Consider the following 144,179-nt stretch of genomic DNA (forward strand, 5'->3'; position numbering starts at 1 on the left):
GTTCATCAGAGTTCGGGTCCTTGTTCATAGCTGTCAAGTTCTCCATTATTTTAAGGGAAATGCCATTATGCCAAATAGGCTTCCTCGTGAGAAAAGGTAAAACTTGACAGCTATGCCTTGTTGGCTAAGAGCGGTGGGGATGATGGGAGTTGTAGTCCAACAACATCTAGGGACCCAAGATTGAATGACACCGGCTTGTAGGAGATATTGTTGCCTAGGCTAAGCAGTCCTGGGTCTTGATAGGAGGCCACACGTATACCACCTTGAATTTCATGATGGATGGAAGAAAGGAAGGATATGGCAGCAGAAAACTAAAAGGAATGTTTCTTAAATATATCAAGGCCCATGGTTGCTTTTTGCTGAGCCCTGCTATATAGGCCCACTGGACTCTGCCTCATATTGGATTTTTGGCAGAGGGAGGTAAGTTGCCAGGATACTGTTTTGATCCTGCTTGAATACTTTCTGAATAAAGAAAGCATATCATTTTGACTGATTTTATTGCATTTTAATATTGCTTTAAATTGCCCAGGGTGGGGTCTTATAGTCAAGGGTGGCAAAAAAATAAATAAATACTAATCTAGATACAATGCTCTGCATTGGGATACAGAAGGGGCAAGCTGAAAAAAGTTTCATTTGCCCAATCAGGCTCCCAAAATTGTTCCCTATGGTAATGACACAAGGCATGAGAGCCAGTGTGGTGTAGTGGTTAAGAGTGGTAGACTCGTAATCTGGGGAACCAGGTTCGTGTCTCCGCTCCTCCACATGCAGCTGCTGGGTGACCTTGGGCTAGTCACACTTCTCTGAAGTCTCTCAGCCCCACTCACCTCACAGAGTGTTTGTTGTGGGGGAGGAAGGGAAAGGAGAATGTTAGCCGCTTTGAGACTCCTTCGGGTAGTGAAAAGCGGGATATCAAATCCAAACTCTTCTTCTTCTTCACAGAAGTGAGTGAAAAGCAAAATGAAACCTATTATGCAAGAATCCAGTCTGTTAGCTAACCTTGGGCATGGCAGAAATGCATTTTCCCACCTTCCCCTGAAGCAGCCATTCCCTACCATGCTGTGTCACAAGCTGCCCTTGGGAACAGTCCCAGATCTCAGAAGGCAGGCAGTGGGGACGAGTGCTGTGTTGCCCAAATGTGAGCCCATTTTTTTTTTTTTACTTTTAAAACATATTTTGCCATTTTGTCACCCCCCTCAGTTATGACACCTGGGGAGGCCTGCACCCCCCTTCCTACGCCACTGGTGAGAGTATGAGAGAAACTGCTTTGGTATGATGACCTTGTCAGGATGTCCTACACACGAGTAGAACCTTGGCAGAGACACATGCCCGACAGGCATGTTCCCTCCCTCCTGGGCGATTGTTCGGGAGCTTCAAAAGCATTCCTCTGCCCGAACATCACAGTGACTGATGCCAGAACACATCAGCACACTTAGGGATCCGCAGAGGTTTGCGGAGTTGCGTAACAGAACTCAGCAACTCAGCATTTAGGCTAATCTACTTTATTTACATATAATACACACATGGAGCACTGCAACATGGTCTTCGTCATATCCCATTCCTGTGGAATCAAAACACATACCCAGTCATGTGATAGACAACAAACCCATGACTGCACACTGGGAATGAATCTCCAACAGACTGCTGTTGAGAAAGAAACAAGAGAAACATGTCTTGGGGTGTGTGTGAGGTCACCTGAAACAGATTGACTTCCCTAAAATTAGTTTTTCAGTTAGTTCATTGCTTCCCCCCCCCTATTCTCTACAAAACATCATCAGAATAAATCCAATTAGGCTTTATTTATAACAGCAAGTGTCTCTGTCTTTAGATCTGTCTGCATGTGGACCATCCCATAAGCAGGGAATCCAGTAGTGCATTGGCACCCCTGAACCCAACCATAAGCAAATAAGCCTTTTCCAACTTAACACAGGTAAAGCTCTACTCTTATGCACACTTACTAATGGGTGTAAATCCATTAAAATATAGGGATTCCTAAATAATAATAATAATAATAATAATAATAATAATAATAATAATAATAATAATAATAATTTATTTATACCCCAACCATCTGGCTGGGTTTCCCCAGCCACTCTGGGTGGCTCCCAACAGAATATTAAAATGCAATAGTCTATTAAATATTAAAAGCTTCCCTAAACAAATATGAATAGGTCCAGGCTGCACAAAAACTGGTATTTGGTACTTCAGATAGGCACCATACTGAGATTTTTGTAACTGCTCCATACAGGGCATGTTATAAGGTGATAGATAACATGTATGCAGCAAGTTTACTATGTGCTTTGTGGAGTATGTTTTCGGGCTTTTGTGCTTGCGTAGAGGAAATTTCCTCAACTACAACCCAAAATGTCTTATTTGCCTACCACATATTGTCTGCCTCTTAGGTGCAAAACAAGGTGGCAGCCCTAATACCTAGACTGGCCCTTTGCAGGATCACATTCCATGGCCTTCCAATGAAGCTGCATTGAAGAACGTTAATGGAGTGTAGTTTTTAAAAATGTTTTTATTAAATTCTTGGGTACATCTAGAGTCTCTGTTTTCAAGTCACAGAATCCTTCAAACAAGTCAGTTCTATTCAGTGTGAGATAGTACTGTTCTAGGCAATATGGGGTTGGGGGGGGAAGAAAAGTGGGAAGAGAGAGGGAAGGTAAGGGGGAGAGACATCAATATTTCATCATCATCATCATTTATTTGTACCCCGCCCATCTGGCCGGGTTTCCCAGGACTCAGATCAAATTCAGCTTGCAAATGATGAATCAGGAGCAAATGTATAAATATACTAGCTGACCCGGCCACGCGTTGCTGTGGCTCATTTGGTGAAATGGAAAAGGAAGATAGAAAAGAGAAAGTGCACGTTCTCCCTCCCCCCCCCCCCCGTTTTCGCCTGGCTTCCTACAGCTTCTGCCATTGAACTCCGGCCTAGCTCCTCTCCATCTATCCCCCCCCCACACTTTTGCCTGCCTCCCTGCAACTTCCTCCTGCCTCCTTTCCGCCTGCCTCATCTCTGCCTCCCCCCCCCCCCCGCTTTTGCCTGCCTCCCCACAGCTTCTCCCGTCAAACTTCCGCCTGCCCCGGGGAAGGCGTCGGGGTGGGTTTTGGGGCCGGGGTGCCTCTTGAGGCGGTGGCAGAGTTGGCGGAGACGGCTTTTGGGGCGGACTAGCTCTGGAGGTCCAGTACTTTGGCCACCTCATGAGAAGAGAAGACTCCCTGGAAAAGACCCTGATGTTGGGAATGATGGAGGGCACAAGGAGAAGGGGACGACAGAAGACGAGATGGTTGGACAGTGTTCTCGAAGCTACTAACATGAGTTTGGCCAAACTGCGAGAGGCAGTGAAGGATAGGCGTGCCTGGCGTGCTCTGGTCCATGGAGTCACGAAGAGTCGGACACGACTGAACAACAACAACAACAACAAGCTCTGGAGGAGGCGGTGGTGGTTTGGAGGAGGAGGAGGAGGGGCAAGGGCGGGTGGGGTGTGTTGCTGAAATGAAATGACGTCTGTGGTTTTGACGTCCACTGGAGGGCACTATATTGTTTTGCATAAAATCACGTTTTTACTGGTGAAAGGTGTGCTATCTGTACAATGTAAGTACACACAAACACTCCCGTAGGCCCATGGAACGTTTTGTCCAAATTTCAACGGAATCGGTCAAACGGTTACGGAGAAAGGTGATCAGTCACAAACATCCACCTTTTACATTTATATATATATATATATATATATATATATATATATATATATATATATATATACGGTATATATATATTACCTCAAATTGTTCTGATGCTTCCAAATGCACTAGTAAAAGAAATTTTCAGATTGAACAAGTGGTATTGTTATTATTTTATTATTAATATTATTCCCCAGCCACTTTTGATGGCTTCCAGCAAAACATAAAAACATAGTAAGACATCAAATATTAAAAACTTACTGATCCTGCTTCTTTGAGAGAAGCCAACAAATTTAGGATAGATGCTGTATATAAACACAATGACAAGGAACCAGACAGAGGACCTTCTCAGTAGTGGCGCCCACCCTGTGGAACGCCCTCCCATCAGATGTCAAGGAAATAAACATCTATTGACTTTTATAAGACACCTGAAGGCAGCCCTGTATGGAGAAGCTTTTAATGTTTGATGTTTCATTGGTTTTTTTAAAAAATATTCTGTTGGGAGCCTCCCAAGTGGCTGGGGAAACCCAGCCAGATGAGTGGGGTATAAATAATGTTGTTGTTGTTATATTATTATTACTAGCAGTTCCCGGAAGCCGCTGGAGGGGGCAGATGCTCTTGGGCTCCAATCCTCCTTGCAGGCTTGGCCACCATGAGGAGACAGTGCTGAGATTCCTGCATTGCAGGGGGTTGGACTAGATGACTCTAAGGGTCCCCTTCCATCTCTACGATTCTATGATTCTAACAGGGTGCGGGAGACTAGACGGGCTTGATTAAACTACAGGGCTCTTCGTGCGATATGTGTGTTTTCGTGTCTGTGTGTGAGAGAGAGATCGCGTACTTTCAGGGAGAGGCCCCTATTTCTTCTTTGCAAGGAGAATGCATCAGATGCAAACCCCCCCCCCCACACACACACCTGACCTGACCCGCCGCTTCCCTGCCTGCTCTCTCTCCACCCCCAACCCCAATTCCATGGATATTGCATTGCAATGCATTGCACAAACACACCCACCCACCCAAAGCTTGCTGCACCCCAATGCGCTTTGCGCTCACCCGATTCTTTGCATGGCAAGGGCAGTGCTCGAGGGCAGAGGGGGCGGGTCAGCTGTTCTGCTTAAGCCGCGCCCCCTTTCCCAAGTCAGTATCGAGCAGCCCCCCTCCTTCTCTCCCCCCCCCCCCCCGCATGCACACGAAAGCTCATACCAAGAACAATCTTAGTTGATCTCTAAGGTGCTACTGGAAGGAATTTTTTATTTTGTAACTCTCTGCTTGCACTGTCTGGCTTTAACCCTGAAAGCAACGAGCATATGTGTTCCCTATACCGGAAGCCCAGGTTCCCTCCCTTATCTCCCCATTGGCTGGGTGCTGCAAGGTTTCCCCCCCCCCCTTACACTTATCCAGCGGAGATATCCTGCCTCCCACGCGGGGGCTCCCATTCCCGCCCCCGCTGCCCAGGGTCGCTGCCAGCGTCGCCAGGATTTCGGGTGAGTGCAAAGCCAGTGGCGGGGAAGAGGGTGGGGGTCCAGGATGAGAAGCCCCGGGACGGGGAGAGGCGGCCTGCACAAATTCTGGGCGGGGAGAATAAGAAAATGGAGGAAAGGGAGGTGTTTTTGCAATGGGGCCTTGAAGGTGGAGTGGGGGAGGGGCGTTTCAGCTGTGGAAAGAGACAGACTTCTTCCTGCACGGATCTGGTGCAAAGAATGTTGCAGGGAAGGAGGGGGAAAACGGGAGAGGCTTGGGCATTGGTGGCCAGGCTCGCCTTAATAATAATAATAATAATACCCCGCCCATTGCCTGGGTTTCCCCAGCCACTGTGCTGCTTACAACAAAATAAGAAACAGCAAGAACATCCAAGTCTTCCATTTTGTAGAGGAGATGGGGACATAGATGGATGGCGGAGGGAGAAAGCGGAAAAGATGGAGAAGAAAACAAAGGCAGGGAGATTCTGGCAGAAGGAGGAAGGGGTGAGGCCTTCTCCAAAGCAGCTCTTTGTTTTTTCAATCCCTTTCATAAAGTAGTGGGTGTATCTAAAAAAGTTTGTATGCACACGAAAGCTCATACCAATAATAAACTTAGTTGGTTTCTAAGGTGCTGGAAGGATTTTTTTAAAATTTTGTTTCAATAAAGTAGTGGGAGCAGGGCTGTATTTAGGTTTGATGTGTCCATAAGCTACTGAAGGTAATTGGGCCCTTCATTTGTCCAGTTGTCCTTTGTCAACAACAAATTGTCGCTGTTTTTTGTGTTCAATATATGCTATATGGTAATTTATGGACCTAGGTAAAGGGACCCCTGACCATTAGGTCCAGTTGCGGATGACTCTGGGGTTGCGGCGCTCATCTCACTTTACTGGCCAAGAGAGCCAGCGTACAGCTTCCGGGTCATGTGACCAGCATGCCTAAGAATTTATGGACCTAATAGGTATCTAAGGCCATTTACACATAACAAAATATGTACGTGATCCGTTCCGGGTCGTGGTACGTAACACAGGTGTGCATAACACGAACGCACCAAAAAAAAAAAAAAAAAAAACCCGGAAGAAGCACGATTTGGGCGCTTCTGTGCATGCGTGAAGTGCGCAGAACGCTTCTGCGCATCTGGGGGGCGCGTCCATCCGGAAACACTTCTGGGTTGCGGGTGTTGGGGTCGACTGTCCGCAACATGGGGGGTGCGTAACCCGGGGTACCAGTCTACATATTTTCTCAAAAGTAATTGTTGAACTGAAATATAATTACAAGTTTTTTTAGAAACACAATTTACAAAAACTCATGTTTTGTAAACTTGCTATAACATGAAATAATAATAGGTGTAAGTACATTATGCAAACTATTATAAATAGCTTTATTAATATGAAATTAAGTTAAGGTTACCAGATGTTTTTCGATGAACCCGGGGACACTTTTCAACTTCAGTTGAAGGGGATGGATTTTGTCAGGGGACTGATTTCTAAATCCAGGGACTGTCCCCCGGAAACGGGGACATCTGTGCAATGCGATTGTAGTTTATACAATGCATTTTTATATATAATATCAATATCACCATAGTAGTCCACACTATTCATTGGGACAGCAGACCTTTGTACCCTCTTAGTGAGTGTAAAAGATGATATTTCTAATATGCCACATTCACAAATAATACCAATACTATACAACCTGTACATCAAAAAATTATTTTACTGTACAGGACTAATTATATTAATGCATCTACCCAATACCCATTCAACTGTATACTTTTATCATTTATTATTTATACCCTGCCCATCTGGCTGGGTTTCCCCAGCCACTCTGGGCAGCTTCCAACAAAAGATTAATTACATAAAAACATCAATCATTAAAAACTTCCCTAAATAGGGCTTCAGGTGTCTTCTAAATTGCAGGTAGTTGTTTATTTCCTTGATGTCTGATGGGAGGGTGTTCCACAGGGCGGGTGCCACTACCGAGAAGGCCCTCTGCCTGGTTCCCTCTAGCTTTGCGTCTCACAGTGAGGGAACCGCCAGAAGGCCCTCGGAGCTGGATCTCAGTGTCTGGTCTGAACAATGGGGGTGGAGACGCTCCTTCAGGTATACTGGGCAGAGGCCGTTTAGGGCTTTAAAGGTCAGCACCAACATTTTGAATTGTGCTCAGAAATATACTGGGAGCCAATGTAGGTCTTTCAAGACCAGTGTTATGTGATCTCGGCGGTCGCTCCCAGTCACCAGTCTTTTTTGCAGCATCAATGTATACTGATGCCCTTTGTGCCAGATTTGATTCTAATGTCTATCACGGGTATAAATGCTTTGATTCTGAACTTGTCTCTTGGCTTAAGGTTCTCTAAAGCTTCATCTTCATCCTCAACTATATGCCTCCTTCTGTATCTTCTGATTTTCTTGTAATCAACATCAGGCAATTTGTCCTTTGCCTGTTCTTTAAAATGATCAAAAAGATCTCTGGAACCTTTAACAAAATCAGAAAGTGAAGCATACAGTTTACTGCATACAGTATTTTTCGGTTCATAAGGCGCTCCGGACCACAAGACGCATCTGTTTTTTAAAGGGGAAAAACAAGGGAAAAAATATTTTCCTGGTTTTCCTCCTCTAAAAGGCAGGGAGGCGGGCGCTGGAGGGGGAGCCCCTTCTCCCTTCACAGCAGCTCATCCCCGCTTGCTTTAAAGGGACATGGGGATGAGGGGGAGAATGCTCCGTTTCTCCCCTCGTCCCCATGTCCCTTTAAAGCAAGCGGGGATGAGCCTGCTTTTGGCATCGGGGTGCAGGGTGGTGGAGAAAGCAGCAGCATCCCCGCTGTTTTCTCCACCAACCTCCCTGCCGCCCACCAATCCCAAAAGCAGGCATCGCAGGTGCCTCCCCCCACCTCCCGCTGAACGTGGCGGGGGATGGGGGGAGGCAGCGGGAAGCGCAGAGGGTGTTGCTGGATCGTGCCAGCACCTCCGTTCGCTGAAAGCAGCTTCTTTTGGCGAACGGAGGTGCTGGCATGATCCAGCAACTTCGCGGCTGCCTCCCCCCACCTCCCGCCGAATGCGGCGGGGGATGGGGGGAGGCAGCAGGAGCGAAACCTTCATAAGGCGCACAGGGATTTTTCCCTTCCTTTTTAGGAGGGAAAAAGTGTGTCTTATGGAGCCTAAAATACGGTACATCTAGGCTAATTTTGGGGTCTTCCAGTGATTAACTAGCCTTATGGAATTCATCCAGCAAATGACTCCACAAATATAATATTACCATAAATTCAGGCTCCTCCATTTTATTCAAAATGTTTGTGGCCTGATTTCTTGTGGTATCAATATGCAGCTGATGCAATGCAGAAATTATTCTATCGTAACTGTCAAGTACTGCACCTGTGGCCCTTGAATGAGTTTCCCACTTGGTCTTTGATAAAAAAAAAACTTTGGAACTTTAAATTAAAAAAAAAAAATTATTCAGATTTTATAACAAATTATAGAATAATCAAAAGTTCAAATTGCATTTTACATTCCAATTAATCCCCCCATGACTTCCCCCAACTTCCCTTTGTGGGTTATAGCATATTCTTTTCTTCTGCTTATAATTTTATAAAGCTTATATACTTGAAATTAAAATTATACCTTATAACCCTCCCTTCTCCTTTCTAGCACCATCTTCCCCAGCAAAGCGGGCGCTTTAGGCACAGCCTCCAGCACGAGCCTGGGCTATGGTTACCAGATTTTTTCAATGAATCCGGGGACACTTTTTTTCTTTTAAAAAATCATTCTTTAATATCTCGTTACCAGTGGTGGACAAACAGTGGAGTCTCACACAGCCCTCCTCACAAGAGAACTAGGCAAAAAAAGAAAGAAAGAAAGAAAGAAAGAAAGAAAGAAAGAAAGTCACGGGAATATCCAATTAACAAAAAAATCTACACCGTGAAAGATCCCTGTAACGAGATGTGCGTATATTTATATAGCAATACTTAAATAAACAATGTATATGAGAGCAGGATAGCTCAAAAAACACTTCAAAAAGTTATAAACTAATCCAAAGGAAAATAATAACTTAACTAACCTAACAATTAACTCTGAATATCAAAAATATATACCAAACAAACTTGACGAGTTGCCGGCTAAAAGTCTCGTTTCACTGTGTGATCTATGAGTTTCCTCAGAAGGGGAAAAAAGAAGAAATTATATTTTATGTAACTCAAGGTAGCTAAGTTGCTTTTAAATATAGGGGGAGGATAAGAAACTTCAAACAAAGAGAACGCTCCCAGATAGTGAGTGGTAATATTCCAACTCGTAACTCTAATTAAGCTTCATTCCAAAGGTAGAAACCTAAATTTAAGTTCAAAAAAAGCTCCATGGCTTGTAAAATACGTCGACAAGGGGCTATGCTAGCTCCCACGATTGTATTGTTATGAAGCTGTTGCAAAGACTGTTGGAAAGCGTTCCTAGTCGCTGACTTATATATCAACTGGTACTTAATTCTTAAAAGTATGTGCTCGCATGTTGTAGGGTATGTCCAAACTTACCTACACATATTGTAATAATACAGTATTACATATATATAAATGTAGGAAAAATTATATAAATGTAGGAAAGGTTGAGATAATTTTTCCTACATTTATATAACTTACTTCTCCATACAAGGGCCACCCATGTATTCAGAGCAGTCCTTTGCAAATTAAGTCTTTTGTTCCATGGGATCTACTCTCAAGCTGTTGTAAGCCAGAAAATGGCTTATCTCTTGAGTTTACGCCAATAAAACTCAGAAACCAGAGGAGTTAGGAGTCTGACATTGTTTATTGCAAAGCAATAGGTTACAGTTGGATCGTTCCGCAAGCAGTGGTATTTATATAATTTCAAACAAAGCATTTAAATTTTCACTGATCATATACATCAGAGATGTCCAAGCGGTGGACCTCAATGGACAGGTAGACTTCTGTGTTGTTTTGGGTCGATTATGGGACCTTTGAAGGCGCCGCCTCCTCTCCGCAACCACTTCTGCACATGCTCCTCTTTCTGTGTATGCTCAGCAGTTCCTTGTTTTAATGTTTATTGTTGCCAAAACAATCTAAATTTTTGTTATGTTCCCCCCAAAGTCCCTTTGGAGTTGCACGTTCCTGATATTCATCATTACCTCATTTTATTTATAATACACATGGCCAATAAGCACTGACCATTTTTGCTGAATAAGTTTTGATTCCTACCGCGTTCTGTTATGTTGTGCATCTTGGGAACCTGTGTGACATGCAGGCATTTGCATCATGTAGCAACTCGTGTTTTGGCTTCCAGCTGTATCTTTGTGATTCTCTTATTAGCTGTATTTCTGCCCCAATTGGGGGGGGGGTGGCGGCAACTTGCAAAATAATGAGTTTTATAAAGCACAGGCTGCCATAACTTCTCTATTAGAAGGACACTCAAGGATTTACAGGGGTACACATTATCACATTTATTGTGGCCCTTTAGGCAACTGCCACAAGGCCACTACTGTCCATACCATGCCAGCCTTAGGAAGGGAGGGGGGGCAGGCAGATGGAAGGAATTGCCAAAGGTGTTTGAAAATGGGTGGAGGCTCTTGGGAAGCGAGTGCCCAATAGGAGCTTCTACAGGGGCAGGAGAATCCCTGCCAGGGCTCTGAGACGACCTTTGCTTCTTCCTTCCCAGGAAGCTACAACTTGCCCTGGCTTCTGCAGTCCTCAAGAAATTGAACCTGCAAACCTGGTCAGAATGGACGGAGGAAGATGGACAGCTGACCTGGTCAAACTGTCTCCCGCATCCCTCCCTACAACCTCTAAGCATCCCCTCCCGGGCCCCTTGGAGAAATCTGGTGAGTTCCAGGGGAGAGGAGATGGGGACATGGATGACTGGATGGCGGAGGGAGAAAGAGGAAAAGATGGAGAGGAGAACAAAGGCAGGGAGGTCCAGGCAGGAAGAAGGAAGGGGCGAGGCCTTCTCCAAAGCAGCTCTTTGTTCCTTGAACCCCTTTCATAATGTAGTGGGGGCAGATTTTCTTCCTCTAGGCTTTTAAATCTCTGGTGTTATTTCCACTGCAGGATTAAGTGGTGAAAATGATGTTGCACACCAATCCAGAAAAGAATTAATGGAATTTATTTACCAAAAAAATTAAACATATACAGCCTTATTCTACAAAATTAAAAAAACTAATCTTTATTTCATGATTGAATAACCTTTGGATGGTAATATATTTTCCTCAAAAAGCATCTTATTTTTAAAAATCTGATTTTTTTGATTTTTTTTTTTATCATTGATTTTTATCCACCCTGAAAAGAACACTTCAGTTTTACTTCTTACTCATAGGAGAGACTGCTAATGGAGCCTGAGATCATTTCCTCACTTGGAAAAGAAAAAGACAGAGATGTGTCTTATAAGCCAGTTCCACCGTAGATCTCTATTATAAAATGGTGGTGCTCACTTAAGTGTGAATGGAGTGATCATGGGTTGCTATTGCCATTATCTCATCTGCATTCCTTAAAATTTGGAACCTGGAGAGGACTGGAGAATGGAGAAGGTGCACATGGGGACTGATAATGTGTTCAGTTCCTTTCTTGCTTTTCTTTCTAACAAGATTCTCTCCCCCCCCAAAAAAACAGGTGAAGAAGATGATGGTCAGGATTCCATGGAGCCATCTGTGAATCCATTGGAAACAGCAAAGAAACAGTTTGAATGCATGGAGTGTGGAAAGAGCTTCAGTCTATATGGAGGCCTTAGAATACATCAACGAACTCACACGGGGGAGAAACCCTTTGAATGTATGGAGTGTGGAAAGAGCTTCTCTGAGAGTGGAACACTTAGAAAACATCAACGAACTCACACGGGGGAGAAACCATTTCAATGTATGGAGTGTGGAAAGAACTTCAGTCAAAGTGGAGCCCTTAGAAGACATCAACAAACTCACACGGGGGAGAAACCATTTAAATGTACTGAAGGTGGAAAGAACTTCTTTCAAAGTGAAACGCTTAGAAAAGATCAACGAACTCACACGGGGGAGAAACCATTTGAATGCATCGAATGTGGAAAGAGCTTCAGTCGTAGTGCAGACCTTAGAGTACATCAACGAACTCACACAGGGGAGAAACCCTTTAAATGTAAGGAGTGTGGAAAGGGCTTCAGTCAAAGTGGAGCCCTTAGCAGACATCAACTAACTCACACGGGGGAGAAACCATTTAAATGTACTGAAGGTGGAAAGAACTTCTTTCAAAGTGAAACGCTTAGAAAAGATCAACGAACTCACACGGGGGAGAAACCATTTGAATGCATCGAATGTGGAAAGAGCTTCAGTCGTAGTGCAGACCTTAGAGTACATCAACGAACTCACACAGGGGAGAAACCCTTTAAATGTAAGGAGTGTGGAAAGGGCTTCAGTCAAAGTGGAGCCCTTAGCAGACATCAACGAACTCACACGGGGGAGAAACCATTTAAATGCATTGAATGTGGAAAGAACTTCAGTGAAAGTGGAGCCCTTAGAATACATCAAAGAACTCACACGGGGGAGAAACCATTTAAATGCATTGAATGTGGAAAGAACTTCACTGAAAGTGGAGCCCTTAGAAAACATCAACGAATTCACACGGGGGAGAAACCATATAAATGTACTGAAGGTGGAAAGAACTTCTTTCAAAGTGAAACGCTTAGAAAAGATCAACGAACTCACACGGGGGAGAAACCATTTAAATGCATTGAATGTGGTAAGAGCTTCAGTCGAAGTGGAGCCCTTAGAAGACACCAACGAAATCACACGGGGGAGAAACCATTTAAATGTACTGAATGTGGAAAGAACTTCACTGAAAGTGGAGCCCTTAGAAAACACCAACGAACTCACATGGGGGAGAAACCATATAAATGCATTGAATGTGGAAAGAACTTCACTGAAAGTGGAGGCCTTAGAAAACATCAACGAATTCACACGGGGGAGAAACCATATAAATGCATTGAATGTGGAAGGAGCTTCAGTCGAAGTGGAGCCCTTAGAAGACACCAACGAACTCACATGGGGGAGAAACCATTTAAATGCATTGAATGTGGAAAGAACTTCAGTCGAAGTGGAAACCTTAGAAAACATCAACAAACTCACACGGGGGAGAAACCATTTAAATGCATTGAATGTGGAAAGAACTTCATTGATAGTGGAGCCCTTAGAATACATCAAAGAACTCACACGGGGGAGAAACCATATAAATGCATTGAATGTGGAAAGAACTTCATTGAAAGTGGAGCCCTTAGAAAACATCAACGAATTCACACGGGGGAGAAACCATATAAATGCATTGAATGTGGAAAGAACTTCACTGAAAGTGGAGGCCTTAGAAGACATCAACGAACTCACACGGGGGAGAAACCATTTAAATGCATTGAATGTGGAAAGGGCTTCAGTCAACGTGATACACTTATAAGACATCAACGAACTCATATGGGGGAGAAACCATTTAAATGTATTGAAGGTGGAAAGAACTTCAGTGAAAGTGGAACAATTAGAAAGCATCAACGAACTCACACGGGGCAGAAACCATATGAATGCATTGAATGTGGAAGGAGCTTCAGTCAAATTGGAGCACTTATAATACATCAACGAACTCACACAGGGGAGAAACCATTTAAATGCATTGAATGTGGGAAGAGCTTCAGTCGTAGTGGACACCTTAGAATACATCAACGAACCCACACAGGGGAGAAACCCTTTAAATGTAAGGAGTGTGGAAAGAGCTTTAGTCAAAGTGGAAACCTTAGAAAACATCAACAAACTCACACGGGGGAGAAACCATTTAAATGTATTGAAGGTGGAAAGAACTTCAGTGAAAGTGGAACAATTAGAAAACATCGACGAACTCACACGGGGCAGAAACCATATGAATGCATTGAATGTGGACAGAGCTTCAGACAAATTGGAGCACTTATAACACATCAACGAACTCACACAGGGGAGAAACCATTTAAATGTATTGAATGTGGAAATGGCTTCCGTCTAAATGCTCACCTTAGAAGCCATCAACGAACTCACACGGGGGAGAAACCATTTAAATGCATTGAATGTGGAAAGTTCTTTAGTCAAAGTGGAGCACTTAGAATCCATCAACGAACTCACATGGGGCAGAAACCATTTGAATGCATCGAATGTGGAAGGAGCTTCAGTTGTACTGGAGCACTTAGATATCATCAACGAATTCACACAGGGGAGAAACCATTTAAATGTATAGAGTGTGGAGAAAGCTTCTTTTACAATGGAAGACTTAGGATGCATCAGCGAACTCACACGGGGGAGAAACCATTTAAATGCATTGAATGTGGAAGGAGCTTCAGTCAAAATGGAGCACTTAGAAAACATCAACGAACTCACACGGGGGAGAAACCATTTAAATGTGTTGAATGTGGAACGAGCTTCAGTCAAAATGGAACACTTAGAAGACATCAACGAACTCACACGGGGCAGAAACCATTTGAATGCATTGAATGTGGAAAGAGCTTCAGTCAGATTTCAGCACTTAGAGTACATCAACGAACTCACATGCAGCAGAAACCATATAAATGCATTGAATGTGGAAAGAACTTCACTGAAAGTGGAGCCCTTAGAAGACATCAACGAACTCACACGGGGGAGAAACCATTTAAATGTTTTGAATGTGGAAAAAACTTCAGTGTAAGTGACACACTTAGAAAACATCAACGAACTCACACGGGGGAGAAACCATTTCAATGTTTGGAGTGTGGAAAGAACTTCAGCCAAAGTGGACACCTTAGGAAACATCAGCTAACTCACACAGGAAGAGAACCACAGATGTAGGGAATGTGGAAAGAGCATGAGGGAGTGGAGACCTTCATATTCATAAGCGCATTCACTGGTGAAAAAGCCTTATAAATGTATGCAGGGTTCCACTCAAGGCTTACTCTTACAAGAAACTCATAAAGGGGGAAATAAATTTTAAATACATGGAACCCCTGTGATGTTCTGGTGTTTGTATTCAAATTTGTATACACATATATATGTATTAAAGTAATGAAGGTCACATATACTAAATGTAGAAAAGAAGTTGCAAGTTGTTGCTAGATAAACGGGGCGAGAGTGTGAATCTGGAATGCTCAAGGTGTGTGATGAATCTGTTTTGACCTCCGCCCTTCACTGCCAAAATGATGGGCTGCTCTTGTCTTGTGGATCAGTATCTGTCAGGCTTCAGGGAATCGGCTTCCTCCCACCCTTTGCCACAGATAAGCAGAACAAAGGAAAAGGTATCTGAAGAAGTGTGCATGCACACGAAAGCTCATACCAAGAACAAACTTAGTTAGTCTCTAAGGTGCTACTGGAAGGAATTTATTTTTTATTTTGTTTTGACTATGGCAGACCAACATGGCTACCTACTTGTAAAAGGAAAAGGAATCTTCTTACCAGTTAGAAACTTTAACGATCCCAGCAAGAGAACAAAGAACCCGTCTTCACAGGAATGGCGGTGCTCCCAATGAAGAAGCCCACCCCCTCACATCCCTAGTCATTCACATCACTTCTCCGTCTTGTAACCTGAGCTCGTACCCTCTGTGCTTTCTGTTCTGCCACTTTCGTAGCTCTCGACCTTGGGGAAAGTGGGTGGATGTTTTCCAGAGACAGTGAATCTGTTAACTCTCTCTCTCCCCCCCCCCCCAGTGCTTCTCCAGTATTCCCCATCCAGAATTTCTCAGCTTCTGCCTTCGGAACTATTTTCCTCTGCAAACCACTGTTCCACATCTATACAGTCCTCCTGCTCCTGGGAAGATTCAGAGGGGAGGGGGAGGCTCCCACCATTGCGCCTCATTGCAGGAGATGCTGCTTTTTCCACGCAAGGCTAATTCTTGTTTTTCCTGAGTACGCGCCTGTAATCAGCGAGTGTGCTTTAGGCAGGAGAGCATTCCTTCGCTTCAGAGCATAAGATGCTCCAGGAGGCCTTAGAGCGAAGAGCGTGTATACACCATGAGAGCAATGGTTGGGGAACGGTAAATTAACTGTTGGGGTTCTTAAAAGGAGGCTGTTGTTTTGTCAGAGGGGGCAGGGAAGAAGACTCTTAGCAATGCCGAACAGGAAGAGATAAGCGCGCCTATAGGATACGTGTGCTTGCTACTCTGACTTTGAAGATGGGCAGTGGAAGTGGCATATGCTTCTGCTAAAAGCAGATCTAGGGAAGATTAAGTTAATTGCAACCTTAAACACACTTGGGTCCCATTAAAGAGGCTCTTCATGAGGCTAGAGGAACATCGCCCGGCCGTGAGGCGTGAAGGCCACTCCCTGCAAGGCTTTTTCCACCTGGCCTAGGGGGCGGGGCCCAGACTCACCCAACCCTGTTAAATATGTATTCTGTAGTTGATCTCCTTTGTAATGTTTTATTTTGAAATCTTTTAAGATAATATTTTAGTTTTCTGTTATGTTGCTTTGAATACAGTGGTATCAGGATAAAAACACCTCCAGTGAAAAACACTTCAGGTTACAAACTCCACTAAATCTGGTTGAGAACTTTACCTCAGGATGAGAACGGAAATCGCGCAGCGCCAGCAGGAGACCCCATTAGCAAAAGCGCACCTCAGGTTAAGAACAGTTCCGGGTTAAGAATGGACCTCCGGAACATATTAAGTTCTTAACCCGAGGTACCACTGTTATTTCACTTTTTTCAAGTTGTTTTATTTATATTTTATTAATTTAATATGCTGTAAACTGCTTTGAGGTTTTTCTTTAAAATATAAAGTGGTATAGAAATTAAATAATAATAAAGTATAGAGCGGGGATATCCAACATGGGGTTGTTCAGATGTTGGGGAGCAACTCACATAAGCCTCAGCCTTTATTGCCAAGATTGATGGGGGTTGTAGTTCAAAAGCTCAAGGGTGGAAAACTTCATCTTTCTTACAACTTTTCATTATGAATAATTCTAGGTAAAACTTTTGTTGATACAGAGATCATTTTTAGCTTCTGGAAGCAGCTGGTCACTTCTGCTTTATAAACAAACCCAAATATATTGACACGCTTTACTTTAAAACCAAATTTCAGAACAGAGGCAAACATAAACTTTTTTTAAAATAAAAACTTTTTTTTTTTACTTTACAAACCATTATCTTTACAATCCATGAGTTGCTTTTCATATGTATAAAAATACTTTGTTAGCAATGGGGTATAGAAATAATAATAAAGCAAGCTACAATAAAAGCATTATCAGCATTTAAAAAGAAATGCTAGTGGATGTTCAAGGCATTGAGTTACAAATTAAGGCAAAGATTAATTGCTAAGTAGAGCCTGAAGTAGAGCCTAGAATCAACCCCTGACCCCCAAAGCCCGCTTTTCCCTGTAAATGTACTTGATTCAAAGATCACCAAAATTGGGCACAAGATGTAGGCCATAATATAAAAATGAAAAACTGGGGGAAACTATGGAAGGTGGACCTAAAATTTACGGATTGTATAAATTTGAAAGAGAATTATATGAAAATGATGTATTGATGGTACATGACTCCTGTTAAACTGTATAGATCACGCTCTAATATATGTTGGAAATGTAAAGAGAAAGAAGGACCGTTTTACCACATGTGGTGGAAATGTAAAGTAATCAAAAATGAATGGGAAATGATTTATAATGAGATGGGAAAAAATGTTTAAAATAACTTTTGCTAAAAAAAAAACCCAGAAGCTTTCTTACTAGGTATCACAGGACAAGATTTACCAAAAGAGATGAAGAACTTATTTATGTATGTCACAGCGGCGGCCAGGATTCTACTAGCTCAAAATTGGAAAGATGACAAGATACCAACGAAAGAAGACTGGCAAGTTAAAATGATGGAATACGCAGAAATGGCAAAACTTACAGGAAGACTAAGAGATAAGCACAATAGAGACTTAAAAAAAACAACTTGGATCCATTTATGTTGTATTTGCAGAAATATTGTAAAGAAATAGACTCGCTAGCGGCGTTTGAGCAAAGACAACTATAAAAGGGAGAGTAATAGATAAGGAATAATGTTATGAAAATTATTAAATATAAGATGTAATTTAAAGGATATGCTGTAAAAATGATAAGAACAGAAGAGCATTTAGTTAAAGGGCATTAAAATGAAACAATGTAAGCAGAAGTAGCAAATATCTAAAGAACCAGAAGGGGAAGTTGAGGGAAATCATTTTTTGGGGGGGGGGGGAGAGAGAGAATGGGATGTATTCTTTTTTTTGTTTGTTTTTGTTTATGATGATTACGCTGTCTATAAAACTGTAAAAATTAATAAAAAATGTATTAAAAACAAAAAAACATAAATCATCATGATATTTTTTCTCATTAATTCTAATGGGCGGGGGCAAGTTAAAAGTCACCCCATGGAGGTATATTTGGGTTTGAGAGGCAGGTGATCCACTGCTGGACGGCCGTCTTGACGAGAATCTTTCTCAAGGCCTTGTCTTCCTCAACCCAGTCAGGCCTTTGAATCGAGAATGCATTGGAACTGAATTGACAGGATGGAAGCAAGAGGATGGGCAATGAATCCTGCTACTTGCTTGGAACAGAAATTTATTTGGGAGACACTGTGCTGAAGAGATATATTTGCAAAAGGGAAAAAACCTCATAGCCCACTCCACAAATTATCCAGGCTGCTACCTCTTTAAAATAGTTATTGCTTGTAATCAAAGCTAAAAATCACCTGGGCAGAATTACTGTATTTTTTGCTCCATAGGTCGCACCTCGTTTTTAGAGGAGGAAACAAAAAAAAAAAAATATTTTTTCTGGTTTTCATCTTCTAAAAGCCCTATTTTTTTTAGGATCAGCTAAAGGTTTTGCAGTTTTTTTGCAAAGGGGGAAAAGCAAAGAGGAAAAGCCCCATTTTATGGGGTTCAACTCACATTTCTGCAGCTTCTAAAGGAAAGGGAGCCTTTTCTACAGTTTCCAGACAGATAATCTAATCAGCCAGTCACATGTCGCTGGGGAAACAAACAACCTCCCTCTGCAGCACATTCAACAATGGAGGGTGGGGCTGAAACCTCACTTAGTCCCCACTTCCACCTCAGCAAAGAGTTCTTTATACAGAAATCACCCTTAACCACTGGTCCTGTTAGCTAGGGATGATGGGAGTTGTAGTCCCAAAACATCTGGCGGGCTGAGGTTGGAGATGCCTGCCCTAGTGTCTTTTGCAGTGTCCTGTATTCTTCTCACAGACAAACACAAACAGTGAACAGTGACATGCAGCCGCCGCCGCCGCCAGAAAGACCCACTGTCAAAGAATACCTCCCATTCGACCACTCCCATGAATCTTTGGGGGGGGGGGAACCATGTACCACTGCACCTCGGGTTACAGACGCTTCAGGCTACGGACTCCGCTAACCCAGAAGTAGTACCTCGGGTTAAGGACTTTACCTCAGGATGAGAACAGAAATCGTGCAACGGCAGCGTGGCAGCAGCGGGAGGCCCCATTAGCTAAAGCGGTACCTCAGGTTAAGAACAGTTTCAGGTTGAGAACAGACCTCCAGAATGCACAAAGTTCTTAACCTGAGGTACCACTGTACTTTAAATGCCTGCCACATGTACGCCATGGATGTGAAAACAGTATTCTTCACAGGAAATACTGAGAAAAAGTAGAGGGCAGTTTTAATTTGTAAGGAGAAAGGGGAAGTTATTTGCGTTCTGTAGTGAAAAATAAAGCAATTAATTTAAAAAGCAACCCCTATTTTCAGTGCTTTCCCTTTAAAGCAAAAATGGTGCCAGTAATCACCATGAAATTGTTACAGTAAGTGTCATACTTTGAACAGTTTGGGGGAAAGAGGTTCCAGTACTGTGTATACGCTTGTGTACCCCCAGAAAAAGACACCTTATTCTTTTTTTTTTTAAGCACCATAAATGCATGGGTGTAAGATGATCAACACTGCCGTAGTACCTGTACATAACCATATACACAAGAACTCTGTAGCAATGATTCTACTAGCAAATGGGGGGGGGAGGTTATGGGTAGTAAACTAAACAGCATGGCCACTAGTCCCATCACTTCCTGGAAAATAGAAGGGGAAGAAATGGAGGCAGTGAAAGATTTTACTTTCTTGGGTTCCATGATCACTGCAGATGGTGACAGCAGTCACGAAATTAGAAGACGCCTGCTTTTTGGGAGAAAAGCAATGACAAACCTAGATAGCATCTTAAAAAGCAGAGACATCACCTTGCCGACAAAGGTCCGTATAGTTAAAGCTATAGTTTTCATAGTAGTAATGTACGGAAGTGAGAGCTGGCCCATTAAGAAGGCTGATCGCTGAAGAATTGATGCTTTTGAATTATGGTGCTGGAGGAGACTCTTGAGAGTCCCATGGACTGCAAAAAGATCAAACTTATCCATCCTTAAAGAAATCAGTCCTGAGTGCTCACTGGAAGAACAGATCCTGAAGTTGAGGCTCCAGTACTTTGGCCACCTCATGAAAAGAGAAGACTCCTTGGAAAAGACCCTGATGCTGGGCACAAGGAGAAGGGAACAACAGAGGACAAGATGGTTGGACAGTGTTCTCGAAGCTACCAACAAGAGTTTGACCAAACTGTGGGAGGCAGTGGAAGACAGGAGTGCCTGGCGTGCTCTGGTCCATGGGGTCACGAAGAGTTGGACACTACTAAACAACAAAAAACCAGCATCTCGAGTGCTGAGATCCTAGCAAGGGGAAGAGAAATTTACACATGCCCTACAGCTGTGATAACATCTCTCTAAACGTCTTGCTTTTTTCATACTATATCTATAGTTCCTTCAACCATTCCTCATAGGGCTTGGTTTCCTGACCCTTGGTCAGTTTAAGTCCAACTCCCATTAGCCCCTGCCGGCATGACCGACGGCCAGGAACAGCGGAAATCATAGCCAGTGGGTTGTGGGCAGGCCTCAGGTTTGCATGCTCTTGCACAACTGTCAGTTTGGAAGCTTCCACTGTTTTTCAGACCAAAGGCCAGGTTCCCTCCTGCATTGCCTTCCAGGGGCCACATGCCAGGGCTGGTCAGGGTAAGAGAGGCAAAAGTGGATGAAATAAGGAGCGCAGTTTTTGCCTTTGTACAGGAAGTTTTATCTGAGACAAAAATCTGCCCTCTATCTAGGCGAGGAGGAGGCATTGTCAAGAGTTGAAAGACTCAACCCAGCTGGCTGAGGGGAGAAGCAGAGCCATGGAAGGGGGTGGGGTGAATTCAGAGGACCACAGACCACATGTGCATTTGGCCCCCCAGGTCTGGAGTTCTCCACCCTTGGCACATTAACATCATGTGCAAACCAGGTAAGTCTAAAGCATGGGTAGGCAAACTAAGGCCCAGGGGCTGGATCCAGCCCAATCGCCTTCTAAATCTGGCCCGCAGACGGTCCGGGAATCAGCGTGTTTTTACAGGAGTAGAATGCTCCCTTTTATTTAAAATGCATCTCTGGGTTATTTGTGGGGCATAGTAATTCATTCATTCCCCCCCCCTTCAAAATAGAGTCCAGCCCCCGACAAGGTCTGAGGGACAGTGGAACGGCCCCCTGCTGAAAAGGTTTGCTGACCCCCTGCTCTACCAACTGAACTATCCCAGGACTCAGATCAAATTCAGCTGGTAGGATTGCAAATGATGAATTGGGAGCAAAGGTTTTGTATGAATATATAACCTCAAGTTATTCTGATGCTTCCAAATGCACTGGTACAAATAAATTTTCAGACAGAACAAGTGGTATAATAATAATAATAATTCCCCAGCCACTTTGGGCGGCTTCCAGCAAATTATAAAATCATTCTAAGACATCAAACATTAAGAACTTCCTGATCCTGCTTCTTTGAGAGAAGCTGACAAATTTAGGATAGATACTCTATTACCAATATATAGCAACTCAATGACAGGGACCAGGCATAGGGCCTTCTCAGTAGTGCTGCCCACCCTGTGGAATGCCCTCCCGTCAGATGTCAAGAAAATAAACATCTATCTGACTTTTATAAGACATCTGAAGCCAGCCCTGTATGGAGAAGTTTTTAATGTTTGATGTTTCATTGGTTTTTTAAAAATATTCTGTTGGGAGTCTTCCGAATGGCTGGGGAAACCAAGCCAGATGAGCGGGTATAAATAATGTTGTTATTGTTGTTGTTGTTGTAGTATTATTATTATGCCTAATTGAATAGCAGTTGCATGGATATTGCATTTCAATGCATTGCACAAACACCCCCCCCAAAGCTTGCTGCACCCCAAGGCTGTTCTGCTTAAGCCGCGCCCCCTTTCCCAAGTCAGTATCGAGCAGCCCCACCCTCTCTTTCTGTCTCTCTTTCTCTCGCTCTCTCTGGCAGCTTGCACTCTCTGGCTTTAACCCTTAAGGCATCGAGCATATGTTCCCTATACTGGAAGCCCAGGTTCCCTCCCTTATCTCCCCCTTACAATTATCCAGCGGAGATATCCTGCCTCCCAAGCGGGGGCTCCCATTCCCGCCCCCGCTGCCCAGGGTAGCTGCCAGCGTCGCCAGGATTTCGGGTGAGTGCAAAGCCAGTGGCGGGGAAGGAGGGAAGGGGCTTTGCAAGGGGGTGGGGGTCCAGGATGAGAAGCCCCGGGACGGGGAGAGGCGGGCTGCACAAATTCTGGGCGGGGAGAATAAGAAAATGGAGGAAAGGGAGCTTAAAATAAATAAATAAATAGGGGCCTTAAAGGTGGAGTGCGGGTAGGTTTCCTCTGTGGAAAGAAAGAAGCTTCCTCCTGCACGGATCTGGAGTTGCAGGGAAGAAGGCGGAAAAGGGGAGAGGGTTGAGTATTGCAGACCAGGCTCGCCATAGTAGTAGTAGTAGTATTAATCAATCAATTAATTAATTAATTAAATGATATTTATACCCCGCCCATTTTCTGGGTTTCCCCAGCCACTCTGGGCGGCTTTCAACAAAATAAGACACACCAAAGCATCCAAATATCGAAGCCTTCCATTTTGTAGTGGAGATGGGGACATGGATTGATGGATGGCAGAGGGAGAAAGAGGAAAGGAAGAACTTCCTGACAGTAAGAGCTGTTGGACAGTGGAATTTGCTGCCAAGGAGTGTGGTGGAGTCTCCTTCTTTGGAGGTCTTTAAGCAGAGGCTTGACAGCCATCTGTTAGGAATGCTTTGATGGTGTTTCCTGCTTGGCAGGGGGTTGGACTGGATGGCCCTTGTGGTCTCTTCCAACTCTATGATTCTATGAGAGGAGAACAAAGGCAGGGAGGTCCTGGCAGGAGGAAGGAAGGAAGGGGTGAGGCCTTCTCCAAAGCAGCTCTTTGTTTCTTGAACCCCTTTCATAAAGTAGTGGGGGCAGGGCTACTGAAGGTAATGGGGCCCTTTGTATGTCCAGTTGTCCTTTGTCAACAACAAATTGTCACTGTTTTTTGTGTTGAATATATGCTATATGGTCATTTATGGAACTAAAAGGTATCTAAAACTATTTGCACATAACAAAATACGTATTTTCTCAAAGTAATTGTTGAACTGAAATACAATTAAGAAGTATATTAATAGTGAAATAATTATTACGCTCTAACTTAAAATGATTTTGTTATTCATAACAAACTTAGTAATGCAAACACATTGGCATTTGGCAATAACAAAAGTTCCTTTAGAAACACAGTTTACAAAGAATCATGATCTAGTCCCAGAAACTTGCTATAACTTGAAATAATAATAGGTGTAAATATACAATGGAAACTACTAATAATTATAAATAGCTTTATTAAAATGAAATTGTGTGTGTTATAACCTGTGCAATGCAATTAATACAATACATTTTTTAAATATAGTATCAATATCACCATAGTAGTCCACACTGTTCATTGGGACAGCAGACCTTTGTACCCTGTTACACTTAGTGAGTGTAAAAGACGGTACTTCTAGAAATATTTCGCATTTTTAAATAATACCAATACTATACACACCTGTACATCAAAAAATTATTTTACAGGATTAATTATATTAACGCAATCTACCCAATACCCATTCAACTATATAATTTTATCATGATTCATTGTGTACTGTGTATACAAACCGGACACAAACATGATCTAAATTATAATACTTTCCTTCTTGCCTTTGCTAAAGCAAAGTCACTGATGATATCATCAAATGATAAACTGCATAGCTTGTCACTTTTTATGTACATGAGGCTGAAGTAACATAATTTATCTTGAGACATTGTTGTTCTAAATTCATTTTTAATCCTCTTCAGCTGAGAAACAGATCTCCCATCCGCCCCTCCTCCCACCTTGCTGTAAAGCAAGCAGAGTGAGAGCCGCTTACACGGCTTCTGTACCGGCGTTTGCTCCTGCTCCGGAGTTCCAGCGTCACCTACAGACATGCACAAATGTGAGCTCTCCCTCTCTCTTCCTTCCTTCCTTCCCTCCCTCCCTCTTCCAACTTGAATTAAATATTGGGGGGAGCCAGGTAAGCCCCACCTCAAATACCGTATCACCCTTTCTCAACCTGTGGGTCCCCAGATGTTGTTGAACTACAACTCCCATTGCCCCTAGCTAGCAATATTTTTTGTTTTCCTCTAAAAACTAGGTGCATCTTATGGGCAGGTGCGTCTTATGGAGCGAAAAATACAGCATGTGTAGATGATGAAAAGAAATCATATTTCTTGAACAATTCCAAAAAAGTTTACTGCATCTAAGCAACAGTTAACTGCTGCAGCAAAACCTCCTGTTCACCAAAAGGACAGGAGGGGGAGGTCTCTTCTCCACTTTTAACCCACCCCACTCCCACTGCATGGGAGGCAGAGGTCTTGTTCATTCACAATCCCAGTAAACCATGTGTGTATGTGAAGTGAACCAGGCACTGCAGCTCCTTCCCCTCTTACTGGGCTGCTGCAAGAAAAGGCAGCGAAGGAGGAAAGGGATGGGTTTGAAGGCTCATTCCGCCTCTCTCCCCTGAGCAAAGGGTGTTTGCAGGCAGGAGGAGGAGAGCTGGTGGACAGAAGAGGAGTGGGCGGACCTACCACCTCTCCCAGGGGGTCCAGACTCCAGATGCAAGCAAGGTGCTTTCTTCTTCTCCATTCAAGGGCTACCCATGTATTCAGAGCAGTCCTTTTAAGATTAAGTCTAAAGTTCCATGGGATCTACTCTTAGGCCACTACTGTGCATACCATGCCAGCCTTAGGAAGGGAGATGGGAATGGCAGATAGGAGGAATTTCCAAAGGTGTTTGAAAATAGGTGGGGGCTCTTGGGACGGGCGTGCCCAATAGGGGCTTCTACAACGGCAGCAGAATGTCTTGGGCAGGAGAATCCCTGCAGAGGTTTCTGAGATGCCCTTGACCTCTTCCTCCCTCCCAGGAAGCTGAACCTGCAAACCTGGTCAGGATGGAAGGAGGAAGATGGACGGTTGACCTGGTCAGACTGTCTCCCGCATCCCTCCCCACAACCTCTGAGCATCCCCTCCCAGGACCCTCAGAGAAATCTAGTGATTTCCATGGGAGAGGAGATGGGGACAGGGATGGCTGGATGGTGGAGGGAGAAAGAGGGAAAGGTGGAGAGGAGCCCAAAGGCAGGGAGGTCCAGGCAAGAAGAAGGAAGGGGTGAGGCCTTCTCCAAAGCAGCTCTTTGTTTTTTGAATCCCTTTCATAAAGTAGTGGGGGCAGATTTTCTTCCTCTATGCTTTTAAATCTCTGGTGTTATTTCCACTGCAGGATTAAGTGGTGAAAATGATGTTGCACACCAATCCAGAAAAGAATTAATGGAATTTATTTACCAAAAAATTTAAACATATACAGCCTTATTCTACAAAATTAAAAAAACTAATCTTTATTTCATGATTGAATAACCTTTGGATGGTAATATATTTTCCTCAAAAAGCATCTTATTTTTAAAAATCTGATTTTTTTGATTTTTTTTTTTAAATCATTGATTTTTATCCACCCTGAAAAGAACACTTCAGTTTTACTTCTTACTCATAGGAGAGACTGCTAATGGAGCCTGAGATCATTTCCTCACTTGGAAAAGAAAAAGACAGAGATGTGTCTTATAAGCCAGTTCCACCGTAGATCTCTATTATAAAATGGTGGTGCTCACTTAAGTGTGAATGGAGTGATCATGGGTTGCTATTGCCATTATCTCATCTGCATTCCTTAAAATTTGGAACCTGGAGAGGACTGGAGAATGGAGAAGGTGCACATGGGGACTGATAATGTGTTCAGTTCCTTTCTTGCTCTTCTTTCTAACAAGATTCTCTCCCCCTCCAAAAAAACAGGTGAAGAAGATGATGGTCAGGATTCCATGGAGCCATCTGTGAATCCATTGGAAACAGCAAAGAAACAGTTTGAATGCATGGAGTGTGGAAAGAGCTTCAGTCTATATGGAGGCCTTAGAATACATCAACGAACTCACACGGGGGAGAAACCCTTTGAATGTATGGAGTGTGGAAAGAGCTTCTCTGAGAGTGGAACACTTAGAAAACATCAACGAACTCACACGGGGGAGAAACCATTTCAATGTATGGAGTGTGGAAAGAACTTCAGTCAAAGTGGAGCCCTTAGAAGACATCAACAAACTCACACGGGGGAGAAACCATTTAAATGTACTGAAGGTGGAAAGAACTTCTTTCAAAGTGAAACGCTTAGAAAAGATCAACGAACTCACACGGGGGAGAAACCATTTGAATGCATCGAATGTGGAAAGAGCTTCAGTCGTAGTGCAGACCTTAGAGTACATCAACGAACTCACACAGGGGAGAAACCCTTTAAATGTAAGGAGTGTGGAAAGGGCTTCAGTCAAAGTGGAGCCCTTAGCAGACATCAACTAACTCACACGGGGGAGAAACCATTTAAATGTACTGAAGGTGGAAAGAACTTCTTTCAAAGTGAAACGCTTAGAAAAGATCAACGAACTCACACGGGGGAGAAACCATTTGAATGCATCGAATGTGGAAAGAGCTTCAGTCGTAGTGCAGACCTTAGAGTACATCAACGAACTCACACAGGGAAGAAACCCTTTAAATGTAAGGAGTGTGGAAAGGGCTTCAGTCAAAGTGGAGCCCTCAGCAGACAACAACGAACTCACACGGGGGAGAAACCATTTAAATGCATTGAATGTGGAAAGAACTTCAGTGAAAGTGGAGCCCTTAGAATACATCAAAGAACTCACACGGGGGAGAAACCATTTAAATGCATTGAATGTGGAAAGAACTTCACTGAAAGTGGAGCCCTTAGAAAACATCAACGAATTCACACGGGGGAGAAACCATATAAATGTACTGAAGGTGGAAAGAACTTCTTTCAAAGTGAAACGCTTAGAAAAGATCAACGAACTCACACGGGGGGGAAACCATTTAAATGCATTGAATGTGGTAAGAGCTTCAGTCGAAGTGGAGCCCTTAGAAGACACCAACGAACTCACACGAGGGAGAAACCATTTAAATGTACTGAAGGTGGAAAGAACTTCTTTCAAAGTGAAACACTTAGAATACACCAACGAACTCACATGGGGGAGAAACCATATAAATGCATTGAATGTGGAAAGAACTTCACTGAAAGTGGAGGCCTTAGAAAACATCAACGAATTCACACGGGGGAGAAACCATTTAAATGCATTGAATGTGGAAAGAACTTCAGTCGAAATGGAAACCTTAGAAAACATCAACAAACTCACACGGGGGAGAAACCATTTAAATGCATTGAATGTGGAAAGAACTTCATTGAAAGTGGAGCCCTTAGAATACATCAAAGAACTCACATGGGGGAGAAACCATTTAAATGCATTGAATGTGGAAAGAACTTCATTGAAAGTGGAGCCCTTAGAAAACATCAACGAATTCACACGGGGGAGAAACCATATAAATGCATTGAATGTGGAAAGAACTTCACTGAAAGTGGACACCTTAGAAGACATCAACGAACTCACACGGGGGAGAAACCATTTAAATGCATTGAATGTGGAAAGGGCTTCAGTTGTACTGGAGCACTTAGATATCATCAACGAATTCACACAGGGGAGAAACCATTTAAATGTATAGAGTGTGGAGAAAGCTTCTTTTACAATGGAAGACTTAGGATACATCAGCGAACTCACACGGGGGAGAAACCATTTAAATGCATTGAATGTGGAAGGAGCTTCAGTCAAAATGGAGCACTTAGAAAACATCAACGAACTCACACGGGGGAGAAACCATTTAAATATAGTGAAAGTGGAACAATTAGAAAACATCGACGAACTCACACGGGGCAGAAACCATATGAATGCATTGAATGTGGACAGAGCTTCAGACAAATTGGAGCACTTATAACACATCAACGAACTCACACAGGGGAGAAACCATTTAAATGTATTGAATGTGGAAATGGCTTCCGTCTAAATGCTCACCTTAGAAGCCATCAACGAACTCACACGGGGGAGAAACCATTTAAATGCATTGAATGTGGAAAGTTCTTTAGTCAAAGTGGAGCACTTAGAATCCATCAACGAACTCACATGGGGCAGAAACCATTTGAATGCATCGAATGTGGAAGGAGCTTCAGTTGTACTGGAGCACTTAGATATCATCAACGAATTCACACAGGGGAGAAACCATTTAAATGTATAGAGTGTGGAGAAAGCTTCTTTTACAATGGAAGACTTAGGATACATCAGCGAACTCACACGGGGGAGAAACCATTTAAATGCATTGAATGTGGAAGGAGCTTCAGTCAAAATGGAGCACTTAGAAAACATCAACGAACTCACACGGGGGAGAAACCATTTAAATGTGTTGAATGTGGAACGAGCTTCAGTCGAAATGGAACACTTAGAAGACATCAACGAACTCACACGGGGGAGAAACCATTTGAATGCATTGAATGTGGAAAGAGCTTCAGTCAGATTTCAGCACTTAGAGTACATCAACGAACTCACATGCAGCAGAAACCATATAAATGCATTGAATGTGGAAAGAACTTCACTGAAAGTGGAGCCCTTAGAAGACATCAACGAACTCACACGGGGGAGAAACCATTTAATTGTTTTGAATGTGGGAAAAACTTCAGTGTAAGTGACACACTTAGAAAACATCAACGAACTCACACGGGGGAGAAACCATTTCAATGTTTGGAGTGTGGAAAGAACTTCAGCCAAAGTGGACACCTTAGGAAACATCAGCTAACTCACACAGGAAGAGAACCACAGATGTAGGGAATGTGGAAAGAGCATGAGGGAGTGGAGACCTTCATATTCATAAGCGCATTCACTGGTGAAAAGCCTTATAAATGTATGCAGGGTTCCACTCAAGGCTTACTCTTACAAGAAACTCATAAAGGGGGAAATAAATTTTAAATACATGGAACCCCTGTGATGTTCTGGTGTTTGTATTCAAATTTGTATACACATATATATGTATTAAAGTAATGAAGGTCACATATACTAAATGTAGAAAAGAAGTTGCAAGTTGTTGCTAGATAAACGGGGCGAGAGTGTGAATCTGGAATGCTCAAGGTGTGTGATGAATCTGTTTTGACCTCCGCCCTTCACTGCCAAAATGATGGGCTGCTCTTGTCTTGTGGATCAGTATCTGTCAGGCTTCAGGGAATCGGCTTCCTCCCACCCTTTGCCACAGATAAGCAGAACAAAGGAAAAGGTATCTGAAGAAGTGTGCATGCACACGAAAGCTCATACCAAGAACAAACTTAGTTAGTCTCTAAGGTGCTACTGGAAGGAATTTATTTTTTATTTTGTTTTGACTATGGCAGACCAACATGGCTACCTACTTGTAAAAGGAAAAGGAATCTTCTTACCAGTTAGAAACTTTAACGATCCCAGCAAGAGAACAAAGAACCCGTCTTCACAGGAATGGCGGTGCTCCCAATGAAGAAGCCCACCCCCTCACATCCCTAGTCATTCACATCACTTCTCCGTCTTGTAACCTGAGCTCGTACCCTCTGTGCTTTCTGTTCTGCCACTTTCGTAGCTCTCGACCTTGGGGAAAGTGGATGGATGTTTTCCAGAGACAGTGAATCTGTTAACTCTCTCTCCCCCCCCCAGTGCTTCTCCAGTATTCCCCATCCAGAATTTCTCAGCTTCTGCCTTCGTAACTATGTTCCTCTGCAAACCACTGTTCCACATCTATACAGTCCTCCTGCTCCTGGGAAGATTCAGAGGGGAGGGGGAGGCTCCCACCATTGCGCCTCATTGCAGGAGGTGCTGCTTTTTCCACGCAAGGCTAGTTCTTGTTTTTCCTGAGTACGCGCCTGTAATCAGCGAGTGTGCTTTAGGCAGGAGAGCATTCCTTCGCTTCAGAGCATAAGATGCTCCAGGAGGCCTTAGAGCGAAGAGCGTGTATACACCATGAGAGCAATGGTTGGGGAACGGTAAATTAACTGTTGGGGTTCTTAAAAGGAGGCTGTTGTTTTGTCAGAGGGGGCAGGGAAGAAGACTCTTAGCAATGCCGAACAGGAAGAGATAAGCGCGCCTATAGGATACGTGTGCTTGCTACTCTGACTTTGAAGATGGGCAGTGGAAGTGGCATATGCTTCTGCTAAAAGCAGATCTAGGGAAGATTAAGTTAATTGCAACCTTAAACACACTTGGGTCCCATTAAAGAGGCTCTTCATGAGGCTAGAGGAACATCGCCCGGCCGTGAGGCGTGAAGGCCACTCCCTGCAAGGCTTTTTCCACCTGGCCTAGGGGGCGGGGCCCAGACTCACCCAACCCTGTTAAATATGTATTCTGTAGTTGATCTCCTTTGTAATGTTTTATTTTGAAATCTTTTAAGATAATATTTTAGTTTTCTGTTATGTTGCTTTGAATACAGTGGTATCAGGATAAAAACACCTCCAGTGAAAAACACTTCAGGTTACAAACTCCACTAAATCTGGTTGAGAACTTTACCTCAGGATGAGAACGGAAATCGCGCAGCGCCAGCAGGAGACCCCATTAGCAAAAGCGCACCTCAGGTTAAGAACAGTTCCGGGTTAAGAATGGACCTCCGGAACATATTAAGTTCTTAACCCGAGGTACCACTTTATTTCACTTTTTTCAAGTTGTTTTATTTATATTTTATTAATTTAATATGCTGTAAACTGCTTTGAGGTTTTTCTTAAAAATATAAAGTGGTATAGAAATTAAATAAATAATAATAAAGTATAGAGCGGGGATATCCAACATAGGGTCGTTCAGATGTTGGGGAGCAACTCACATAAGCCTCAGCCTGTATTGCCAAGATTGATGGGGGTTGTAGTTCAAAAGCTCAAGGGTGGAAAATTTCATCTTTCTTACAACTTTTCATTATGAATAATTCTAGGTAAAACTTGTTGATACAGAGCTCATTTTTAGCTTCTGGAAGCAGCTGGTCACTTCTGCTTTATAAACAAACCCAAATATATTGACACACTTTACTTTAAAACCAAATTTCAGAACAGAGGCAAACATAAACTTTTTTTAAATAAAAAAACTTTTTTTTTTTACTTTACAAACCATTATCTTTACAATCCATGAGTTGCTTTTCATATGTATAAAAATACTTTGTTAGCAATGGGGTATAGAAATAATAATAAAGCAAGCTACAATAAAAGCATTATCAGCATTTAAAAAGAAATGCTAGTGGATGTTCAAGGCATTGAGTTACAAATTAAGGCAAAGATTAATTGCTAAGTAGAGCCTGAAGTAGAGCCTAGAATCAACCCCTGACCCCCAAAGCCCGCTTTTGCCTGTAAATGTACTTGATTCAAAGATCACCAAAATTGGGCACAAGATGTAGGCCATAATATAAAAATGAAAAACTGGGGGAAACTATGGAAGGTGGACCTAAAATTTACGGATTGTATAAATTTGAAAGAGAATTATATGAAAATGATGTATCGATGGTACATGACTCCTGTTAAACTGTATAGATCACGCTCTAATATATGTTGGAAATGTAAAGAGAAAGAAGGACCGTTTTACCACATGTGGTGGAATGGTAAAGTAATCAAAAATGAATGGGAAATGATTTATAATGAGATGGGAAAAATGTTTAAAATAACTTTTGCTAAAAAAAAACCCAGAAGCTTTCTTACTAGGTATCACAGGACAAGAATTACCAAAAGAGATGAAGAACTTATTTATGTATGTCACAGCGGCGGCCAGGATTCTACTAGCTCAAAATTGGAAAGATGACAAGATACCAAAGAAAGAAGACTGGCAAGTTAAAATGATGGAATACGCAGAAATGGCAAAACTTACAGGAAGACTAAGAGATAAGCACAATAGAGACTTAAAAAAAAAAACTTGGATCCATTTATGTTGTATTTGCAGAAATATTGTAAAGAAATAGACTAGCTAGCGGTGTTTGAGCAAAGACAACTATAAAAGGGAGAGTAATAGATAAGGAATAATGTTATGAAAATTATTAAATATAAGATGTAATTTAAAGGATATGCTGTAAAAATGATAAGAACAGAAGAGCATTTAGTTAAAGGGCATTAAAATGAAACAATGTAAGTAGAAGTAGCAAATATCTAAAGAACCAGAAGGGGAAGTTGAGGGAAATCATTTCGGGGGGGGGGGGAGAGAATGGGATGTATTCTTTTTTGTTTGTTTGTTTTTGTTTATGATGATTACGCTGTCTATAAAACTGTAAAAATTAATAAAAAATGTATTAAAAACAAAAAAACATAAATCATCATGATATTTTTTCTCATTAATTCTAATGGGCGGGGGCAAGTTAAAAGTCACCCCATGGAGGTATATTTGGGTTTGAGAGGCAGGTGATCCACTGCTGGACGGCCGTCTTGACGAGAATCTTTCTCAAGACCTTGTCTTCCTCAACCCAGTCAGGCCTTTGAATCGAGAATGCATTGGAACTGAATTGACAGGATGGAAGCAAGAGGATGGGCAATGAATCCTGCTACTTGCTTGGAACAGAAATTTATTTGGGAGACACTGTGCTGAAGAGATATATTTGCAAAAGGGAAAAAACCTCATAGCCCACTCCAAAAATTATCCAGGCTGCTACCTCTTTAAAATAGTTATTGCTTGTAATCAAAGCTAAAAATCACCTGGGCAGAATTACTGTATTTTTTGCTCCATAGGTCGCACCTCGTTTTTAGAGGAGGAAACAAAAAAAAATATTTTTCTGGTTTTCATCTTCTAAAAGCCCTGTTGTTGTTTTTTGAGGATCAGCTAAAGGTTTTGCAGTTTTTTTGCAAAGGGAAAAGCCCTGGTTTTTTGAGGATCAGCTAAGTTTTGCAGCTTTTGTGCAAAGGGGGGAAAGCAAAGAGGAAAAGCCCCATTTTTATGGGGTTCAACTCACATTTCTGCAGCTTCTAAAGGAAAGGGAGCCTTTTCTACAGTTTCCAGACAGATAATCTAATCAGCCAGTCACATGTCGCTGGGGAAACAAACAACCTCCCTCTGCAGCACATTCAACAATGGAGGGAGGGGCTGAAAGGGAGCTGGGACTCTTATCTCTCTCCCGATCTCTTGCTGATCAGCTGCTGAGTGGGGTCCTTTCAACACTCCCTTTTCTCTTTGTAATATAAAAAGCAGGATCATCTTTTGGCCCCTGGGCAATTCAGCTCCAGGGACCACCATTCGCTCCATAAGACGCACAGTTATTTCCCCTTATTTTTTAGGAGGAAAAAAGTGTGTCTTATGGAGCGAAAAATACAGTAAGTACTTAACCAGAGGTACCACTGTACATCCTAATTTCTTCAGAGTCAATTTACTGTTATTTTCTTCCAATATGTTGCCCATTCCCCTTTCATGTTCTCTTTTTTCACAGCCATGGCTTCCATTGGGGAAGTACACCAGGGTTTTTTTTTGTTTTGTTTCAAAAGGTCTATATTTGTTCCATATTTTATATGATTTTCTTATAATGTCGTTCAAAAACCCCCTGTGTACCTTCAGCTTGTCATATACCATATATGCGTGCCAGCTGAAACAGTTGTCGAAACTCTCTAGGTCTAGCAGATCTGTATCTTTTAATTTAAACTAATCTATTCCTTAATCCACACCAAGCCAGCTGCCACATGATACAGTTCAAAATCAGGTAATGTGAATCCTCTCCTTCTGGTCTATTAAAATCTGATGTTTGATTCTTGTTTTTTTTGCTGTTCCAGATAAACCTTGCAATATTTTTTTCCAATTATTAAAAAAATTCATACCTCCCAAAATTGAAATGGTCTGGAATAAAAACATCAATTTTGGTAAGATATTCATTTTTATTGCAGCTATTCTGCCCCAGGAGAGGTGGAGCCTGTTCCAGATTTCCAAGTTTTTATTAGTTTCATTCCTGATACAAATTAATGCATTTTGTGGATAACCAGATTCCTAAGTATTTGACTTTTTTCCTGCTCTCCAAAACAGTGATCTGTAATTCTCGCTTTTCCTCAGATCGCATGTTTTTACCTAATTTTTTTTTTATTGATTTTAAATCCTGACAATTGTCTATAGTCATTTATTGGGATGTATTCTTTGGGGTTTTCTGTTGTTACTATCAAATCATCCACATATGCTCTTACATTGTATGATTTTTTTTCTCCTGTTATAATTCCCTTTATTTTTTTCTTCTTTCCTCATTTCATTCATCAGTTTCCAGCACTAATATAAATAATAGAGGTGATAGGGGACATCCTTGCCTCATTCCTTTTGTAATTTCAATGCTTTCCATGACGTTACCATTAATTATCAGACTTGCCTTTTGTGCAGAGTAGATGGATTCTATGCATCTTTCAAACATTTTCCTGAAACCCATTAACCTGTTTCTTCATAAAACACCAAGAAATGTTATCAAATGCATTTTCAGCATCTATTAGCATCATTGGCAACTTGCTTTTCATTTTGGAATTCAAAATAGTCCAATCTATATACTGTATTTTTCGCTCCATTGGACGCTCCGGACCACAAGACGCACTTAGTTTTCAGAGGAGGAAAACAAGAAAAAATATTCTGAATAAAATGTACTAAACGACCGTATTTAATAAACAACCGGTATATCACCCCCTAATATTTTATTAAAGTTGGAAGAGGGAGGGAGGGAAGAGAGAGGGAGAACTCACATTTGTGGGTGACTGTTGGTGAAGCTGTGATGCTGGAACTCCGGAGCAAGAAGTACTGGTACAGGAGCCCAGAAGCTCTCTCTGCTTGCTTTACAGAGAGGCAGCAAGAGGGGAGAAAATATCACTGTGCCTATTAAAGCTACAGCCCCCACTTTTTCCCTTATTCACTTCCTTTTAGCCTTGCAGAGCCACCTCAGCCAAATGGAACCCTCTGCAAGGCTCATTATATCGCCAATAAAACACCTCATTAAGAACTATTAATACTGATAACACTCCCGCTTAAGAACAATAGGGTAAAGCTGTTAGCTGTTAAATCTTCCCTGAAAGGGGATACAAATGTATCGATCTGAAAATAAAACACTGAACCTTAAGGAAAACTTGTTATGCTTGGGTACGCATTTTTGTCTTTATTCTTGGACACTATCTCTAAAATTTATCCCTTCATTCCACTTTTTAAACTTCTGTATCCCAGAGGAGGTAAAAACACAGAGATCCATCTGATACAGGAAAAAGGATTTTATTAGTGAACAAATAAAACTAGAGAAGTCAAGAGAATGGCAAATGTACCGGTACATGCAAATGTTCAGTTCCCCCACCCCCACAAAATCCTGTCAGGCAACAACCACATCTTTTGTTTGTAAACAGGACAATCGGGAATATCTCTCCCTTCCGACACCCTATTCATCCGCTTTATTCCCTTCACCTCACCCGGATAACGATATCTGCTCCATTGTGCTTTTGCCGGGGTAAATTACAGTACCCGTAATTTTTTTAAAGTGAGATTTCCTCAGCTTTGTTTTGCCCTCAGGGTCTCAGCCTTTTCTCTGATTGCGACGATCAGGAAACTTTGAAGTTTAAAAGGAGTTTAGGCAAAGTGGTGGAGAGCCAGATTGATGCTGCTTCAAACCTGCTCCCCCCCCCCACTTGCATTACAGCGAGCAGGGACAGCTCCGGCTATCTAAACGCAAGGGGGGGGGAGCCGGTTTGCTGTTTGTGAACACCAGTTTTTCAAACCTGTTTTTGTGAACAGAGGTGGTGGGGAGCTTCTCCACTGCCACCCCCACCCCCCGCTGAACGCGGTGGACGGGAAGCGGCAACGGGGAGAGCAGCAGCTGCTGCTGGATCCACCCCGCAACCTCCGTTCCCAAAAAAAGCCTGTTTTGGTGAACGGAGGTGGGGAGGATCCAGCAGCATCTCCGCTGCCTCTTGCAGCTTGCTCAACAGGGAGCCTTCACGCCATTAAGACGCTCCAACTTTTTCCCTTACCTTTTCGGAGAGAAAAGGTGCATCTTATGGAGCGAAAAATACGGTATATAAAAATGTTCTCATTGCGTGCGCACGTGTCACCACCTTGCTCCGTAACCGCTGCACCAAACAGCATCAATTTAGGACAAAGCATAACATGACCATTAAGGAAGGATCTGGCATAATAAAAAATTTAAAAAACCACACCTGTGATGCCTAAAATATAGAATAAAGGCAAAAAAATTGGCACACATTACGTGTCACCAGCAACAGAACTGAAGACTGAACAACAACCAATAGAAAGGCTCATCGCAGGGCAGCGTCACAGACTGTGCGCCAACCAAAAAACCTCCTTCACCTCAGTCAGCCATTTTCAGACAGCAGGGACAACCCCCTAGTAATCTCCCTAGCCCCAGCCTCTGCCAAGGGCCTTACCGCCAAAAAAACAGTTAAGAGGAAGGCCTAAACTCTCCTTCCCCAGCCAGAAACGTTCTTAGTAGTTTCAGCTCCAGGCAGGAAAAGGTTTTTAGGCCCGGGCCATACCATTCCTTCTGGTGGGGGGGGGAAATGTAGGATGAGAAACTCAGCAACTATGCTTCGCTCCCTATCCTGTCTCCAAACACAATCCTTTCTGCACTGCTGTATCGCTTTACAAATGAAACTCCAGTTATCAGAAGAGGAAAAAGCGCCGCACACAAACGTATAAGGACCCTACCAGTTCCCCATCACCCTCCTTGCATTGTTATGGTCCCTTCTGACCCCAGGCTCAATGCCAGAGCGGACTGTACCATGTATTAGGTTTCCAGAGGGGGGGGAGGAGATAGTAAATCTAGGGCAAAGGTTTAATTCTATTAAAGGGGCATTTAAGAGAGAGACCAGGGTTCGAATCTCGCTACTAATCTCGCCGAGTGACCCTGGGCCAGCCTAAGCTACAACACAGGGTTGTTGTGGCTGGGACAAACCAGAAGTTGAACAGGGGAACTTCTTCAATTTCACTAAATCAATACAATCATTAAAAAAACATAAAAAACCACAGCAACGCGTGGCTGTGTCAGCTAGTATATTGATAACATTCCTGGTGTTATTCTGGATTTCTCATCCAGGGAGGAATCCTGCCTGATTTGGATTATTTGTTTTTATTTAAAAAAATTCCGGTAGCACCTTAGAGACCAACTAAGTTTGTTCTTGGTATGTGCTTTCGTGTGCATGCACACTTCTTCAGAGACACTTCTTTTAAGACTTTTTTAGTCTGCTAGGATACCTGCAAAGATTTTTTAGTCGCAGTTCAGTAGAGAAATTGGTCTATAATTGAAGGTTACCTCTGGGTCACTCCCGTTTTCATAATAAAATCACATATGCCTCTGTCTATGAATCAGGAACCCTTCCTTTATAAGAGATACCTAAGAGTTCTGGCTTCCAGTGGGCCTACTTTGCTAGAACTCTCTAAAACAAATATAAGGAGTTCTATATGGTGATCCCAGGTCGAGCCACATGGCCAAGTAAGTAGAATTCCTTGAGGAAAGATGTGGAATTCCAAAGATGGCAGAATTCAACCCCAAGTTCCTTGGAGGGAAGTCTCTAAAGGGGGGGGGGAGAACCTATGGCCCTCCTTAAGTTGGTGGACTTCGGCTGCCATCAACATCTGGAGGGCTGTGGATGCCCCATACTTGCTGTGCAAGTTTAAAGGAATATACCAGTATTGGGCCCCAAAAGAGTCCCCCCTCCCACTAGTTCTAAGAAGAACAATGAGTCACTGATAACCGATTGGAATTTAGGTGAGGTGCTCAGGTTGTTGTTGTTTGTGGTAGGCTTTTTTACTATTCACAACTACACACAGCAGGCAGGTAGCTCAACAGACAAAATGTTCCACATCTGTGGGAAAGCTGCGCCCGCTGGAATCAGTGGGGCACTGCCCCAGTAACCACAGCCTGCCCCCAGCAATTCCCCACCTGCTAGCTGGCTTTACTTACAACCAGTCAGGGGATAGGTCTGTATGTCATGGTCTCTGCTGCTGGTCTTCCTGCCCTATAGAGGACACCAGGCACACTTTACTGGAATTCTGCAGCTGTTAAAAAGCATACTAGATGCCTCAGTCAAAATTAATTATAATAACAAAACATTAGAACTGGGTTTTTCAATTCATTTTTTGCTACGGAACTTCTGCCCAGGTGATTTTAAAAAAATATTTTTTTTCTCTCAAACAATTTTTTCAGCAATACAATAACATACACAAAGGCCTTCTGCTCTGCTGAGCCTGTAACTTCCCTCCCCCCCTTCAGTAGGTTTTCTGCTTTCAAAACTTTATCTCGCACTTTAAATCTTTATTCTAATGTCCACGTTCTAGGATTTATTTCAATCCTGCTAGTGTCTTCACATTTTTGCAACATCTCCCAATACTTTTGGAGAAAATTCAGGAATTTGGGCGGGTGGCTGGATTAAAGATAAATAAAGGAAAAACAAAGATGATAGTTAAAAATATGACTGATTTTTTTTGGGGGGGGAAGAGTTAGAAGTCATGATAAACATGGAGATTTATTTTAAAAAATGGTCAAATATCTAGGAATTTGGCTTACAAATAATAACTTGAATTTATATAAAGTTAATTATGAGAAAGTTTGGATTGAGATAAAAAAGAATTTGGAAGTTTGGAATAGAATGAACCTTTCCCTTTTAGGTGGGATAGCAGCAATAAAGATGAATGTCTTACCAAAGATTTTTTATTTCAATCAATCCCGATAACAGCCAACAGGCAAACTTCTTGTTACAAAAAGATATATCAAAATTTGTCTGCAGTGGTAAGAGGATTAGGATAAAACATAAAATAATGATTGACACGAAAGACAGAAGCGGCCTCTCACTCCCAGACTTTACATTGTATTATGAGGCATCTTGCATTGTTTGGTTGAAGGATTGGATAAAATAAGAAAGAGAAGAAATTCTTGATTTAGAAGGACATGGTAACAAATTTGGCTGGCATGTGTATTTATGTTATGAGAGGGATAAAAAAACAAAGGGTTTTATAATCATATAATAAGGAAAGCATTGGTAAAGGTATGGAATAAATACAAAGATTTCTTAGAACCTAAAATACCATGGTGGCTGTCTCCAGTTGAGGCAATAGCAATGAAACCATTTAATAAAAAAGGAAAGTGACCAACATATTTGTTAATAGAAGAGGAGAAAGGAAAGATATTACTTTTTTTCTGTATGCCACGACAGCTGCCAGAATTTTATTGGCAAAGAATTGGAAGACGCAAGAGATACCAATAATAGATGAATGGCAAATGAAGGTTATGGACTTAATGGAGCTCGCCGAAATGACTGGGAGACTACGTGACCAGAAGGAGGAGATGGTGGAAGAAGATTGGAAGAAATTTAAATTATATCTTTAAAAATATTGTAATATAGAATAATTTGATACTTTAGAAAGGAAATTTAAGGCTAATAGCATAATAGCAGGGGCGGCAATCGGAGCCCCCCGTTGGAGCCAGGGAGTGACCCCGCTTAATTAGGTGGGAAAGAGGTTCCAGTACTGTGTATACCCTTGTGTACCCCCAGAAAAAGACACCTTATTCTTTTTTTAAAAAGCACCATAATTGCATGCGTGTAAGACGATCAACACTGCCAGTAGACCTGTACACAACCATATACACAAGAACTCTGTAGCAATGATTCTACTAGCAAATGAGGGGGGGGTTATGGGTAATAAACTAAATAGCATGGCCACTAGTCCCATCACTTACTGGAAAATAGAAGGGGAAGAAATGGAGGCAGTGAAAGATTTTACTTTCTTGGGTTCCATGATCACTGCAGATGGTGACAACAGTCACGAAATTAGAAGACGCCTGCTTTTTGGGAGAAAAGCAATGACAAACCTAGATAGCATCTTAAAAAGCAGGGACATCACCTTGCCAACAAATGTCCGTACAGTTAAAGCTATAGTTATCATAGTAGTAATGTATGGAAGTGAGAGCTGGACCATAAAGAAGGCTGATCGCCGAAGAATTGATGCTTTTGAATTATGGTGCTGGAGGAGACTCTTGAGAGTCCCATGGACTGCAAAAAGATCAAACATCCATCCTTAAAGAAATCAACCCTGAGTGCTCACTGGAAGAACAGATCCTGAAATTGAGGCTCCAGTACTTTGGCCACCTCATGAGAAGAGAAGACTCTTTGGAAAAGACCCTGATGCTGGGAAAGATGGAGGGCACAAGGAGAAGGGGACAACAGAGGACAAGATGGTTGGACGGTGTTCTCGAAGCTACCAACAAGAGTTTGACCAAACTGTGGGAGGCAGTGGAAGACAGGAGTGCCTGGCGTGCTCTGGTCCATGGGGTCACGAAGAGTCGGACACTACTAAACAACAACAAAAACAGCATCTCGAGTGCTGAGATCCTAGCAAGGGGAAGAGAAATTTACACATGCCCTACAGCTGTGATAACATCTCTCTAAACGTCTTGCTTTTCATACTATATCTATAGTTCCCTCAACCATTCCTCTTAGGGCTTGGTTTCCTGACTCTTGGTCAGTTTAAGTCCAACTCCCATTAGCCCCTGCCGGCATGACCAACGGCCAGGAACAGCGGAAATCATAGCCAGTGGGGTGTGGGCAGGCCTCAGGTTTGCATGCTCTTGCACAACTGTCAGTTTGGAAGCTTCCACTGTTTTTCAGACCAAGGGCCAGGTTCCCTCCTGGATCGTCTTCCAGGGGCCACATGCCAGGGCTGGTCAGGGTAAGAGAGGCAAAAGTGGGTGAAATAAGGAGCGCAGCTTTTGCCTTTGTACAGGAAGTTATATCTGAAGACAAAAATCTGCCCTCTATCTAGGCGAGGAGGAGGCATTGTCAAGAGTTGAAAGACTCAACCCAGCCTGCTAAGGGGCGAAGCAGAGCCATGGAAGAGGGACTTCCGGCTGGCGACGCCATAGCGGGAGGTCGGGGCTGCTTCGGCTCCGAAGCGCCCGATCCATCCCGGGGGTTAGGAGCCCCGCAACCGCAAAGCGGGGCTCCGGTTGGGGTGCGGGAAGAGCGTCCCGCACCCTGGGCTCCCCGGCGGCGCCCGTAGTGCTCCGAACCCTTCCCCCGCTCCCCCTGTAAGGGGGGAGTGGGGGTGAAGGGACCACGGAGCCGGGCCATAGGGGGATATGCCCCAACCGGGATGCAAATGCGGCGACCAATCCCGAGATGAGCGTTGAAGTTCTACCTGCGATGTTAGGTCCTGAAGAACCTGGTGGTCGTGAGTACGAGATGGGATTAAATACTATACTGTTTGGAACGATCCGGGGGAAGAAGAAAGGCAGCCTGCTTCCCTCCCCTTGGCTAATAGAAGTTAACCAGCTTGAATGACTGTTGCTACCAAATGGATTACAAAGTAACTAAATTTTGGAGAGTGAGACTGTTATAATTTCCCTTCGGGGAGTAAAGGAGTGGAAGATATCTCAGTTTGAAAGTTTCGGTCTTTGCATGCTGATTTCATGGAAAAATGGCGACGAAAAGTTCCAACCGAGGTGGAAAACAACCCTCACAGAGGAAAGGACATAGAGACAGGAACTGTAATATGATACTTACCCCTACCCCTCTCTCTACTGTGCTGGACTTTGTTTGCAAACTTGTTTCGAATTCCACTTTGACGGATGAACAAAGACTCCTCGAGCTGAGATCGGAGATTCTTTACTGGAAAGTCAAAGCCTTGTGCGGGGGCCTGATAAGAAATGAATTCCCTGCAGAGGAGGCTGCTGATCATTTTGACACTTTGGAAGGACGCGTCTGCAGCGAGCTGAGAGGGTGGATAGGAGGATGGGAAGAAGAGATAGGGCTGCTCCAAAAGGGAAAAGACTCCGTTTCTGGGGGTGGCAGCCCCAAAACGGTGGCAAGTTTTATTATATCCAGCCCCCGAGGTGTGAGCTCGAGGGCATGGGACAAAGAATGGAGCTACTTTCAAGAAGAATGGTTTGGAGAAATGGAGCAGCCGGAAGACCGTGGGAAGGACACCCGGGAGCTCGCTGCAAGGAGCGCTTTGAATTGTGCCTGCCTCTGTGACTTTCAGGGAAGAAAAGACAATGGGAAAATCGGCTCTGGCACTGCTAGGAGAAAGACAATGGACAGAAGGGGTGTGGGGTGAAGTACTAAATAGAATCTAAAACGGCTGGATATGGTAATATGAAATTGGAATGTGAAGACTCGATGGTGTATTTAGATTTTTTGATTTCTAAATGAGATATCTGAAGATTTATGTGATTAGCAGCAGACTTTAGGTTAGAAGAGTAAGTAATGTACAAGAATAAGATAATGAATAACAGAAGAGGATTTAAGATGAGGTATGATCATATTGGGGTAGAATTAAGAAAACTAGAATAAGATGAATTATAGATCATGTTGAGTAAGATGATTATTGTATTTTATATATAAAATTATGTTAAATTTTGTAAAGAAGGGGTTAAAAAAAAAATAGATTAGGGGTAAAACCAAGGGTGAAAAGGCAGGGGAAGTCGCGTCAAGATATGGAAATAGAAATTTTTTTTTTCTGAGAAGAAGTTTAAGGAAGAAGGAGAAACTTGGCAATGTTTTTGTTTGTATTATTGTTGGTGTGGGTGGGGGTTTCTGTTGTAATAAGAAAAATGCCAATAAATTCTTATATAAAAAAAAAGGAAGAGGGTGGCGTGAATTCAGAGGACCACAGACCACATGTGCATTTGGCCCCCCAGGTCTGGAGTTCTCCACCCTTGGCACATTAACATCATGTGCAAACCAGGTAAGTGTAAAGCATGGGTAGGCAAACTAAGGCCCAGGGGCTGGATCCAGCCCAATCGCCTTCTAAATCTGGCCCGCAGACGGTCCGGGAATCAGCGTGTTTTTGCATGAGTAGAACGCTCCCTTTTATTTAAAATGCACCTCTGGGTTAATTGTGGGGCATAGTAATACGTTCATGCCCCCCCTTCAAAATAGAGTCCGGCCCCCCACAAGGTCTGAGGGACAGTGGACCGGCTCCCTGCTGAAAAGGTTTGCTGACCCTGAACTATCCCAGGACTCAGATCAAATTCAGCTGGTAGGATTGCAAATGATGAATTGGGAGCAAAGGTTTTGTATGAATATATAACCTCAAGTTATTCTGATGCTTCCAAATGCACTGGTACAAAAAAAATTTCAGACTGAACAAGTGGTATAATAATAATAATAATAATAATAATAATAATAATTCCCCAGCCCACTTTGGGCAGCTTCCAGCAAAATATAAAATCATACTAAGACATCAAACATTAAGAACTTCTTGATCCTGCTTCTTTGAGAGAAGCTGACAAATTTAGGATAGATACTCTATTACCATTATATAGCAATTCAATGACAGGGACCAGGCATAGGGCCTTCTCAGTAGTGCTGCCCACCCTGTGGAATGCCCTCCTGTCAAATGTCACGAAAATAAACATCTATCTGACATCTGAAGCCAGCTCTGTATGGAGAAGTTTTTAATGTTTGATGTTTCATTGGTTTTTTAAAAAATATTCTGTTGGGAGTCTTCCGAATGGCTGGGGAAACCAAGCCAGATGAGCGGGTATAAATAATGTTGTTATTGTTGTAGTATTATTATTATGCCTAATTGAATAGCAGTTGCTGGAAGCCACTGGAGGGGAGAGGACTCCAATCCTCCTGGCAGGCTTGGCCACCATGAGGAGACAGTGCTGAGATTCCTGCATTGCAGGGGGTTGGACTAGACTAGATGACTCTCAGGGTCCCCTTCCATCTCTACGATTCTATGATTCCAGCAGGGTGCGGGACTAGATGGGCTTGATTAAACTACAGTGCTCTTCATGTGATCTGTGTGTGCATGCAGACGCACGTCTCTCTCTCTCTCTCTGGGTGTGTGAGAGGCCCCTGTCTCTTCTTTGCAACGAGGATGAATCACCTGCAACACCCCCACACTAGACCCTCCGCTTCCCTGCCTGCTCTCTCTCCACCCCCAACCCAATTCCATGGATATTGCATTGCAATGCATTGCACAAACACCCCCCCCCAAGCTTGCTGCACCCCAAGGCGCTTTGCGCTCACCCGATTCTTTGCAGGACAAGGGCAGTGCACGACGGCAGAGGGAGCGGGCCAGCTGTTCTGCTTAAGCCGCGCCCCCCTTTCCCAAGTCAGTATCGAGCAGCCCCACCCTCTCTTTCTTTCTTTCTCTCGCTCTCTCTGGCAGCTTGCACTCTCTGACTTTAACCCTTAAGGCATCGAGCATATGTTCCCTATACTGGAAGCCCAGGTTCCCTCCCTTATCTCCCCCTTACAATTATCCAGCGGAGATATCCTGCCTCCCACGCGGGGGCTCCCATTCCCGCTCCCGGTGCCCGGGATAGCTGCCAGCGTCGCCAGGATTTCGGGTGAGTGCAAAGCCAGTGGCGGGGAAGAGGGTGGGGGTCCAGGATGAGAAGCCCCGGGACGGGGAGAGGCGGCCTGCACAAATTCTGGGCGGGGAGAATAAGAAAATGGAGGAAAGGGAGGTGTTTTTGCAATGGGGCCTTGAAGGTGGAGTGGGGGGGAGGGGTGTTTCAGCTGTGGAAAGAGACAAGCTTCTTCCTGCACGGATCTGGTGCAAATAATGTTGCAGGGAAGGAGGCGGAAAACGGGAGAGGCTTGGGCATTGGTGGCCAGGCTCGCCTTAATAATAATAATAATATCCCGCCCATTGCCTGGGTTTCCCCAGCCACTCTGTGCTGCTTACAACAAAATAAGAAACAGCAAGAACATCCAAGTCTTCCATTTTGTAGAGGAGATGGGGACATAGATGGATGGCGGAGGGAGAAAGCGGAAAAGATGGAGAAGAAAACAAAGGCAGGGAGATTCTGGCAGGAAGAAGGAAGGGGTGAGTCCTTCTCCAAAGCAGCTCTTTGTTTTTTGAATCCCTTTCATAAAGTAGTGGGTGTATCTAAAAAAGTTTGTATGCACACGAAAGCTCATACCAATAATAAACTTAGTTGGTTTCTAAGGTGCTGGAAGGATTTTTTTAAAATTTTGTTTCAATAAAGTAGTGGGAGCAGGGCTGTATTTAGGTTTGATGTGTCCATAAGCTACTGAAGGTAATTGGGCCCTTCATTTGTCCAGTTGTCCTTTGTCAACAACAAATTGTCGCTGTTTTTTGTGTTCAATATATGCTATATGGTAATTTATGGACCTAGGTAAAGGGACCCCTGACCATTAGGTCCAGTCACGGATGACTCTGGGGTTGCGGCGCTCATCTCACTTTACTGGCCAAGGGAGCCAGCGTACAGCTTCCGGGTCATGTGACCAGCATGCCTAAGAATTTATGGACCTAATAGTTATCTAAAGCCATTTACACATAACAAAATACGTACGTGATCCGTTCCGGGTCGTGGTACGTAACACAGGCGTGCATAACATGAACGCAACCCAAAAAAAACAAAAAACCGGAAGAAGCACGATTTGGGCGCTTCTGTGCATGCGTGAAGTGCACAGAACGCTTTTGCGCATCTGGGGGTCGTGTGCACTCTGGAAACACTTCCGGGTTGCAGGTGTTCGCAACTCGAACGTCCGCAACATGGGGGGTGCGTACATATTTTCTCAGTCTACATATTTTTGAACTGAAATATAATTACAAAGTATATTAATAGTGAAATACAAATAAGAAGTATAGCAATAGTTGTTCAGCTCTAACTAGAAATGATTTTTTTATTCATAACAAACTTAATAATGCAAACACATTGGCATTTGGCAATAACAAAAGTTTTTTTAGAAACACAATTTACAAAAACTCATGTTTTGTAAACTTGCTATAACATGAAATAATAATAGGTGTAAGTACATTATGCAAACTATTATAAATAGCTTTATTAATATGAAATTAAGTTAAGGTTACCAGATGTTTTTCGATGAACCCGGGGACACTTTTCAACTTCAGTTGAAGGGGATGGATTTTGTCAGGGGACTGATTTCTAAATCCAGGGACTGTCCCCCGGAAACGGGGACATCTGTACAATGCGATTGTAGTTTATACAATGCATTTTTATATATAATATCAATATCACCATAGTAGTCCACACTGTTCATTGGGACAGCAGACCTTTGTACCCTGTTACACTTAGTGAGTGTAAAAGATGGTATTTCTAATATGCCACATTCACAAATAATACCAATACTATACAACCTGTACATCAAAAAATTATTTTACTGTACAGGACTAATTATATTAATGCATCTACCCAATACCCATTCAACTGTATACTTTTATCATTTATTATTTATACCCCACCCATCTGGCTGGGTTTCCCCAGCCACTCTGGGCAGCTTCCAACAAAAGATTAATTACATAAAAACATCAATCATTAAAAACTTCCCTAAATAGGGCTTCAGGTGTCTTCTAAATTGCAGGTAGTTGTTTATTTCCTTGATGTCTGATGGGAGGGTGTTCCACAGGGCGGGCGCCACTACCGAGAAGGCCCTCTGCCTGGTTCCCTCTAGCTTTGCGTCTCACAGTGAGGGAACCGCCAGAAGGCCTTCGGAGCTGGATCTCAGTGTCTGGTCTGAACAATGGGGGTGGAGACGCTCCTTCAGGTATACTGGGCAGAGGCCGTTTAGGGCTTTAAAGGTCAGCACCAACATTTTGAATTGTGCTCAGAAATATACTGGGAGCCAATGTAGGTCTTTCAAGACCAGTGTTATGTGATCTCGGCGGTCGCTCCCAGTCACCAGTCTTTTTTGCAGCATCAATGTATACTGATGCCCTTTGTGCCAGATTTGATTCTAATGTCTATCACGGGTATTAATGCTTTGATTCTGAACTTGTCTCTTGGCTTAAGGTTCTCTAAAGCTTCATCTTCATCCTCAACTATATGCCTCCTTCTGTATCTTCTGATTTTCTTGTAATCAACATCAGGCAATTTGTCCTTTGCCTGTTCTTTAAAATGATCAAAAAGATCTCTGGAACCTTTAACAAAATCAGAAAGTGAAGCATACAGTTTACTGCATACAGTATTTTTCGGTTCATAAGGCGCTCCGGACCACAAGACGCATCTGTTTTTTAAAGGGGAAAAACAAGGGAAAAAATATTTTCCTGGTTTTCCTCCTCTAAAAGGCAGGGAGGCGGGCGCTGGAGGGGGAGCCCCTTCTCCCTTCACAGCAGCTCATCCCCGCTTGCTTTAAAGGGACATGGGGATGAGGGGGAGAATGCTCCGTTTCTCCCCTCGTCCCCATGTCCCTTTAAAGCAAGCGGGGATGAGCCTGCTTTTGGCATCGGGGTGCAGGGTGGTGGAGAAAGCAGCAGCATCCCCGCTGTTTTCTCCACCAACCTCCCTGCCGCCCACCAATCCCAAAAGCAGGCATCGCAGGTGCCTCCCCCCACCTCCCGCTGAACGTGGCGGGGGATGGGGGGAGGCAGCGGGAAGCGCAGAGGGTGTTGCTGGATCGTGCCAGCACCTCCGTTCGCTGAAAGCAGCTTCTTTTGGCGAACGGAGGTGCTGGCATGATCCAGCAACTTCGCGGCTGCCTCCCCCCACCTCCCGCCGAATGCGGCGGGGGATGGGGGGAGGCAGCAGGAGCGAAACCTTCATAAGGCGCACAGGGATTTTTCCCTTCCTTTTTAGGAGGGAAAAAGTGTGTCTTATGGAGCCTAAAATACGGTACATCTAGGCTAATTTTGGGGTCTTCCAGTGATTAACTAGCCTTATGGAATTCATCCAGCAAATGACTCCACAAATATAATATTACCATAAATTCAGGCTCCTCCATTTTATTCAAAATGTTTGTGGCCTGATTTCTTGTGGTATCAATATGCAGCTGATGCAATGCAGAAATTATTCTATCGTAACTGTCAAGTACTGCACCTGTGGCCCTTGAATGAGTTTCCCACTTGGTCTTTGATAAAAAAAAAACTTTGGAACTTTAAATTAAAAAAAAAAATTATTCAGATTTTATAACAAATTATAGAATAATCAAAAGTTCAAATTGCATTTTACATTCCAATTAATCCCCCCATGACTTCCCCCAACTTCCCTTTGTGGGTTATAGCATATTCTTTTCTTCTGCTTATAATTTTATACAGCTTATATACTTGAAATTAAAATTATACCTTATAACCCTCCCTTCTCCTTTCTAGCACCATCTTCCCCAGCAAAGCGGGCGCTTTAGGCACAGCCTCCAGCACGAGCCTGGGCTATGGTTACCAGATTTTTTTCAATGAATCCGGGGACACTTTTTTTCTTTTAAAAAATCATTCTTTAATATCTCGTTACCAGTGGTGGACAAACAGTGGAGTCTCACACAGCCCTCCTCACAAGAGAACTAGGCAAAAAAAGAAAGAAAGAAAGAAAGAAAGAAAGTCACGGGAATATCCAATTAACAAAAAAATCTACACCGTGAAAGATCCCTGTAACGAGATGTGCGTATATTTATATAGCAATACTTAAATAAACAATGTATATGAGAGCAGGATAGCTCAAAAAAAACTTCAAAAAGTTATAAACTAATCCAAAGGAAAATAATAACTTAACAAACCTAACAATTAACTCTGAATATCAAAAATATATACCAAACAAACTTGACGAGTTGCCGGCTAAAAGTCTCGTTTCACTGTGTGATCTATGAGTTTCCTCAGAAGGGGAAAAAAGAAGAAATTATATTTTATGTAACTCAAGGTAGCTAAGTTGCTTTTAAATATAGGGGGAGGATAAGAAACTTCAAACAAAGAGAACGCTCCCAGATAGTGAGTGGTAATATTCCAACTCGTAACTCTAATTAAGCTTCATTCCAAAGGTAGAAACCTAAATTTAAGTTCAAAAAAAGCTCCATGGCTTGTAAAATACGTCGACAAGGGGCTATGCTAGCTCCCACGATTGTATTGTTATGAAGCTGTTGCAAAGACTGTTGGAAAGCGTTCCTAGTCGCTGACTTATATATCAACTGGTACTTAATTCTTAAAAGTATGTGCTCGCATGTTGTAGGGTATGTCCAAACTTACCTACACATATTGTAATAATACAGTATTACATATATATAAATGTAGGAAAAATTATATAAATGTAGGAAAGGTTGAGATAATTTTTCCTACATTTATATAACTTACTTCTCCATACAAGGGCCACCCATGTATTCAGAGCAGTCCTTTGCAAATTAAGTCTTTTGTTCCATGGGATCTACTCTCAAGCTGTTGTAAGCCAGAAAATGGCTTATCTCTTGAGTTTACGCCAATAAAACTCAGAAACCAGAGGAGTTAGGAGTCTGACATTGTTTATTGCAAAGCAATAGGTTACAGTTGGATCGTTCCGCAAGCAGTGGTATTTATATAATTTCAAACAAAGCATTTAAATTTTCACTGATCATATACATCAGAGATGTCCAAGCGGTGGACCTCAATGGACAGGTAGACTTCTGTGTTGTTTTGGGTCGATTATGGGACCTTTGAAGGCGCCGCCTCCTCTCCGCAACCACTTCTGCACATGCTCCTCTTTCTGTGTATGCTCAGCAGTTCCTTGTTTTAATGTTTATTGTTGCCAAAACAATCTAAATTTTTGTTATGTTCCCCCCAAAGTCCCTTTGGAGTTGCACGTTCCTGATATTCATCATTACCTCATTTTATTTATAATACACATGGCCAATAAGCACTGACCATTTTTGCTGAATAAGTTTTGATTCCTACCGCGTTCTGTTATGTTGTGCATCTTGGGAACCTGTGTGACATGCAGGCATTTGCATCATGTAGCAACTCGTGTTTTGGCTTCCAGCTGTATCTTTGTGATTCTCTTATTAGCTGTATTTCTGCCCCAATTGGGGGGTGGGGGTGGCGGCAACTTGCAAAATAATGAGTTTTATAAAGCACAGGCTGCCATAACTTCTCTATTAGAAGGACACTCAAGGATTTACAGGGGTACACATTATCACATTTATTGTGGCCCTTTAGGCAACTGCCACAAGGCCACTACTGTCCATACCATGCCAGCCTTAGGAAGGGAGGGGGGGCAGGCAGATGGAAGGAATTGCCAAAGGTGTTTGAAAATGGGTGGAGGCTCTTGGGAAGCGAGTGCCCAATAGGAGCTTCTACAGGGGCAGGAGAATCCCTGCCAGGGCTCTGAGACGACCTTTGCTTCTTCCTTCCCAGGAAGCTACAACTTGCCCTGGCTTCTGCAGTCCTCAAGAAATTGAACCTGCAAACCTGGTCAGAATGGACGGAGGAAGATGGACAGCTGACCTGGTCAAACTGTCTCCCGCATCCCTCCCTACAACCTCTAAGCATCCCCTCCCGGGCCCCTTGGAGAAATCTGGTGAGTTCCAGGGGAGAGGAGATGGGGACATGGATGACTGGATGGCGGAGGGAGAAAGAGGAAAAGATGGAGAGGAGAACAAAGGCAGGGAGGTCCAGGCAGGAAGAAGGAAGGGGCGAGGCCTTCTCCAAAGCAGCTCTTTGTTCCTTGAACCCCTTTCATAATGTAGTGGGGGCAGATTTTCTTCCTCTAGGCTTTTAAATCTCTGGTGTTATTTCCACTGCAGGATTAAGTGGTGAAAATGATGTTGCACACCAATCCAGAAAAGAATTAATGGAATTTATTTACCAAAAAAATTAAACATATACAGCCTTATTCTACAAAATTAAAAAAACTAATCTTTATTTCATGATTGAATAACCTTTGGATGGTAATATATTTTCCTCAAAAAGCATCTTATTTTTAAAAATCTGATTTTTTTGATTTTTTTTTTTATCATTGATTTTTATCCACCCTGAAAAGAACACTTCAGTTTTACTTCTTACTCATAGGAGAGACTGCTAATGGAGCCTGAGATCATTTCCTCACTTGGAAAAGAAAAAGACAGAGATGTGTCTTATAAGCCAGTTCCACCGTAGATCTCTATTATAAAATGGTGGTGCTCACTTAAGTGTGAATGGAGTGATCATGGGTTGCTATTGCCATTATCTCATCTGCATTCCTTAAAATTTGGAACCTGGAGAGGACTGGAGAATGGAGAAGGTGCACATGGGGACTGATAATGTGTTCAGTTCCTTTCTTGCTTTTCTTTCTAACAAGATTCTCTCCCCCCCAAAAAAAACAGGTGAAGAAGATGATGGTCAGGATTCCATGGAGCCATCTGTGAATCCATTGGAAACAGCAAAGAAACAGTTTGAATGCATGGAGTGTGGAAAGAGCTTCAGTCTATATGGAGGCCTTAGAATACATCAACGAACTCACACGGGGGAGAAACCCTTTGAATGTATGGAGTGTGGAAAGAGCTTCTCTGAGAGTGGAACACTTAGAAAACATCAACGAACTCACACGGGGGAGAAACCATTTCAATGTATGGAGTGTGGAAAGAACTTCAGTCAAAGTGGAGCCCTTAGAAGACATCAACAAACTCACACGGGGGAGAAACCATTTAAATGTACTGAAGGTGGAAAGAACTTCTTTCAAAGTGAAACGCTTAGAAAAGATCAACGAACTCACACGGGGGAGAAACCATTTGAATGCATCGAATGTGGAAAGAGCTTCAGTCGTAGTGCAGACCTTAGAGTACATCAACGAACTCACACAGGGGAGAAACCCTTTAAATGTAAGGAGTGTGGAAAGGGCTTCAGTCAAAGTGGAGCCCTTAGCAGACATCAACTAACTCACACGGGGGAGAAACCATTTAAATGTACTGAAGGTGGAAAGAACTTCTTTCAAAGTGAAACGCTTAGAAAAGATCAACGAACTCACACGGGGGAGAAACCATTTGAATGCATCGAATGTGGAAAGAGCTTCAGTCGTAGTGCAGACCTTAGAGTACATCAACGAACTCACACAGGGGAGAAACCCTTTAAATGTAAGGAGTGTGGAAAGGGCTTCAGTCAAAGTGGAGCCCTTAGCAGACATCAACGAACTCACACGGGGGAGAAACCATTTAAATGCATTGAATGTGGAAAGAACTTCAGTGAAAGTGGAGCCCTTAGAATACATCAAAGAACTCACACGGGGGAGAAACCATTTAAATGCATTGAATGTGGAAAGAACTTCACTGAAAGTGGAGCCCTTAGAAAACATCAACGAATTCACACGGGGGAGAAACCATATAAATGTACTGAAGGTGGAAAGAACTTCTTTCAAAGTGAAACGCTTAGAAAAGATCAACGAACTCACACGGGGGAGAAACCATTTAAATGCATTGAATGTGGTAAGAGCTTCAGTCGAAGTGGAGCCCTTAGAAGACACCAACGAAATCACACGGGGGAGAAACCATTTAAATGTACTGAATGTGGAAAGAACTTCACTGAAAGTGGAGCCCTTAGAAAACACCAACGAACTCACATGGGGGAGAAACCATATAAATGCATTGAATGTGGAAAGAACTTCACTGAAAGTGGAGGCCTTAGAAAACATCAACGAATTCACACGGGGGAGAAACCATATAAATGCATTGAATGTGGAAGGAGCTTCAGTCGAAGTGGAGCCCTTAGAAGACACCAACGAACTCACATGGGGGAGAAACCATTTAAATGCATTGAATGTGGAAAGAACTTCAGTCGAAGTGGAAACCTTAGAAAACATCAACAAACTCACACGGGGGAGAAACCATTTAAATGCATTGAATGTGGAAAGAACTTCATTGATAGTGGAGCCCTTAGAATACATCAAAGAACTCACACGGGGGAGAAACCATATAAATGCATTGAATGTGGAAAGAACTTCATTGAAAGTGGAGCCCTTAGAAAACATCAACGAATTCACACGGGGGAGAAACCATATAAATGCATTGAATGTGGAAAGAACTTCACTGAAAGTGGAGGCCTTAGAAGACATCAACGAACTCACACGGGGGAGAAACCATTTAAATGCATTGAATGTGGAAAGGGCTTCAGTCAACGTGATACACTTATAAGACATCAACGAACTCATATGGGGGAGAAACCATTTAAATGTATTGAAGGTGGAAAGAACTTCAGTGAAAGTGGAACAATTAGAAAGCATCAACGAACTCACACGGGGCAGAAACCATATGAATGCATTGAATGTGGAAGGAGCTTCAGTCAAATTGGAGCACTTATAATACATCAACGAACTCACACAGGGGAGAAACCATTTAAATGCATTGAATGTGGGAAGAGCTTCAGTCGTAGTGGACACCTTAGAATACATCAACGAACCCACACAGGGGAGAAACCCTTTAAATGTAAGGAGTGTGGAAAGAGCTTTAGTCAAAGTGGAAACCTTAGAAAACATCAACAAACTCACACGGGGGAGAAACCATTTAAATGTATTGAAGGTGGAAAGAACTTCAGTGAAAGTGGAACAATTAGAAAACATCGACGAACTCACACGGGGCAGAAACCATATGAATGCATTGAATGTGGACAGAGCTTCAGACAAATTGGAGCACTTATAACACATCAACGAACTCACACAGGGGAGAAACCATTTAAATGTATTGAATGTGGAAATGGCTTCCGTCTAAATGCTCACCTTAGAAGCCATCAACGAACTCACACGGGGGAGAAACCATTTAAATGCATTGAATGTGGAAAGTTCTTTAGTCAAAGTGGAGCACTTAGAATCCATCAACGAACTCACATGGGGCAGAAACCATTTGAATGCATCGAATGTGGAAGGAGCTTCAGTTGTACTGGAGCACTTAGATATCATCAACGAATTCACACAGGGGAGAAACCATTTAAATGTATAGAGTGTGGAGAAAGCTTCTTTTACAATGGAAGACTTAGGATGCATCAGCGAACTCACACGGGGGAGAAACCATTTAAATGCATTGAATGTGGAAGGAGCTTCAGTCAAAATGGAGCACTTAGAAAACATCAACGAACTCACACGGGGGAGAAACCATTTAAATGTGTTGAATGTGGAACGAGCTTCAGTCAAAATGGAACACTTAGAAGACATCAACGAACTCACACGGGGCAGAAACCATTTGAATGCATTGAATGTGGAAAGAGCTTCAGTCAGATTTCAGCACTTAGAGTACATCAACGAACTCACATGCAGCAGAAACCATATAAATGCATTGAATGTGGAAAGAACTTCACTGAAAGTGGAGCCCTTAGAAGACATCAACGAACTCACACGGGGGAGAAACCATTTAAATGTTTTGAATGTGGAAAAAACTTCAGTGTAAGTGACACACTTAGAAAACATCAACGAACTCACACGGGGGAGAAACCATTTCAATGTTTGGAGTGTGGAAAGAACTTCAGCCAAAGTGGACACCTTAGGAAACATCAGCTAACTCACACAGGAAGAGAACCACAGATGTAGGGAATGTGGAAAGAGCATGAGGGAGTGGAGACCTTCATATTCATAAGCGCATTCACTGGTGAAAAAGCCTTATAAATGTATGCAGGGTTCCACTCAAGGCTTACTCTTACAAGAAACTCATAAAGGGGGAAATAAATTTTAAATACATGGAACCCCTGTGATGTTCTGGTGTTTGTATTCAAATTTGTATACACATATATATGTATTAAAGTAATGAAGGTCACATATACTAAATGTAGAAAAGAAGTTGCAAGTTGTTGCTAGATAAACGGGGCGAGAGTGTGAATCTGGAATGCTCAAGGTGTGTGATGAATCTGTTTTGACCTCCGCCCTTCACTGCCAAAATGATGGGCTGCTCTTGTCTTGTGGATCAGTATCTGTCAGGCTTCAGGGAATCGGCTTCCTCCCACCCTTTGCCACAGATAAGCAGAACAAAGGAAAAGGTATCTGAAGAAGTGTGCATGCACACGAAAGCTCATACCAAGAACAAACTTAGTTAGTCTCTAAGGTGCTACTGGAAGGAATTTATTTTTTATTTTGTTTTGACTATGGCAGACCAACATGGCTACCTACTTGTAAAAGGAAAAGGAATCTTCTTACCAGTTAGAAACTTTAACGATCCCAGCAAGAGAACAAAGAACCCGTCTTCACAGGAATGGCGGTGCTCCCAATGAAGAAGCCCACCCCCTCACATCCCTAGTCATTCACATCACTTCTCCGTCTTGTAACCTGAGCTCGTACCCTCTGTGCTTTCTGTTCTGCCACTTTCGTAGCTCTCGACCTTGGGGAAAGTGGGTGGATGTTTTCCAGAGACAGTGAATCTGTTAACTCTCTCTCTCTCCCCCCCCCCCAGTGCTTCTCCAGTATTCCCCATCCAGAATTTCTCAGCTTCTGCCTTCGGAACTATTTTCCTCTGCAAACCACTGTTCCACATCTATACAGTCCTCCTGCTCCTGGGAAGATTCAGAGGGGAGGGGGAGGCTCCCACCATTGCGCCTCATTGCAGGAGATGCTGCTTTTTCCACGCAAGGCTAATTCTTGTTTTTCCTGAGTACGCGCCTGTAATCAGCGAGTGTGCTTTAGGCAGGAGAGCATTCCTTCGCTTCAGAGCATAAGATGCTCCAGGAGGCCTTAGAGCGAAGAGCGTGTATACACCATGAGAGCAATGGTTGGGGAACGGTAAATTAACTGTTGGGGTTCTTAAAAGGAGGCTGTTGTTTTGTCAGAGGGGGCAGGGAAGAAGACTCTTAGCAATGCCGAACAGGAAGAGATAAGCGCGCCTATAGGATACGTGTGCTTGCTACTCTGACTTTGAAGATGGGCAGTGGAAGTGGCATATGCTTCTGCTAAAAGCAGATCTAGGGAAGATTAAGTTAATTGCAACCTTAAACACACTTGGGTCCCATTAAAGAGGCTCTTCATGAGGCTAGAGGAACATCGCCCGGCCGTGAGGCGTGAAGGCCACTCCCTGCAAGGCTTTTTCCACCTGGCCTAGGGGGCGGGGCCCAGACTCACCCAACCCTGTTAAATATGTATTCTGTAGTTGATCTCCTTTGTAATGTTTTATTTTGAAATCTTTTAAGATAATATTTTAGTTTTCTGTTATGTTGCTTTGAATACAGTGGTATCAGGATAAAAACACCTCCAGTGAAAAACACTTCAGGTTACAAACTCCACTAAATCTGGTTGAGAACTTTACCTCAGGATGAGAACGGAAATCGCGCAGCGCCAGCAGGAGACCCCATTAGCAAAAGCGCACCTCAGGTTAAGAACAGTTCCGGGTTAAGAATGGACCTCCGGAACATATTAAGTTCTTAACCCGAGGTACCACTGTTATTTCACTTTTTTCAAGTTGTTTTATTTATATTTTATTAATTTAATATGCTGTAAACTGCTTTGAGGTTTTTCTTTAAAATATAAAGTGGTATAGAAATTAAATAATAATAAAGTATAGAGCGGGGATATCCAACATGGGGTTGTTCAGATGTTGGGGAGCAACTCACATAAGCCTCAGCCTTTATTGCGAAGATTGATGGGGGTTGTAGTTCAAAAGCTCAAGGGTGGAAAACTTCATCTTTCTTACAACTTTTCATTATGAATAATTCTAGGTAAAACTTTTGTTGATACAGAGATCATTTTTAGCTTCTGGAAGCAGCTGGTCACTTCTGCTTTATAAACAAACCCAAATATATTGACACGCTTTACTTTAAAACCAAATTTCAGAACAGAGGCAAACATAAACTTTTTTTAAAATAAAAACTTTTTTTTTTTACTTTACAAACCATTATCTTTACAATCCATGAGTTGCTTTTCATATGTATAAAAATACTTTGTTAGCAATGGGGTATAGAAATAATAATAAAGCAAGCTACAATAAAAGCATTATCAGCATTTAAAAAGAAATGCTAGTGGATGTTCAAGGCATTGAGTTACAAATTAAGGCAAAGATTAATTGCTAAGTAGAGCCTGAAGTAGAGCCTAGAATCAACCCCTGACCCCCAAAGCCCGCTTTTCCCTGTAAATGTACTTGATTCAAAGATCACCAAAATTGGGCACAAGATGTAGGCCATAATATAAAAATGAAAAACTGGGGGAAACTATGGAAGGTGGACCTAAAATTTACGGATTGTATAAATTTGAAAGAGAATTATATGAAAATGATGTATTGATGGTACATGACTCCTGTTAAACTGTATAGATCACGCTCTAATATATGTTGGAAATGTAAAGAGAAAGAAGGACCGTTTTACCACATGTGGTGGAAATGTAAAGTAATCAAAAATGAATGGGAAATGATTTATAATGAGATGGGAAAAAATGTTTAAAATAACTTTTGCTAAAAAAAACAACCCAGAAGCTTTCTTACTAGGTATCACAGGACAAGATTTACCAAAAGAGATGAAGAACTTATTTATGTATGTCACAGCGGCGGCCAGGATTCTACTAGCTCAAAATTGGAAAGATGACAAGATACCAACGAAAGAAGACTGGCAAGTTAAAATGATGGAATACGCAGAAATGGCAAAACTTACAGGAAGACTAAGAGATAAGCACAATAGAGACTTAAAAAAAACAACTTGGATCCATTTATGTTGTATTTGCAGAAATATTGTAAAGAAATAGACTCGCTAGCGGCGTTTGAGCAAAGACAACTATAAAAGGGAGAGTAATAGATAAGGAATAATGTTATGAAAATTATTAAATATAAGATGTAATTTAAAGGATATGCTGTAAAAATGATAAGAACAGAAGAGCATTTAGTTAAAGGGCATTAAAATGAAACAATGTAAGCAGAAGTAGCAAATATCTAAAGAACCAGAAGGGGAAGTTGAGGGAAATCATTTTTTTTTGGGGGGGGGGGAGAGAGAGAATGGGATGTATTCTTTTTTTTGTTTGTTTTTGTTTATGATGATTACGCTGTCTATAAAACTGTAAAAATTAATAAAAAATGTATTAAAAACAAAAAAACATAAATCATCATGATATTTTTTCTCATTAATTCTAATGGGCGGGGGCAAGTTAAAAGTCACCCCATGGAGGTATATTTGGGTTTGAGAGGCAGGTGATCCACTGCTGGACGGCCGTCTTGACGAGAATCTTTCTCAAGGCCTTGTCTTCCTCAACCCAGTCAGGCCTTTGAATCGAGAATGCATTGGAACTGAATTGACAGGATGGAAGCAAGAGGATGGGCAATGAATCCTGCTACTTGCTTGGAACAGAAATTTATTTGGGAGACACTGTGCTGAAGAGATATATTTGCAAAAGGGAAAAAACCTCATAGCCCACTCCAAAAATTATCCAGGCTGCTACCTCTTTAAAATAGTTATTGCTTGTAATCAAAGCTAAAAATCACCTGGGCAGAATTACTGTATTTTTTGCTCCATAGGTCGCACCTCGTTTTTAGAGGAGGAAACAAAAAAAATATATATTTTTTCTGGTTTTCATCTTCTAAAAGCCCTATTTTTTTTAGGATCAGCTAAAGGTTTTGCAGTTTTTTTGCAAAGGGGGAAAAGCAAAGAGGAAAAGCCCCATTTTATGGGGTTCAACTCACATTTCTGCAGCTTCTAAAGGAAAGGGAGCCTTTTCTACAGTTTCCAGACAGATAATCTAATCAGCCAGTCACATGTCGCTGGGGAAACAAACAACCTCCCTCTGCAGCACATTCAACAATGGAGGGTGGGGCTGAAACCTCACTTAGTCCCCACTTCCACCTCAGCAAAGAGTTCTTTATACAGAAATCACCCTTAACCACTGGTCCTGTTAGCTAGGGATGATGGGAGTTGTAGTCCCAAAACATCTGGCGGGCTGAGGTTGGAGATGCCTGCCCTAGTGTCTTTTGCAGTGTCCTGTATTCTTCTCACAGACAAACACAAACAGTGAACAGTGACATGCAGCCGCCGCCGCCGCCAGAAAGACCCACTGTCAAAGAATACCTCCCATTCGACCACTCCCATGAATCTTTGGGGGGGGGAACCATGTACCACTGCACCTCGGGTTACAGACGCTTCAGGCTACGGACTCCGCTAACCCAGAAGTAGTACCTCGGGTTAAGGACTTTACCTCAGGATGAGAACAGAAATCGTGCAACGGCAGCGTGGCAGCAGCGGGAGGCCCCATTAGCTAAAGCGGTACCTCAGGTTAAGAACAGTTTCAGGTTGAGAACAGACCTCCAGAATGCACAAAGTTCTTAACCTGAGGTACCACTGTACTTTAAATGCCTGCCACATGTACGCCATGGATGTGAAAACAGTATTCTTCACAGGAAATACTGAGAAAAAGTAGAGGGCAGTTTTAATTTGTAAGGAGAAAGGGGAAGTTATTTGCGTTCTGTAGTGAAAAATAAAGCAATTAATTTAAAAAGCAACCCCTATTTTCAGTGCTTTCCCTTTAAAGCAAAAATGGTGCCAGTAATCACCATGAAATTGTTACAGTAAGTGTCATACTTTGAACAGTTTGGGGGAAAGAGGTTCCAGTACTGTGTATACGCTTGTGTACCCCCAGAAAAAGACACCTTATTCTTTTTTTTTTAAGCACCATAAATGCATGGGTGTAAGATGATCAACACTGCCGTAGTACCTGTACATAACCATATACACAAGAACTCTGTAGCAATGATTCTACTAGCAAATGGGGGGGGGAGGTTATGGGTAGTAAACTAAACAGCATGGCCACTAGTCCCATCACTTCCTGGAAAATAGAAGGGGAAGAAATGGAGGCAGTGAAAGATTTTACTTTCTTGGGTTCCATGATCACTGCAGATGGTGACAGCAGTCACGAAATTAGAAGACGCCTGCTTTTTGGGAGAAAAGCAATGACAAACCTAGATAGCATCTTAAAAAGCAGAGACATCACCTTGCCGACAAAGGTCCGTATAGTTAAAGCTATAGTTTTCATAGTAGTAATGTACGGAAGTGAGAGCTGGCCCATTAAGAAGGCTGATCGCTGAAGAATTGATGCTTTTGAATTATGGTGCTGGAGGAGACTCTTGAGAGTCCCATGGACTGCAAAAAGATCAAACTTATCCATCCTTAAAGAAATCAGTCCTGAGTGCTCACTGGAAGAACAGATCCTGAAGTTGAGGCTCCAGTACTTTGGCCACCTCATGAAAAGAGAAGACTCCTTGGAAAAGACCCTGATGCTGGGCACAAGGAGAAGGGAACAACAGAGGACAAGATGGTTGGACAGTGTTCTCGAAGCTACCAACAAGAGTTTGACCAAACTGTGGGAGGCAGTGGAAGACAGGAGTGCCTGGCGTGCTCTGGTCCATGGGGTCACGAAGAGTTGGACACTACTAAACAACAAAAAACCAGCATCTCGAGTGCTGAGATCCTAGCAAGGGGAAGAGAAATTTACACATGCCCTACAGCTGTGATAACATCTCTCTAAACGTCTTGCTTTTTTCATACTATATCTATAGTTCCTTCAACCATTCCTCATAGGGCTTGGTTTCCTGACCCTTGGTCAGTTTAAGTCCAACTCCCATTAGCCCCTGCCGGCATGACCGACGGCCAGGAACAGCGGAAATCATAGCCAGTGGGTTGTGGGCAGGCCTCAGGTTTGCATGCTCTTGCACAACTGTCAGTTTGGAAGCTTCCACTGTTTTTCAGACCAAAGGCCAGGTTCCCTCCTGCATTGCCTTCCAGGGGCCACATGCCAGGGCTGGTCAGGGTAAGAGAGGCAAAAGTGGATGAAATAAGGAGCGCAGTTTTTGCCTTTGTACAGGAAGTTTTATCTGAGACAAAAATCTGCCCTCTATCTAGGCGAGGAGGAGGCATTGTCAAGAGTTGAAAGACTCAACCCAGCTGGCTGAGGGGAGAAGCAGAGCCATGGAAGGGGGTGGGGTGAATTCAGAGGACCACAGACCACATGTGCATTTGGCCCCCCAGGTCTGGAGTTCTCCACCCTTGGCACATTAACATCATGTGCAAACCAGGTAAGTCTAAAGCATGGGTAGGCAAACTAAGGCCCAGGGGCTGGATCCAGCCCAATCGCCTTCTAAATCTGGCCCGCAGACGGTCCGGGAATCAGCGTGTTTTTACAGGAGTAGAATGCTCCCTTTTATTTAAAATGCATCTCTGGGTTATTTGTGGGGCATAGTAATTCATTCATTCCCCCCCCTTCAAAATAGAGTCCAGCCCCCGACAAGGTCTGAGGGACAGTGGAACGGCCCCCTGCTGAAAAGGTTTGCTGACCCCCTGCTCTACCAACTGAACTATCCCAGGACTCAGATCAAATTCAGCTGGTAGGATTGCAAATGATGAATTGGGAGCAAAGGTTTTGTATGAATATATAACCTCAAGTTATTCTGATGCTTCCAAATGCACTGGTACAAATAAATTTTCAGACAGAACAAGTGGTATAATAATAATAATAATTCCCCAGCCACTTTGGGCGGCTTCCAGCAAATTATAAAATCATTCTAAGACATCAAACATTAAGAACTTCCTGATCCTGCTTCTTTGAGAGAAGCTGACAAATTTAGGATAGATACTCTATTACCAATATATAGCAACTCAATGACAGGGACCAGGCATAGGGCCTTCTCAGTAGTGCTGCCCACCCTGTGGAATGCCCTCCCGTCAGATGTCAAGAAAATAAACATCTATCTGACTTTTATAAGACATCTGAAGCCAGCCCTGTATGGAGAAGTTTTTAATGTTTGATGTTTCATTGGTTTTTTAAAAATATTCTGTTGGGAGTCTTCCGAATGGCTGGGGAAACCAAGCCAGATGAGCGGGTATAAATAATGTTGTTATTGTTGTTGTTGTTGTAGTATTATTATTATGCCTAATTGAATAGCAGTTGCATGGATATTGCATTTCAATGCATTGCACAAACACCCCCCCCCCCAAAGCTTGCTGCACCCCAAGGCTGTTCTGCTTAAGCCGCGCCCCCTTTCCCAAGTCAGTATCGAGCAGCCCCACCCTCTCTTTCTGTCTCTCTTTCTCTCGCTCTCTCTGGCAGCTTGCACTCTCTGGCTTTAACCCTTAAGGCATCGAGCATATGTTCCCTATACTGGAAGCCCAGGTTCCCTCCCTTATCTCCCCCTTACAATTATCCAGCGGAGATATCCTGCCTCCCAAGCGGGGGCTCCCATTCCCGCCCCCGCTGCCCAGGGTAGCTGCCAGCGTCGCCAGGATTTCGGGTGAGTGCAAAGCCAGTGGCGGGGAAGGAGGGAAGGGGCTTTGCAAGGGGGTGGGGGTCCAGGATGAGAAGCCCCGGGACGGGGAGAGGCGGGCTGCACAAATTCTGGGCGGGGAGAATAAGAAAATGGAGGAAAGGGAGCTTAAAATAAATAAATAAATAAATAGGGGCCTTGAAGGTGGAGTGCGGGTAGGTTTCCTCTGTGGAAAGAAAGAAGCTTCCTCCTGCACGGATCTGGAGTTGCAGGGAAGAAGGCGGAAAAGGGGAGAGGGTTGAGTATTGCAGACCAGGCTCGCCATAGTAGTAGTAGTAGTATTAATCAATCAATTAATTAATTAATTAAATGATATTTATACCCCGCCCATTTTCTGGGTTTCCCCAGCCACTCTGGGCGGCTTTCAACAAAATAAGACACACCAAAGCATCCAAATATCGAAGCCTTCCATTTTGTAGTGGAGATGGGGACATGGATTGATGGATGGCAGAGGGAGAAAGAGGAAAGGAAGAACTTCCTGACAGTAAGAGCTGTTGGACAGTGGAATTTGCTGCCAAGGAGTGTGGTGGAGTCTCCTTCTTTGGAGGTCTTTAAGCAGAGGCTTGACAGCCATCTGTTAGGAATGCTTTGATGGTGTTTCCTGCTTGGCAGGGGGTTGGACTGGATGGCCCTTGTGGTCTCTTCCAACTCTATGATTCTATGAGAGGAGAACAAAGGCAGGGAGGTCCTGGCAGGAGGAAGGAAGGAAGGGATGAGGCCTTCTCCAAAGCAGCTCTTTGTTTCTTGAACCCCTTTCATAAAGTAGTGGGGGCAGGGCTACTGAAGGTAATGGGGCCCTTTGTATGTCCAGTTGTCCTTTGTCAACAACAAATTGTCACTGTTTTTTGTGTTGAATATATGCTATATGGTCATTTATGGAACTAAAAGGTATCTAAAACTATTTGCACATAACAAAATACGTATTTTCTCAAAGTAATTGTTGAACTGAAATACAATTAAGAAGTATATTAATAGTGAAATAATTATTACGCTCTAACTTAAAATGATTTTGTTATTCATAACAAACTTAGTAATGCAAACACATTGGCATTTGGCAATAACAAAAGTTCCTTTAGAAACACAGTTTACAAAGAATCATGATCTAGTCCCAGAAACTTGCTATAACTTGAAATAATAATAGGTGTAAATATACAATGGAAACTACTAATAATTATAAATAGCTTTATTAAAATGAAATTGTGTGTGTTATAACCTGTGCAATGCAATTAATACAATACATTTTTTAAATATAGTATCAATATCACCATAGTAGTCCACACTGTTCATTGGGACAGCAGACCTTTGTACCCTGTTACACTTAGTGAGTGTAAAAGACGGTACTTCTAGAAATATTTCGCATTTTTAAATAATACCAATACTATACACACCTGTACATCAAAAAATTATTTTACAGGATTAATTATATTAACGCAATCTACCCAATACCCATTCAACTATATAATTTTATCATGATTCATTGTGTACTGTGTATACAAACCGGACACAAACATGATCTAAATTATAATACTTTCCTTCTTGCCTTTGCTAAAGCAAAGTCACTGATGATATCATCAAATGATAAACTGCATAGCTTGTCACTTTTTATGTACATGAGGCTGAAGTAACATAATTTATCTTGAGACATTGTTGTTCTAAATTCATTTTTAATCCTCTTCAGCTGAGAAACAGATCTCCCATCCGCCCCTCCTCCCACCTTGCTGTAAAGCAAGCAGAGTGAGAGCCGCTTACACGGCTTCTGTACCGGCGTTTGCTCCTGCTCCGGAGTTCCAGCGTCACCTACAGACATGCACAAATGTGAGCTCTCCCTCTCTCTTCCTTCCTTCCTTCCCTCCCTCCCTCTTCCAACTTGAATTAAATATTGGGGGGAGCCAGGTAAGCCCCACCTCAAATACCGTATCACCCTTTCTCAACCTGTGGGTCCCCAGATGTTGTTGAACTACAACTCCCATTGCCCCTAGCTAGCAATATTTTTTGTTTTCCTCTAAAAACTAGGTGCATCTTATGGGCAGGTGCGTCTTATGGAGCAAAAAATACAGCATGTGTAGATGATGAAAAGAAATCATATTTCTTGAACAATTCCAAAAAAGTTTACTGCATCTAAGCAACAGTTAACTGCTGCAGCAAAACCTCCTGTTCACCAAAAGGACAGGAGGGGGAGGTCTCTTCTCCACTTTTAACCCACCCCACTCCCACTGCATGGGAGGCAGAGGTCTTGTTCATTCACAATCCCAGTAAACCATGTGTGTATGTGAAGTGAACCAGGCACTGCAGCTCCTTCCCCTCTTACTGGGCTGCTGCAAGAAAATCTAGTGATTTCCATGGGAGAGGAGATGGGGACAGGGATGGCTGGATGGTGGAGGGAGAAAGAGGGAAAGGTGGAGAGGAGCCCAAAGGCAGGGAGGTCCAGGCAAGAAGAAGGAAGGGGTGAGGCCTTCTCCAAAGCAGCTCTTTGTTTTTTGAATCCCTTTCATAAAGTAGTGGGGGCAGATTTTCTTCCTCTATGCTTTTAAATCTCTGGTGTTATTTCCACTGCAGGATTAAGTGGTGAAAATGATGTTGCACACCAATCCAGAAAAGAATTAATGGAATTTATTTACCAAAAAATTTAAACATATACAGCCTTATTCTACAAAATTAAAAAAACTAATCTTTATTTCATGATTGAATAACCTTTGGATGGTAATATATTTTCCTCAAAAAGCATCTTATTTTTAAAAATCTGATTTTTTTGATTTATTTATTTTTAAATCATTGATTTTTATCCACCCTGAAAAGAACACTTCAGTTTTACTTCTTACTCATAGGAGAGACTGCTAATGGAGCCTGAGATCATTTCCTCACTTGGAAAAGAAAAAGACAGAGATGTGTCTTATAAGCCAGTTCCACCGTAGATCTCTATTATAAAATGGTGGTGCTCACTTAAGTGTGAATGGAGTGATCATGGGTTGCTATTGCCATTATCTCATCTGCATTCCTTAAAATTTGGAACCTGGAGAGGACTGGAGAATGGAGAAGGTGCACATGGGGACTGATAATGTGTTCAGTTCCTTTCTTGCTTTTCTTTCTAACAAGATTCTCTCCCCCCAAAAAAAAACAGGTGAAGAAGATGATGGTCAGGATTCCATGGAGCCATCTGTGAATCCATTGGAAACAGCAAAGAAACAGTTTGAATGCATGGAGTGTGGAAAGAGCTTCAGTCTATATGGAGGCCTTAGAATACATCAACGAACTCACACGGGGGAGAAACCCTTTGAATGTATGGAGTGTGGAAAGAGCTTCTCTGAGAGTGGAACACTTAGAAAACATCAACGAACTCACACGGGGGAGAAACCATTTCAATGTATGGAGTGTGGAAAGAACTTCAGTCAAAGTGGAGCCCTTAGAAGACATCAACAAACTCACACGGGGGAGAAACCATTTAAATGTACTGAAGGTGGAAAGAACTTCTTTCAAAGTGAAACGCTTAGAAAAGATCAACGAACTCACACGGGGGAGAAACCATTTGAATGCATCGAATGTGGAAAGAGCTTCAGTCGTAGTGCAGACCTTAGAGTACATCAACGAACTCACACAGGGGAGAAACCCTTTAAATGTAAGGAGTGTGGAAAGGGCTTCAGTCAAAGTGGAGCCCTTAGCAGACATCAACTAACTCACACGGGGGAGAAACCATTTAAATGTACTGAAGGTGGAAAGAACTTCTTTCAAAGTGAAACGCTTAGAAAAGATCAACGAACTCACACGGGGGAGAAACCATTTGAATGCATCGAATGTGGAAAGAGCTTCAGTCGTAGTGCAGACCTTAGAGTACATCAACGAACTCACACAGGGGAGAAACCCTTTAAATGTAAGGAGTGTGGAAAGGGCTTCAGTCAAAGTGGAGCCCTCAGCAGACAACAACGAACTCACACGGGGGAGAAACCATTTAAATGCATTGAATGTGGAAAGAACTTCAGTGAAAGTGGAGCCCTTAGAATACATCAACGAATTCACACGGGGGAGAAACCATATAAATGTACTGAAGGTGGAAAGAACTTCTTTCAAAGTGAAACGCTTAGAAAAGATCAACGAACTCACACGGGGGAGAAACCATTTAAATGCATTGAATGTGGTAAGAGCTTCAGTCGAAGTGGAGCCCTTAGAAGACACCAACGAACTCACACGAGGGAGAAACCATTTAAATGTACTGAAGGTGGAAAGAACTTCTTTCAAAGTGAAACACTTAGAATACACCAACGAACTCACATGGGGGAGAAACCATATAAATGCATTGAATGTGGAAAGAACTTCACTGAAAGTGGAGGCCTTAGAAAACATCAACGAATTCACACGGGGGAGAAACCATTTAAATGCATTGAATGTGGAAAGAACTTCAGTCGAAATGGAAACCTTAGAAAACATCAACAAACTCACACGGGGGAGAAACCATTTAAATGCATTGAATGTGGAAAGAACTTCATTGAAAGTGGAGCCCTTAGAATACATCAAAGAACTCACATGGGGGAGAAACCATTTAAATGCATTGAATGTGGAAAGAACTTCATTGAAAGTGGAGCCCTTAGAAAACATCAACGAATTCACACGGGGGAGAAACCATATAAATGCATTGAATGTGGAAAGAACTTCACTGAAAGTGGACACCTTAGAAGACATCAACGAACTCACACGGGGGAGAAACCATTTAAATGCATTGAATGTGGAAAGGGCTTCAGTTGTACTGGAGCACTTAGATATCATCAACGAATTCACACAGGGGAGAAACCATTTAAATGTATAGAGTGTGGAGAAAGCTTCTTTTACAATGGAAGACTTAGGATACATCAGCGAACTCACACGGGGGAGAAACCATTTAAATGCATTGAATGTGGAAGGAGCTTCAGTCAAAATGGAGCACTTAGAAAACATCAACGAACTCACACGGGGGAGAAACCATTTAAATATAGTGAAAGTGGAACAATTAGAAAACATCGACGAACTCACACGGGGCAGAAACCATATGAATGCATTGAATGTGGACAGAGCTTCAGACAAATTGGAGCACTTATAACACATCAACGAACTCACACAGGGGAGAAACCATTTAAATGTATTGAATGTGGAAATGGCTTCCGTCTAAATGCTCACCTTAGAAGCCATCAACGAACTCACACGGGGGAGAAACCATTTAAATGCATTGAATGTGGAAAGTTCTTTAGTCAAAGTGGAGCACTTAGAATCCATCAACGAACTCACATGGGGCAGAAACCATTTGAATGCATCGAATGTGGAAGGAGCTTCAGTTGTACTGGAGCACTTAGATATCATCAACGAATTCACACAGGGGAGAAACCATTTAAATGTATAGAGTGTGGAGAAAGCTTCTTTTACAATGGAAGACTTAGGATACATCAGCGAACTCACACGGGGGAGAAACCATTTAAATGCATTGAATGTGGAAGGAGCTTCAGTCAAAATGGAGCACTTAGAAAACATCAACGAACTCACACGGGGGAGAAACCATTTAAATGTGTTGAATGTGGAACGAGCTTCAGTCGAAATGGAACACTTAGAAGACATCAACGAACTCACACGGGGGAGAAACCATTTGAATGCATTGAATGTGGAAAGAGCTTCAGTCAGATTTCAGCACTTAGAGTACATCAACGAACTCACATGCAGCAGAAACCATATAAATGCATTGAATGTGGAAAGAACTTCACTGAAAGTGGAGCCCTTAGAAGACATCAACGAACTCACACGGGGGAGAAACCATTTAATTGTTTTGAATGTGGGAAAAACTTCAGTGTAAGTGACACACTTAGAAAACATCAACGAACTCACACGGGGGAGAAACCATTTCAATGTTTGGAGTGTGGAAAGAACTTCAGCCAAAGTGGACACCTTAGGAAACATCAGCTAACTCACACAGGAAGAGAACCACAGATGTAGGGAATGTGGAAAGAGCATGAGGGAGTGGAGACCTTCATATTCATAAGCGCATTCACTGGTGAAAAGCCTTATAAATGTATGCAGGGTTCCACTCAAGGCTTACTCTTACAAGAAACTCATAAAGGGGGAAATAAATTTTAAATACATGGAACCCCTGTGATGTTCTGGTGTTTGTATTCAAATTTGTATACACATATATATGTATTAAAGTAATGAAGGTCACATATACTAAATGTAGAAAAGAAGTTGCAAGTTGTTGCTAGATAAACGGGGCGAGAGTGTGAATCTGGAATGCTCAAGGTGTGTGATGAATCTGTTTTGACCTCCGCCCTTCACTGCCAAAATGATGGGCTGCTCTTGTCTTGTGGATCAGTATCTGTCAGGCTTCAGGGAATCGGCTTCCTCCCACCCTTTGCCACAGATAAGCAGAACAAAGGAAAAGGTATCTGAAGAAGTGTGCATGCACACGAAAGCTCATACCAAGAACAAACTTAGTTAGTCTCTAAGGTGCTACTGGAAGGAATTTATTTTTTATTTTGTTTTGACTATGGCAGACCAACATGGCTACCTACTTGTAAAAGGAAAAGGAATCTTCTTACCAGTTAGAAACTTTAACGATCCCAGCAAGAGAACAAAGAACCCGTCTTCACAGGAATGGCGGTGCTCCCAATGAAGAAGCCCACCCCCTCACATCCCTAGTCATTCACATCACTTCTCCGTCTTGTAACCTGAGCTCGTACCCTCTGTGCTTTCTGTTCTGCCACTTTCGTAGCTCTCGACCTTGGGGAAAGTGGATGGATGTTTTCCAGAGACAGTGAATCTGTTAACTCTCTCTCCCCCCCCCCAGTGCTTCTCCAGTATTCCCCATCCAGAATTTCTCAGCTTCTGCCTTCGTAACTATGTTCCTCTGCAAACCACTGTTCCACATCTATACAGTCCTCCTGCTCCTGGGAAGATTCAGAGGGGAGGGGGAGGCTCCCACCATTGCGCCTCATTGCAGGAGGTGCTGCTTTTTCCACGCAAGGCTAGTTCTTGTTTTTCCTGAGTACGCGCCTGTAATCAGCGAGTGTGCTTTAGGCAGGAGAGCATTCCTTCGCTTCAGAGCATAAGATGCTCCAGGAGGCCTTAGAGCGAAGAGCGTGTATACACCATGAGAGCAATGGTTGGGGAACGGTAAATTAACTGTTGGGGTTCTTAAAAGGAGGCTGTTGTTTTGTCAGAGGGGGCAGGGAAGAAGACTCTTAGCAATGCCGAACAGGAAGAGATAAGCGCGCCTATAGGATATGTGTGCTTGCTACTCTGACTTTGAAGATGGGCAGTGGAAGTGGCATATGCTTCTGCTAAAAGCAGATCTAGGGAAGATTAAGTTAATTGCAACCTTAAACACACTTGGGTCCCATTAAAGAGGCTCTTCATGAGGCTAGAGGAACATCGCCCGGCCGTGAGGCGTGAAGGCCACTCCCTGCAAGGCTTTTTCCACCTGGCCTAGGGGGCGGGGCCCAGACTCACCCAACCCTGTTAAATATGTATTCTGTAGTTGATCTCCTTTGTAATGTTTTATTTTGAAATCTTTTAAGATAATATTTTAGTTTTCTGTTATGTTGCTTTGAATACAGTGGTATCAGGATAAAAACACCTCCAGTGAAAAACACTTCAGGTTACAAACTCCACTAAATCTGGTTGAGAACTTTACCTCAGGATGAGAACGGAAATCGCGCAGCGCCAGCAGGAGACCCCATTAGCAAAAGCGCACCTCAGGTTAAGAACAGTTCCGGGTTAAGAATGGACCTCCGGAACATATTAAGTTCTTAACCCGAGGTACCACTTTATTTCACTTTTTTCAAGTTGTTTTATTTATATTTTATTAATTTAATATGCTGTAAACTGCTTTGAGGTTTTTCTTAAAAATATAAAGTGGTATAGAAATTAAATAAATAATAATAAAGTATAGAGCGGGGATATCCAACATAGGGTCGTTCAGATGTTGGGGAGCAACTCACATAAGCCTCAGCCTGTATTGCCAAGATTGATGGGGGTTGTAGTTCAAAAGCTCAAGGGTGGAAAATTTCATCTTTCTTACAACTTTTCATTATGAATAATTCTAGGTAAAACTTGTTGATACAGAGCTCATTTTTAGCTTCTGGAAGCAGCTGGTCACTTCTGCTTTATAAACAAACCCAAATATATTGACACACTTTACTTTAAAACCAAATTTCAGAACAGAGGCAAACATAAACTTTTTTTAAATAAAAAAACTTTTTTTTTTACTTTACAAACCATTATCTTTACAATCCATGAGTTGCTTTTCATATGTATAAAAATACTTTGTTAGCAATGGGGTATAGAAATAATAAAAAAGCAAGCTACAATAAAAGCATTATCAGCATTTAAAAAGAAATGCTAGTGGATGTTCAAGGCATTGAGTTACAAATTAAGGCAAAGATTAATTGCTAAGTAGAGCCTGAAGTAGAGCCTAGAATCAACCCCTGACCCCCAAAGCCCGCTTTTGCCTGTAAATGTACTTGATTCAAAGATCACCAAAATTGGGCACAAGATGTAGGCCATAATATAAAAATGAAAAACTGGGGGAAACTATGGAAGGTGGACCTAAAATTTACGGATTGTATAAATTTGAAAGATAACTATATGAAAATGATGTATCGATGGTACATGACTCCTGTTAAACTGGCTAAAATGTATAGATCATGCTCTAATATATGTTGGAAGTGTAAAGAGAAAGAAGGACCGTTTTACCACATGTGGTGGAAATGTAAAGTAATCAAAAATGAATGGGAAATGATTTATAATGTGATGGGAAAAATGTTTAAAATAACTTTTGCTAAAAAAAAAAAACCCAGAAGCTTTCTTACTAGGTATCACAGGACAAGATTTAGCAAAAGAGATGAAGAACTTATTTATGTATGTCACAGCGGCGGCCAGGATTCTACTAGCTCAAAATTGGAAAGATGACAAGATACCAACGAAAGAAGACTGGCAAGTTAAAATGATGGAATACGCAGAAATGGCAAAACTTACAGGAAGACTAAGAGATAAGCACAATAGAGACTTAAAAAAAAAAACTTGGATCCATTTATGTTGTATTTGCAGAAATATTGTAAAGAAATAGACTAGCTAGCGGTGTTTGAGCAAAGACAACTATAAAAGGGAGAGTAATAGATAAGGAATAATGTTATGAAAATTATTAAATATAAGATGTAATTTAAAGGATATGCTGTAAAAATGATAAGAACAGAAGAGCATTTAGTTAAAGGGCATTAAAATGAAACAATGTAAGTAGAAGTAGCAAATATCTAAAGAACCAGAAGGGGAAGTTGAGGGAAATCATTTGGGGGGGGAGAGAATGGGATGTATTCTTTTTTGTTTGTTTGTTTTTGTTTATGATGATTACGCTGTCTATAAAACTGTAAAAATTAATAAAAAATGTATTAAAAACAAAAAAACATAAATCATCATGATATTTTTTCTCATTAATTTTAATGGGCGGGGGCAAGTTAAAAGTCACCCCATGGAGGTATATTTGGGTTTGAGAGTCAGGTGATCCACTGCTGGACGGCCGTCTTGACGAGAATCTTTCTCAAGACCTTGTCTTCCTCAACCCAGTCAGGCCTTTGAATCGAGAATGCATTGGAACTGAATTGACAGGATGGAAGCAAGAGGATGGGCAATGAATCCTGCTACTTGCTTGGAACAGAAATTTATTTGGGAGACACTGTGCTGAAGAGAAATATTTGCAAAAGGGAAAAAACCTCATAGCCCACTCCAAAAATTATCCAGGCTGCTACCTCTTTAAAATAGTTATTGCTTGTAATCAAAGCTAAAAATCACCTGGGCAGAATTACTGTATTTTTTGCTCCATAGGTCGCACCTCGTTTTTAGAGGAGGAAACAAAAAAAAAATATTTTTCTGGTTTTCATCTTCTAAAAGCCCTGTTGTTGTTTTTTTGAGGATCAGCTAAAGGTTTTGCAGTTTTTTTTGCAAAGGGAAAAGCCCTGGTTTTTTGAGGATCAGCTAAGTTTTGCAGCTTTTGTGCAAAGGGGGGAAAGCAAAGAGGGAAAGCCCCATTTTTATGGGGTTCAACTCACATTTCTGCAGCTTCTAAAGGAAAGGGAGCCTTTTCTACAGTTTCCAGACAGATAATCTAATCAGCCAGTCACATGTCGCTGGGGAAACAAACAACCTCCCTCTGCAGCACATTCAACAATGGAGGGCGGGGCTGAAAGGGAGCTGGGACTCTTATCTCTCTCCCGATCTCTTGCTGATCAGCTGCTGAGTGGGGTCCTTTCAACACTCCCTTTTCTCTTTGTAATATAAAAAGCAGGATCATCTTTTGGCCCCTGGGCAATTCAGCTCCAGGGACCACCATTCGCTCCATAAGACGCACAGTTATTTCCCCTTATTTTTTAGGAGGAAAAAAGTGTGTCTTATGGAGCGAAAAATACAGTAAGTACTTAACCAGAGGTACCACTGTACATCCAAATTTCTTCAGAGTCAATTTACTGTTATTTTCTTCCAATATGTTGCCCATTCTCCTTTCATGTTCTCTTTTTTCACAGCCATGGCTTCCATTGGGGAAGTACACCAGGGTTTTTTTTTGTTTGTTTGTTTCAAAAGGTCTATATTTGTTCCATATTTTATATGATTTTCTTATAATGTCGTTCAAAAACCCCCTGTGTACCTTCAGCTTGTCATATACCATATATGCGTGCCAGCTGAAACAGTTGTCGAAACTCTCTAGGTCTAGCAGATCTGTATCTTTTAATTTAAACTAATCTATTCCTTAATCCACACCAAGCCAGCTGCCACATGATACAGTTCAAAATCAGGTAATGTGAATCCTCTCTTCTTCTGGTCTATTAAAATCTGATGTTTGATTCTTGTTTTTTTTTGCTGTTCCAGATAAACCTTGCAATATTTTTTTCCAATTATTAAAAAAATTCATACCTCCCAAAATTGAAATGGTCTGGAATAAAAACATCAATTTTGGTAAGATATTCATTTTTATTGCAGCTATTCTGCCCCAGGAGAGGTGGAGCCTGTTCCAGATTTCCAAGTTTTTATTAGTTTCATTCCTGATACAAATTAATGCATTTTGTGGATAACCAGATTCCTAAGTATTTGACTTTTTTCCTGCTCTCCAAAACAGTGATCCGTAATTCTCGCTTTTCCTCAGATCGCAAGTTTTTACCTAATGTTTTTTTTTTAATTGATTTTAAATCCTGACAATTGTCTATAGTCATTTATTGGGATGTATTCTTTGGGGTTTTCTGTTGTTACTATCAAATCATCCACATATGCTCTTACATTGTATGATTTTTTTTCTCCTGTTATAATTCCCTTTATTTTTTTCTTCTTTCCTCATTTCATTCATCAGTTTCCAGCACTAATATAAATAATAGAGGTGATAGGGGACATCCTTGCCTCATTCTTTTTGTAATTTCAATGCTTTCCATGACGTTACCATTAATTATCAGCCTTGCCTTTTGTGCAGAGTAGATGGATTCTATGCATCTTTCAAACATTTTCCTGAAACCCATTAACCTGTTTCTTCATAAAACACCAAGAAATGTTATCAAATGCCTTTTCAGCATCTATTAGCATCATTGGCAGCTTGCTTTTCATTTTGGAATTCCAAATAGTCCAATCTATATACTGTATTTTTCGCTCCATTGGACGCTCCGGACCACAAGACGCACTTAGTTTTCAGAGGAGGAAAACAAGAAAAAATATTCTGAATAAAATGTACTAAACGACCGTATTTAATAAACAACCGGTATATCACCCCCAATATTTTATTAAAGTTGGAAGAGGGAGAGAGGTAAGAGAGAGGGAGAACTCACATTTGTGGGTGACTGTTGGTGAAGCTGTGATGCTGGAACTCCGGAGCAAGAAGTACTGGTACAGGAGTCCAGAAGCTCTCTCTGCTTGCTTTACAGAGAGGCAGCAAGAGGGGAGAAAATATCACTGTGCCTATTAAAGCTACAGCCCCCACTTTTTCCCTTATTCACTTCCTTTTAGCCTTGCAGAGCCACCTCAGCCAAATGGAACCCTCTGCAAGGCTCATTATACCGCCAATAAAGCACCTCATTAAGAACTGTTAATACTGATAACACTCCCGCTTAAGAACAATAGGGTAAAGCTGTTAGCTGTTAAATCTTCCCTGAAAGGGGATACAAATGTATCGATCTGAAAATAAAACACTGAACCTTAAGGAAAACTTGTTATGCTTGGGTACGCATTTTTGTCTTTATTCTTGGACACTATCTCTAAAATTTATCCCTTCATTCCACTTTTTAAACTTCTGTATCCCAGAGGAGGTAAAAACACAGAGATCCATCTGATACAGGAAAAAGGATTTTATTAGTGAACAAATAAAACTAGAGAAGTCAAGAGAATGGCAAATGTACCGGTACATGCAAATGTTCAGTTCCCCCACCCCCACAAAATCCTGTCAGGCGACAACCACATCTTTTGTTTGTAAACAGGACAATCGGGAATATCTCTCCCTTCCGACACCCTATTCATCCGCTTTATTCCCTTCACCTCACCCGGATAACGATATCTGCTCCATTGTGCTTTTGCCGGGGTAAATTACAGTACCCATAATTTTTTTAAAGTGAGATTTCCTCAGCTTTGTTTTGCCCCCAGGGTCCCAGCCTTTTCTCTGATTGCGACGATCAGGAAACTTTGAAGTTTAAAAGGAGTTTAGGCAAAGTGGTGGAGAGCCAGATTGATGCTGCTTCAAACCTGCTCCCCCCCCCACTTGCATTACAGCGAGCAGGGACAGCTCCGGCTAGCTAAACGCAAGGGGGGGGGGGAGCCGGTTTGCTGTTTGTGAACACCAGTTTTTCAAACCTGTTTTTGTGAACGGAGGTGGTGGGGAGCTTCTCCGCTGCCACCCCCACCCCCCGCTGAACGCGGCGGAGGGGAAGCGGCAGTGGGGAGAGCAGCAGCTGCTGCTGCTGGATCCACCCCACAACCTCCGTTCCCAAAAACAAGCCTGTTTTTGTGAACAGAGTTGGTGGGGAAGATCCAGCAGCTTCTCCGCTGCCACCCCCCGCCGAATGCGGCGGAGGGGAAGCGGCAGCGGGGAGAGCAGCTGCTGCTGCTGGATCCACCCCACAACCTCCGTTCCCAAAAACAAGCCTGTTTTGGGGAACGGAGGTGGGGAGGATCCAGCAGCATCTCCGCCGCCCGCTGCCTCTTGCAGCTTGCTCGACAGGGAGCCTTCACGCCATTAAGATGCTCCAACTTTTTCCCTTACCTTTTCGGAGAGAAAAGGTGCATCTTATGGAGCGAAAAATACGGTATATAAAAATGTTCTCATTGCGTGCGCACGTGTCACCACCTTGCTCCGTAACCGCTTCACCAAACAGCATCAAATTAGGACAAAGTGTAACATGACCATTGAGGAAGGATCTGGCATAAGAAAATTTTTAAAAAACCACACCTGTGATGCCTAAAATATAGAATAAAGGCAAAAAAAATTGGCACACACATTACGTGTCACCAGCAACAGAACTGAAGACTTTGAACAACAACCAATAGAAAGGCTCATCGCAGGGCAGCGTCACAGACTGTGCACCAACCAAAAAACCTTCACCTCAGCCAGCCATTTTTAGACAGCAGGGACAACCCCCTATTAATCTCCCTAGCCCCAGCCTCTGCCAAGGGCCTTACCGCCCAAAAAACAGTTAAGAGGAAGGCCTAAACTCTCCTTCCCCAGCCAGAAACGTTCTTAGTAGTTTCAGCTCCAGGCAGGAAAAGGTTTTTAGGCCTGGGCCATACCATTCCTTCTGGTGGGGGGGGGAAATGTAGGATGAGAAACTCAGCAACTATGCTTCGCTCCCTATCCTGTCTCCAAACACAATCCTTTCTGCACTGCTGTATCGCTTTACAAATGAAACTCCAGTTATCAGAAGAGGAAAAAGCGCCGCACACAAACGTATAAGGACCCTACCAGTTCCCCATCACCCTCCTTGCATTGTTATGGTCCCTTCTGACCCCAGGCTCAATGCCAGAGCGGACTGTACCATGTATTAGGTTTCCAGAGGGGGGGGAGGAGATAGTAAATCTAGGGCAAAGGTTTAATTCTATTAAAGGGGCATTTAAGAGAGAGACCAGGGTTCGAATCTCGCTACTAATCTCGCCGAGTGACCCTGGGCCAGCCTAAGCTACAACACAGGGTTGTTGTGGCTGGGACAAACCAGAAGTTGAACAGGGGAACTTCTTCAATTTCACTAAATCAATACAATCATTAAAAAACATAAAAAACCACAGCAACGCGTGGCTGTGTCAGCTAGTATATTGATAACATTCCTGGTGTTATTCTGGATTTCTCATCCAGGGAGGAATCCTGCCTGATTTGGATTATTTGTTTTTATTAAAAAAAATTCCGGTAGCACCTTAGAGACCAACTAAGTTTGTTCTTGGTATGTGCTTTCGTGTGCATGCACACTTCTTCAGAGACACTTCTTTTAAGACATTTTTAGTCTGCTAGGATACCTGCAAAGATTTTTTAGTCGCAGTTCAGTAGAGAAATTGGTCTATAATTGAAGGTTACCTCTGGGTCACTCCCGTTTTCATAATAAAATCACATATGCCTCTGTCTATGAATCAGGAACCCTTCCTTTATAAGAGATACCTAAGAGTTCTGGCTTCCAGTGGGCCTACTTTGCTAGAACTCTCTAAAACAAATATAAGGAGTTCTATATGGTGATCCCAGGTCGAGCCACATGGCCAAGTAAGTAGAATTCCTTGAGGAAAGATGTGGAATTCCAAAGATGGCAGAATTCAACCCCAAGTTCCTTGGAGGGAAGTCTCTAAAGCGGCGGGGGGGGGGGAGAACCTATGGCCCTCCTTAAGTTGGTGGACTTCGGCTGCCATCAACATCTGGAGGGCTGTGGATGCCCCATACTTGCTGTGCAAGTTTAAAGGAATATACCAGTATTGGGCCCCAAAAGAGTCCCCCCTCCCACTAGTTCTAAGAAGAACAATGAGTCACTGATAACCGATTGGAATTTAGGTGAGGTGCTCAGGTTGTTGTTGTTTGTGGTAGGCTTTTTTACTATTCACAACTACACACAGCAGGCAGGTAGCTCAACAGACAAAATGTTCCACATCTGTGGGAAAGCTGCGCCCGCTGGAATCAGTGGGGCACTGCCCCAGTAACCACAGCCTGCCCCCAGCAATTCCCCACCTGCTAGCTGGCTTTACTTACAACCAGTCAGGGGATAGGTCTGTATGTCATGGTCTCTGCTGCTGGTCTTCCTGCCCTATAGAGGACACCAGGCACACTTTACTGGAATTCTGCAGCTGTTAAAAAGCATACCAGATGCCTCAGTCAAAATTAATTATAATAACAAAACATTAGAACTGGGTTTTTCAATTCATTTTTTGCTACGGAACTTCTGCCCAGGTGATTTTAAAAAAATATTTTTTTCTCTCTCAAACAATTTTTTCAGCAATACAATAACATACACAAAGGCCTTCTGCTCTGCTGAGCCTGTAACTTCCCTCCCCCCCTTCAGTAGGTTTTCTGCTTTCAAAACTTTATCTCGCACTTTAAATCTTTATTCTAATGTCCACGTTCTAGGATTTATTTCAATCCTGCTAGTGTCTTCACATTTTTGCAACATCTCCCAATACTTTTGGAGAAAATTCAGGAATTTGGGCGGGTGGCTGGATTAAAGATAAATAAAGGAAAAACAAAGATGATAGTTAAAAATATGACTGATTTTTTTGGGGGGGGGGGAAGAGTTAGAAGTCATGATAAACATGGAGATTTATTTTAAAAAATGGTCAAATATCTAGGAATTTGGCTTACAAATAATAACTTGAATTTATATAAAGTTAATTATGAGAAAGTTTGGATTGAGATAAAAAAGAATTTGGAAGTTTGGAATAGAATGAACCTTTCCCTTTTAGGTGGGATAGCAGCAATAAAGATGAATGTCTTACCAAAGATTTTTTATTTCAATCAATCCCGATAACAGCCAACAGGCAAACTTCTTGTTACAAAAAGATATATCAAAATTTGTCTGCAGTGGTAAGAGGATTAGGATAAAACATAAAATAATGATTGACACGAAAGATAGAAGCGGCCTCTCACTCCCAGACTTTACATTGTATTATGAGGCATCTTGCATTGTTTGGTTGAAGGATTGGATAAAATAAGAAAGAGAAGAAATTCTTGATTTAGAAGGACATGGTAACAAATTTGGCTGGCATGTGTATTTATGTTATGAGAGGGATAAAAAAACAAAGGGTTTTATAATCATATAATAAGGAAAGCATTGGTAAAGGTATGGAATAAATACAAAGATTTCTTAGAACCTAAAATACCATGGTGGCTGTCTCCAGTTGAGGCAATAGCAATGAAACCGTTTAATAAAAAAGGAAAGTGACCAACATATTTGTTAATAGAAGAGGAGAAAGGAAAGATATTACTTTTTTTCTGTATGCCACGACAGCTGCCAGAATTTTATTGGCAAAGAATTGGAAGACGCAAGAGATACCAATAATAGATGAATGGCAAATGAAGGTTATGGACTTAATGGAGCTCGCCGAAATGACTGGGAGACTACGTGACCAGAAGGAGGAGATGGTGGAAGAAGATTGGAAGAAATTTAAATTATATCTTTAAAAATATTGTAATATAGAATAATTTGATACTTTAGAAAGGAAATTTAAGGCTAATAGCATAATAGCAGGGGCGGCAATCGGAGCCCCCCGTTGGAGCCAGGGAGTGACCCCGCTTAATTAGGTGGGAAAGAGGTTCCAGTACTGTGTATACCCTTGTATAAAAAGCACCATAATTGCATGCGTGTAAGACGATCAACACTGCCAGTAGACCTGTACACAACCATATACACAAGACCTCTGTAGCAATGATTCTACTAGCAAATGAGGGGGGGTTATGGGTAATAAACTAAATAGCATGGCCACTAGTCCCATCACTTACTGGAAAATAGAAGGGGAAGAAATGGAGGCAGTGAAAGATTTTACTTTCTTGGGTTCCATGATCACTGCAGATGGTGACAACAGTCACGAAATTAGAAGACGCCTGCTTTTTGGGAGAAAAGCAATGACAAACCTAGCTAGCATCTTAAAAAGCAGGGACATCACCTTGCCAACAAATGTCCGTACAGTTAAAGCTATAGTTTTCATAGTAGTAATGTATGGAAGTGAGAGCTGGACCATAAAGAAGGCTGATCACCGAAGAATTGATGCTTTTGAATTATGGTGCTGGAGCAGACTCTTGAGAGTCCCATGGACTGCAAAAAGATCAAACATCCATCCTTAAAGAAATCAGCCCTGAGTGCTCACTGGAAGAACAGATCCTGAAATTGAGGCTCCAGTACTTTGGCCACCTCATGAGAAGAGAAGACTCTTTGGAAAAGACCCTGATGCTGGGAAAGATGGAGGGCACAAGGAGAAGGGGACAACAGAGGACAAGATGGTTGGACGGTGTTCTCGAAGCTACCAACAAGAGTTTGACCAAACTGTGGGAGGCAGTGGAAGACAGGAGTGCCTGGCGTGCTCTGGTCCATGGGGTCACGAAGAGTCGGACACTACTAAACAACAACAAAAACAGCACCTCGAGTGCTGAGATCCTAGCAAGGGGAAGAGAAATTTACACATGCCCTACAGCTGTGATAACATCTCTCTAAATGTCTTGCTTTTTTCATACTATATCTATAGTTCCCTCAACCATTCCTCATAGGGCTTGGTTTCCTGACTCTTGGTCAGTTTAAGTCCAACTCCCATTAGCCCCTGCCGGCATGACCAACGGCCAGGAACAGCGGAAATCATAGCCAGTGGGGTGTGGGCAGGCCTCAGGTTTGCATGCTCTTGCACAACTGTCAGTTTGGAAGCTTCCACTGTTTTTCAGACCAAGGGCCAGGTTCCCTCCTGGATCGTCTTCCAGGGGCCACATGCCAGGGCTGGTCAGGGTAAGAGAGGCAAAAGTGGGTGAAATAAGGAGCGCAGCTTTTGCCTTTGTACAGGAAGTTATATCTGAGACAAAAATCTGCCCTCTATCTAGGCGAGGAGGAGGCATTGTCAAGAGTTGAAAGACTCAACCCAGCTGGCTAAGGGGCGAAGCAGAGCCATGGAAGAGGGTGGGGTGAATTCAGAGGACCACAGACCACATGTGCATTTGGCCCCCCAGGTCTGGAGTTCTCCACCCTTGGCACATTAACATCATGTGCAAACCAGGTAAGTGTAAAGCATGGGTAGGCAAACTAAGGCCCAGGGGCTGGATCCAGCCCAATCGCCTTCTAAATCTGGCCCGCAGACGGTCCAGGAATCAGCGTGTTTTTACATGAGTAGAATGCTCCCTTTTATTTAAAATGCATCTCTGGGTTAATTGTGGGGCATAGTAATACGTTCATTTCCCCCCCCTTCAAAATAGAGTCCGGCCCCCCACAAGGTCTGAGGGACAGTGGACTGGCTCCCTGCTGAAAAGGTTTGCTGACCCTGAACTATCCCAGGACTCAGATCAAATTCAGCTGGTAGGATTGCAAATGATGAATTGGGAGCAAAGGTTTTGTATGAATATATAACCTCAAGTTATTCTGATGCTTCCAAATGCACTGGTACAAAAAAAATTTCAGACTGAACAAGTGGTATAATAATAATAATAATAATAATAATAATAATAATAATAATAATTCCCCAGCCCACTTTGGGCAGCTTCCAGCAAAATATAAAATCATACTAAGACATCAAACATTAAGAACTTCCTGATCCTGCTTCTTTGAGAGAAGCTGACAAATTTAGGATAGATACTCTATTACCATTATATAGCAATTCAATGACAGGGACCAGGCATAGGGCCTTCTCAGTAGTGCTGCCCACCCTGTGGAATGCCCTCCTGTCAAATGTCACGAAAATAAACATCTATCTGACATCTGAAGCCAGCTCTGTATGTAGAAGTTTTTAATGTTTGATGTTTCATTGGTTTTTAAAAAAATATTCTGTTGGGAGTCTTCCGAATGGCTGGGGAAACCAAGCCAGATGAGCGGGTATAAATAATGTTGTTATTGTTGTAGTATTATTATTATGCCTAATTGAATTGCAGTTGCTGGAAGCCACTGGAGGGGAGAGGACTCCAATCCTCCTGGCAGGCTTGGCCACCATGAGGAGACAGTGCTGAGATTCCTGCATTGCAGGGGGTTGGACTAGACTAGATGACTCTCGGGGTCCCCTTCCACCTCTACGATTCTATGATTCCAGCAGGGTGCGGGACTAGATGGGCTTGATTAAACTACAGTGCTCTTCATGTGATCTGTGTGTGCATGCAGACGCACGTCTCTCTCTCTCTCTCTGGGTGTGTGAGAGGCCCCTGTCTCTTCTTTGCAACGAGGATGAATCACCTGCAACACCCCCACACTAGACCCTCCGCTTCCCTGCCTGCTCTCTCTCCACCCCCAACCCAATTCCATGGATATTGCATTGCAATGCATTGCACAAACACCCCCCCCAAGCTTGCTGCACCCCAAGGCGCTTTGCGCTCACCCGATTCTTTGCAGGACAAGGGCAGTGCACGACGGCAGAGGGAGCGGGCCAGCTGTTCTGCTTAAGCCGCGCCCCCCTTTCCCAAGTCAGTATCGAGCAGCCCCACCCTCTCTTTCTTTCTCTCGCTCTCTCTGGCAGCTTGCACTCTCTGACTTTAACCCTTAAGGCATCGAGCATATGTTCCCTATACTGGAAGCCCAGGTTCCCTCCCTTATCTCCCCCTTACAATTATCCAGCGGAGATATCCTGCCTCCCACGCGGGGGCTCCCATTCCCGCTCCCGCTGCCCGGGATAGCTGCCAGCGTCGCCAGGATTTCGGGTGAGTGCAAAGCCAGTGGCGGGGAAGAGGGTGGGGGTCCAGGATGAGAAGCCCCGGGACGGGGAGAGGCGGCCTGCACAAATTCTGGGCGGGGAGAATAAGAAAATGGAGGAAAGGGAGGTGTTTTTGCAATGGGGCCTTGAAGGTGGAGTGGGGGGGAGGGGTGTTTCAGCTGTGGAAAGAGACAAGCTTCTTCCTGCACGGATCTGGTGCAAAGAATGTTGCAGGGAAGGAGGCGGAAAACGGGAGAGGCTTGGGCATTGGTGGCCAGGCTCGCCTTAATAATAATAATAATAATACCCCGCCCATTGCCTGGGTTTCCCCAGCCACTCTGTGCTGCTTACAACAAAATAAGAAACAGCAAGAACATCCAAGTCTTCCATTTTGTAGAGGAGATGGGGACATAGATGGATGGCGGAGGGAGAAAGCGGAAAAGATGGAGAAGAAAACAAAGGCAGGGAGATTCTGGCAGAAGGAGGAAGGGGTGAGGCCTTCTCCAAAGCAGCTCTTTGTTTTTTGAATCCCTTTCATAAAGTAGTGGGTGTATCTAAAAAAGTTTGTATGCACACGAAAGCTCATACCAATAATAAACTTAGTTGGTTTCTAAGGTGCTGGAAGGATTTTTTTAAAATTTTGTTTCAATAAAGTAGTGGGAGCAGGGCTGTATTTAGGTTTGATGTGTCCATAAGCTACTGAAGGTAATTGGGCCCTTCATTTGTCCAGTTGTCCTTTGTCAACAACAAATTGTTGCTGTTTTTTGTGTTCAATATATGCTATATGGTAATTTATGGACCTAGGTAAAGGGACCCCTGACCATTAGGTCCAGTCACGGATGACTCTGGGGTTGCGGCGCTCATCTCACTTTACTGGCCAAGGGAGCCAGCGTACAGCTTCCGGGTCATGTGACCAGCATGCCTAAGAATTTATGGACCTAATAGGTATCTAAAGCCATTTACACATAACAAAATACGTACGTGATCCGTTCCGGGTTGTGGTACGTAACACAGGCGTGCATAACACGAACGCACCAAAAAAAAAAAAAAACCCGGAAGAAGCACGATTTGGGCGCTTCTGTGCATGCGTGAAGTGCACAGAACGCTTTTGCGCATCTGGGGGTCGTGTGCACTCTGGAAACACTTCCGGGTTGCGGGTGTTCGCAACTTGAACGTCCGCAACATGGGGGGTGCGTACATATTTTCTCAGTCTACATATTTTCTCAAAAGTAATTTTTGAACTGAAATATAATTACAAAGTATATTAATAGTGAAATACAAATAAGAAGTATAGCAATAGTTGTTCAGCTCTCACTAGAAATGATTTTTTTATTCATAACAAACTTAATAATGCAAACACATTGGCATTTGGCAATAACAAAAGTTTTTTTAGAAACACAATTTACAAAAATTGTTTTTTTAGAAACACAATTTACAAAAAAAAAGTGAACCCGGGGACACTTTTCAACTTCAGTTGAAGGGGATGGATTTTGTCAGGGGACTGATTTCTAAATCCAGGGACTGTCCCCCGGAAACGGGGACATCTGTACAATGCGATTGTAGTTTATACAATGCATTTTTATATATAATATCAATATCACCATAGTAGTCCACACTGTTCATTGGGACAGCAGACCTTTGTACCCTGTTACACTTAGTGAGTGTAAAAGATGGTATTTCTAATATACCACATTCACAAATAATACCAATACTATACAGCCTGTACATAAAAAAAATATTTTACTGTACAGGACTAATTATATTAATGCATCTACCCAATACCCATTCAACTGTATACTTTTATCATTTATTATTTATACCCCGCCCATCTGGCTGGGTTTCCCCAGCCACTCTGGGCAGCTTCCAACAAAAGATTAATTACATAAAAACATCAATCATTAAAAACTTCCCTAAATAGGGCTTCAGGTGTCTTCTAAATTGCAGGTAGTTGTTTATTTCCTTGATGTCTGATGGGAGGGTGTTCCACAGGGCGGGTGCCACTACCGAGAAGGCCCTCTGCCTGGTTCCCTCTAGCTTTGCGTCTCACAGTGAGGGAACCGCCAGAAGGCCCTCGGAGCTGGATCTCAGTGTCTGGTCTGAACAATGGGGGTGGAGACGCTCCAGGTATACTGGGCAGAGGCCGTTTAGGGCTTTAAAGGTCAGCACCAACATTTTGAATTGTGCTCAGAAATATACTGGGAGCCAATGCAGGTCTTTCAAGACCAGTGTTATGTGATCTTGGCGGTCGCTCCCAGTCACCAGTCTTTTTTGCAGCATCAATGTATACTGATGCCCTTTGTGCCAGATTTGATTCTAATGTCTATCACGGGTATAAATGCTTTGATTCTGAACTTGTCTCTTGGCTTAAGGTTCTCTAAAGCTTCATCTTCATCCTCAACTATATGCCTCCTTCTGTATCTTCTGATTTTCTTGTAATCAACATCAGGCAATTTGTCCTTTGCCTGTTCTTTAAAATGATCAAAAAGATCTCTGGAACCTTTAACAAAATCAGAAAGTGAAGCATACAGTTTACTGCATACAGTATTTTTCGGTTCATAAGGCGCTCCGGACCACAAGACGCATCTGTTTTTTAAAGGGGAAAAACAAGGGAAAAAATATTTTCCTGGTTTTCCTCCTCTAAAAGGCAGGGAGGCGGGCGCTGGAGGGGGAGCCCCTTCTCCCTTCACAGCAGCTCATCCCCGCTTGCTTTAAAGGGACATGGGGATGAGGGGGAGAATGCTCCGTTTCTCCCCTCGTCCCCATGTCCCTTTAAAGCAAGCGGGGATGAGCCTGCTTTTGGCATCGGGGTGCAGGGTGGTGGAGAAAGCAGCAGCATCCCCGCTGTTTTCTCCACCAACCTCCCTGCCGCCCACCAATCCCAAAAGCAGGCATCGCAGGTGCCTCCCCCCACCTCCCGCTGAACGTGGCGGGGGATGGGGGGAGGCAGCGGGAAGCGCAGAGGGTGTTGCTGGATCGTGCCAGCACCTCCGTTCGCTGAAAGCAGCTTCTTTTGGCGAACGGAGGTGCTGGCATGATCCAGCAACTTCGCGGCTGCCTCCCCCCACCTCCCGCCGAATGCGGCGGGGGATGGGGGGAGGCAGCAGGAGCGAAACCTTCATAAGGCGCACAGGGATTTTTCCCTTCCTTTTTAGGAGGGAAAGTGTGTCTTATGGAGCCTAAAATACGGTACATCTAGGCTAATTTTGGGGTCTTCCAGTGATTAACTAGCCTTATGGAATTCATCCAGCAAATGACTCCACAAATATAATATTACCATAAATTCAGGCTCCTCCATTTTATTCAAAATGTTTGTGGCCTGATTTCTTGTGGTATCAATATGCAGCTGATGCAATGCAGAAATTATTCTATCGTAACTGTCAAGTACTGCACCTGTGGCCCTTGAATGAGTTTCCCACTTGGTCTTTGATAAAAAAAAAACTTTGGAACTTTAAATTAAAAAAAAAAAATTATTCAGATTTTATAACAAATTATAGAATAATCAAAAGTTCAAATTGCATTTTACATTCCAATTAATCCCCCCATGACTTCCCCCAACTTCCCTTTGTGGGTTATAGCATATTCTTTTCTTCTGCTTATAATTTTATACAGCTTATATACTTGAAATTAAAATTATACCTTATAACCCTCCCTTCTCCTTTCTAGCACCATCTTCCCCAGCAAAGCGGGCGCTTTAGGCACAGCCTCCAGCACGAGCCTGGGCTATGGTTACCAGATTTTTTTCAATGAATCCGGGGACACTTTTTTTCTTTTAAAAAATCATTCTTTAATATCTCGTTACCAGTGGTGGACAAACAGTGGAGTCTCACACAGCCCTCCTCACAAGAGAACTAGGCAAAAAAAGAAAGAAAGAAAGAAAGAAAGAAAGTCACGGGAATATCCAATTAACAAAAAAATCTACACCGTGAAAGATCCCTGTAACGAGATGTGCGTATATTTATATAGCAATACTTAAATAAACAATGTATATGAGAGCAGGATAGCTCAAAAAAAACTTCAAAAAGTTATAAACTAATCCAAAGGAAAATAATAACTTAACAAACCTAACAATTAACTCTGAATATCAAAAATATATACCAAACAAACTTGACGAGTTGCCGGCTAAAAGTCTCGTTTCACTGTGTGATCTATGAGTTTCCTCAGAAGGGGAAAAAAGAAGAAATTATATTTTATGTAACTCAAGGTAGCTAAGTTGCTTTTAAATATAGGGGGAGGATAAGAAACTTCAAACAAAGAGAACGCTCCCAGATAGTGAGTGGTAATATTCCAACTCGTAACTCTAATTAAGCTTCATTCCAAAGGTAGAAACCTAAATTTAAGTTCAAAAAAAGCTCCATGGCTTGTAAAATACGTCGACAAGGGGCTATGCTAGCTCCCACGATTGTATTGTTATGAAGCTGTTGCAAAGACTGTTGGAAAGCGTTCCTAGTCGCTGACTTATATATCAACTGGTACTTAATTCTTAAAAGTATGTGCTCGCATGTTGTAGGGTATGTCCAAACTTACCTACACATATTGTAATAATACAGTATTACATATATATAAATGTAGGAAAAATTATATAAATGTAGGAAAGGTTGAGATAATTTTTCCTACATTTATATAACTTACTTCTCCATACAAGGGCCACCCATGTATTCAGAGCAGTCCTTTGCAAATTAAGTCTTTTGTTCCATGGGATCTACTCTCAAGCTGTTGTAAGCCAGAAAATGGCTTATCTCTTGAGTTTACGCCAATAAAACTCAGAAACCAGAGGAGTTAGGAGTCTGACATTGTTTATTGCAAAGCAATAGGTTACAGTTGGATCGTTCCGCAAGCAGTGGTATTTATATAATTTCAAACAAAGCATTTAAATTTTCACTGATCATATACATCAGAGATGTCCAAGCGGTGGACCTCAATGGACAGGTAGACTTCTGTGTTGTTTTGGGTCGATTATGGGACCTTTGAAGGCGCCGCCTCCTCTCCGCAACCACTTCTGCACATGCTCCTCTTTCTGTGTATGCTCAGCAGTTCCTTGTTTTAATGTTTATTGTTGCCAAAACAATCTAAATTTTTGTTATGTTCCCCCCAAAGTCCCTTTGGAGTTGCACGTTCCTGATATTCATCATTACCTCATTTTATTTATAATACACATGGCCAATAAGCACTGACCATTTTTGCTGAATAAGTTTTGATTCCTACCGCGTTCTGTTATGTTGTGCATCTTGGGAACCTGTGTGACATGCAGGCATTTGCATCATGTAGCAACTCGTGTTTGGGCTTCCAGCTGTATCTTTGTGATTCTCTTATTAGCTGTATTTCTGCCCCAATGGGGGGGGGGTGGCGGCAACTTGCAAAATAATGAGTTTTATAAAGCACAGGCTGCCATAACTTCTCTATTAGAAGGACACTCAAGGATTTACAGGGGTACACATTATCACATTTATTGTGGCCCTTTAGGCAACTGCCACAAGGCCACTACTGTCCATACCATGCCAGCCTTAGGAAGGGAGGGGGGGCAGGCAGATGGAAGGAATTGCCAAAGGTGTTTGAAAATGGGTGGAGGCTCTTGGGAAGCGAGTGCCCAATAGGAGCTTCTACAGGGGCAGGAGAATCCCTGCCAGGGCTCTGAGACGACCTTTGCTTCTTCCTTCCCAGGAAGCTACAACTTGCCCTGGCTTCTGCAGTCCTCAAGAAATTGAACCTGCAAACCTGGTCAGAATGGAGGGAGGAAGATGGATAGCTGACCTGGTCAAACTGTCTCCCGCATCCCTCCCTACAACCTCTAAGCATCCCCTCCCGGGCCCCTTGGAGAAATCTGGTGAGTTCCAGGGGAGAGGAGATGGGGACATGGATGACTGGGTGGCGGAGGGAGAAAGAGGAAAAGATGGAGAGGAGAACAAAGGCAGGGAGGTCCAGGCAGGAAGAAGGAAGGGGCGAGGCCTTCTCCAAAGCAGCTCTTTGTTCCTTGAACCCCTTTCATAATGTAGTGGGGGCAGATTTTCTTCCTCTAGGCTTTTAAATCTCTGGTGTTATTTCCACTGCAGGATTAAGTGGTGAAAATGATGTTGCACACCAATCCAGAAAAGAATTAATGGAATTTATTTACCAAAAAAATTAAACATATACAGCCTTATTCTACAAAATTAAAGAAACTAATCTTTATTTCATGATTGAATAACTTTTGGATGGTAATATATTTTCCTCAAAACCATCTTATTTTTAAAAATCTGATTTTTTTGATTTATTTATTTTTAAATCATTGATTTTTATCCACCCTGAAAAGAACACTTCAGTTTTACTTCTTACTCATAGGAGAGACTGCTAATGGAGCCTGAGATCATTTCCTCACTTGGAAAAGAAAAAGACAGAGATGTGTCTTATAAGCCAGTTCCACCGTAGATCTCTATTATAAAATGGTGGTGCTCACTTAAGTGTGAATGGAGTGATCATGGGTTGCTATTGCCATTATCTCATCTGCATTCCTTAAAATTTGGAACCTGGAGAGGACTGGAGAATGGAGAAGGTGCACATGGGGACTGATAATGTGTTCAGTTCCTTTCTTGCTTTTCTTTCTAACAAGATTCTCTCCCCCCAAAAAAAAACAGGTGAAGAAGATGATGGTCAGGATTCCATGGAGCCATCTGTGAATCCATTGGAAACAGCAAAGAAACAGTTTGAATGCATGGAGTGTGGAAAGAGCTTCAGTCTATATGGAGGCCTTAGAATACATCAACGAACTCACACGGGGGAGAAACCCTTTGAATGTATGGAGTGTGGAAAGAGCTTCTCTGAGAGTGGAACACTTAGAAAACATCAACGAACTCACACGGGGGAGAAACCATTTCAATGTATGGAGTGTGGAAAGAACTTCAGTCAAAGTGGAGCCCTTAGAAGACATCAACAAACTCACACGGGGGAGAAACCATTTAAATGTACTGAAGGTGGAAAGAACTTCTTTCAAAGTGAAACGCTTAGAAAAGATCAACGAACTCACACGGGGGAGAAACCATTTGAATGCATCAAATGTGGAAAGAGCTTCAGTCGTAGTGCAGACCTTAGAGTACATCAACGAACTCACACAGGGGAGAAACCCTTTAAATGTAAGGTGTGTGGAAAGGGCTTCAGTCAAAGTGGAGCCCTTAGCAGACATCAACTAACTCACACGGGGGAGAAACCATTTAAATGTACTGAAGGTGGAAAGAACTTCTTTCAAAGTGAAACGCTTAGAAAAGATCAACGAACTCACACGGGGGAGAAACCATTTGAATGCATCGAATGTGGAAAGAGCTTCAGTCATAGTGCAGACCTTAGAGTACATCAACGAACTCACACAGGGGAGAAACCCTTTAAATGTAAGGAGTGTGGAAAGGGCTTCAGTCAAAGTGGAGCCCTTAGCAGACATCAACGAACTCACACGGGGGAGAAACCATTTAAATGCATTGAATGTGGAAAGAACTTCAGTGAAAGTGGAGCCCTTAGAATACATCAAAGAACTCACACGGGGGAGAAACCATTTAAATGCATTGAATGTGGAAAGAACTTCATTGAAAGTGGAGCCCTTAGAAAACATCAACGAATTCACACGGGGGAGAAACCATATAAATGTACTGAAGGTGGAAAGAACTTCTTTCAAAGTGAAACGCTTAGAAAAGATCAACGAACTCACACGGGGGAGAAACCATTTAAATGCATTGAATGTGGTAAGAGCTTCAGTCGAAGTGGAGCCCTTGGAAGACACCAACGAACTCACACGGGGGAGAAACCATTTAAATGTATTGAAAGTGGAAAGAACTTCAGTGAAAGTGGAGCCCTTAGAAAACATCAGCGAACTCACACGGGGGAGAAACCATTTGAATGCATCGAATGTGGAAGGAGCTTCAGTTGTACTGGAGCACTTAGATATCATCAACGAATTCACACAGGGGAGAAACCATTTAAATGTATAGAGTGTGGAGAAAGCTTCTTTTACAATGGAAGACTTAGGATACATCAGCGAACTCACACGGGGGAGAAACCATTTAAATGCATTGAATGTGGAAAGAACTTCAGTCGAAGTGGAAACCTTAGAAAACATCAACAAACTCACACGGGGGAGAAACCATTTAAATGCATTGAATGTGGAAAGAACTTCATTGAAAGTGGAGCCCTTAGAATACATCAAAGAACTCACACGGGGGAGAAACCATATAAATGCATTGAATGTGGAAAGAACTTCATTGAAAGTGGAGCCCTTAGAAAACATCAACGAATTCACACGGGGGAGAAACCATATAAATGCATTGAATGTGGAAAGAACTTCACTGAAAGTGGACACCTTAGAAGACATCAACGAACTCACACGGGGGAGAAACCATTTAAATGCATTGAATGTGGAAAGGGCTTCAGTCTACGTGATACACTTATAAGACATCAACGAACTCATATGGGGGAGAAACCATTTAAATGTATTGAAGATGGAAAGAACTTCAGTGAAAGTGGAACAATTAGAAAGCATCAACGAACTCACACGGGGCAGAAACCATATGAATGCATTGAATGTGGAAGGAGCTTCAGTCAAATTGGAGCACTTATAACACATCAACGAACTCACACAGGGGAGAAACCATTTAAATGCATTGAATGTGGAAAGAGCTTCAGTCGTAGTGGAGACCTTAGAATACATCAACGAACCCACACAGGGGAGAAACCCTTTAAATGTAAGGAGTGTGGAAAGAGCTTTAGTCAAAGTGGAAACCTTAGAAAACATCAACAAACTCACACGGGGGAGAAACCATTTAAATGTATTGAAGGTGGAAAGAACTTCAGTGAAAGTGGAACAATTAGAAAACATCGACGAACTCACACGGGGCAGAAACCATATGAATGCATTGAATGTGGAAGGAGCTTCAGTCAAATTGGAGCACTTATAACACATCAACGAACTCACACAGGGGAGAAACCATTTAAATGTATTGAATGTGGAAATGGCTTCCGTCTAAATGCTCACCTTAGAAGCCATCAACGAACTCACACGGGGGAGAAACCATTTAAATGCATTGAATGTGGAAAGTTCTTTAGTCAAAGTGGAGCACTTAGAATACATCAACGAACTCACATGGGGCAGAAACCATTTGAATGCATCGAATGTGGAAGGAGCTTCAGTTGTACTGGAGCACTTAGATATCATCAACGAATTCACACAGGGGAGAAACCATTTAAATGTATAGAGTGTGGAGAAAGCTTCTTTTACAATGGAAGACTTAGGATACATCAGCGAACTCACACGGGGGAGAAACCATTTAAATGCATTGAATGTGGAAGGAGCTTCAGTCAAAATGGAGCACTTAGAAAACATCAACGAACTCACACGGGGGAGAAACCATTTAAATGTGTTGAATGTGGAACGAGCTTCAGTCGAAATGGAACACTTAGAAGACATCAACGAACTCACACGGGGGAGAAACCATTTGAATGCATTGAATGTGGAAAGAGCTTCAGTCAGATTTCAGCACTTAGAGTACATCAACGAACTCACATGCAGCAGAAACCATATAAATGCATTGAATGTGGAAAGAACTTCACTGAAAGTGGAGCCCTTAGAAGACATCAACGAACTCACACGGGGGAGAAACCATTTAATTGTTTTGAATGTGGGAAAAACTTCAGTGTAAGTGACACACTTAGAAAACATCAACGAACTCACACGGGGGAGAAACCATTTCAATGTTTGGAGTGTGGAAAGAACTTCAGCCAAAGTGGACACCTTAGGAAACATCAGCTAACTCACACAGGAAGAGAACCACAGATGTAGGGAATGTGGAAAGAGCATGAGGGAGTGGAGACCTTCATATTCATAAGCGCATTCACTGGTGAAAAGCCTTATAAATGTATGCAGGGTTCCACTCAAGGCTTACTCTTATAAGAAACTCATAAAGGGGGAAATAAATTTTAAATACATGGAACCCCTGTGATGTTCTGGTGTTTGTATTCAAATTTGTATACACATATATATGTATTAAAGTAATGAAGGTCACATATACTAAATGTAGAAAAGAAGTTGCAAGTTGTTGCTAGATAAACGGGGCGAGAGTGTGAATCTGGAATGCTCAAGGTGTGTGATGAATCTGTTTTGACCTCCGCCCTTCACTGCCAAAATGATGGGCTGCTCTTGTCTTGTGGATCAGTATCTGTCAGGCTTCAGGGAATCGGCTTCCTCCCACCCTTTGCCACAGATAAGCAGAACAAAGGAAAAGGTATCTGAAGAAGTGTGCATGCACACGAAAGCTCATACCAAGAACAAACTTAGTCTCTAAGGTGCTACTGGAAGGAATTTATTTTTTATTTTGTTTTGACTATGGCAGACCAACATGGCTACCTACTTGTAAAAGGAAAAGGAATCTTCTTACCAGTTAGAAACTTTAACGATCCCAGCAAGAGAACAAAGAACCCGTCTTCACAGGAATGGCGGTGCTCCCAATGAAGAAGCCCACCCCCTCACATCCCTAGTCATTCACATCACTTCTCCGTCTTGTAACCTGAGCTCGTACCCTCTGTGCTTTCTGTTCTGCCACTTTCGTAGCTCTCGACCTTGGGGAAAGTGGATGGATGTTTTCCAGAGACAGTGAATCTGTTAACTCTCCCCCCCCCCCCCCCAGTGCTTCTCCAGTATTCCCCATCCAGAATTTCTCAGCTTCTGCCTTCGGAACTATGTTCCTCTGCAAACCACTGTTCCACATCTATACAGTCCTCCTGCTCCTGGGAAGATTCAGAGGGGAGGGGGAGGCTCCCACCATTGCGCCTCATTGCAGGAGGTGCTGCTTTTTCCACGCAAGGCTAGTTCTTGTTTTTCCTGAGTACGCGCCTGTAATCAGCGAGTGTGCTTTAGGCAGGAGAGCATTCCTTCGCCTCGGAGCGTAAGATGCTCCAGGAGGCCTTAGAGCGAAGAGCGTGTATACACCATGAGAGCAATGGTTGGGGAACGGTAAATTAACTGTTGGGGTGCTTAAAAGGAGGCTGTTGTTTTGTCAGAGGGGGCGGGGAAGAAGAATCTTAGCAACGCTGGACAGGAAGAGATAAGCGCGCCTATAGGATACGTGTGCTTGCTACTCTGACTTTGAAGATGGGCAGTGGAAGTGGCATATGCTTCTGCTAAAAGCAGATCTAGGGAAGATTAAGTTAATTGCAACGTTAAACACCCTTGGATCCCATTAAAGAGGCTCTTCATGAGGCTAGAGGAACATCGCCCGGCCGTGAGGCATGAAGGCCACTCCCTGCAAGGCTTTTTCCACCTGGCCTAGGGGGCGGGGCCCAGACTCACCCAACCCTGTTAAATATGTATTCTGTAGTTGATCTCCTTTGTAATGTTTTATTTTGAAATCTTTTAAGATAATATTTTAGTTTTCTGTTATGTTGCTTTGAATACAGTGGTATCAGGATAAAAACACCTCCAGTGAAAAACACTTCAGGTTACAAACTCCACTAACTCTGGTTGAGAACTTTACCTCAGGATGAGAACGGAAATCGCGCAGCGCCAGCAGGAGACCCCATTAGCAAAAGCGCACCTCAGGTTAAGAACAGTTCCGGGTTAAGAATGGACCTCCGGAACATATTAAGTTCTTAACCCGAGGTACCACTGTATTTCACTTTTTTCAAATTGTTTTATTTATATTTTATTAATTTAATATGCTGTAAACTGCTTTGAGGTTTTTCTTAAAAATATAAAGTGGTATAGAAATTAAATAAATAATAATAAAGTATAGAGCGGGGATATCCAACATAGGGTCGTTCAGATGTTGGGGAGCAACTCACATAAGCCTCAGCCTGTATTGCCAAGATTGATGGGGGTTGTAGTTCAAAAGCTCAAGGGTGGAAAATGTCATCTTTCTTACAACTTTTCATTATGAATAATTCTAGGTAAAACTTGTTGATACAGAGCTCATTTTTAGCTTCTGGAAGCAGCTGGTCACTTCTGCTTTATAAACAAACCCAAATATATTGACACACTTTACTTTAAAACCAAATTTCAGAACAGAGGCAAACATAAACTTTTTTTAAATAAAAAAACTTTTTTTTTTTACTTTACAAACCATTATCTTTACAATCCATGAGTTGCTTTTCATATGTATAAAAATACTTTGTTAGCAATGGGGTATAGAAATAATAATAAAGCAAGCTACAATAAAAGCATTATCAGCATTTAAAAAGAAATGCTAGTGGATGTTCAAGGCATTGAGTTACAAATTAAGGCAAAGATTAATTGCTAAGTAGAGCTTGAAGTACAGCTTAGAATCAACCCCTGACCCCCAAAGCCCGCTTTTGCCTGTAAATGTACTTGATTCAAAGATCACCAAAATTGGGCACAAGATGTAGGTCATAATATAAAAATGAAAAACTGGGGGAAACTATGGAAGGTGGACCTAAAATTTACGGATTGTATAAATTTGAAAGAGAATTATATGCAAATGATGTATCGATGGTACATGACTCCTGTTAAACTGTATAGATCACGCTCTAATATATGTTGGAAATGTAAAGTAATCAAAAATGAATGGGAAATGATTTATAATGAGATGGGGAAAATGTTTAAAATAACTTTTGCTAAAAAAAACAACCCAGAAGCTTTCTTACTAGGTATCACAGGACAAGATTTGCCAAAAGAGATGAAGAACTTATTTATGTATGTCACAGCGGCGGCCAGGATTCTACTAGCTCAAAATTGGAAAGATGACAAGATACCAACGAAAGAAGACTGGCAAGTTAAAATGATGGAATACGCAGAAATGGCAAAACTTACAGGAAGACTAAGAGATAAGCACAATAGAGACTTTAAAAAAAAAAAACTTGGATCCATTTATGTTGTATTTGCAGAAATATTGTAAAGAAATAGACTAGCTAGCGGCGTTTGAGCAAAGACAACTATAAAAGGGAGAGTAATAGATAAGGAGTAATGTTATGAAAATTATTAAATATAAGATGTAATTTAAAGGATATGCTGTAAAAATGATAAGAACAGAAGAGCATTTAGTTAAAAGAGCATTAAAATGAAACAATGTAAGTAGAAGTAGCAAATATCTAAAGAACCAGAAGGGGAAGTTGAGGGAAATCATTTGGGGGGGGGGGAGAGAATGGGATGTATTCTTTTTTGTTTGTTTGTTTTTGTTTATGATGATTACGCTGTCTATAAAACTGTAAAAATTAATAAAAAATGTATTAAAAACAAAAAAACATAAATCATCATGATATTTTTTCTCATTAATTTTAATGGGCGGGGGCAAGTTAAAAGTCACCCCATGGAGGTATATTTGGGTTTGAGAGGCAGGTGATCCACTGCTGGACGGCTGTCTTGACGAGAATCTTTCTCAAGACCTTGTCTTCCTCAACCCAGTCAGGCCTTTGAATCGAGAATGCATTGGAACTGAATTGACAGGATGGAAGCAAGAGGATGGGCAATGAATCCTGCTACTTGCTTGGAACAGAAATTTATTTGGGAGACACTGTGCTGAAGAGATATATTTGCAAAAGGGAAAAAACCTCATAGCCCACTCCAAAAATTATCCAGTCTGCTAAATAGTTATTGCTTGTAATCAAAGCTAAAAATCACCTGGGCAGAATTACTGTATTTTTTGCTCCATAGGTCGCACCTCGTTTTTAGAGGAGGAAACAAAAAAAAATATTTTTCTGGTTTTCATCTTCTAAAAGCCCTGTTGTTGTTTTTTTGAGGATCAGCTAAAGGTTTTGCAGTTTTTTTGCAAAGGGAAAAACCCTGCTTTTTTGAGGATCAGCTAAAGGTTTGCAGCTTTTGTGCAAAGGGGGGAAAGCAAAGAGGGAAAGCCCCATTTTTATGGGGTTCAACTCACATTTCTGCAGCTTCTAAAGGAAAGGGAGCCTTTTCTACAGTTTCCAGACAGATAATATAATCAGCCAGTCACATGTCGCTGGGGAAACAAACAACCTCCCTCTGCAGCACATTCAACAATGGAGGGCGGGGCTGAAAGGGAGCTGGGACTCTTATCTCTCTCCCGATCTCTTGCTGATCAGCTGCTGAGTGGGGTCCTTTCAACACTCCCTTTTCTCTTTGTAATATAAAAAGCAGGATCATCTTTTGGCCCCTGGGCAATTCAGCTCCAGGGACCACCATTCGCTCCATAAGACACACAGTTATTTCCCCTTATTTTTTAGGAGGAAAAAAGTGTGTCTTATGGAGCGAAAAATACAGTAAGTACTTAACCAGAGGTACCACTGTACATCCAAATTTCTTCAGAGTCAATTTACTGTTATTTTCTTCCAATATGTTGCCCATTCCCCTTTCATGTTCTCTTTTTTCACAGCCATGGCTTCCATTGGGGAAGTACACCAGGGTTTTTTTTTGTTTGTTTGTTTCAAAAGGTCTATATTTGTTCCATATTTTATATGATTTTCTTATAATGTCGTTCAAAAACCCCCTGTGTACCTTCAGCTTGTCATATACCATATATGCGTGCCAGCTGAAACAGTTGTCAAAACTCTCTAGGTCTAGCAGATCTGTATCTTTTAATTTAAACTAATCTATTCCTTAATCCACACCAAACCAGCTGCCACATGATACAGTTCAAAATCAGGTAATGTGAATCCTCTCTCCTCCTGGTCTATTAAAATCTGATGTTTGATTCTTGGTTTTTTTGCTGTTCCAGATAAACCTTGCAATATTTTTTTACAATTATTAAAAAAATTCATACCTCCCAAAATTGAAATGGTCTGGAATAAAAACATCAATTTTGGTAAGATATTCATTTTTATTGCAGCTATTCTGCCCCAGGAGAGGTGGAGCCTGTTCCAGATTTCCAAGTTTTTATTAGTTTCATTCCTGATACAAATTAATGCATTTTATGGATAACCAGATTCCTAAGTATTTGACTTTTTTCCTGCTCTCCAAAACTGATCTGTAATTCTCGCTTTTCCTCAGATCGCATGTTTTTACCTAATGTTTTTTATTTTTTATTGATTTTAAATCCTGACAATTGTCTATAGTCATTTATTGGGATGTATTCTTTGGGGTTTTCTGTTGTTACTATCAAATCATCCACATATGCTCTTACATTGTATGATTTTTTTTCTCCTGTTATAATTCCCTTTATTTTTTTCTTCTTTCCTCATTTCATTCATCAGTTTCCAGCACTAATATAAATAATAGAGGTGATAGGGGACATCCTTGCCTCATTCCTTTTGTAATTTCAATGCTTTCCATGACGTTACCATTAATTATCAGCCTTGCCTTTTGTGCAGAGTAGATGGATTCTATGCATCTTTCAAACATTTTCCTGAAACCCATTAACCTGTTTCTTCATAAAACACCAAGAAATGTTATCAAATGCCTTTTCAGCATCTATTAGCATCATTGGCAGCTTGCTTTTCATTTTGGAATTCCAAATAGTCCAATCTATATACTGTATTTTTCGCTCCATTGGACGCTCCGGACCACAAGACGCACTTAGTTTTCAGAGGAGGAAAACAAGAAAAAATATTCTGAATAAAATGTACTAAACGACCGTATTTAATAAACAACCGGTATATCACCCCCAATATTTTATTAAAGTTGGAAGAGGGAGGGAGGTAAGAGAGAGGGAGAACTCACATTTGTGGGTGACTGTTGGTGAAGCTGTGATGCTGGAACTCCGGAGCAAGAAGTACTGGTACAGGAGCCCAGAAGCTCTCTCTGCTTGCTTTACAGAGAGGCAGCAAGAGGGGAGAAAATATCACTGTGCCTATTAAAGCTACAGCCCCCACTTTTTCCCTTATTCACTTCCTTTTAGCCTTGCAGAGCCACCTCAGCCAAATGGAACCCTCTGCAAGGCTCATTATACCGCCAATAAAACACCTCATTAAGAACTGTTAATACTGATAACACTCCCGCTTAAGAACAATAGGGTAAAGCTGTTAGCTGTTAAATCTTCCCTGAAAGGGGATACAAATGTATCGATCTGAAAATAAAACACTGAACCTTAAGGAAAACTTGTTATGCTTGGGTACGCATTTTTGTCTTTATTCTTAGACACTATAAAATTTATCCCTTCATTCCACTTTTTAAACTTCTGTATCCCAGAGGAGGTAAAAACACAGAGATCCATCTGATACAGGAAAAAGGATTTTATTAGTGAACAAATAAAACTAGAGAAGTCAAGAGAATGGCAAATGTACCGGTACATGCAAATGTTCAGTTCCCCCACCCCCACAAAATCCTGTCAGGCGACAACCACATCTTTTGTTTGTAAACAGGACAATCGGGAATATCTCTCCCTTCCGACACCCTATTCATCCGCTTTATTCCCTTCACCTCACCCGGATAACGATATCTGCTCCATTGTGCTTTTGCCGGGGTAAATTACAGTACCCATAATTTTTTTAAAGTGAGATTTCCTCAGCTTTGTTTGGCCCCCAGGGTCCCAGCCTTTTCTCTGATTGCGACGATCAGGAAACTTTGAAGTTTAAAAGGAGTTTAGGCAAAGTGGTGGAGAGCCAGATTGATGCTGCTTCAAACCTGCTCCCCCCCCCACTTGCATTACAGCGAGCAGGGACAGCTCCGGCTAGCTAAACGCAAGGGGGGGGGGAGCCGGTTTGCTGTTTGTGAACACCAGTTTTTCAAACCTGTTTTTGTGAACGGAGGTGGTGGGGAGCTTCTCCGCTGCCACCCCCGCTGAACGCGGCGGAGGGGAAGCGGCAGTGGGGAGAGCAGCAGCTGCTGCTGCTGGATCCACCCCACAACCTCCGTTCCCAAAAACAAGCCTGTTTTTGTGAACAGAGTTGGTGGGGAAGATCCAGCAGCTTCTCCGCTGCCACCCCCCGCCGAATGCGGCGGAGGGGAAGCGGCAGCGGGGAGAGCAGCTGCTGCTGCTGGATCCACCCCACAACCTCCGTTCCCAAAAACAAGCCTGTTTTGGGGAACGGAGGTGGGGAGGATCCAGCAGCATCTCCGCCGCCCGCTGCCTCTTGCAGCTTGCTCGACAGGGAGCCTTCACGCCATTAAGATGCTCCAACTTTTTCCCTTACCTTTTCGGAGAGAAAAGGTGCATCTTATGGAGCGAAAAATACGGTATATAAAAATGTTCTCATTGCGTGCGCACGTGTCACCACCTTGCTCCGTAACCGCTTCACCAAACAGCATCAAATTAGGACAAAGTGTAACATGACCATTGAGGAAGGATCTGGCATAAGAAAATTTTTAAAAAACCACACCTGTGATGCCTAAAATATAGAATAAAGGCAAAAAAAATTGGCACACACATTACGTGTCACCAGCAACAGAACTGAAGACTTTGAACAACAACCAATAGAAAGGCTCATCGCAGGGCAGCGTCACAGACTGTGCACCAACCAAAAAACCTTCACCTCAGCCAGCCATTTTCAGACAGCAGGGACAACCCCCTATTAATCTCCCTAGCCCCAGCCTCTGCCAAGGGCCTTACCGCCCAAAAAACAGTTAAGAGGAAGGCCTAAACTCTCCTTCCCCAGCCAGAAACGTTCTTAGTAGTTTCAGCTCCAGGCAGGAAAAGGTTTTTAGGCCCGGGCCATACCATTCCTTCGGGGGGGGGGAAATGTAGGATGAGAAACTCAGCAACTATGCTTCGCTCCCTATCCTGTCTCCAAACACAATCCTTTCTGCACTGCTGTATCGCTTTACAAATGAAACTCCAGTTATCAGAAGAGGAAAAAGCGCCGCACACAAACGTATAAGGACCCTACCAGTTCCCCATCACCCTCCTTGCATTGTTATGGTCCCTTCTGACCCCAGGCTCAATGCCAGAGCGGACTGTACCATGTATTAGGTTTCCAGAGGGGGGGGAGGAGATAGTAAATCTAGGGCAAAGGTTTAATTCTATTAAAGGGGCATTTAAGAGAGAGACCAGGGTTCGAATCTCGCTACTAATCTCGCCGAGTGACCCTGGGCCAGCCTAAGCTACAACACAGGGTTGTTGTGGCTGGGACAAACCAGAAGTTGAACAGGGGAACTTCTTCAATTTCACTAAATCAATACAATCATTAAAAAAACATAAAAAACCACAGCAACGCGTGGCTGTGTCAGCTAGTATATTGATAACATTCCTGGTGTTATTCTGGATTTCTCATCCAGGGAGGAATCCTGCCTGATTTGGATTATTTGTTTTTATTAAAAAAAATTCCGGTAGCACCTTAGAGACCAACTAAGTTTGTTCTTGGTATGTGCTTTCGTGTGCATGCACACTTCTTCAGAGACACTTCTTTTAAGACTTTTTTAGTCTGCTAGGATACCTGCAAAGATTTTTTAGTCGCAGTTCAGTAGAGAAATTGGTCTATAATTGAAGGTTACCTCTGGGTCACTCCCGTTTTCATAATAAAATCACATATGCCTCTGTCTATGAATCAGGAACCCTTCCTTTATAAGAGATACCTAAGAGTTCTGGCTTCCAGTGGGCCTACTTTGCTAGAACTCTCTAAAACAAATATAAGGAGTTCTATATGGTGATCCCAGGTCGAGCCACATGGCCAAGTAAGTAGAATTCCTTGAGGAAAGATGTGGAATTCCAAAGATGGCAGAATTCAACCCCAAGTTCCTTGGAGGGAAGTCTCTAAAGCGGCGGGGGGGGGGGGGAGAACCTATGGCCCTCCTTAAGTTGGTGGACTTCGGCTGCCATCAACATCTGGAGGGCTGTGGATGCCCCATACTTGCTGTGCAAGTTTAAAGGAATATACCAGTATTGGGCCCCAAAAGAGTCCCCCCTCCCACTAGTTCTAAGAAGAACAATGAGTCACTGATAACCGATTGGAATTTAGGTGAGGTGCTCAGGTTGTTGTTGTTTGTGGTAGGCTTTTTTACTATTCACAACTACACACAGCAGGCAGGTAGCTCAACAGACAAAATGTTCCACATCTGTGGGAAAGCTGCGCCCGCTGGAATCAGTGGGGCACTGCCCCAGTAACCACAGCCTGCCCCCAGCCATTCCCCACCTGCTAGCTGGCTTTACTTACAACCAGTCAGGGGATAGGTCTGTATGTCATGGTCTCTGCTGCTGGTCTTCCTGCCCTATAGAGGACACCAGGCACACTTTACTGGAATTCTGCAGCTGTTAAAAAGCATACCAGATGCCTCAGTCAAAATTAATTATAATAACAAAACATTAGAACTGGGTTTTTCAATTCATTTTTTGTATGGAACTTCTGCCCAGGTGATTTTTTAAAAAAAATAATTTATATTTTCTCTCTCAAACAATTTTTTCAGCAATACAATAACATACACAAAGGCCTTCTGCTCTGCTGAGCCTGTGACTTCCCTCCCCCCCCCTTCAGTAGGTTTTCTGCTTTCAAAACTTTATCTCGCACTTTAAATCTTTATTCTAATGTCCACGTTCTAGGATTTATTTCAATCCTGCTAGTGTCTTCACATTTTTGCAACATCTCCCAATACTTTTGGAGAAAATTCAGGAATTTGGGCGGGTGGCTGGATTAAAGATAAATAAAGGAAAAACAAAGATGATAGTTAAAAATATGACTGATTTTTTTTTGGGGGGGAAGAGTTAGAAGTCATGATAAACATGGAGATTTATTTAAAAAAATGGTCAAATATCTAGGAATTTGGCTTACAAATAATAACTTGAATTTATATAAAGTTAATTATGAGAAAGTTTGGATTGAGATAAAAAAGAATTTGGAAGTTTGGAATAGAATGAACCTTTCCCTTTTAGGTGGGATAGCAGCAATAAAGATGAATGTCTTACCAAAGATTTTTTATTTCAATCAATCCCGATAACAGCCAACAGGCAAACTTCTTGTTACAAAAAGATATATCAAAATTTGTCTGCAGTGGTAAGAGGATTAGGATAAAACATAAAATAATGATTGACACGAAAGACAGAAGCGGCCTCTCACTCCCAGACTTTACATTGTATTATGAGGCATCTTGCATTGTTTGGTTGAAGGATTGGATAAAATAAGAAAGAGAAGAAATTCTTGATTTAGAAGGACATGGTAACAAATTTGGCTGGCATGTGTATTTATGTTATGAGAGGGATAAAAAAACAAAGGGTTTTATAATCATATAATAAGGAAAGCATTGGTAAAGGTATGGAATAAATACAAAGATTTCTTAGAACCTAAAATACCATGGTGGCTGTCTCCAGTTGAGGCAATAGCAATGAAACCATTTAATAAAAAAGGAAAGTGACCAACATATTTGTTAATAGAAGAGGAGAAAGGAAAGATATTACTTTTTTTCTGTATGCCACGACAGCTGCCAGAATTTTATTGGCAAAGAATTGGAAGACGCAAGAGATACCAATAATAGATGAATGGCAAATGAAGGTTATGGACTTAATGGAGCTCGCCGAAATGACTGGGAGACTACGTGACCAGAAGGAGGAGATGGTGGAAGAAGATTGGAAGAAATTTAAATTATATCTTTAAAAATATTGTAATATAGAATAATTTGATACTTTAGAAAGGAAATTTAAGGCTAATAGCATAATAGCAGGGGCGGCAATCGGAGCCCCCCGTTGGAGCCAGGGAGTGACCCCGCTTAATTAGGTGGGAAAGAGGTTCCAGTACTGTGTATACCCTTGTGTACCCCCAGAAAAAGACACCTTATTCTTTTTTTAAAAAGCACCATAATTGCATGCGTGTAAGACGATCAACACTGCCAGTAGACCTGTACACAACCATATACACAAGAACTCTGTAGCAATGATTCTACTAGCAAATGAGGGGGGGTTATGGGTAATAAACTAAATAGCATGGCCACTAGTCCCATCACTTACTGGAAAATAGAAGGGGAAGAAATGGAGGCAGTGAAAGATTTTACTTTCTTGGGTTCCATGATCACTGCAGATGGTGACAACAGTCACGAAATTAGAAGACGCCTGCTTTTTGGGAGAAAAGCAATGACAAACCTAGATAGCATCTTAAAAAGCAGGGACATCACCTTGCCAACAAATGTCCGTACAGTTAAAGCTATAGTTTTCATAGTAGTAATGTATGGAAGTGAGAGCTGGACCATAAAGAAGGCTGATCGCCGAAGAATTGATGCTTTTGAATTATGGTGCTGGAGGAGACTCTTGAGAGTCCCATGGACTGCAAAAAGATCAAACATCCATCCTTAAAGAAATCAACCCTGAGTGCTCACTGGAAGAACAGATCCTGAAATTGAGGCTCCAGTACTATGGCCACCTCATGAGAAGAGAAGACTCTTTGGAAAAGACCCTGATGCTGGGAAAGATGGAGGGCACAAGGAGAAGGGGACAACAGAGGACAAGATGGTTGGACGGTGTTCTCGAAGCTACCAACAAGAGTTTGACCAAACTGTGGGAGGCAGTGGAAGACAGGAGTGCCTGGCGTGCTCTGGTCCATGGGGTCACGAAGAGTCGGACACTACTAAACAACAACAAAAACAGCATCTCGAGTGCTGAGATCCTAGCAAGGGGAAGAGAAATTTACACATGCCCTACAGCTGTGATAACATCTCTCTAAACGTCTTGCTTTTTTCATACTATATCTATAGTTCCCTCAAACATTCCTCTTAGGGCTTGGTTTCCTGACTCTTGGTCAGTTTAAGTCCAACTCCCATTAGCCCCTGCCGGCATGACCAACGGCCAGGAACAGCGGAAATCATAGCCAGTGGGGTGTGGGCAGGCCTCAGGTTTGCATGCTCTTGCACAACTGTCAGTTTGGAAGCTTCCACTGTTTTTCAGACCAAGGGCCAGGTTCCCTCCTGGATCGTCTTCCAGGGGCCACATGCCAGGGCTGGTCAGGGTAAGAGAGGCAAAAGTGGGTGAAATAAGGAGCGCAGCTTTTGCCTTTGTACAGGAAGTTATATCTGAAGACAAAAATCTGCCCTCTATCTAGGCGAGGAGGAGGCATTGTCAAGAGTTGAAAGACTCAACCCAGCCTGCTAAGGGGCGAAGCAGAGCCATGGAAGAGGGTGGCGTGAATTCAGAGGACCATAGACCACATGTGCATTTGGCCCCCCAGGTCTGGAGTTCTCCACCCTTGGCACATTAACATCATGTGCAAACCAGGTAAGTGTAAAGCATGGGTAGGCAAACTAAGGCCCAGGGGCTGGATCCAGCCCAATCGCCTTCTAAATCTGGCCCGCAGACGGTCCGGGAATCAGCGTGTTTTTGCATGAGTAGAATGCTCCCTTTTATTTAAAATGCACCTCTGGGTTAATTGTGGGGCATAGTAATACGTTCATTCCCCCCCCTTCAAAATAGAGTCCGGCCCCCCACAAGGTCTGAGGGACAGTGGACCGGCTCCCTGCTGAAAAGGTTTGCTGACCCTGAACTATCCCAGGACTCAGATCAAATTCAGCTGGTAGGATTGCAAATGATGAATTGGGAGCAAAGGTTTTGTATGAATATATAACCTCAAGTTATTATGATGCTTCCAAATGCACTGGTACAAAAAAATTTCAGACTGAACAAGTGGTATAATTATTATTATTATTATTATTATTATTATTATTATTATTATTATTATTATTCCCCAGCCCACTTTGGGCGGCTTCCAGCAAAATATAAAATCATACTAAGACATCAAACATTAAGAACTTCCTGATCCTGCTTCTTTGAGAGAAGCTGACAAATTTAGGATAGATACTCTATTACCAGTATATAGCAACTCAATGACAGGGACCAGGCATAGGGCCTTCTCAGTAGTGCTGCCCACCCTGTGGAATGCCCTCCCGTCAGATGTCAAGAAAATAAACATCTATCTGACTTTTATAAGACATCTGAAGCCAGCCCTGTATGGAGAAGTTTTAAATGTTTGATGTTTCATTGGTTTTTTAAAAATATTCTGTTGGGAGTCTTCCGAATGGCTGGGGAAACCAAGCCAGATGAGCGGGTATAAATAATGTTGTTGTTATTGTTGTTGTTGTTGTAGTATTATTATTATGCCTAATTGAATAGCAGTTGCTGGAAGCCACTGGAGGGGAGAGGACTCCAATCCTCCTGGCAGGCTTGGCCACCATGAGGAGACAGTGCTGAGATTCCTGCATTGCAGGGGGTTGGACTAGACTAGATGACTCTCAGGGTCCCCTTCCATCTCTACGATTCTATGATTCCAGCAGGGTGCGGGACTAGATGGGCTTGATTAAACTACAGTGCTCTTCATGTGATCTGTGTGTGCATGCAGACGCACGTCTCTCTCTCTCTCTCTGGGTGTGTGAGAGGCCCCTGTCTCTTCTTTGCAACGAGGATGAATCACCTGCAACACCCCCACACTAGACCCTCCGCTTCCCTGCCTGCTCTCTGTCCACCCCCAACCCAATTCCATGGATATTGCATTGCAATGCATTGCACAAACACCCCCCCCAAGCTTGCTGCACCCCAAGGCGCTTTGCGCTCACCCGATTCTTTGCAGGACAAGGGCAGTGCACTACGGCAGAGGGAGCGGGCCAGCTGTTCTGCTTAAGCCGCGCCCCCCTTTCCCAAGTCAGCATCGAGCAGCCCCACCCTCTCTTTCTGTCTTTCTCTCGCTCTCTCTGGCAGCTTGCACTCTCTGACTTTAACCCTTAAGGCATCGAGCATATGTTCCCTATACTGGAAGCCCAGGTTCCCTCCCTTATCTCCCCCTTACAATTATCCAGCAGAGATATCCTGCCTCCCACGCGGGGGCTCCCATTCCCGCTCCCGCTGCCCGGGGTAGCTGCCAGCGTCGCCAGGATTTCGGGTGAGTGCAAAGCCAGTGGCGGGGAAGAGGGTGGGGGTCCAGGATGAGAAGCCCCGGGACGGGGAGAGGCGGCCTGCACAAATTCTGGGCGGGGAGAATAAGAAAATGGAGGAAAGGGAGCTTTAAAAAATAAAAATAAAAATAGGGGCCTTGAAGGTGGAGTGGGGGTGGGTTTCCGCTGTGGAAAGAGAGAAGCTTCCTCCTGCACGGATCTGGAGTTGCAGGGAAGAAGGCGGAAAAGGGGAGAGGGGTGGGTATTGCAGACCAGACTCGCCATAGTAGTAGTAGTAGTAGTAGTAATATTAATTAATTAATTAATTAAATGATATTTATACCCCGCCCATTTTCTGGGTTTCCCCAGCCACTCTGGGCGGCTTCCAACAAAATAAGACACACCAATTGTTGTTGTTGTTCAGTCGTTCAGTCGTGTCTGACTCTTCGTGACCCCATGGACCAGAGCACGCCAGGCACGCCTATCCTTCACTGCCTCTCGCAGTTTGGCCAAACTCATGTTAGTAGCTTCAAGAACACTGTCCAACCATCTCATCCTCTGTCGTCCCCTTCTCCTTGTGCCCTCCATCTTTCCCAACATCAGGGTCTTTTCTAGGGATTCTTCTCTTTTCATGAGGTGGCCAAAGTACTGGAGCCTCAACTTCAGGATCTGTCCTTCTAGTGAGCACTCAGGGCCGATTTCCTTGAGAATGGATAGGTTTGATCTTCTTGCAGTCCATGGGACTCTCAAGAGTCTCCTCCAGCACCATAATTCAAAAGCATCAATTCTTCGGCGATCAGCCTTCTTGATGGTCCAGCTCTCACTTCCGTACATTACTACCGGGAAGACCATAGCTTTAACTATACGGACCTTTGTTGGCAAGGTGATGTCTTTGCTTTTTAAGATGCTGTCTAGGTTTGTCATTGCTTTTCTCCCAAGAAGCAGGTGTCTTCTAATTTCGTGACTGCTGTCACCATCTGCAGTGATCATGGAACCCAAGAAAGTGAAATCTCTCACTGCCTCCATTTCTTCCCCTTCTATTTGCCAGGAGGTGATGGGACAAGTGGCCATGATCTTAGTTTTTTTGATGTTGAGCTTCAGACCATATCTTGCGCTTTCCTCTTTCACCCTCATTAAAAGGTTCTTTAATTCCTCCTCACTTTCTGCCATCAAGGTAGTATCATCAGCATATCTGAGGTTGTTGATATTTTTTCCGGCAATCTTAATTCCGGTTTGGGATTCATCCAGTCCAGCCTTTCGCATGATGAATTCTGCATATAAGTTAAATAAGCAGGGAGACAATATACAGCCTTGTCGTACTCCTTTCCCAATTTTGAACCAATCAGTTGTTCCATATCCAGTTCTAACTGTAGCTTCTTGTCCCCCATAGAGATTTCTCAGGAGACAAATGAGGTGATCCGGCACTCCCATTTCTTTAAGAACTTGCCATAGTTTGCTGTGGTCGACACAGTCAAATGCTTTTGCGTAGTCAATGAAGCAGAAGTAGATGTTTTTCTGGAACTCTCTAGCTTTCTCCATAATCCAGCGCATGTTTGCAATTTGGTCTCTGGTTCCTCTGCCCCTTCGAAATCCAGCTTGCACTTCTGGGAGTTCTCGGTCCACATACTGCTTAAGCCTGCCTTGTAGAATTTTAAGCATAACCTTGCTAGCGTGTGAAATGAGTGCAATTGTGCGGTAGTTGGAGCATTCTTTGGCACTGCCCTTCTTTGGGATTGGGATGTAGACTGATCGTCTCCAATCCTCTGGCCACTGCTGAGTTTTCCAAACTTGCTGGCATATTGAGTGTAGCACCTTAACAGCATCCTCTTTTAAAATTTTAAATAGTTCAGCTGGAATATCATCACTTCCACTGGCCTTGTTGTTAGAAAGGCTTTCTAAGGCCCATTAGAAACACCAAAAGCATCCAAATATCGAAGCCTTCCATTTTGTAGAGGAGATGGGGACATGGATTGATGGATGGCAGAGGGAGAAAGAGGAAAGGAAGAACTTCCTGACAGTAAGAGCTGTTGGACAGTGGAATTTGCTGCCAAGGAGTGTGGTGGGGTCTCCTTCTTTGGAGGTCTTTAAGCAGAGGCTTGACAGCCATCTGTTAGGAATGCTTTGATGGTGTTTCCTGCTTGGCAGGGGGTTGGACTGGGTGGCCCTTGTGGTCTCTTCCAACTCTATGATTTTATGAGAGGAGAACAAAGGCAGGGAGGTCCTGGCAGGAGGAAGGAAGGAAGGGGTGAGGCCTTCTCCAAAGCAGCTCTTTGTTTCTTGAACCCCTTTCATAAAGTAGTGGGGGCAGGGCTACTGAATGTACTGGGGCCCTTTCTATGTCCAGTTGTCCTTTGTCAACAACAAATTGTCACTGTTTTTTGTGTTGAATATATGCTATATGGTCATTTATGGAACTAAAAGGTATCTAAAACTATTTGCACATAACAAAATACGTATTTTCTCAAAGTAATTGTTGAACTGAAATACAATTAAGAAGTATATTAATAGTGAAATAATTATTACGCTCTAACTTAAAATGATTTTGTTATGCATAACAAACTTAGTAATGCAAACACATTGTCATTTGGCAATAACAAAAGTTCCTTTAGAAACACAGTTTACAAAGAATCATGATCTAGTCCCAGAAACTTGCTATAACTTGAAATAATAATAGGTGTAAATATACAATGGAAACTTTATTAAAATGAAATAGCTTTATTAAAATGAAATTGTGTGTTACAACCTGTACAATGCAATTAATACAATGCATTTTTAAAATATAGTATCAATATCACCATAGTAGTCCACACTGTTCATTGGGAGAACAGACCTTTGTACCCTGTTACACTTAGTGAGTGTAAAAGACGGTACTTCTAGAAATATTTCGCATTTTTAAATAATACCAATACTATACGCACCTGTACATCAAAAAATTATTTTACAGGACTAATTATATTAACGCATCTACCCAATACCCATTCAACTGTATAATTTTATCATGATTCATTGGGTACTGTGTATACAAACCGGAAACAAACATGATCTACATTATAATACTTTCCTTCTTGCCTTTGCTAAAGCAAAGTCACTGATGATATCATCAAATGATAAACTGCATAGCTTGTCACTTTTTATGTACATGAGGCTGAAGTAACATAATTTATCTTGAGACATTGTTGTTCTAAATTCATTTTTAATCCTCTTCAGCTGAGAAACAGATCTCCCATCCGCCCCTCCTCCCACCTTGCTGTAAAGCAAGCAGAGTGAGAGCCGCTTACACGGCTTCTGTACCGGCGTTTACTCCTGCTCCGGAATTCCAGCGTCACCTACAGACATGCACAAATGTGAGCTCTCCCTCTCTCTCTCTTCCTTCCTTCCCTCCCTCCCTCTTCCAACTTGAATTAAATATTGGGGGGAGCCAGGTAAGCCCCACCTCAAATACCGTATCACCCTTTCTCAACCTGTGGGTCCCCAGATGTTGTTGAACTACAACTCCCATTGCCCCTAGCTAGCAATATTTTTTGTTTTCCTCTAAAAACTAGGTGCATCTTATGGTCAGGTGCGTCTTATGGAGCGAAAAATACAGCATGTGTAGATGATGAAAAGAAATCATATTTCTTGAACAATTCCAAAAAAAGTTTACTGCATCTAAGCAACAGTTAACTGCTGCAGCAAAACCTCCTGCTCACCAAAAGGACAGGAGGGGGAGGTCTCTTCTCCACTTTTAACCCACCCCACTCCCACTGCATGGAAGGCAGAGGTTTTGTTCATTCACTATCCCATTAAACCATGTGTGTATGTGAAGTGAACCAGGCGCTGCAGCTCCTTACACTCTCACTGGGCTGCTGCAAGAAAAGGCAGCAAAGGAGGAAATGGATGGGTTTGAAGGCTCATTCCGCCTCTCTCCCCTGAGCAAAGGGTGTTTGCAGGGCAGGAGGAGGAGAGCTGGTGGACAGAAGAGGAGTGGGCGGATCTACCACCTCTCCCAGGGGGTCCAGACTCCAGATGCAAGCAAGGTGCTTTCTTCTTCTCCATTCAAGGGCCATCCATGTATTCAGAGCAGTCCTTTTAAGATTAAGTCTAAAGTTCCATGAGATCTACTCTTAGGCCACTACTGTGCATACCATGCCAGCCTTAGGAAGGGAGATGGGAATGGCAGATAGGAGGAATTTCCAAAGGTGTTTGAAAATAGGTGGGGGCTCTTGGGACGGGCGTGCCCAATAGGGGCTTCTACAACGGCAGCAGAATGTCTTGGGCAGGAGAATCCCTGCAGAGGTTTCTGAGATGCCCTTGACCTCTTCCTCCCTGCTGAACCTGCAAACCTGGTCAGGATGGAAGTGTTGTGAAAACTTCCCGCGGGGGCAAGTTGAGAGACTGACCCCCAAGGCGGACGAAGCCTCCGTGCCCTCTGGCTACTGGAGTTCAGGGGCACAAAGATAATATGCGATTGTTCCCCAGCTTGAAGAACAATACGCACAAGTCAGTAAGGCTAAAAACCTACTTTATTGTAGATAAAGTACAGAGTCTGTCTCTGCGCAGCAGCTCATTATTGCAGAGCTATCTGTAAAAGCGTCCAGCATCTCCTGATGCAGAACTGAAAGTAAAATACACCCGTACATTACAATGACATCACATGTGTGGAAAAGCTGGTAGGGCTGGTGTGATTCCCACAGGGTGAATACATGACTCATAGTCATGCTGGCCTCGCTGCTGCAGCGTCTTCGCAGCTCGGCTTGTACTGATATCACAACATCCTCCCCCGATATTAGACAATGAAAGAGCGGCGAAAACTAAGGCATCATTAAGAGAAGTAAACAAACAGTTATCATATACACAGTATGAATCTGTTGTCTTTGTTCCATCCTTGGAACTCTCTGAGACTGGTTCTACCAGTTGGAGCCTTTGATAACCAACTCTCCAGGGGACCAGAGCACTTGCTCTGTGTGTGTTGGCAGAAACAGTGTTGAACTTTGCAACCTGTTGCTGTGGCCTTTTCACATCTGTGAAGTGAGCCTGAGTGTCTCTATTTTGAGTGCAAACTACAGCTACATTTGCAACAGCTGAGATTGCAAACTCTTTGGAGTAGCGTTTGGGCGCCTGACCCTTTGTTACTCTCTCAGATCTATGCAGAAGATGTAGATCCTCTTTGCTGAGTTTCTCCTGAACAGGACTTTTTGGAGAAACTACCAATTGTAAACAGTGGCTCTAAAGATTCTAGCACATCATCATCTGTTGATGGCCTGGTCATAGCATGAGTCCGTCTTTCGATGACAGTGTCACCTGTGTCGGAACTAGCCGTGGTTGAGCTTGCACTGCTACTGCTGGTATCAGAATCCTCATATGTATTGACATCAATGGGAAAGCTTTGGAGAATCTGTGTCTCCGGCTTTACAGTAAGTTCTACCTCCTGAGTAAGAATTACTGTGTTAGAGGAAGGCAATAGAACTCTGTATTGACCTTTCTCATAGCCCATAAAGATGCCTTGGATGGTTGTACCTTCAAGTGATTCCACCCACATCTGAGAACCAAAAACCTTAAGATGCTTAACAGAAGGTTTTCTGTGAAACAGTATCTCATAAGGTGAGCATTCCATTCCTTTTGGAATACTCCTGACCCAAGCATATGTGAAGGCAGATAGGCTTTCAGCCCAATTCTGTTCAGACAGCTTTGCACTTAGCAATTGCGCCTGCATACCCTCACGTAGTTCTGTGTTAATTTTAACACACAAATCATTGTTCCACGATGATTGGCTTACAGCAACTTTGTGCCGAATGCAATGTTGACTTAGGAAATCCTGGAACTCCTGTGAATCAAACACTGGTAATTGATTAGTATACAAACATTCAATATTACCATCATGCATGAAATCTATCTTAGCACAAAATTCAGTGAACCTGGCCAAGACTTGCTGCGGACTTTTCATAGTATAAATCCAAGTGAATTTAGAAAAGTGACCAGACAGCAACAAATAACATTTAGCTCCGCCTCTAGATTGTGGCAAAAGCCCTATTACATCAGCAGAGACCTGCTGGAAACATCTTGTGACCTTTTCTCTGCGTGGCTGTTTGGTAGTCTCCTTGGACTTAGCAGCACCTGCAAAATAAGAGTCTACAACATCAAAACAACAGTCAGTAGAATCAAAAGACAGTAAGAATAGTCCATCTTTGTTCTTCTGAGCTGTAAGGATAACTTGTCCATCCTTAGAAATTGTGCACAGTTCTTTGCATAGTCTGAGCTCGCAGTCCTTCTCGGTAAGCTGCGGTACACTTAGCAGGTTGTAGGCAATTTCTGGCACATATAAGACGTCGCTAATAGATAGCTGGAGACTCTGAAGATAAACAGTTCCAACTCCAGTCGATTTCAGGTGTGTTCCACTCACCTGCGACACGGTGGAGTCCAGCTTCTTAAAAGTCTTAAACAAACGTTTGTTTGACGTCATGTGGTGAGAACAAGCAGAGTTAATAACAAACGCTAGGCCAATGTCAGTGTCCTGCTGCTGCACGCCTTGTGCAAGCAATGCAACTGTGTGCCCTTTGGAGACTTTGGCTTGCGCCTTGCCCGTAGATCCACCGGCTTGTTGGCTCTGATTAGATCCTTTCTTGGGCTTTCTGCAGGTCTGAAAACTGTGCCCTCTCAGGCCACAGTTTGTGCAGCGTATGACTTTAAAAGCTTGCACATGCTCTGTTTGAGCACTAGGTGGGGATGAGGACGCTGCTCCAGCTTCACTCCCCCTTCCATTAGCCTCATTTTGAGCAGCACAACGATCTTGCTCATTTAGCAAAGTTGAGAAGACTCTGGCCACAGTTAAGTTTTGAGCATCCAGGGCACCTAGCTGCGATGCAATAGTGCTATAACCGGCATGGAGGCTATTCAAAACCATGAAACAAAACACGTCTTCATTTAATTGGACGTTGTGTTGTGCGAGTTCACTTCTTAATTCTTTCCTGTGGTTAAGATGCAAACGCAAATTGTCTCCCTCCTTTAGCCTAAGGTTGGTGAGACGTTGGAAATGCAGCATGGAACTCCCTGCCGCGATCCTTAAATGTTCATTTTGCAAAACATTCCAAAAGTCATTAGCGTGATCCAAATCCCTCACGTGAATTAATTGGGATGTGTCTAGGTGCAAAACTATTGTTTCCTTCGCCTGATTGTCCCTGTTTAGCCATCGACCACCAGGGAGCAGTGGAGGGCCATTAGTCACTACATCAAGGAAATTTTGCCTTGTTAGTACTGCCTCCATTTTAATTCTCCATGTCTGATAATTTTCATCAGTAAGCAATGGACATAATGAGGAGCTGTTTTGCTTGTGATCCTTAGCCATTATGGAGAAAAAGCAGGCATTTTACTCTCTGGCTTCAGAAAGCAATTAAGAGGTTTATTGCCTCGTAAATCAGTCCGGTACTCACAGCTCTATTAACGCGTCTTCTCACAGCGGGATACGGCCGTCTTCAGCACGAAACTCCCCCGGAACTCCAGAACGCTGTTTAAGGCTGCTTTCTTTGCTGGCAAACATCAGGCAGAAATCAATCAGAGGTCCGATGTCCGGAAACCAGTCAAACTCTGCTACCAATGTTATGAAAACTTCCCGCGGGGGCAAGTTGAGAGACTGACCTCCAAGGCGGACGAAGCCTCCGTGCCCTCTGGCTACTGGAGTCCAGGGGCACAAAGATAATATGCGATTGTTCCCCAGCTTGAAGAACAACACGCACAAGCCAGTAAGGCTAAAAACCTACTTTATTGTAGATAAAGTACAGAGTCTGTCTCTGCGCAGCAGCTCATTATTGCAGAGCTGTCTGTAAAAGCGTCCAGCATCTCCTGATGCAGAACTGAAAGTAAAATACATCCGTACATTACAATGACATCACATGTTTGGAAAAGCTGGTAGGGCTGGTGTGATTCCCACAGTGTGAATACATGACTCATAGTCATGCTGTCCTCGCTGCTGCAGCGTCTTCGCAGCTCGGCTTGTACTGATATCACAACAGGAAGGAGGAAGATGGACGGTTGACCTGGTCAGACTGTCTCCCGCATCCCTCCCCACAACTTCTGAGCATCCCCTCCCAGGACCCTCAGAGAAATCTGGTGAGTTCCATGGGAAAGGAGATGGGGACAGGGATGGCTGGATGGTGGAGGGAGAAAGAGGGAAAGGTGGAGAGGAGCCCAAAGGCAGGGAGGTCCAGGCAAGAAGAAAGAAGGGGTGAGGCCTTCTCCAAAGCAGCTCTTTGTTTTTTGAATCCCTTTCACGAAGTAGTGGGGGCAGATTTTCTTCCTCTATGCTTTTAAATCTCTGGTGTTATTTCCACTGCAGGATTAAGTGATGATAATGATGTTGCACACCAATCCAGAAAAATGGGTGAAGGGGGCTATGGAAATGCTTTCCATAATTATTTATAATTCATATATTTAAATAGTTTCCGTTACTTTTTTATAAACAGGGTCAGAGTGATACACTCCATCAGCATAAATATACAGTAAATGCATGCACCTCCCCAGTTTACTGGGCTTAAGGGACAAAGGACCCATTATCATGATACACAATTCCTGTGGCATGAGGCTCTGCACATAGGATTGGGCCAGTATTGTATGCGAATTGTGTAAACCTGCCAATCTTACAGACTGCGGTTGTGTGTGAAAGTGGATAAGTGGGATAATAATTTATAGTGACCCTGTAATTCTGCCCATCCATAAGTTTACATGGAGATACTGTGTAAAACCTTGGTACAAATTTCAAAATGAGTGCATAAAACCAACAAAGAGACTCGCAGGATCAAATACTCCACTTTGTCAGACTTCAGCCCACAAAAGCTTAGGCCATAATACATTTCCAGGTATGAGCTTTTAAGGGCTGCAAAAGTTTAATAAACAGAAGCATAGTTAATCGATAGACTTCCATCCAACATGAGACAGTGATAGACAGCAACTTGGATAGCTTAAAAATAAGGATTAGACTGTGCTCTGCCCTTGCGGTCCTAGGCAATAATGCTTCTTCATACTATTTTCTGGAAAGCACAGGAGGGCAGAGGGCTCTTGTGCAGAAATCTTGCTTGCTGGTTTCCGACAGGTGTCTGCTTGGACTGTGAGAACAGGATGCTAGACTAGGTGGGCGTTTGCCCAATCCAGCAGGCTCTTCTTAGTTTCTAATATATTACAATATTTTTACAATAACATGTGGCATAAAACACTTCAATTTTACTTCTTACTCATAGGAGAGACTGCTACTGGAGCCTGAGATCATTTTCGCACTTGGAAAAGAAAAAGAAAGAGATGTGTCTTATAAGCCAGTTCCATCGTAGATTTCTATTATAAAATGATGGTGCTTTTTTAAGTGTGAATGTAATGATCATTGGTTTCTCTTGCCATTATCTCATCTGCATTCCTAAAAATTTGGAACATGGAGAGGACAGTGGAGAATGGAGATGGTGTTAAAATGAGAGAAGTGCACATGGGGACTGACAGTTCCTTTCTTGTTTTTCTTTTTCTAACAGGATTCTCCCCCCCCCCAAAAAAAAACAGGTGAGGAAGATGATGTTCAGGATTCTACAGGGCCATCTGTGAATTCAATGGGAAGAACAAAAAAAAAAGTATAAATGCAGGGAATGTGGAATGTGCTTTAATCACTGTGGAAGAATGAGGATACATCAACAAACTCACATGGGGGAGAATACATTTAAATGTCTTGAATGTGGAAGGAGCTTCAGTCAAAGTGGAAACCTTAGTATACATCAACGAACTCACACTGGAGAGAAACCATTTAAATGTATTGAATGTGGAAAGAGCTTCAGTCATAGTGGAACCCTTAGAAGCCATCAACGAACTCACACGGGGGAGAAACCCTTTGAATGTATGGAGTGTGGAAAGAGCTTCTCTGAGAGTGGAACACTTAGAAAACATCAACAAACTCACACAGGGGAGAAACCATTTAAATGTATGGAGTGTGGAAAGAGCTTCTCTTACAGTGGAACACTTAGACAACATCAACGAACTCACACAGGGGAGAAACCATTTAAATGTATGGAGTGTGGAAAGAGCTTCTCTGACAGTGGAACACTTAGACTACATCAACGAACTCACACGGGGGAGAAACCGTATAAATGTATTGAATGTGGAAAGAACTTCAGTTCATATGGAAACTTTAGAAAACATCAACAAATTCACACAGGGGAGAAACCATTTAAATGTATTGAATGTGGAAAGAGCTTCAGTTCATATGGAAACTTTAGAGTACATCAACGAACTCACACAGGGGAGAAACCATTTAAATGTATTGAATGTGGAAAGAGCTTCAGTGAAAGTGGAGCCCTTAGAAGACATCATCGAACTCACACAGGGGAGAAACCATTTAAATGTATTGAATGTGGAAAGAGTTTCAGTCGTAGTGGAACACTTAGAATACATCAACGAAGTCACACGGGGGAGAAACCGTTTAAATGTATTGAATGTGGAATGAGCTTCAGTGAAAGTGGAGCCCTTAGAAGCCATCATCAAACTCACACAGGGGAGAAACCATTTAACTGTATTGAATGTGGAAAGTGTTTCAGTCATAGTGCAACACTTAGAATACATCAACGAAGTCACACGGGGGAGAAACCGTTTAAATGTATTGAATGTGGAATGAGCTTCAGTGAAAGTGGAGCCCTTAGAAGCCATCATCAAACTCACACAGGGGAGAAACCATTTAACTGTATTGAATGTGGAAAGTGTTTCAGTCGTAGTGCAACACTTAGAATACATCAACGAAGTCACACGGGGGAGAAACCGTTTAAATGTATTGAATGTGAAATGAGCTTCAGTCAAAGTGGAGCCCTTAGAAGCCATCAACAAACTCACACAGGAGAGAAACCATTTAAATGTATTGAATGTGGAAAGAGCTTCAGTTCATATGGAAACTTTAGAGTACATCAACGAACTCACACAGGGGAGAAACCATTTAAATGTATTGAATGTGGAAAGAGCTTCAGTTCATATGGAAACTTTAGAGTACATCAACGAACTCACACAGGGGAGAAACCATTTAAATGTATTGAATGTGGAAAGAGCTTCAGTCATAGTGGAGCCCTTAGAATACATCAACGAAGTCACACGGGGGAGAAACCGTTTAAATGTATTGAATGTGGAATGAGCTTCAGTGAAAGTGGAGCCCTTAGAAGCCATCATCGAACTCACACAGGGTAGAAACCATTTAAATGTATTGAATGTGGAAAGAGCTTCAGTCATAGTGGAGCCCTTAGAATACATCAACAAACTTGCACGGGGGAGAAACCATTTAATTGTATTGAATGTGGAAGGAGCTTCAGTTTTTATGGAAACTTCAGAATACATCAACGAACTCACACAGTGGAGAAACAATTTAAATATATTGAATGTGGAAAGATCTTCCGTTGTAGTGGAGCCCTTAGAATATACTAACAAACTAACTCGGGGGAGAAACCGTTTATAGTGGTACCTCGCAAGACGAATGCCTCGCGCAACAAAAAACTCGCTAGACGAAATGGTTTTGCGATTTTTTAGGTGACTCACAAAACGAAATTTTCTATTGCCGTGACTCGCAAAACGAGGCATTTGTCTTGCGCGGTACCACTATAAGAAGAAGCGGGAACCTGCTGCTGTGAGGAGAGCGGCGGCGGGAACCTGAAGCGGAGCGGCTCCTCCTCGTCTTCGCCGTGGCTCTTGGAGGGAGTTTGCTTCCCCCTCAGGCACAACTCCACCACCCTTCCCTCCCTCCAGCTGCTGCTGCTGCAACCACCCTGCCGGTGCTTGTCAACAGCAGGGGAGCTGAAGCGAGAGAGCCAACAGCAGGGGAGCCGAGATTCCCAGCCGCTTATTCCCAGCCTGCCGGTGCTCGTTGCTGCTGCTGTTGCTGCAGACTTCCGCTCCTCCTTCCTTACCTCCTCCCCCCATGCGCCACCCCTCCCCCAATCTGTGCAGACGCTCTGCTCCGAGCCCCCCTCGCATTGCAGGGGATGATGGACTGTGCCTGGCGGGGGTGATTTGGTGTTGATCGCACATTATCACTGGCAGGTTGGACTGGTTGCTGATGGACGGCTTCTACTAACGGTGCCTGCCCGTGCACACCCAAGGAGGGAGGGAGAGAAGGAGCGACTAATTTGCTAATCTGCCCTTAGCTTTCTCCTTCCTGCCTGCCTGCCTTCCCTCCCCAGCCAGCCAGCGGGCGGAGGGCATAGCACTGAGCATCTGTCAGAACATCTTGACGGGTGACACTTGCCTTCCACCCACCAGCAGCCCCCCATGTTTCCGCCCCTGGCAGCTCCCACGAAGGCGCCGCCGGAGGCTCCCGTCGCGATGTGCCCCAGAAGGGGAAAAAGTAGGCTTTAAAAGTGCCGTGGGGTGAAGAGAGAGGCTTTCATCTTGCTTAATCCGTCCACTGCCCGCCGCGTGCTCCGCAGCTCCAAAAGGGAACATGTGGAATGTTGACTCAGCTCAAATTGGGGAGTCTTCATGGGGGAGCGGGGAGGAGAAATGGCTTTTAGGGCTTGTGGATTTCACAAGTAGCGGCGGGGAGCAGAAGGCAGGACGGCCAGAGCATTGGCTGTGGCCCCAGGAGCACATCTGACTCGCCCCCTGCAGCGCTGGGTTTCATAATGCGGCGGTGGCGGGAACCTGAAGCGCCGCGGCTCTCAGAGGGAGTCTGCTTCCCCCTCAGGCACAGCTCCGCCGCCATTCCCTCCCTCCGGCAGCTGCTACTGCTGCTGCTGCTGGCAACAAGCCCCGACTTTTTGCCCATAGGAACGCATTAATTAAAGTTCAATGCATTCTTATGGGAAACCATGCTTCGCAAGATGAAATTTCCGCAAAACGAAACGACTTGCAGAACAAATTAATTTCATCTTGCGAGGTACCACTGTAAATGTATTGAATGTCAAACTGACAGGGAGACTCCGTAATCAAGGCGAAGAGAGGATGGAAGAGGGTTGGAAAAAAATTAAAATTTATCTTAATAAATATTGTAGTATTTAGTGTATTTTAGGAGCTAGTTATAGGTTTTTGCTTTTAGTTTTATGAAGTAGGTAAATTAAAAGTTTTTGAATAGTATGTTGGTTAAGAGGTTGATTAGAGAAACTGCTACGGTAGAAATGTTTTTAAGTAAATGAAATTCAGATGGGGGGACCGAGGGAAGGCACCCAATAATGTCAAGAAAAAGTTAGGTGAATGTAAGATTAATCATTTTTCTTATTTCTTATTTGTTTTTTTTCCGGTTGCTGTTTTGTAATGTGTTAAATTGTCATAAATATTTTTTTTAAAGAGAAAATCAATTTAAATGTATTGAATGTGGAAAGAGCTTCATTCAAAGTGGAGCCCTCAGAATACATCAACAAACTCACACGGTGGAAAAACCATTTGAATGTATGGAGTGTGGAAACAGCTTCAGTGAAAGTGGAACACTAAGAATATATTGGTGAACTGACATGTGGGAAGAAAGCATTTAAATGTATGGAGTGTGCAAAAATCTTCAGTTGATATGGACACTTTAGGAAACATCAGCTAACTCACACAGGGGGGAAACCACAGATTAGGGAACGTGGAAGGAGCTTCAGAGCAAGTGGAGACCTTAATATTCATAAGCAAATTCACAGGTGAAAAGCCTTATAAATGTACAGTGGTGCCTCGCTAGACGAAAATAATTCATTCTGCGAGTGTCTTCGTCTAGCGATTTTTTCGTTTAGCGAAGCACCAAGGCAGAAAGCGGTTTTCGCGCGACGAAAAATTTTTTTTTTCCCGTCTTGCGAGGCAGCCCCATTGACAATTTCGTCTTGCGGGGCAGCCTTCCGCTAGCTAATGCCTTTCGTCTAGCGAGTTTTTCGTCTGGCGAGGCATTCGTCTAGCGAGGTACCACTGTATATAGAACTATATTTTTCTGGTTTTCCTCCTCTAAAAGCCCTGTTTTTTTGAGGATCAGCTAAAAGTTTTGCAGCTTTTTTGCAAAGGGAAAAGCCCTGTTTTTTTGAGGATCAGCTAAAAGTTTTGCAGCTTTTTTGCAAAGGGAGAAGCCCTGGGTTTTTTTTTGAGGATCAGCTAAAAGTTTTGCAGCTTTTTTTGCAAAGGGAAAAGCCCTGTTTTCTGAGGATCAGCTAAAAGTTTTGCAGCTTTTTTGCAAAGGGAAAAGCCCTGGTTTTTTTTTGAGGATCAGCTAAAAGTTTTGCAGCTTTTTTGCAAAGGGAGAAAAGCAAAGCTCCTTTTGCAAAGGAGGAAAGAAAAAAAATTATTTTTCTGGTTTTCATCTTCTAAAAGCCCTGTTTTTTTTGAGGATCAGCTAAAGGTTTTACAGTTTTTTTGCAAAGGGAAAAGCCCTGGTTTTTTGAGGATCAGCTAAAAGTTTTGTAGCTTTTGTGCAAAGGGGGAAAAGCAAAGAGGAAAAGCCCCATTTTATGGGGTTCAACTCACATTTCTGCATCTTCTGAAGGAAAGGGAGCCATTTCTACAGTTTCCAGACAGATAATCTAATCAGCCAGTCACACTTCGCTGGGGAAACAAACAACCTCCCTCTGCAGCAAATTCAACAATGGAGGGTGGGGCTGAAAGGGAGCCTGGACTCTTATCTCTCTCCTGATCTCTTGCTGATCAGCTGCTGAGCGGGGTCCTTTCAAAATCCCCTTTTCTCTTTGTAAAATAAAAAGCACTATCTGCTTTTGGCCCCTGGGCAATTCGGCTCCAGGGACCACCATTCGCTCCATAAGACGCACAGATATTTCCCTTTAATTTTTAGGAGGAAAAAAAGTGTGTCTTATGGAGCGAAAAATACGGTAGGTTCTCCTGCAGGCACACATCAAATGTGGCTGCATTTCGGGACGACAAAGCTGTGATCACATTGTAGAAAGTCCGTTGAACCTGGAGGTATTAGCCAAATCATACAAATCAAATGCACACTGGGTTGTTGTTGTTTTTAAATTGTGCAATGATGCATTTTACTTCGCAACATAATGAAGGCTATCCTGTGTTAACAGTGTGGGTTTGGGAGCTCTGTGCTCAAAATAAACTGTACCAAGGAGCAAAGAGTAAACGCTGAAATTGGGGGATTCGCTTTGATAGTAGGCCTATCACTTCCATGAAAGTGCAGAGTATGAAATCCAAACAGCATCATGCCAGGAAGATTTATTCTGCATTTTGAAGCTGTTCCTCATCCAGTATTTCCCAGCTTCTGCCTTCTGAACTATATTCCTCTGCAAACCACTTTTCCTAATCTATACAGTCCTCCTGCTCCTGGGAAATTCGGGGGCGGGGGGAAGTTCCCAAGAATGTGCCTCAGACAGTGCAGCTCTCCTCAGCATGGTCCCCTAAGACGGTTAGGTTTCGGTTTAGGGTAGAAAGTCTGGGCCTAGGCCAATGGGGGGGGGGAGAAGGGAAGGGAAGAAGAGGGGATGCAAGGCTAGTTCTTGTTTCTCTCGCGTATGTGCCTGTAAGCAGTGAGTGTGCTTTTAGCAGGAGTGCATCCCTTTCTCTCAAAGCATAACATGCTTCAGGAGGCCTTAGAGCGAAGCGTGTGTATCACACATGTGCCATGAGAGCAATGGGGGGAACGGTAAATAACTGTTGGAGTGCTTAAAAGGAGGCTGTTGTTCCATGAGAGGGGGCAGGGGGCAGTCTTAGTGATGCCGAACAGGAAGAGCCAAGTGTCCCTACAGGATACATGTGCTTGCTACTCTGACTTTGAGGATGGGCAGTGGAAGTGGCACATGCTTGTGCTAAAAACAGATTTAGGGAAGATTAAGTTAATTGCAACCTTAAACACACTTGGGTCCCATTAAAGAGGCTCTTCATGAGGCCGGAGCAACATTGCTTGGCTGTGAGGCATGAAGGCCACTCACTGCAAGGCCTTTTCCACCTGGCTTTGGGGGTGTTGCCCAGACTCACCCAGCCCTATGTTAAATATGTATTCTGTAGTTGACCTCCTTTGTAATGTTTTATTTTGAAATCTTTTAATATAATATTTTAGTTTTCTGTTACCGGTATGTTGCTTTGAATGTATATACCAGGGGTAGGCAGTCTAAGGTCTGTGGGCCGGATGCGGCCCAGTCGCCTTCTCAATCCGGCCCACGGATAGTCCGGGAATCAGCGTGTTTTTACATTAGTATAATGTGTCCTTTTATTTAAAATGCATCTCTGGGTTATTTGTGGGGCATAGGAATTCATTCATTATTATTTTCAAAATATAGTCCAGCCCACCGCATGGTCTGAGGGACGGTGGACTGGCCCACGGCTGAAAAAGCTTGCTGACCCCTGCTCTATACAGTGGTATTTCAGGATAAAAACACTTCGGGTTGTTGTGTATTGATTCAAAGGTTATCATATCTGTATTACTAATGTCTGTACTCAATTTAGGGTAAAGTAACTGCCTTCCTGTTCCAGAAGGAACAGCTACTATTGGTTCATTCAAGCTCTGCATTTGGATCCTCAGTCTTATTGTTTCCACCAAAAGCAGCTTTGTGATTGCTTGAGATTGTTCCCTCCAAATTGTATCCTTGTTTAGCCAGTCCTCTGTCCCTATAAATGTAGCTTCCCTCTCTTCAGTCCCGTCTTGTTTGCCTGAATAAAGAATTGTTACATGAAGACGCTGTCTCCTGTCTGCTATGTCAGAGAGCTGAAACCACTTGCTGAAATCACTGACCCACAACAGGGTGAAAACACTTCATGTTACAAACTCCACTAACCCGGAGGTAGTACCTTGGGTTGAGAACTCTACCTCAGGATGAGAACGGAAATGGCGTGGCGGTGGCAGCGGGAGGCCCCATTAACTATAGTGGTTCCTCAGGTTAAGAACAGTTTAAGGTTAAGAATGGACCTCCAGAACCAATTAAATTCTTAACCCGAGGTACCACTGTATTTCACTTTTTTCAAATTGTTTTATTTGTTGATTTAATATGCTGTAAAGCGCTTTGAGGTTTTTCTTAAAAATATAAAGTGGTATATAAATTAAACAAATAATAATAAAGTATAGAGCAGGGATATCCAACATTGGGTTGTTCAGATGTTGGGGAGCAACTCACATAAGCCTCAGCCTGTATGGCCAAGATTGATGGGAGTTGTAGTTCAAAAGCTCAAGGGTGGAAAATCTAAAGTTTCTTACAACTTTTCATTATGAATAATTGTAGGGAAAACGTTTGTTGATACTGTAGAGGTTTGGAGCTTTTAGAGTTAACAAGCTCAACCAGGTTGTCCCACCCACAGGAGGAAGAGCGTCACCGGAAGACGCTGTGTACTGTGTACTGTGTACTGTGTAATGTGATACTTGTTTTTCTGTGTCCGGAGAACGGAGAAGGGAGAAGACGCAAAATGTCGAGCGTATCTCCAGGAATGTAGATTTATGCCTTGTAAAATATAGCTTCTGGATTAGAAAGAAGCCGGACTCTGTTGTCTGTAATTTGCTGGCATATGCACACACACCGCTGCGTGAGATAAGAGAGGAATACTCTGCTGAATAGCACAGGAGACGGCAGCAAGGAGAACGTACAGCAGGTACGGGCGCAGGGGAAGCGTGCCGGGCTCCATGGTGTGCAGAAGTTGGTTTGAAGCCTTTCCAACAATCAAAAGCGCTTCAGATACAGAGCTCATTTTTAGCTTCTGGAAGCATCTGGTCACTTCTGCTTTATAAACAAACCCAAATATATTGACACGCTTTACTTTAAAACCAAATTTCAGAACAGAGGCAAACATAAACTTTTTTTAAATAAAAAAACTTTTTTTTTTTACTTTACAAACCATTATCTTTACAATCCATGAGTTGCTTTTCATATGTATAAAAATACTTTGTTAGCAATGGGGTATAGAAATAATAATAAAGCAAGCTACAATAAAAGCATTATCAGCATTTAAAAAGAAATGCTAGTGGATGTTCAAGGCATTGAGTAACAAATTAAGGCAAAGATTAATTGCTAAGTAGAGCCTGAAGTAGAGCCTAGAATCAACCCCTGACCCCCAAAGCCCGCTTTTGCCTGTAAATGTACTTGATTCAAAGATCACCAAAATTGGGCACAAGATGTAGGCCATAATATAAAAATGAAAAACTGGGGGAAACTATGGAAGGTGGACCTAAAATTTACGGATTGTATAAATTTGAAAGATAACTATATGAAAATGATGTATCGATGGTACATGACTCCTGTTAAACTGGCTAAAATGTATAGATCATGCTCTAATATATGTTGGAAGTGTAAAGAGAAAGAAGGACCGTTTTGCCACATGTGGTGGAATTGTAAAGTAATAAAAAATGAATGGGAAATGATTTATAATGAGATGGGGAAAAGTGTTTAAAATAACTTTTGCTAAAAAAAACCAGAAGCTTTCTTATTAGGTATCACAGGATTTACCAAAAGAGATGAAGAACTTATTTATGTATGTCACAGCGGCGGCCAGGATTCTACTAGCTCAAAATTGGAAAGATGACAAGATACCAACGAAAGAAGACTGGCAAGTTAAAATGATGGAATACGCAGAAATGGCAAAACGTACAGGAAGACTAAGAGATAAGGACAAGAGAGACTTTAAAAAGACTCGGATCCATTTATGTTGTATGTGCAGAAATATTGTAAAGAAATAGACTCGCTAGCGGCGTTTGAGTAAAGACAACTATAAAAGGGAGAGAAAAAGATAAGGAATAATGTTATGAAAATTATTAAATACAAGATGTAATTTAAAGGATATGGTATAAAAATGATAAGAACAGAAGAGCATTTAGTTAAAAGCATTAAAATGAAACAATGTAAACAGAAGTAGCAAATATCTAAAGAACCAGAAGGGGAAGTTGAGGGAAATCATTTGGGGGGGGGGAGAGAGAGAGAGAATGGGATGTATTCTTTTTTTGTTTGTTTTTGTTTATGATGATTACGCTGTCTATAAAACTATAAAAAAATAATAAAAAATTATTTTAAAAAACCTAAACACACACATAAATAATCATGATATTTTTTCTCATTAATTCGGATGGGCTGGGGCGAGTTAAAAGTCACCCCAAGGAGGTATATTTGGGTTTGAGAGGCAGGTGATCCACTGCCGGACGGCCGTCTTGACAAGAATCTTTCTCAAGGCCTTGTCTTCCTCAACCCAGGTAGGCCTTTGAATCGAGAATGCTTTGAAACTGAATTGACACGATGGAAGCAAGAGGACAGGCATTGAATGGTGATTGCTTACTTGAAACAGAAATGTATTTGGGAGACACTCTGCTGAAGAGGTATATTGGCAAAAAGGGGGGGGACTCACAGCCCACTCCACAAATTATCCAGGATTCTACCTCTTTAAAATAGTTCTTGCTTGTGAATCAAAGCTAAAAATCCTATACTTTAAAAATGACTTGGGCAGAAGTTCCGTAGCAAAGAATGAATGGAAAAAACCCCAGTTCTAATGCTTTGTTAATATAATGAATTTCAACTGAGGCATCTGCTATGCTTTTTAACAGCTGCAGAATTCCAGTCAGGTGTGCCTGGTGTCCTCTTGGGCAGGAAGGACAGCAGCAGAGTCCATGACAGACAGAGCCACCCTCTGACAGGTTGTAAGTAAAGCCAGCTAGCAGGTGAGGAATGGCTGGGAGCAGACTGTGGTTACGGGGGCAGTGCCCCACTTATTCCAGCGGGCGCAGCTTTCCCAGAGATGGGGAACATTTTGTCTGTTGGCCTACCTGCCTGCTGTGTGCAGTTGTGAATTGTAAAAAAGCCTACCACAAACAACAACAACCTGACCACTTCACTTAAATTCCAATCAGGTATCAGTGACTCATTGTTCTTCTTAGAACTAGGGGGGGATTCGTTTTGGACCCAATATATCCCTTTAAGCTTATACAGCAGGTATGGGGCATCCACAGCCCTCCAGATGTTGATGGCAGCTGAAGTCCACCAACTTCTGGAGGGCCATAGGCTCCCCTCCCTTCTCTAGAGACTTCCCTCCAAGGAACTTGGGGTTGAATTCTGCCATCTTTTGGAGTTCCACCTCTTTCCTCAAGGATTCCAACCTACTGGGCCATGTGGCTTGACCTGGCAACACCATATAGAACTCCTTATATGTGTTTTAAGAGTTGTAGCAAAGTAGGCCTGCTGGAAGCCAGAACTCTTAGGTCCCATTTATAGACCACTCAAGTCCCAAGTGCATAAAAGCAAAAGGAGATATAAGACACATTGCATCGTTCAGTGCATAGCAAGGGAGAGTGTGAGGTACCAGGCTCTCAGGCTGCAATATACTAGGACACCAGCACCCACATGTAAAATTGGGGCCACACCAGTTCAGTTCTCCTTAAGGACAGAGGGGCCATTCTGAGCCAGCAGATCCCCATAGGCTGCCTCCTCACGGGAGAAGATCTGGAACTTCTTGTCCAACTGAGCTCGTAGGTAGAGGTAGTCCTGCTGGTCGAGGTTGTGGGCGCAGGTGATGTAGGCCGTGAAGAGCAACGCGAGGAGCAGGCGGTCGAGGGAGAGGCAGGGAACGGCCCATAGGATGAGGAGAAACTCCAGGTACACAGGGTGGCGAAGGTGGGAGAAGAGACGGACAGCGCGCGTGGACTTCACGGCCAAAGGGTCCCCCATGCCCAGGCAGTGGTAGTAAACCTGTGGAATGAGAGAAACACCCGTTTCTACCGCAGACACACAAATCTTTTGAGGAAACAAGACACCGTTTTAGATCTGTGTACACATTGGGCCTCTATATATTCACAAGGGGGGGGGGGAATGTGAGATCTGTTTTTGTTTTGTTGTCTGGACTGCTGAGACAACACTAAGTCCTTCTGCGGTAACTGCCTTGACCAAAACCCCTCAGAATTCCTGAGATGGAAAGAAGATAAAGTCCCTACCAGAGAGGAATGGCAAATTAAACTGTTGGACTATGCTGAAATGGCAAAACTGACCGTAAAGCTCAGGAACCAAGAAGACCAGGATGGGGAAAATTTATAATTTATCTTGGAGACCACTGTAAACAGATGAAAACATTAGCAGGATTGCAATAACACTTGTAATGTAGCAAGTACAATGGAGATAATGGACTTATATAAAATATGCACTATTGAAAAAGATGCAGTAGGACCCACAGAGGGGAAGGTGGGAAGTCCAGAGATTTTGAGGAATCTCCAAATGTGTATGTGTATGGTTGTATTGTTATAATATAGTTTTAAAATCAAATAAAAATTATTATTTTTAAATAAAACCCCTCAGAATTCATCCAAATCCAATGCACCCCCTGACTGCTATCACCGTAATGCCACAGTACATTACGGTAAGAGCTTCCAAGAGAGAGGTCATGGCTTCCCAACATGCTTTAACGCTGGGACTGCTCTTTTTAGAAATATTGCACGGCAAGAGGAAATATCTTATATCACCCTCACTGGGTGGGTCATTTGGCCTCGCTGAGCTCAGCCACCAAATACAGGACGGTGGTCTCTAGGTGGGGAAAGGGAAGCTGCACGGTACCTGTTTGACCCCCATCAGCTCTGCGTAGTCGAAGATGAGGATGATGCTAAAGATGACCAGCCAAGCAATGAAGTGGAGGATGAAGCAGATGAGAGGGACCCAAGTGACCCATGGCTCTGTGCTCGTATTCCAGAGCACAGGGCCATCCTGCACAGGCTGCCAGTACCTCATCAGCAGCTACGTGGGAAGGAAAAGGTGCATTAGATTAGATAAAGTAGATTCTCCTGCAGGCACACGTCTAATATGGCTGCATTTCGGGACTACAGAACTGTGATCACATTGTAGAAAAACTGTGTCGTGCAGGGCCTGGAGGCATTAGCCAAATCATACAAATCAAATCCACACTGGGTTGTTGTTGTTTTTAAATGGTGCAAGATTCTATTTCTCATCACTGCAATGGTGCATTTTGCTTCGCAGCATAATGAAGGCTATGCTGAGTTAACAGTGTGAGTTTGGGAGGTCTGTGCTCAAAATAAACTGTACCAAGGAGCAAAGACTTAATGCTGAAATTGGGGGATTTGCTTTGGCAATATTGCTTCCATGAAAGTGCAGCGTATGAAATCCGAACAGCATCATGCCAGGAAGATTTATTCTGCATTTGGAGCTTAGCTTTTCTGACCTGGGCAAGAATTGACTCAGAGTTGCTCTATTATCTTGCCTGTGGGACTTCTTCCTCCCCTTCAGTGCTCTCCCCCCATTTTGCTCCCCCAAACTGATACCCCTACCTGGAGAGCCAGCGCTGTGCAGAAGACATAGAAAGATCTCTGTAAAACTCCAAAGCAACTTCTGGTCCAGTGTTTGACTTTCTCGGTGGCCATGAGGCTGTGTTGCAGGATGAAGAGGACAATTAAGCCCACATCCACCATTAGTGGCTGCAGAATCTTGGGATCCCTCAGGGCAGCTTCCCATTGAATATTAGGAACAGCATCTGCAAAGAAAAGAGATTTGCTCAAGGTGAGGCCTAGTGCATCCAGCAGTGGGCTGGCAGAAGATCTCAGATAGTAGCCCAGAAACTAATCCCAGAGACAAATTGTTCTCTCTCTCATCATCTTAAAACAATCCTTCCACAAGCTGGTGTTCTCTGTATAGCTCAGCTGGTTAGAGCATGGTGCCAATAGTACTGCGGTTGTAGGTTCGATCCTTGTAAGGGACAGCTGCATATTCCTGCATTGCAGGGGGATTTGACCAAGTCATCCTCAGGGTCCCTTCCAACTCTATGATTCTATAATCTCAGATTCTATTGTCTATGACATGTTGGACTCCAACACCCATCAGCCCCAGCCAGCAGGGATGGTGAGAGTCGTACTTCAAAACTTATGGATGATAGCAGGTTGGGGAAGGCTGTCTCAAAGTATTGTGAAGCTGCTGGATTTAATGGCCTTAACATACAGAGAAGGAAGTAGAACATACAGGCATTTTTATCCAATCATCTTTAAGGACATCATGGGATATTTTTACCAAATCATATTGTTCACATACTAGTAGCATCAGTGGAAAAAATAATAATATCCCAGACTACATCCTTCGCCCTGCCTTTTGAGAACAAGGCGCCACATTTATTTCTGCTTGCCAGCTTTCTGTTCCTGGAAAAGGCCCAGGGCAAGAAGCAAACTTCCAACAGGAACCATTGCAACATAAAAACACAGTGTTAAAAGCATCTTATCTAACATCTAGGATTTCTTTTTTTAATCATTTGGCTTCCCCTGTTTCAAAGTGGCAGCTTTAGAGTTTCAGCCTCCTGCCACTCGCCTGGGCGTCTTCAGGATCCAGACCAAAAATAAAAATAAGGGATGAACGGGCAATTTTTCATACCTCTTGGCATGCTGCTGAACTACAACTCCCGTCATCCCTCAGCACTGCCCACATGCTGCCCTGAACCCGATACAGAACAGAGCACCACACCTGGAGGGCCGCCGGATCCCTGCTCCTCCGCCCAAGGACCGCGCACCTCGCACCCCTTTGCAACCCCAAGCTCTCATTCCCTCCCCCGCAAGATCCCGCCATTTTTCTCCCGCCCCTACGCCCCCGCACCGGTTCTGTGCTGGGCATCCCCCGTCCCCGGCTGCAGGAACAGAGCGCGGAAGGAGACGAAGCGGATCAGTTCCACGCCGGTCCCGAAGGTGAACAGGAAGCTTCCCAGCGCCGGGACCATCATCAGGAGCTGAAGAGCAGCCATGGCGGGGAAATTGCACTTCTCCCGCCGCCTGGAGGAACCGCCCCGCGGAGAGGAGGGGCTCCCTCCGGAATCCCCACGCCCTCCCGTGACGTCACATACGCGTAATGAGGAGCGGGGGAATTCCTCCCTATCAGAAGCGAGAGGGAGAAGGGGGTCTTCCCTTAGCATTCCCATGGCCGAGTGACATCACACGCCGCGAAAGGGGGCTCTCGTCGAGGGATTTCCCCCCCTCACGTCGTGACATCACGAAGAACTCTGGAGGGGGCTTTGACGTCATACAGGATAGATCTGGGGAGCTGCTAATGCAGAACCTCCCCGCTCGCCCAAAAATTTCTCCCCGTCACAGAGGAAGGGTTGCAAAAACAAAACAAAACAAAACAAATCTCCCTCGAGGCTTGCAAGGAATCAGCATCTGCTCTTTTCATCCAGGGGCCTCGACGCAGCTCTCGTTCTTCCATATTCCCCACGTTGGGCAAAAGATTCCTGCATTGCAAGGGGTTGGACTAGATGACCCTGGTGGTCCCTGATAACTCTGTGATTCTTTGATCTTGACGGAAAAGGGTAAAAGGCGGATCTAGACGGATCCTCATGGATCCTCCATATTTTTACAAATAACTGCAAAAATTTTAGTGTCAAATCACATCTAGAAGCCACGCCTACAGTCTGGAGCATAAAAAACGGGAATCCAACACTTTGCTGCGCTGTAGCACCACAAAAACATAGATCCGAGGCATGGATCCATATGAATTCATATGATTTTTATATTGAAACAAAATAAAACCACCATGATACTCTAGACCAAATATTAATCTATAGGCAGCACCAAAAAAATCACGTTTCCACTATTCCGTGAGGCCGCAATGGCGCAAAAACATGGTTCTGAAGCGCGGATCCTCACGGATCCTCACCCTTTTTGCACTGTGCCACATCAAACTCAACGGCAAATGACACAACATAGCCCGGGGCACAGCCTGCACCACAAAAAACATGGGTCCACTGCTTCCTGGCGACACCACGGCCCAAAAACGTGGTTCTGAAGCACGGATCCTCACGGATCCGCACCCTTTTTGCATTGGGCCACATCAAACTCACCGGCAAATCACACATCATAGCCAGGGGCACAGCTTGCACCACAAAAAACACGGATCCAACGCTTCCTGGCGACACCACGGCCCAAAAACGGGGTTCTGCACCACAAAAACATAGATCCGAGGCATGGATCCACATGAATTCATATGATTTTTATATTGAAACAAAATAAAACCACCATGATACTCTACACCAAATACTAATCTATAGGCAGCACCAAAAAAATCACGTTTCCACTATTCCGTGAGGCCGCAATGGCGCAAAAACATGGTTCTGAAGCGCGGATCCTCACGGATCCGCACCCTTTTTGCACCGGGCCACATCAAACTCACCAGCAAATCACACATCATAGCCAGGGGCACATCCTGCACCACAAAAAACACGGGTCCACCGCTTTCTGGCGACAGCACGGCCCAAAAACGGGGTTCTGAAGCGCGGATCCTCACGAATCCGCACCCTTTTTGCACTGTGCCACATCAAACTCACCGGCAAATCACACATCAAAGCCAGGGGCACAGCCTGCACCACAAAAAACACGGGTCCAACGCTTCCTGGCGACACCACGGCCCAAAAACGGGGTTCTGAAGCGCGGATCCTCACGAATCCGCACCCTTTTTGCACTGCGCCACATCAAACTCACCGGCAAATCACACATCAAAGCCAGGGGCACAGCCTGCACCACAAAAAACACGGGTCCACTGCTTCCTGGCGACACCACGGCCCAAAAACGGGGTTCTGAAGCGCAGATCCTCACGAATCCGCACCCTTTTTGCACTGCGCCACATCAAACTCACCGGCAAATCACACATCAAAGCCAGGGGCACAGCCTGCACGACAAAAAACACGGGTCCACCGCTTCCTGGCGACACCACGGCCCCAAAACGGGGTTCTGAAGCGCGGATCCTCACGAATCCGCACCCTTTTTGCACTGCGCCACATCAAACTCACCGGCAAATCACACATCAAAGCCAGGGGCACAGCCTGCACCACAAAAAACACGGGTCCACCGCTTCCTGGCGACACCACGGCCCAAAAACGGGGTTCTGAAGCGCGGATCCTCACGAATCCACACCCTTTTTGCACTGCGCCACATCAAACTCACCGGCAAATCACACATCAAAGCCAGGGGCACAGCCTGCACCACAAAAAACACGGGTCCACCGCTTCCTGGCGACACCACGGCCCAAAAACGGGGTTCTGAAGCGCGGATCCTCACGAATCCGCACCCTTTTTGCACTGCGCCACATCAAACTCACCGGCAAATCACACATCAAAGCCAGGGGCACAGCCTGCACCACAAAAAACACGGGTCCACCGCTTCCTGGCGACACCACGGCCGAAAAAACGGGGTTCTGAAGCGCGGATCCTCACGAATCCGCACCCTTTTTGCACTGCGCCACATCAAACTCACCGGCAAATCACACATCAAAGCCAGGGGCACAGCCTGCACCACAAAAAACACGGGTCCAAAGCTTCCTGGCGACACCACGGCCCAAAAACGGGGTTCTGAAGCGCGGATCCTCACGAATCCGCACCCTTTTTGCACTGCGCCACATCAAACTCACCGGCAAATCATACATCAAAGCCAGGGGCACAGCCTGCACCACAAAAAACACGGGTCCACCGCTTCCTGGCGACACCACTGCCCAAAAACGGGGTTCTAAAGCGCGGATCCTCACGGATCCGCACCCTTTTGCACTGCGCCACATCAAACTCACCGGCAAATCACACATCAAAGCCAGGGGCACAGCCTGCACCACAAAAAACACGGGTCCAAAGCTTCCTGGCGACACCACGGCCCAAAAACGGGGTTCTGAAGCGCGGATCCTCACGAATCCGCACCCTTTTTGCACTGTGCCACATCAAACTCACCGGCAAATCACACATCAAAGCCAGGGGCACAGCCTGCACCACAAAAAACACGGGTCCACCGCTTCCTGGCGACACCACGGCCCAAAAACGGGGTTCTGAAGCGCGGATCCTCACGAATCCGCACCCTTTTTGCACTGCGCCACATCAAACTCACCGGCAAATCACACATCAAAGCCAGGGGCACAGCCTGCACCACAAAAAACACGGGTCCACCGCTTCCTGGCGACACCACGGCCCAAAAACGGGGTTCTGAAGCGCGGATCCTCACGAATCCGCACCCTTTTTGCACTGCGCCACATCAAACTCACCGGCAAATCACACATCAAAGCCAGGGGCACAGCCTGCACCACAAAAAACACGGGTCCACCGCTTCCTGGCGACACCACGGCCCAAAAACGGGGTTCTGAAGCGCGGATCCTCACGAATCCGCACCCTTTTTGCACTGCGCCACATCAAACTCACCGGCAAATCACACATCAAAGCCAGGGGCACAGCCTGCACCACAAAAAACACGGGTCCACCGCTTCCTGGCGACACCACGGCCCAAAAACAGGGTTCTGAAGCGCGGATCCTGACGAATCCGCACCCTTTTTGCACTGCGCCACATCAAACTCACCGTCAAATCACACATCATCTCCAGGGGCACAGCCTGCACCACAAAAACACGGATCCACCACTTCGTGGTGATACCACGGCCCCAAAACCTGGTTCTGAAGCATGGATCCCCATGGATCCTCACCCTTTTTGTTTTGGGCCACCCAGAAGTCACCGGAAAATCACACATCATAGCCCGGGGCACAACCTGCACCACAAAAATCATGTTGCACCACATTAAACACAAAAATACCCTCTCCTGCACTGTTAATGTGACCACTGGAACGTTTTTATTAGAGCCAAGAGGAGAATGTACGACTATATATTGTACCAAGATATGGTTCGTCTTCAAGAACAGATCAAATTCATGCTGAAGTATTAAAGAAGAAGAGAAATATGAATCTGCTTGTTGTTGTTGTTGTTGTTGTTGTTCAGTCGTTCAGTCGTGTCCGACTCTTCGTGACCCCATGGACCAGACCACGCCAGGCACGCCTATCCTTCACTGCCTCTCGCAGTTTGGCCAAACTCATGCCAGTCGCTTTGAGAACACTGTCCAACCATCTCATCCTCTGTCGTCCCCTTCTCCTTGTGCCCTCCATCTTTCCCAACATCAGGGTCTTTTCTAGGGAGTCTTCTCTTCTCATGAGGTGGCCCAAGTACTGGAGCCTCAACTTCAGGATCTGTCCTTCTAGTGAGCACTCAGGGCTGATTTCTTTAAGAATGGATAGGTTTGATCTTCTTGCAGTCCATGGGACTCTCAAGAGTCTCCTCCAGCACCATAATTCAAAAGCATCAATTCTTCGGCGATCAGCCTTCTTGATGGTCCAGCTCTCACTTCCGTACATTACTACTGGGAAAACCATAGCTTTAACTATACGGACCTTTGTCGGCAAGGTGATGTCTCTGCTTTTTAAGATGCTGTCTAGGTTTGTCATTGCTTTTCTCCCAAGAAGCAGGCGTCTTCTAATTTCGTGACTGCTGTCACCATCTGCAGTGATCATGGAACCCAAGAAAGTGTAATCTCTCACTGCCTCCATTTCTTCCCCTTCTATTTGCCAGGAGGTGATGGGACCAGTGGCCATGATCTTAGTTTTTTTGATGTTGAGCTTCAGACCATATTTTGCGCTCTCTTCTTTCACCCTCATTAAAAGGTTCTTTAATTCCTCCTCACTTTCTGCCATCAAGGTAGTATCATCAGCATATCTGAGGTTGTTGATATTTTTTCCGGCAATCTTAATTCCAGTTTGGGATTCATCCAGCCCAGCCTTTCGCATGATGAATTCTGCATATAAGTTAAATAAGCAGGGAGACAATATACAGCCTTGTCGTACTCCTTTCCCAATTTTGAACCAATCAGTTATTCCATATCCAGTTCTAACTGTAGCTTCTTGTCCCACATAGAGATTTCTCAGTAGACAGATGAGGTGATCAGGCACTCCCATTTCTTTAAGCACTTGCCATAGTTTGCTGTGGTCGACACAGTCAAATGCTTTTGCGTAGTCAATGAAGCAGAAGTAAATGTTTTTCTGGAACTCTCTAGCTTTCTCCATAATCCAGCACATGTTTGCAATTTGGTCTCTGGTTCCTCTGCCCCTTCAAAATCCAGCTTGCACTTCTGGGAGTTCTCGGTCCACGTACTGCTTATGCCTGCCTTGTAGAATTTTAAAATTTAAGCCTGCCTTGTAGAATTTTAAAATTGTAAAATTCTACAATGAATCTGCTTGCTTACTCTCAACTTATATCCAGATTCTAGAAAGACAGTTCAATCATTGAAAAGACAAAATTTGAGTCCATCATAATAGAGGTCTACCTTTTGGGTAAAATTTATAAACTATTGGACTTCCGGTGAGCGCCATTACCGATCGGCAGGGTTCCTTCCCAGTCTGGGGGGTGCCGACGTTGCCAGGCTTCTGGGGTACCGTTACTGCGATACGGCCCCGTTTAAACTGCAGATTGAGAGTTCTGCAGACTTGGAGATTCGGCTGATGCCCTTTGCGCCTCCTTTGCCCCCCGGTAAGCTCTAATAAGAGCTGCCGAGAGCGGGTGAGGTGGTAGGCGCGGGCGCTTGAATCGACCGCTTGCCTGACATCGTGAAGCAGCGTTGCCGGCGGATTAAGAGCGCCTCATCCTTCCTTAAATTGGATTTGAAAGTTTTGGACTCTGTAAGTAAGGAGCATTCATTATTTGAAAATTTTAGAAGATTTGGATCGGAGGGAGACGTAAAAAGGAAGTCCGTCTCCCCCTGCTTGCGATAGGACTGTTGTAACGGGACTTAATGTACAGCCGAGAACTTTTTGAAGTTTATAAAAAGTTTAAAGTTTGGGAAAAGCAAGCCCCCTGAGGGGTAAAACCCAGTGGGGGGGCAAGAAAGTGGGACTTAAGAGTGTTTTTGAAGGCTAAATTGAAAGAGGAAGCCCCACGCGCCCTCTGGAATACGGAAGCCGGGTCAGTCTGCGGGCAGCCATTGTGATGCAAAGAACTGAGTATACTGTTGGATACATTGTTTCCGACTTGAATTTACTGCTACTTTGAAACCTGTGGAAGCCCTGGGAGGACTTTGAAGGGTTAGAAGGAGCAGAAAGCCACTTTGAAACACTTTGGATTTGTACAAAAACTTTTGGTAACTCTTTTGACTTTGCCTGAAAGTGAAACAAAATAGAAAATTCTTTCCAGTAGCACCTTAGAGACCAACTGAGTTTGTTCTTGGTATGAGCTTTCGTGTGCATGCACACTTCTTCAGATACCAAGCTCATACCAAGAACAAACTCAGTCGGTCTCTAAGGTGCTACTGGAAAGAATTTTCTATTTTGTTTCGACTATGGCAGACCAGCACGGCTACCCACCTGTAACTGAAAGTGAAACAGTACGACTTCTGTGGTTATCTATTGGGATTACAGACTGAACAGCAAGGGTCCCTCTAGTGACCATAAAAAATAGTGCTTTCGACAGTTTAAAGTGATTTTTGGAGTTCTCAGAGCCTAGGAAACCATCTGCAGCTGGGTGACCTTGAGAATGGATGATGATAAAACAACACCAGCACAGACAGTGAAAAGAAGGGATCAAAGAAAAGGCTCTGTGAAATCTTTTGAGGAGCAAATTTTAGCACAGCTGGCAGTATTGACAGCAAGTGTGAATGCTAACACAGAACAATTGAAGCAAAATTCTCAGGAGGTGCGTCAGAATACACAGACACTTGACAGATTGGGTAAGGAGGTGGGTTCTATGAAAACAGAAATAAAGCAAACTAAGGAACAACTTACAGAAGTGCAAGTACAAGTCAATACTATCAAAAATGTCAAATTAAAGGCAGTGGATCAACAGCAGGAGGAATTGCAGATTCGGATGGCTATGCTGGAGTTGAAGGAGAGACAGACTAATTTGAGGATCAGATCGCTACCAGAACTGGAAAAAGAGGACTTTAAAACTTTTTAAATTGAAGAGCTGGCAGAATTTTGGGATCTGGATGAGGAGGAGCTGAATAAAACGGTGGTGAGAGCATTCAGATTTGGTGGGAAAAGTAAGAAAAGGAAAACTGTAAATGACTGTATGATCGAATTTAGAACCAAGGAAGATAGAGATAAAATATTGGAACTCCATTACGCAATGAATTTGGTGATTGGCAACCAGCAATTTATACTTTTTAAAGACATCCCTCAACTCCTCCTTGACCTGAGGAAGAGATATACTGACGTGACCACAGTTTTGAAGAAAAAAGGAATCTTTTTCCGGTGGGAGTTTCCATAAGGCCTTTCCTTCAAGTATAAAGATTGAAAGATAAGAATAAGATCAGTGGAGGAGAAACAAAAGTTTCTGGATAAATATTCAGAGGAATTTGACACAGGAAAAGAACAAGAAGCACTTCTGGGAAGGTTGGGACTACCGTCATCAAGACCACCAGCTAGACCTGAACAGGACGACGACAAAGAGCTATTGGGAGCAACAGCACCGATACCTGACAAAGAGTAAAAATGGCGCTAAGGTTTTTGACGTGGAATGTAAGAGGTCTTAACTCAAAGGCCAAGAGGAACCAGGTAAATCATATATTGATTAAACAAAATTTGGATGTAATCTGTTTGCAAGAGACTCATGTTGTGAGAATCCACAGAAGAGTATTACAGAACAAAAAGCTGGGACAGGACTTTATTTCATCAGACAAAGTTAAAAAAAGAGTGGTGATATACGCAAAGGAAAAGTACAATCCAAAATTACTTTTCAAGGACAATGAGGGAAGATACGTGGCAATAGAAATAAACATGCAAGGAGAAAAATTCTTAATTCTGGGAATCTACGCACCGAATGATGCTAAAGTGGACTTTTATAAAAGAATCCATGATACTCTATTGGACTATTTGGATTACAAAATTATCTGCATGGGAGATTTGAATGGTGTGGTCTCCACATTAATGGATCGGTCACAAAGAACCAAGTTTTCGAATGAAGGAAGACTACCAAAATCATTTTTTGAGATGACAGATAACTTGGACTTAATCGACTCATGGAGACTGCACAATCCTCTGGAAAGAGAGGCAACTTTCTTTTCAGAGGCGGTGTTGGCTTGGAGCAGACTCAATTATATATGGATTACAAAGGATTTGGCACCAAGAATCACTAAGGTACAGATAGACCCAAAATTCGGTTCAATTGGAATTAAAATTGACTTTGCAAGGTTCATTCAGATGGAGGATGAATGATTCGCTTCTAAGAAATGATAAAATTATTGAGAAGGCCCAAAGAACCCTAAAAGACTATTTTGAAATCAATTTAAATATGAATTTGGAAAAGAGGGTGATTTGGGACGTGAGCAAAGCCGTAATGAGAGGTTTTCTGATTCAGCAAAATGCGATCAGAAGGAAAGAACAAAATGAAAAGAAAGAAAGAATCTTGGCAAAAATTAAAGAGAAGGAAGAAAAATTGAGGAGTAAACCAAAAGACCAGCAGATACAAAAAGAAATCAAAGCGCTAAAAGTTCAATTTTCAAATTTGATAAATTTGGAAATAGAGTGGAAAATTAAATGGCTGAGACAGAGAACCTTTGAGTTGACGAATAAATGCGGAAAGTTATTGGCTTGGCAATTGAAGAAGCGTCAGAAACAGAACACTATTACAAGTCTAAATTATGAAGGAAAAAGCATCGAGGATCCTAAGGATATTAGGAAATGTTTTCAAAAATTCTATAAGCAATTATATAAGAAAGGAAAACAGGATAGTGATTTGATCCAACAGTTTTTGGAGAAAAATGGAATGCGTAAGATACCAGAGGAAAAGAAAACTATGCTCAATCTCCCCATCACAAAGCAAGAGATAGAAGAAGCAATAAAGGATATGCAGTTGGATAAGGCTCCAGGACCGGATGGACTTACAGCAAAATACTATAAAGTTTTAAAAGATTGGATGATACAACCAATGATGGAGGTTTGCAATGAAATAATACAGGGGAAGAAGGCACCTGAGTCTTGGAAGGAAGCTTATATTACTCTGATACCAAAGCCGGACACAGAAAAAACACAAGTTAAAAATTACCGACCAATCTCCTTATTGAATGTGGACTACAAAATATTTGCAAGTATTTTGGCCAAGGGACTGAGAGGAGTGTTGAAGGAGTACATCCACAATGATCAAGCAGGCTTCTTGCCAGAAAGGCACCTCAATGGAAATATAAAGAATATAGTGGATGTGCTGGAAAGGTTAGAAAAGAGAAGCAATACAAGAGCTATTTTGATGTTTGTAGACGCGGAAAAGGCCTTTGACAACATATCTTGGAACTTTATGAAACAAAACTTTTATAAAATGGAGATGGGAGGTAATTTTATGAACGGAATAAATGCAATATATCAAGAGCAGAAAGCAAAAATCATTGTTAACAGTGTGGTTTCAGAGGAAATAAGGATTGAGAAGGGAACAAGACAAGGGTGCCCCCTATCCCCATTTCTTTTCTTTACGGTCCTGGAAGTCCTTTTAAATATGATCAGGCAGAATGAGAATATTAAAGGAATAAGAGTGGGAGAAAGAGAATACAAAGTGAGAGCGTTTGCCGATGATCTGGTCCTAACCCTACAGGATCCTGAAAATAGTGCAGTGTGTGCACTGGAAACAATTCAACAGTTCAGGCAGGTCGCAGGCTTCAAGTTAAACAAAACCAAGACTAAAGTTTTAACCAAAAATATGAGTAAACAAGAGATTATGAGATTGGAATCACAAACAGGGCTTAGCTTTGTGAAGAAAGTAAAATATCTGGGTGTTAATATGACTGCTAATAACATAAACCTTTATAAAGACAATTATGAGAAAGTCTGGAAAGAGATAAAGAGAGATTTAGAAATATGGACTAGATTGAAATTGTCATTATTAGGAAGGATTTCTGTGATAAAAATGAATATTCTGCCAAAAATGCTATTTTTGTTTCAGTCGTTGCCAATTATTGATAAGATGGAATGTTTTAAAAGATGGCAAAAAGATTTAACAAAATTTATCTGGCAGGGAAAGAAACCCAGGGTTAAATATAAGATTTTAATAGATGCAAAGAACAGAGGGGGATTTTCCCTGCCAGACTTAAGAACTTATTATGAAGCAGCTGCTTTTTGTTGGTTGAAAGAATGGTTTACATTAGATAATGCTGATGTATTAGATTTGGAAGGTCACGACAATGTTTTTGGTTGGCATGCATATTTATGGTATGATAAATGCAAAGTACATAGTGGATTTAAGAAACATATAATTAGAAATTCTCTGTTTAAAATTTGGATGAAATATAAGGTTTTCTTAGAAAGCAAAACACCCAGATGGTTATCACCCTTAGAAGCTAAAGCACATAAAAGAGCAAATTTGGACCGACAATGGCCGAAATATAAAGACATTTTGATACAAGAAGGTCAGAATTTTAAATTAAAAACTTATGAACAACTGAAAGAACAAGTCACAAATTGGTTACAATATCATCAGATCAATGAAACATTTAAAGCAGATAAGAAAGTTGGTTTTCAGATAGAAAAATCCAAGTTGGAGACGGAATTAATAGAGCCGAAAAGGAAAAATCTTTCCAGAATGTATAATCTGTTATTGGGGTGGCATACACAAGATGAGTTGGTAAAATCGGCAATGATTGAATGGGCAAAAGACCTGGGGCACAACATCATGATGGAAGATTGGGAGAGGTTGTGGAGTCAAAATATCAAATTCACAGTGTGCAGTTTATTAAGAGAGAACTTTATGAAGATGATTTACAGGTGGTATCTGACACCTGTTAAATTGGCAAAAATTTACCGTGGTTTAAGTTACAAGTGTTGGAGATGTAAGCAATCAGAAGGAACTTTTTTTCATATGTGGTGGTTGTGCCCTAAGGTGAAAGACTTTTGGGAAAAGGTATATAATGAACTGAAAAAAATTCTTAAATATACCTTTAAGAAAAAACCAGAGGCCTTTTTATTAGGCATTTTAGGTAAAGACATTTTGAAATGCGATAGAAATTTAGTTTTGTATGCCACAACAGCAGCGAGAGTATTAATAGCCAAGAACTGGAAGTTGGAGGAATTGCCTACTATTGAACAATGGCAGATGAAGATGTTGGAGTACATGGAGCCTGTAGAAATGACCGGGAGAATCCGTAACCAGAGAGACGACGTGGTGGAGAAGGAATGGGGAAAATTTAAAATGTATCTAAAAAAGTATTGTAAGATTCAAAATTAGATTTTTGTTTGAAGGAAAAGGATAGGCTGTCAAATATATAATGTGAATTAACAATACGAATTTTAGGAGAGTATAGAGTATAGAAATAGATCTGGAAATTGTTTTGCATTTACTAGTATGTATAGAATATGTGATAAATTTAAATTGGGAAGTTACGTGAAATATTTTTTAAGGGACGCAAATAAGGGGAAACAGGAGGAAGTCCATGTAAAGATGTGAGGAAAGTGGAGCTTTTTTAATACGAAAGTTTATTTTTTGTTTTTATTTTTTGATAGATGTTTTGTATTGTAGTTTTAGTTTGTTTGTGTATTTTTTTGTATCTATTTTGTTGTTGTTTGTGGCGACGTCACGGCGCATGCGCTATGGAGCACAGTCTGCTCTTTGGCCGCCACACGCTTTTCTTCTCCCTTCCTAAAAAATGAAAAAAGAAAGGGAAGCAGCCGCTTGTGCTGCTTTCCTTTCCTTTTTCTTCTTCTTCAGGATTTTCTTGGCGCTGGCCCATTGCTGAGTGCGACGCACAGCGCATGCGTGCCGCGCCATAGTGGCACTGGTGGGCGGGTCCCAGGCAGGCCGCGGGGTGGAGCGGCCCCGCTCCGCGGCTTGCTTGCAAAAAAAGAAAACAATGCCCAACCTGAAAAATACGGAGCAGATGATTCAGCAGGGGAAACACAGCCCAGAATAAGTAAGGAGGTAGTACAGGAATACTTGGCTAGTTTAGATGTATTCAAGTCTCCAGGGCCAGATGAACTACATCCAAGAGTATTAATAGAACTGGCAGAGGTGATTTCAGAACCACTGGCAGTAATCTTTGAGAATTCCTGGAGAACAGGCGAAGTCCCAGCAGACTGGAGGAGGGCAAATGTCCCGATTTTCAGAAAGGGGGAAAGAGAGGACCCAAAAAATGACTGCCCAGTCAGCCTGACATCAATACCAGGAAAGATTCTAGAGCAGATCATTAAGCAAATGGTCTGTGAGCACCTAGAAAGGAACGCTGTGAACACTAAAAGTCAGCATGGGTTTCTGAAAAATAAGTCATGTCAGACTCACCTGATCTCATTTTTTGACAGAATTACAAGCCTGGTAGATGAAGGGAACACTGAGGATGTAGCCTATCTTGATTTCAGCAAGGTCTTTGACAAGGTGCCCCATGATATTCTTGCAAAGAAACTGGTAAAATGTGGGCTAGACAATGCTACCATTCAGTGGATTTGTAACTGGCTGGCTGACCGAACACAAAGGGTGCTCATTAATGGCTCCTCTTCATCCTGGAGAGAAGTGACTAGTGGGGTGCCACAGGGTTCTGTCTTGGGCCCAGTCTATTCAACATCTTTATCAATGACTTGGATGATGGGCTTGAGGGCATGCTGATCAAGTTTGCAGATGACACCAAATTGGGAGGGGTGGCTAATACCCCAGAGGACAGGATCACACTTCAAAATGACCTTAACAGATTAGAGAACTGGGCCAAAGCAAACAAGATGAATTTCAACAGGGAAAAATGTAAAGTACTACACTTGGGGGGGGGGAATGATAGGTACAAATACAGGATGGGTGACACCTGGCTTGAGAGCAGTACATGTGAAAAGGATCTAGGAGTCTTGGTAGACCATAAACTTGACATGAGTCAACCGTGTGATGCAGAAGCCAAAAAAGCCAATGCAATTCTGGGCTGCATCAATAGGAGTATAGCATCTAGATCAAGGGAAGTAATAGTACCATTGTATTCTGCTCTGGTCAGACCTCACCTGGAGTACTGTGTCCAGTTCTGGGCACCACAGTTCAAGAAGGATACTGACAAGCTGGAACGTGTTCAGAGGAGGGCAACCAAAATGGTCAAAGGCTTGGAAACGATGCCTTATGAGGAACGGCTTAGGGAGCTGGCCTAGAGAAGAGAAGGTTAAGGGGTGATGTGATAGCCATGTTCAAATATATAAAAGGATGTCACATAGAGGAGGGAGAAAGGCTGTTTAATGCTGCTCCAGAGAAGCAGACACGGGGCAATGGATTCAAAGTGCAAGAAAGAAGATTCCACCTAAACATTAGGAAGAACTTCCTGACAGTAAGAGCTGTTCGACAGTGGAATTCGCTGCCAAGGAGTGTGGTGGAGTCTCCTTCTTTGGAGGTCTTTAAGCAGAGGCTTGACAGCCATCTGTCAGGAATGCTTTGATGGTGTATCCTGCTTGGCAGGGGGTTGGACTGGATGGCCCTTGTCGTCTCTTCCAACCAGGGGCGTAGAGACGGGCGGCGGGGGGCGGTCTGCCCCAGATTCCAGGGGAGGGCAGGGGTGACACTTGGGCCAGCCCCGCCCCGCCGGTGGCCCAGAGAAAGCCGCAGAGTGAAGCCACTCTGCCCTGCGGCCCATCCGGGGTCCACCCGTCACAGCCGCTATGGGGCTGCCCTGCGAGATCGGCGGCTTGTGGGGCTCCCCCACCCGTGCTGCTACAGCACGGACGGGGGAGCTCCAGGAGCCAGCACTCGCTTAGCGGGTCGCCCCTGGAGCAGCAGCGCCGGCTGAGATGGACTGCACATGCCCGGATTTTTAAAGCAGCATAGACAGGGAAGCCCCAGGAGCCAGCGTTCGCTCGGCGGGTCCTGACGCATGCATCATGATGTCATGACGTCATGGCGTCATGATGTCCCGCCCCCAGGGGGTGCCTCCACGGCAATGCCGCCCCTGGATGCTACGCCTCTGCTTCCAACTCTGATTCTATGATTCTATGAATGTCAGCTTGCTGAGTTATTTTGTACCATTGTGATTCAATGTTATATTTGTGCTCAACAAGGGAAACCCACATGACCTGAAGGTGCTGCTGTGCAATGCTAGGACAATGCTAGGATTCATAAGACCACTGCCATCCCTGACTTGATTGTGGATGGAGGACTTCACCTGGCATGTGTAACAGAGATTTGGTTGGATGAAGCAGATGGGCCTGTCTTAGCATCTGGTTGTCCACCAGGTTTCTGTTATGCACAGCAACCCAGGTCATGTGGGTGGGGAGGGGGGGTTGCAGTGATTTTTAGGAAGTCACTAGCTTGCATCAGGTGTCCTACCTGAAATACCCAGTTCTCTGAGTGCATGTTCTGGAAGTTGGGCAATAGGGGCAGTACAGGATTCCTTTTGGTGTACCGACCTCCCCGCTGCACCAAGGATTCCCTGCCCGAGCTGCTTCAGGTCAGGTCGTGGCGGATGTTCTCCTGGAGACACCTAGTTTGGTGGTCCTAGGGGATTTTAACATCCATGACGACACGACCTTACAAGGGGCTGCTCGGGACTTCGTGGAAAGCATGGCCTCCATGGAGCTGTCCCTGAATAAGTTTGGCCCAACTCATAGTCACGGACATGCCTTAGATCTGGTGCTCACCTCTATGGATGCTGGTGATCTGACATTAAGTAAAAGCAAAACAAAAGAAGTGCCATGGTCGGATCACTTCCTGGTGCAACTGGACTTCTCCGCAACCCTTCCCCTCTGCAGGGAGGTGGGACCGATTTGGATGGTCCGCCCCTGTCACTTAATGGGTCCAAATGGTTTCCAGAGAGTGGTAGGGGATGCTTTATCCCATGTTGAGGGCTTTTCATCTGATTTCCTGGTGGCTCGCTGGAATGCGGAGTTAACCAGGGCTATCGACTGTCTGGTTCTGAGGCGCCCTCTCCGATTGCATGGAGCCCAGACAGCCCCATGGTGTTCTCCAGAGCTGAGGGTGAGGAAACGGTCGCTGAGACAGCTAGAGCGCCGGTGGCAGAAA

At 43.1% G+C, this 144,179-nt stretch overlaps 5 protein-coding genes, 1 long non-coding RNA gene and 1 pseudogene across 6 annotated transcripts; 6 read left to right on the top strand and 1 right to left on the bottom strand.

Moving 5' to 3' along the window:
- The first annotated feature begins 4,964 nt into the window (after window positions 1–4,964).
- On the top strand, window positions 4,965–54,797 carry LOC117042092 (zinc finger protein 208-like). The gene is made up of 5 exons (XM_033141567.1): window positions 4,965–5,168; window positions 10,789–10,951; window positions 50,373–50,535; window positions 51,320–52,548; window positions 52,633–54,797. Exons 3-5 carry the CDS (start codon window positions 50,436–50,438, stop codon window positions 54,502–54,504), a joined length of 3,201 nt encoding a protein of 1,066 aa, XP_032997458.1. The 5' UTR covers window positions 4,965–5,168; window positions 10,789–10,951; window positions 50,373–50,435; the 3' UTR covers window positions 54,505–54,797.
- Window positions 10,027–15,213, top strand: LOC117042366 (zinc finger protein 208-like). Its single transcript, XM_033141916.1, has 2 exons — window positions 10,027–10,055; window positions 12,004–15,213. The coding sequence occupies exons 1-2, from the start codon at window positions 10,027–10,029 to the stop codon at window positions 14,918–14,920; spliced, it is 2,946 nt and encodes a 981-aa protein (XP_032997807.1). The 3' UTR covers window positions 14,921–15,213.
- Window positions 21,071–29,490, top strand: LOC117042367 (zinc finger protein 23-like). Its single transcript, XM_033141917.1, has 2 exons — window positions 21,071–21,088; window positions 27,975–29,490. The coding sequence occupies exons 1-2, from the start codon at window positions 21,071–21,073 to the stop codon at window positions 29,196–29,198; spliced, it is 1,242 nt and encodes a 413-aa protein (XP_032997808.1). The 3' UTR covers window positions 29,199–29,490.
- A 5,857-nt stretch (window positions 54,798–60,654) lies between the features above and the next one.
- Window positions 60,655–68,420, top strand: LOC117042369 (zinc finger protein 850-like). The gene is made up of 4 exons (XM_033141918.1): window positions 60,655–60,672; window positions 65,447–65,552; window positions 65,637–67,111; window positions 67,427–68,420. Exons 1-4 carry the CDS (start codon window positions 60,655–60,657, stop codon window positions 68,126–68,128), a joined length of 2,301 nt encoding a protein of 766 aa, XP_032997809.1. The 3' UTR covers window positions 68,129–68,420.
- A 13,370-nt stretch (window positions 68,421–81,790) lies between these two features.
- Window positions 81,791–88,718, top strand: LOC117042093. The gene is made up of 3 exons (XR_004426045.1): window positions 81,791–81,986; window positions 87,638–87,800; window positions 88,588–88,718. It is a non-coding gene; the product is annotated as an uncharacterized LOC117042093 (long non-coding RNA).
- Window positions 88,719–88,796: 78 nt separating this feature from the next.
- On the top strand, window positions 88,797–117,587 carry LOC117042370 (annotated as a pseudogene).
- Window positions 117,588–124,518: 6,931 nt separating this feature from the next.
- Window positions 124,519–129,277, bottom strand: NRM (nurim). Its single transcript, XM_033141568.1, has 4 exons — window positions 129,043–129,277; window positions 127,747–127,969; window positions 127,022–127,198; window positions 124,519–126,166 (listed from the first exon to the last, which is right to left on the bottom strand). Exons 1-4 carry the CDS (start codon window positions 129,195–129,197, stop codon window positions 125,846–125,848), a joined length of 876 nt encoding a protein of 291 aa, XP_032997459.1. The 5' UTR covers window positions 129,198–129,277; the 3' UTR covers window positions 124,519–125,845.
- Window positions 129,278–144,179: the final 14,902 nt, after the last annotated feature.

This window comes from Lacerta agilis, chromosome 2 (assembly GCF_009819535.1).
Source record: "Lacerta agilis isolate rLacAgi1 chromosome 2, rLacAgi1.pri, whole genome shotgun sequence".
Lineage (NCBI taxonomy): Eukaryota > Metazoa > Chordata > Lepidosauria > Squamata > Lacertidae > Lacerta > Lacerta agilis.

Coding starts and splice junctions, on each gene's coding strand:
- LOC117042366 (XM_033141916.1), top strand. CDS start 10,027: ATGTCCAAGCGGTGGACCTCAATGGACAG. Junction 10,056..12,003: donor CGGTGGACCTCAATGGACAG/GTAGACTTCTGT, acceptor AAAGAACTTCAG/TCAAAGTGGAGCCCTTAGAA.
- LOC117042092 (XM_033141567.1), top strand. CDS start 50,436: ATGGACGGAGGAAGATGGACAGCTGACCTGGTCAAACTGTCTCCCGCA. Junction 50,536..51,319: donor GGGCCCCTTGGAGAAATCTG/GTGAGTTCCAGG, acceptor CAAAAAAAACAG/GTGAAGAAGATGATGGTCAG. Junction 52,549..52,632: donor GAAAACACCAACGAACTCAC/ATGGGGGAGAAA, acceptor CAACGAATTCAC/ACGGGGGAGAAACCATATAA.
- LOC117042369 (XM_033141918.1), top strand. Junction 65,553..65,636: donor ACCATTTCAATGTATGGAGT/GTGGAAAGAACT, acceptor AATGTACTGAAG/GTGGAAAGAACTTCTTTCAA. Junction 67,112..67,426: donor CACTTAGAAAACATCAACGA/ACTCACACGGGG, acceptor ATCCATCAACGA/ACTCACATGGGGCAGAAACC.
- NRM (XM_033141568.1), bottom strand. CDS start 129,197: ATGGCTGCTCTTCAGCTCCTGATGATGGTCCCGGCGCTGGGAAGCTTC. Junction 127,970..129,042: donor CACAGAACCGGTGCGGGGGC/GTAGGGGCGGGA, acceptor CCTCACCTTGAG/CAAATCTCTTTTCTTTGCAG. Junction 127,199..127,746: donor GCACAGCGCTGGCTCTCCAG/GTAGGGGTATCA, acceptor CTTCCCACGTAG/CTGCTGATGAGGTACTGGCA.